Here is a 142,188-nt window from a genome sequence, read left to right as displayed (position 1 = left end):
TATGGCCCCAACAGTCCTGACAAGATGTGACTTTCAATGGTGCCAACCCCAACTCTAGACCTCTTGATTCTGACTTTTTTTTTTTTTTTTTTTTTTTTTTTTGAGACAAGGTTTCTCTGTATAGTCTGGCTGTCCTGGAACTCCCTCTGTAGATCAGGCTGACCTCGAACTCTGTCTCTGTGTCCTGAGTGCTGGGATTAAAGATGTGTGCCAACAACTGGTGACTCCGACTCTCAATTCTGTGACTTTGAGTCTGACTGCTGTATCCTAATTCTGCCCCTCCATGCATCCCACAATGGACTCCTCCACAGTCCAGCCCTGATTTCCAAACATGGTCGCCTGGCTCATCCCTGTCCCTTCTGGTCTCTGAGTAAATATGTCAGAAGCTGGGCCAAGAAGGCACAGCAGGGAAACTAAGGCAGAGCAAGGGTCAGATTATGGGGATCTAAGACAGACTCCACCACCTATGTTCCCAAGCCTCAAGCAGAGACCAGAACACCCAGGAGTGGCTAGAGGAAACATACAGTGAGTCCACCTGGGGCTGGCCAGGTCCTGCCACCCACCAGGCTGCTGCGGCATACCTGTACCAGTTGGTAAGTGTCATCATGACATGCAGGGAGGCCAGCACCAGGCAGAAGTGGAAGAAGGAGTAGCTGTAGGTGACACCATCCTGCTCATTGTCATAGGCTCGGCCACCACTGACAGCCACCTGCTCCTGCTGCACAATCTCTGCTGGACACTCCTCTGTCTGCATCAGACTGTTCACCTGACGGTGGTCAGAGGATCGTAGGCTGTGGGAGAGGAAGGCAGGCTGTTAGGGCCACTAACAGAGATGGGCAGACACATCAGGGTGTGGTCCCATGAGTACTAGGTGGTCTTGGCTCCTTGGAGGCCCAGGAACCTACAAACTTGTTCAGACTCTCGACTCTACTCCTATTTCTTATGTCCCTGAGTAAAATACGCCCATTGTGAACCCTGGATTCCCTCATCGTGTCTCACAAACGCCCCGTACAGGGTATAAACTAGTCTTTTTGAACCATTCCCAGATCAGGTGTTGGATACTGAGTACCAAGTATTGAAAAGCACCAAACCAGGAGCTGCTTAAGGTTTTGTCAATTTGACACAAACGTGAGTCTTCTAGGAAGAGGGAACCTCAACTGAGGAATTGCCTCCATCAGAACAGCTTCTAGGTAGTCTCGGGAGATCATCTAGATTAAATACCAATGCAGGAGGACCCAGAAGGACCCAGCTCACTGTGGGTGGTGCCACCCTGGACAGGTTACCCTGGACTATCTAAGAAAGCAGGCTGAGCAAGCCATCGGGAGCAAGCCAGAAACCAACGCTCCTCCACAGCTCATGCCTCAGCTCATGCTTCCTTCCAGCTTCCCACCTCGAGTTCTGGTTCTAACATCTTTCCGTGATGGGACAGTTGTAGCCTGGAAGTGGAAGCAGAAGTAAATTCTTTCCTCCCAAGTCGCTGTTGATCGTGGTGTTTATCACAGCAATAGACGAAAAATTAATACAGGTTGTTTATGGGGGTGGAGGGTGTGGGTGGGTGGGTGTGCGTGGGTATGTGTGGGTGTCCTTGCCTATAGTAACATTGTGCGTGCATATGTGTGTGTGTGCACACGTGTGTGCGCATGTGTAAACACTTGTGTAAGCCAGAAGATGTTAGGTTTCTTCCTCAACTGCTCAGCTACTTTTTTTGAGGCTGGGTCTCTCATTGATCCTGGAAGTTGACATTTCAGATTCACTGGCTGACCAGCAAGCTCCTGAGACTCCCCCTGTGCCCACCCTGCAGGGCAGGGGTTACAGTGTGTGCTTCATGTGTACGCTGGGGACCCACACTCAGACCCTCATGTACAGCTTGTACACTATCCACTGCACCATCATCCCGGCATACTAGTTGTTTTGTATGACCATCTCACGTAGTCCACGCTGGCCCGGAACTCAGTCACGATGTAGCCCAGATTGCTCTAAAACTGACAGCAATCCCCCTGCCTCTGCCTGAGACGAATTAAAGGCATGAGCCATGTCTGGAAACCTTAAACTTTATTAGTCTTAATTACTCCCCCACTCAGTACCCCCCCCATATGAAAAGAAGGCGGGGTGAAGGGTGGGGTGGAGTCAGTAGCAGAGCACTGGCCAATCACAAGCAAAGCCCCAGACAGACCTCAGCATTGAAAAGAAAGACCAAACAATGCCATAGATGGCTCAGTAAGGTAAAAGTCCTAGCTGCACAAGTCTGGTGACTGAGTTTCATCCTCAGAATTTATGTGAAGGAGAGAACAGACTTCACTGACCTCCACCTCTATGCCGTGGTACATGTACTCTATCCCCCCCACACACACACACACATGCGTCATGCTCACATATGCACAAAGACATTTTAAAACACCTGTACTATATTTTCTGGGTGCTGGCCTTTCTTGGGCTTTTTTGATCAGCTGATGAAATGAATCAGTGCACTAGACACTTGGGAGTTCCCATTTAACTTTTTTTAACTTGGGATTTTCTTTTTTTTCCACTTTATTATTTTTTACGTGCATTGGTATTTTGCCTGCTTGTCTGTCTGTCTATACAAAGATCTCAGATCCCTTGAAACTGGAGTTACAGACAATTTTGAGCTGCCACATGGGTGCTGGGATTTGAAGCTGGGCCCCCTTTAGAAGAGCAGTCAGTGCTCTTAACCACTGAGCCATCTCTCCAGCCCCTTATTTGGGGATGTCTACAGCTTGTGTCCTAATACTTTGAATCTTATGCTGTTTCTATTGGCCCATGGCATTATTCTAATAAATGTTACATTTTCATGAAAACAAGAAACAGGAGCAAGGACTCGGCTCAGTGGGCCGAGTCGCCAGCTGCCAAGACTGATGACCCGAGTTCAATCCCCAGGGAGAGAACCAACTAAAAGGATCATTTTCTTGATTAATGGTTGATGTGGGAGGGCCCAGCCTACTGTGAGTAGTGCCACCCCTGAGCAGATAAATAAAGCAAACTTCACATGCCACAAAAGCAAACCAGCAAGCAGTGTTCCACCACGGTGGACTGTGATTGAGCCGTACAAGCCAAATAAGCCTTTTCCTCAACACGAAGATTTGGTCGTGGTGTTTATCACAGCTGTAGCAAGCTCCCCATCCTCACTCACCCACACAGTACCCCTCCCAGAGCCCAAGCCCATGGTACCTAATGAAGAAGGTGCACAGGATGAAGATGACGAGGCCCACGATGCTCGGGGCATCCCACCACACTGTGCTATAGTCCTCCAGGTCCACCTGGCCTGTTCCGTTTTTAATGGGTAGGTGAGGGTTGCATTTTTGATCTGGGGAAGGAACACAGACACCTTGAACCTTTAGATGATTGGATCTAGGAGTCAGGGAACTTTGAGGACAGGCAGAGAGCAGACCCGAGAGGACAGACAGACAGACAGACAGACACACATATATTTGACCTTTTAAGGCCTAGCAGCAGATAGCACATGGCAGATACAATGAAAGACAAACAATTCCAGGAGCAGATGAGACCTTGGGCTCACCCCACCTATCTCTCTCTCTCTCTCTCCCTCTCTCTCTCTCTCTCTCCCTCCTTCTCTCTCTCTCTCTCTCTCTCTCTCTCTCTCTCTCTCTCTCTCTCTAACACACACACACACACAGAGAGAGAGAGAGAGAGAGAGAGAGAGAGAGAGAGACTGCCTCTGGGTGTCCTGGACACCTGCAATGTCCCTCACACTTCAGCAGGCTGCACTGGACCACCGGCCTATCTCATACTCACCAGGGACGTTGGATAGGGCGGACCAGGTGACAAACATTGTATACAAGGTTATGACGGAGGCTTGCAGCAGACCTGAGTTGGGTTGAGCATCCTGGCAATAAGAGTTCAGAGGTAAGAGCCCAGGCCACTCAGCCCACCGGCTCACCCACCACTCCTTCCTACCCAAAACTGGAGCCCTAATTCTTTCTTCTCCACTCCCCCAGATGACTAGCACCCCCTTCCTCTGCAACTGTTCAGGTCAGCTTCTCCAGTTTGCCCAGCTTCACTTGCCTGCCGTACCCCACTGTCATACTCCAGACACCCCAACACTCAGCCTGCTCTGCAAACCTCTTCCCCCTCTGTGGCTTTAAAACCAGACACATTCTTAGCTCCTCTGCCTGGCGTGTAGGGGGTGAGCAGGAGAGAGGGAAATAAGGCCTTGAGCTCCTGCTCTGGTACCTCTGCCCTGCCAGCCCCCTGCCTTTGATCCACAAAGCTCTGCAACCCAACTTGTTTGGCCTTGGCTCTTACTGCTGGCTTTCCGCACTCCACACTCCATGCACAAGCTCTGGAGCCAGCCTACCTTGGTTCAAATCCCAGCCCCACTGTTTACTAGCCTTGGCTAAGTTTCCTCTTCATCTTCTTTCTGTAGAAGGGTGTGTGAGTGAGTGCGTGAGTGTGTGGGAGAGAGCATGCATGTTTGTGTGTGAGTGTGTGAGTGTATGTGTGTGTGTGTGTGTGTGAGTGTGCATGCATGTGTGTGTATGTGTATGCGAGAGCAGGAGTGTGAGTGTATGTGTGTGTATGTGTATGTACATGTGTGAGTATATGCGTGTATGTGTGTGAGAGTGTGCATGTATGTCCGTGTGTGTATGTACATGTGCATGTGTATATGTGTGTGTGAGAGAGAGAACATGAGTGTGAGTGTATGCATGTGTGTGTTTGTGAACATGTGTATGTTTGTGTGAGTATGCACATGCGTATGCAGGCCAGAGGGCAACCTTAGCTGTTGCCCTCAGGAACTATTTCCTTTTTGGTTTTTTGTGACAAGGTTTCTCAGTAGGACCTGCACTCACCAATGTGACTGGACTGGCAGTCCCTAACTCCCAGCTCTTGGGTTATAAACATACTTGACCTTTTTGACAAGGTGCTGGGGATCAAACTTGGGTCCTAATGCTGGTACAGAGAGCACTTTACTGATGGAGCCATCCCCACCCCCGCCCCTTACTCCTTTAAGCCTGTTTGTTCCTCAGTGAAGCAGAGATGACAATCTGAGGAATGAGAGATACGGATGACAGGTGCCAGCAACTGCTGGCTCCTGCCTTCCTCCTTCCCCTACTTCCTCACAGCAGAGCGTGGTGACAGCAGGTGCCCACCCAATAAGGTGACAGCAGGTGCCTGCCCAATAAGGTGACAGCAGGTGCCTGCCCAATGAGGTGACAGCAGGTGCCCACACAATTAGGTGACAGCAGATGCCCACTCAATGAGCCCCCCGTGCATCTCCCTTCATAGGCTCCAACCTTCACCATATGAAATGAAGGCTCTGAGAAGAAGAGAGGCCCCCAACCTTTGTACTAATGACGCCCCCCCCCCCAAAAAAAAAAAAAAAAAAAAAAAAAAAAAAAAAAAAAACTTAAGCTACCTGTGAATGCTGAGATCCAAACTGGGAAGCCCTTGTGAAAGGACCATTGCCAGCCCTGTCCATTGTCGCAGAGGGTCTGGGATAGGATGTCAGGAAATTGCACCCCACTCCATTTGAACCCTGAACATCATTTCTCTTGACTGGCACAACATTAGTTACTACAGCAACAGCGGGAGTCTTCTTGATACCTATCTGCCTAGTCAGAGCTCCACTCTGAGAGCAGCCCCAAAGAGCATTTTCCACTTGAGGAGCGGGGGTGGCACAGCATGGTTAAAGCACTTTCCTAGGGCTGGAGAGATGGCTCAGAGGTTGAGAGCACTGACTGCTCTTCCAGAGCTCCTAAATTCAATTCCCAGCAACAGGCATGGTGGCTCACAACCGTCTGTAATTAGGTCTGGCGCCCTCTTCTGGGGAACAGGCATAGATGCAGGCAGAATATCTGCAAAGGGCTCACCTGGACCTTGGGCAGGACAGCAATGATGGAGACACAGACACAGAAGGTGAGGTTGAGGCTGATGAAGACCTTGCCCTCATGGCAGCCACCAGACTCCGTGTAGTAGACAAACATCAGCGCCACCGCAGCGATAGACAACAGGTAGAAGAGGAAGGTGAAGAAGAAAAGACCTGGGCAGAGGGGCGCAGAGCGACGCTCAGATCCAGGACACAGAGGAAGGAACACCAGCCACCCCAGGGGACTGAGCTGATCTCCTGACACAGGGAGTGGCTCCCCCACAGCACCTTTGTGAGTTCCTGTTCCAACCCAACCCATAGTGACTCGCATGCTGTAAGGAGGTGACTCTCAATTGTACCCCTGTCATCCAAAAGAGTTTGCGGGCTGGAGAGATGGCTGCAGTTCAGCATTCAAGAGCATTCTTTGCCCTTACAGTGTTCAGTGCCCGACACCCACATGGTGGCTCACCACCATCCATAACCCCAGGCCTAGGGGATGTGACACCCTCTGCTGACCTCCATAGATACACACACAGTGCACGGACATACATGCAGGCAAATACACATACACATAAAATAATCCAAAATAATTTGCTGATAAAGTCCTCAAGACTATATGGAGTATGAGAGATCCAGCTTTTATACTCCATTATATTTCATCTCTGCTTAAAGTTCAAGTTTGGGTTGGACAACTTCAACAGCCTTGTAGCTTGAATATACTAAAGTTTTGTCAACTAGAAAAACAGTTCACGATGACTAATCCAGCAATAAAGTAAACCCAGGCTCAAACTCAAAATAAAATAAAACCCAATTCAATGAAATAAACCCAATTCAAACTCAAAATATTCCATTTTCTAAAATAGTCACATTGATGCAATTGTTGTTGTTGTTACTTTGAGACAGGTTTTTCTCTGTGTAGCCCTGGCTGTCCCGGAACTTGCTCTGTAGACCAAACTGGCCTCAAACTCACAGAGATCCACCTGCCTCTGCCTCCAGAGTGTTGGAATTTAACTATGTCCTACCACACCAGGACCTTTATTGTGTTGGTTTTTTTCTTTTTCTTTTTCTTTTTTTTCTTTTTTTTTTTTTTTTTTTTTTTTTTGGTTTTTTTGGTTTTTTGAGACAGGGTTTCTCTGTGTAGCCCTGGCTGTCCTGGAACTTCTTTTTCTTTCTTTCTTTCTTTCTTTCTTTCTTTCTTTCTTTCTTTCTTTCTTTTTTTCTTTCTTTATTTTTTTTTTGAGAGGGGTATATTTCATGTAGTTCAGCCTAGCCTCCAACTCACTATTTAGTAGAGGCTGGCCTTGAACTCTTGACTCTCCTTTCTCCATCTCCCAAATGCAGGGTTTGCAGGTGTGAGCATCTCTAGCTTCTTTACTTTTACTTTTTAAAAAATTATTATCCTGTGTGTGTGTGTTAATGGGGGCGCATGTGGCATCGCACACATGTGAGAGTCGGAAGATGACTCTGGATTCTCTGAGGATTCTCTTCTCCCACATTTATGGAAGTTCTGGGGATCAAACTCAGGTCACTAGGTTTGTGTGACAAACACTTTAACCGTATTGCCACTGTCACAGTTAACTTTAATGGTTAACTTGACACAACCTAGAGTCACTGGAGAAAGGAGTCTCAAATGAAGAGCTGCCCAAATCAGATTGGCCTGCGGGAGGCCAATGTCTACAGGTGACTGCCTTGATGTAGAAGGGCCCGGCCCACTGTTGGCGGCTCCATTCCCTAAGCAGCTGTATAAGATAGCTAATTAAGCATGAGCTTGTGAGGAACCAGCTAGCAACACATTTCTGTGGCTTCTTCCTTCCTTCTTCTCTTTCTTTTTTCTTGAGGCCGATTTTCTCTGTATAGCTCTGGTTGTCCTGGATGCTCTATAGAGCAGGCCGTTTTGGAACTCAGAGGCCTGCCTCTCCCTCCCAAGTGCTGAGATTAAAAGCATGCACCACTACCATCCAGCTCACATTGTGCTTTTTGTGTGGGTTCTGGGAATATAAACTCGAATCGTCACGTTTTCAAAGAGCAAGGAGTGCCAGCCCAGCCTTTTTTGCAGACTTACAATAAGTGCAAGAGATTCAGCAGGGAAACCTGTTGCTAGAATTTCAGTGACCAGACACCACTTAAAGTATGGTTGAGCCACCACCAAAAGAGCCTGGCCCATTCCCTGCTGTGTGCAGTCTGTCCTACAGAAGTTACTGACCTCACCCTCTCAGGGCCCCTCAGGCAGCAGCTTCCCACAATCAACCTCTTCCTCCACTCCTCCGCAAACTTCCTCAATTCCAGACCCCATACCTGAGGCGCCCAGCCCCAGTGTGGCGGCCAGCATGACACTGACCTGCGTACCAGGCTGGAGAGTCACGCTCCTCGGCCTTACACAGCCACCGCTGATTCCAGGAGTGGGCAAAGTCAACGAACAGGATCAGCTGGATGAGGATGAAGAGGAAGGAGCCCACGACGCCAAAGTAGAACCAGACTGTGGGGAGAGGGCTGTGAGGCAGGGGGCTGGGACCACAGGAGCAGCTGTGGGGACGGCAGGGCCCCGGGATTTCTAGCATAGCTTCAGTCAGGCGTTCTTTCTCAAACACACAGTCTCATTCAGTCGTCCCTCATGCCATACTCTGCATGGGGGACACCCAGAGAAGTAGAGTCTCACGGTTCGGCTGAGTAGGGCTCATGCTAGAGGGTCCCCCACCCTGAGTTACCAGACAGCATCCAAGCCAAGCATCAGGATGCTATCTAGGGAAGGGAATGTTGAGGACCATCTGCCATCTGGCAAAGAGCCACCTACCCTACCCCCACCCACCCTACCAACCACCCTAACACCCACCCTACCAACCACCCTAACACCCACCCTGCCACCCACCCTAACATCTACCCCGCCACCCTCCTTGCTGCCCTTCCCCTCCACTGTCCCTGGAGCCACCTACTCTTGGGGAACGAGCCATCAGGGATGTAGAAGGCACCCACGGTGATACCTATAAGGATCAGGAATTTAAAAAACCAAAACCTGCAGGAGAAACAAAGAGGAAAGCTGAGTGGTGGGTGGCAGGGCCGTACAGAGCCAGAGCAGAGGCAGCCCGGAAACTCCAAACCAAGAAGCAGGTCCTGGGGAGGTGAAGAGCCCTCCTGGTGAGCTGATGGACATGAGTTCTTTCCCTTTCCGGGAGAAAAGCTGGAGCTCAGGCCAGTGGGAAGAACCAAGCAATGAGTCTGTTACTAAACTGCTGTGTGAGCTCAGATGAACAGCTACCCTCTCTGGGCTTTGTCTTCAATTTGAAAAATGGATGTGAGTAGGGGTTGGGGAGGTAGCTCAGTTGGTGAAGTGATTATCATGCAGGCATGATGACTGACATTTGATCTCCAGTAACCACATCAAAACCCAGACATGCTTGCCCCTGGGGGCTGGCTAGCCAAGCTAGTGGAATCAGCCTCAGGTGAGAGACCCTGTTTCAAAAGACAAAAGATGTGGTTGGCTCCTAAGAACAGCCAGACTGACCTCTGGCTTGTTAATGAGTCTGAGAGCGGGATCTAGAGGTCTCTGGGGACAGGCAGAGGGGACAAAAGCCCTCCATGGGAGTGTGCCAGGGTGTAGGTGGTCGCCCCTCACCCATTCTGGATGGCTGCTCTCGGGTCCCTGCTATTGCGGACACAGATCATTAACAGCGTGAAGAAGAAGAAAAAGGCTGCTGTGGCAAAACACATGCGGTAGACAGCGCGGAAACCCAGCAGCGAGCCGCAGTCCAGGGGCCCCTGCAGGACCACGGGTTGCTGAGTTCTGTCTTCACACACCCAGGGCAGCTGTGGAGACAACAGTGAGGATTGAGCCCCACCCCCACCCCCACCCCGGCCTCCATCCACCAGAACCCTGCAGTCTCCCATCAGGTCGGAGCCTGTCTCCATCTCCAAGACCTGTTTCCCGTCCTGTGTTGGTCTGAACACTAAGAAAGGCCACCCAGGCCCCTAGCCCATCACGGCTCCCGCTTAGTTGACCATCCCCCCCCCACACGCCCATCCTCCCATCCCCCCCCCACCCCCGCCTATCAACCACCCCCTATTTCAATACTGCAACGTGTGAAGCCCTTCTTCCCAGAATGGTCTCCCACTCCTGCCTTCAGTAGAACCCCTAAAAGGCCCACGGAACGCCCGGGAGAGTCGACCTCTCTATGGACTGTGCAGAGATCCACACCTACGCACAGGCCAAGACAAGATTCCCACCCTGGGCTTCAGCACTCGAGGGGAGACGCACTCCCGGGACCTGCCTGCAGAGGGCAGTCATGATGACTAGGATTCTCCGCTGAGATCCACCCTGTAGGAGGTTCAGGTGTCCTCCCGCCCTGCCACCTGCACATACCATCAGTACCTGGAACTTCAACCACCTTACCTTGCTTGTAGAGGGCGGGGCGATCCGGGCGCCTCCCTAGCCCCGACACTCACCTTGTAAAGCTGACTCTCCACTCCGGGGCTCAGCATGATGATGGATACCAGCACCCCCAAGAAGAGGAAGCAGGTGAAGAGGAGGCGGCTCACCGTGGAGTTGCGGGTTGAGGGGCAACAGCCGCATAGAATGCAGGGTGCAGAGCCACAGAGGCAGGATGCCTAGGGGAGACATGGGCAATAGCCTCGTTAGTCCCCCTTCCCCAAGTGTGCACGCAGCACCCACTAGCTGCTGCATCTTCAAGTCTGCCAAGCTGAGGAGATGACCCCATTTAATCTTCTAGCCAGGGACTGAAACTGAATCCATAGAGGACCACAAAGCCTGTAGGCAGCAGAAGAGGGCTGGGGTCACAGTGCTTATCGCGTGGGTGGAGGGAGTGGTTAAAAAAATCCAGAGGGCCAGCTGTCACTGATGAATAAGCTGTGTGACCTGTCACTCAATCTCTGATCCCAGATCATCTTCCATAAACAGGAGGCTCACACAACAGTAGGCACTATTTACAGGTACTCATGAGACGGGGGCAGGGAGTTTAAAATTGGTGTGTTTGTTTGTTTGTTTTTAAGGAAATTTTTTAAAAAGATTTATTTTGTATATGTAAGTAAGCCAGGCAGTGGTGGCACACGTCTTTAATCCCAGCACTTGGGAGGCAGAGGCAGGTGGATTTCTGTGTTCGAGGCCAGCCTGGTCTACAGAGTGAGTTCCAGGACAGCCAGGGCTATACAGAGAAAACCTGTTTTTAAAAAAAAATTAAAAAGAAAAAAGAAAAAAAAAAAAATTGTATCTGTAAGTACACTGTAGCTGTCTTCAGACACACCAGAAGAGGGCATCAGATCCCATTACAGATGGTTGTGAGCCACCATGTGGTTGCTGGGAATTGAACTCAGGACCTCTGGAAGAGCAGCCAGTGCTCTTAACCACTGAGCCATCTCTCCAGCCCTGTTTGTTTTTTAAGGTTGATTTATTTTATGTACATTGGTATTTTGTTTGCATATACATGTGCAGACCAGAAGGCATTGGACTGGATCCTTTAGATTCAATGGTTGTGAGCTGCCATGTGGGTGCTGGAAATTGAACTCAGAACCCCTAAAAGAGCAGCAAGTGCTCTTAACCACTGAGCCATCTCTCCAGCCCTGGGTGTTTAAACTGTGAGCATGTGGTGGCTCATGCCTGTAACCCTTGGGGCAGGATGATCAAGAGTTCAAGGCCAGCCTCAGTGACAGAGTGAGTTTGAGGCCTACCTGAGTGACATGAGACTTGTCAGACCAGACAGACAGACACAGACAGACAGAATGCAAGCCCCTTGAGAGCCCTGTCTCTTCCCCAGTTCATTTTTCTCTATGACTCTGATGTTCTTTGTATCTTGTCTGTCTTGTACCTTCCTTGTAACAAGGATGGATTTTTTTTGTCTATTTTGTCCACAAGGTCAGACCCAGACACGGTACCAGGAACCTATTAGAGAATCATAAATTATGTGTTCAATGAACATGAGGTGTCCAGCAAAGAACCAGATACCTCTTAAGACAGGTATTCAAACATCTGGAATTGAGACTTCTCTGCAGCTGTGTTTTGCCAGGGGCTGACCTCATTCTGGACAGCAGATGGTGATGTAACATTTCCCATCATCCGCCATCCAACCTGCATCTTTCCTGGGCTGAAACCACTGAGTGACTCAGGAGGCTACACCATAACTGAGTCAATGAAGAAGGGACTCAGTCCTCTGGAGAGCCGGTCCCTCCAAGCACAAGCCTTGAGGAGACAGCCTCCTTGGCCAACCACAGGCAGTCCAGGTCCTCAGTCAGGAATTTAAAAACCAAAGAGCAACAGTCTTTGGTGGATCTTAAGACCTTACAGCAAACGTTGCCCGCATTTAATTAAATTTTCGGGCTGGGCAGTGGTGGCGCATGCCTTTAATCCCAGCAGAGGCAGGCGGATTTCTGAGTTCGAGGCCAGCCTGGTCTACAGAGTGAGTTCCAGGATGGCCAGGGCTACACAGGAAAACCCTGTCTTGAAAAGCCAAAAAAAAAAAAAAAAAAAAAAAAAAAAGCCTTTTTTGGGGCTACTCAGAGATGCACACTTCTGTGACAGAGCAAACCAGGCTGGTTTTGACTGGGTAATGGCAAGTCCTAGAAGGCCTCCCTGAGGAAGTGACGTAAGGTGAGGGCCTAAAGGATAAGGAGGCAAAGCCAGACCCAGAGGGGAAGAGCTCCTGCCTGGGGCATCTGAGAAAGAATGTGGAGAAGGCACAATATGCCCTCTGACATGCCGATGGGACCAGACATGCAGCCTACCCAAGGGACAGTTTTCATCCACAGGACAAAAGACATCCTCTGAGGGCACAGAGCCCCAGCTGCAGGGACGACCTCACCCATGGGATCAGCTTAGCTGACTGCAGCTTCTGAGGCTCTGGCTCCTCTGAGAACTTTCTGGAGCCATTAGGGGCATAACAGTGTCACTGCCTTCCCATCTGCCTCTTCTCCCAGACTGAAACCTCCCTGGAAAACTCCCTGTCACTCACAAAGCCAAGTGCAACAAGGATGCCGAATGCGGCACAAAACTTGTTCCCAGTCACAGGCTTCACGCTTCCAGCAACTTCTGGCCACACACACCTTCCAGTTGTTCCCCGGAGCCCAGCCTCCTAGCTATAGCCATTTTAGGTAAGCCTGAGAAAGGTCTCATCTTACACATGAGGATGATAAGAGTAAAGGGCTTAGGAGAGGTCATAGGGCACAGAGGCGGGGACAGAAGTGATTGGCAGGGTTAGCTGAAGGGCGGGTGGAAAGCACTCCATCAACACATGGCACGCTTCCCAACTGACACAGTTGTGAAACTGACACAGGGCACAGCCATGCACTCCCATAATCCCCAGCACTTCCTGAGAGCTGAGAAAGAGGACCATTAGTTTAACACCAAGCTGAGCATTTGAAGCCAGCCCCCTCACCCCCCTTCACCACCCCAAAAACGTGTCATATGACCAAGGTCTTTACGTCAGCCTAGGAGCCTGTGCTGCCAGAGGCCAGGCTTTGCACAGACACACCACTGCCCAGTCCAAGGTGCGCAGATGAGAGTGCTGTTTAGTCTCTAATCTCGAGAGCCAAGCAAACAATCCCTGACAGGGTGGAGCGAACAAACCCCTCCCACCGCAGGTGTGTGGTTCCATCAGGCCCCACCCCTGGCCTGGTACACTTTCCCTTTGTGACACTTGGAAAGACGCGCTACCGGGTTCCAGTGTTTCAGTTCACTCTGGTTCATAGAGGTCAAAACCCAGATGCTCCTCCAGGGGCTCCTGACACCCGAAACCTCAGCGTGTCTGGAGCCTTATGCATACCCAGAGGGCCCAGGGTAAGAGAGACACAGGCTCACCACACTGTTCCCCAGCACAGAAGTTCACTCCATTTTATCTGCCCCACCCCCACCCTAGCTCTGTCTGGACCAGTTTCCACTAGAAGTGCTACCTAAAGACACACTGGCCTCTGGACAGAGGGAAACATGAGCTCACAGGTACACCAGAAGTGCACTATGGGGCTGTACATGGCAAGAAATACCAGGAGGAGGCTGACAACCAGGTGTCTGTCACATACATCATGGTATTCCACAACAGGGCTGCTCTACTACGGGGGCAGGTAGGTGTGTGTGTGTGTGTGTGTGTGTGTGTGTGTGTGTGTGCATGTGGGGTGTATACCTGCTATTCAAGAAGCTAAAGCAGAAAGGTTGCAAGCTCAGGGTAGCCAGGGCTACAGAGTGAGGTCAAGGCTAGCCTGGGTGACTTAGTGAGATCTTCTTTCAAAGTAAGAAAAAAGAAATTGTAATGTCTGAAGGCACAGCCCAGTAGTGAAGGGCTGGCTCAGTCTCCAGCACTACAGAAACAACTCAGTTTGTTGAGAGTGTCCTGTCCACGAGGTTGGCCTCAAACTTGTTACATAGCTGAGGATGGCCTTGAACTCCTAATCTTCCTCTCCCTGCCTCCGCCATTTTCTTTTCCTTTTTAGTTACCATCTCACTATGTAGCCCTGGCTGGTTTGGATCTTGATATGTAGACCAGGCTGACTCTACTCACAGAGGTCTGCCTGCCTCTGTCACCTGAGTACTGAAATAAAATGTATCACTAGGCCCTGCAGCAAGAAGAATCTGACCAGCCCTAAGGAATTCTCTGCAGTGAACCCCAAGAAGTGGCTGCCCAGCCTCTGCCACCTGCACACTGGTGGCAGTGGAGAACTGACCCTTCCCCCAATGAGCCACACAGCTCTGGAGCCAGTTGGGTATAGGTATTCCTAAGCCGTTCATCTTTCTCCTGGCTGTCCCTAGAAACACTTGTGGGGAACTGGGTAGGCAGAAGCGATAACTCAGGGAGGGGCCATGGTTTTGAATTGTGTTTAAAACAAAATGGCTTTCACTCTAGCTGTATATCTGAAAAAACTGAAAGCCACACTCAAACCAATGGGCGCTCTCTCTCTCTCTCTCTCTCTCTCTCTCTCTCTCTCACTCTCATACACACACACACACACACACACACACACACACACACACACACGTTGCCTGGAAGCTGAACAACCCCATTCTTGGGTGGGTGACCAGATGAAGTTTGATCTAGATATCCACTAGAATGTCAACTTAACTCTTTAAAAGGAAAATCTAGATGTGGCAGTGCACACCTGTAAACCCAAGCAACCGGAAGGCAGAGACAGTTCAGGGACAGCCTGGGCCACATGGTGAGATGTGTCACAAAATAAATAAATTCCAACACATGCTACAGCCTGCAGGACACGGTTCCGGTTGACATAATCCAAGCACAAAGGACATGCATGGTAGCATGGTATAAGGAACCTGGCTGAATTCACTGAGAGGAAGTTTCGGTGAGCTGGTGCGGGGACCTGGGACTGAAGAGTCAATGTGCACAGGGGTTTCGGTCTAGGGAGATGAAAAGACATCGCAGACAGTGCTGGACAGCAGCATTTCAATATGAACACTTCAATGTTCTTGAACTGTAGGGAAACCAGCTAAAATGAAGACAAGGGAGGCCAAGGCAGGAACCCCTTGAGCCCCTCTGCCTGAGGTCAGTCAGGGTTACATACCAAGTCCTGGCTTAAAGGAAATAATGCCCACAGTGACAAATTTATGTGTATTTTGCCACAACACAAAGCTGGAGGCTGTGACGTAGCTCAGTTGATGCGTAACCTGCACAAAGCTTTGGTTTAGGTCCTGAGTGAGGTGGTTCACACCTGTCTTCAGGAGGTAGAGACTGGAGGATCCGATGTTCAAGGTCATCCTCAGCTACATTGTGAGTCTAAGGCTAACCTGGGCTACATGAGACCCTGAAGGGGTGGGGAGAAAAGAAAAAGAAACAAGAGGGGAGTGGGAGAGGAAGGGAGAGGAGAAAAGAGAAAAGGAAAGGGAAATAAAGGAAAGGAAAGGTAGGGTGGGCTTGCTGTTTCATCTCCCTGAACCTGTTGCCCCAGCTGGGAAACAAGACTATAGCCCAGAGGCACTGGGCACTTGCCTTGTGCACAATGCTTGTAGGTTCAATACCCAGCAATGCAAACAGACAAAGCTGGAGGTGATAGTCCATGTGAGTACTCCCAAAGCTTAGGAATCAAAACCAGCAGGATCACAAGGTCAAGGCCATCCTCAATTACCTGAGTTCAAGACCAACCTGAGCTACGTGAGACCCTGTCTCAAGAAAACAAAGTACCAAGAAGGCGGGGAGGGGGGGGAGATCAAGAGGAGGGAGGGGAAGGAAAGGACAAGACAGTAAAAGCAGCAGCCACATTGTATCTTCAGGACTTCTGGGATGGCTGGAGTGGTACTGGGCGGTAGCTTCTGTCCTCAAAACTTACACCAGGGAGTTTGGATTTCCCCTCAAAGGCGATGGGAACTCACTGCCAAGAATGACGACGACAGATTTATCCTTCGTGACAGAACTGTGGTCCCAGAATGGGGAGGCAGATGGCAGAGCAGGGGAGAGTCACTGGCTGCTTTGAGCCATCCGGAAGAGAGGACTGACATCAGGAGACAGGGTGGCAGTGGCAGTTATCACCAGATGCCAGAACTGACAACATTCACTCTGACAGTGCTACTTGCCTGGGCTGGGCCATTTAACTAGGACTGCCTAAGATAAATGACAAGGTCCTTAAAGATTAAAACAAAGCTCAAAGATCCCAGTGGTAAGCATTATACTGTGTAACATGATATGATATGCATTTCATCACCATTTAAAACCCAAAATCCTGGCGCAGGGACGCACCCTGCAGCCTCCACAAACCACACTTCCACTGGCTGAGCCACCCCAGCCTCCAACTGCAGAAGGAGAGGCAGCTGGATGGTCTCACACCTCTCCAGGGAGGGTCCTGAGCCAGCTTGGTGCCAACTCTTTCAGCTTGGACCTGAGGAAAGCTCTCTCTCTCTCCCCATCCCTGGACTCAGTGTCCTTATCTATGAAATGGGCTCTTGGGCAGGACACGAGCTTGGTGAAGCTCAGGGTCTGTGTGTAGACAGCTCTGAGTTTTGTGGTGTCTCTGGTATCCCCACTTCCTCATTGACAGTCCTCAGCAACTCACCACTGTGTAGTGTTTATGGTTTGACTGCTACACACCAGCTTAATGCAAAATGCGTCCCTGCACCCCTCTCTGTCCTGTTCAATTCCTACACCGGTGAAGGGTGGGCCCCATTATTCCTCCAATAGACACTGATTATGTGCTGCCCACAGTAGACAGATGGGAAGATGCCAAGCCAGGGTGTGAGCCCATGCACAGTCCCTCAAATGCACAACCCTCCCTAAAACCCTGCGGGCCCCAGGCACCCAGGAACACTTGGGGGCTTCCCATCTTTTTCCATCAGAACTTCTTCAGGGCCTGGAGAAACAGCTCAGTAGTTAAGAGTGCTTGCTGCCATCATGAGGACCAGCGTTCAGATCCCAGAACCCACGTGATAAATCACAGCTCTCATGAACACCTGTAACCAAGCTTTTGGGCAGAGTGGAGACAGGAGGATAGCTAGAGCTTGCCGGCTTCCAATCTAGCCAAGAAAGCATGAGTCCCAGGTTCAAGGAAAGACCCACCCCCAAAGGGAAAGGTAGAGAGGACATCTGACAGGCTTCTGGCTTCTGTAGACGCACATGTGTGCACATGCCCACATGCCTGCACATATATTCACACATACAAATAATCTTTAAAACCTTCACTCCCTCGAGGCAACTTTTCACGGAAGCAGGGTGCGGCTGGCATTAAGGACTGCCCCACTTTGCCACCTAATACTGTTTTGCTGTGTGGAGATCACTGAATCTAGCTGATCTGCTTCTCTATCAGAAAAATTCCCGGAGACAATTCCCAGGCACGGGACTCAGGCTGGGGATGGTCAAAAACTTTGCCTCCTTCTTTCTACTCATTTTAAATTTTAACTTTTATATTTTGGGTTTTCAAGACAGAGTTTCTTCTATGTAAGCTCTCACTGTCCTAGAGCTCACTCTGTAGACCAGGCTAGCCTCAAACTCAGGAATCTACCTGTCTCTGCCTCTCAAGTGCTGGAATTAGAAGTGTATGCCACCACCGCCTGGCAGGATCCTGCCACCATTGCCCAAGTGCTAAGATTATAGGTATATACCAACATGCCTAGTTTATGCCATACTGGGGATAGAACCCAGGGCTTCATCCACACTAGGCAAGTACTCTAACTTGCCACAAATCCAGCCAGAAATGGAAATGATATCAATCACATCACTGGAGTCTCTGTGATGATTAAACAGAAGGACACATACACAGAGCAACAGTTACTGTTGATTGTCAATTTGACAGGCTATAGAACAATCTGAGAGTCAAACCTCAAGGCATGACTATAAAGGGGGGTATCTAGATTAGTTAACCAAGGTGGGTTGACCCATGTAGATATGATTGACAACATTCCAGGGGCTAGAGTCCTGGGCTGAAGGAAGAGAAGGAGAGTTGAGCGCAAGCATCTATCTCCCTCCACTTCCTGACTGTCTGGGCCATGTGACCTGTGGCCACAAGCTCCTGCCACAAAGTCTGCTCTGCCTTAATAATCAGACTGTGAGCCTAGGTAAACCCTCCCCTCCTTAAGTTGCTTTTGTTGGGTATTTTGTTGCAACAAGAAAAGTAATTATTTATAAATAAATAAGTATCCTTCTTGCAATGCTGGGCCTGAGTCACAAGGTAGCTTGGTTCCTGGGTGCCGACCTATAATAAGGATAGAGGGAGTGGTGGCCACTGTTGTCATGGTCACCTCTAGAACAGGATAGCAATACCAGAGGGCTTTGTGGAGAATCAGTGAGACAGCATGATCCAAGACCTTAGTACAGCACCTGACACACTAAATGTCAGAGGGAAAAGAAGCCAGGGGCAGGTCCTTTACAGATGTTAGACACAAAGTAGCTTCTGATTTCCCCACCCCAGAATGTGGTAGGGATGTGGATAAGAGAAAACACCTGGACCAAGAATGAGATTGGTTTTTTTTCTTTTTGAGACAGGAAATATATACCCCAGGCTTGACAATCACTGTGTAGTGGAAGCCGGTCTTGAACTTCTGCCTCTATATTCTGGACACTGGGATGGCAGACATGCATCATGACATCTGGCTTCAGACTCTTAAAAATTATTTTAGATTTTTTATATGTATGCATACATCCACACAGTGCCCAAGGGAATCAGAGAGGTCATCATATGCCTTGGAACTGGAGTTACAGATGGTTGTGAGCTGTCAAGTGGGTGCTGAGAATCCAACCTGGGGTCTCTGGACCAGCAGCCAGTGCTCTTAACTGCTAAGCCATCTCTCAGCTCCCTGGCTTCAGATGTTAAACCCGACTGAATCCCCTTGTGCTTTCACTATGCAGCCTGAGTCTGGGAGAGCTAACTCTGGTAAGGTAAGGGTCTGAGCAAGCCTGGCTGGCCTCAGCTCTGTAGACTGCAGACTGGGTGACTCAGAGCAGTTCTTGGCTCTGTTCTCCAGATGGAATTCTCCACCTACGTCTCCTCCAGGGTGACAACAGCTCCCACAATGCCCACTCACTGTACACAGGAGCTGGTGGCAGTTTCCACCTCTCATCTGTACATATCACCAAGAGTATACCAAAGGAGGCACTTTGGTGGCCTCATGCATGGAGAGATCAAGATATAAGGATTGGCAGAACTGCCCTCCCAAACCCTCTCCCAGTAGGATAAGGGTAACCAGGCAAGACCAGATGAGAATCTTGTGGCCTGCTAGTGGGAAGGTCTCCCTCCCTAACCAGGAAGCAAACCCGTCCCAGGAAGGATACAGGCATCAGCAAGCAATAGCCTTACTCTGATCTCCTGTTCAGGCTAGGGTAACACACACACACACACACACACACACACACACACACACACACACTTCAATGGAAAGAGATGCCCAAGAGAGGAGAAGAGTTGTGTCCAGGGACCCACTCCACTGCCTCCCCAGACTGAGCTCACTCTCAGAAAATGGCTACAAAGAAAACCTCGAGATGCCCAGCTCTCTCCTGGGCACCCGCTCCTAACACGCACACAAATCAGGGACAAAGGATGTAAGTCCTGAACCTTCCTTCTGCAGCCAGGCGCCAGAGCCCCTCTCCGCCCCTCTTTGTGTGGGGCTAGAAGGGGAGGGAGCTGTCTGAAAGAACCTCAGATTTAATGAGGGGAGGAAGGAGAGGAAAGGGGGCTGGGAAAGGGAAAGTAGGGACCTTCCAGCAGGGTATGGCTGAATCCCCTCCCCTATGATGGTTGCTGTCCCAAAACAGAGCTAGCCACCGGCCTGGTCCCCAACACTGGCGACCAGGTGGGCACACACAACCTCCCTCGATTTCTTGGTCTTCCTAAATCCAAAGTTTGGCACAGGTAGTCAGTGACAACCGACACCAAGCTCACTCAAGAGCAGGGTGGGAAAGGGGGGGCTCCTTCCCACCCTTCCCACCCAACCCCCATCCGCTTTCCAGCTCGAGCTGGAGGAAAAGGGTCCAGCGCTTGCATTTTGAGTGCCCTAGAATGAGCGGGCCAGACTGCGCGCCGAGAGAGAATGCAGACGGAGCCAGTTAGGACGCTCAGACAGACAGACGGAGCCCGAACCCCAGAGATGTGAACGGGACAAACACAAAAGAACAGACTGAGCCAGGCGACAGAGGCAGACAGAATTGACGGACGCTCTGCCAGAAAGACAGAAACGCAGGCACAGCGGGGCAGGGACTCTGCCAGTTACACAAAGAGTCCCGCGCCCTGGAGAGAGACGCGCCACGCACCCGGGGGGCTGCTCTGAGCTGGGAAACCCGCAGTGGCCGTGGGGCTCCCCGCACCCTCTGCCGGCCTCAAAGTCCCGGTTCCCGGAGTGGAGGCGCCAAAGGCGCCGGGCCGCGCCCCACCCCTCCCCCGCGGTCACCCGAGCCGCGACACCAGCTGTCCGGCGCACCGTGGCCGAAGCGGAGCGGCTGCGGGATGAGGATAAGAAGGGCGCCGGTGGGGCCCCAGAAAGGCAAGTTTGGAGGAGGCAAAAAAGAAGAAAGTACTTGGAGGAAGAAGGTAGAGAAAAAGTGAGCGGGGCCGCGGCAGGGACAGGGTGGGCACTCACGCAGCTGAGCAGGGAGCAAGCCCCCAGACAGGCCCCCATGGCGGTGCGGGGCGCGGGGCGCGGGGCTCGGGGCACCGGCCTCGGATCCCGGATCCGGTGGGACTCCAGGCGCTTGGCTGGCCCCACCCCAAACCCATCCCCGCCCCGGCCCCGCCCCACCTGCCGAAGCCGCTCGTCACTTTCCGGCAACGCTCGGGGCCTTCTACGACTCACCTGGGACAGGTGCTGGCGCCAGACTTTACCTAAGAGGTTGAGAAGGGGAAAAGTCCAGCAGCGACGGGGGCACAGCCCAACCCAACTCTGAGCTAGGATTGTATGCTGAACCAAAGCGGGGATTTGGAAATACATCTGGATTTGAACTTCACCAGAGTCACTGTGTGACCGACCCCAAATACTGTCACTGTTAGAGGATGTAAGAGGTAGTCTTCCCCTACATCCTTGGATCTTGGCGGGAAAAACCTGAGCTCAATCTCAGCATAATGGGTACTGAAATGATAAATTACTAGATAAAAGGGGGAATGGTGACGTAGCTGAGTTGATAGAGTGTTTACAGAACATGCATGAAGGCCTGGGTTTGATCCACATCAAACAGGGCATGCCTGTAACCCAGCACTCAGGAGGTAGAAGCAAGAACCGCAAATTCAAGATCATCCTTGGCTATCTATCTATATCTATATCTATCTAGATAGCCAGGTCTATCTAGGTCAGCCTAGGCTATATGAGATCCTGTGGTACGAAATAAGAAATGGAGGGAGGGAGGAAAAGAGGGAGGGACAGACAGAAGAAGGATGAGGGAGGCTACTTTGCTTCTCTGAGCCTCAGGTTCCCCTATTGAAACTAAAGGCGCTTACCTCATGGACTGTTAGAACACACAGCAAATGCTCCAGGAATAAAAGCTGGCATCATTCCATCCCTGTCAAGACCTCAGCTTTGTACTTGTTCAGACCCCTCCTCTCCGTCCACCTGGTCTTCAAACTATTGGCCATGTCTTGGATCACACAGACACACACACACAGAGATACACACACACATACATGAGAGAGAGAGACAGACAGACACACACATAGACACAGAGAGAGAGAGAGAGATACACACTGCTCAACACTCTTCACTCACACACACACACATGAGAGAGAGAGACAGTAGACATACATAGAGAGAGAGAGAGAGAGACGGATACACACAGACACACACACTCACTTCTCAGCACTACACACACACACACACAGAGGAAAGACAGACAGACATATACACAGAAAGAGACAAACACACACAGACACACACACTACTTACCACTCCCTCACTCCTTATCCATGTACACCATGACCTCCTAACTTAAGGAGGTCACTGGGAGACGGCATCCTGGCAGGCCATCCCCATGATCAGCTGTGAGACACGCCAGCAAAGTTCTGTAATTATGGTAGCTCACCAGCCATCTCCCCCATCGACTCTAGATCAGATAATGTTAGGGAAGGAAGTCCATAGGTTTGGCTGGCCCCAGGGGCCAAAGATCCGGCCTAACTGCTTCCCTGGGTGATTCATAGAGGGCCTGACTGAGCTGGTAATTGTGACAGGGCTGTTCTGCAAATACCCTGCACTTTCCCTCCTCCACACAGCAGCCCTCCTGGTGCCTTCCTCCTGAAAGGCCTTCTGCTTGTCCACCTGTGGTGCCTTCAAAGCTTTGCTCACACCCTACATCTTCTAGCGGAAGAGAGCCATGACCTCCGCCACGACCTGGCAGACCTCACATATAGTTCACCTTAGCAGAGTGCAAGCAAGAGCCACGCTCTTCATGGCAACGTTTGAGTCTGTGTCTGTCCTGAGAAAGATTCATTCCCTGCCCCAGTTCACACATGAGGAAACGGAGGTTTGTGTTATTGGTAAACTTAGCACTGGCCAAACGCTGGTTGTGGTCACAGAAATTGCTGCTCAGATCCACACAGCTCAGAGGGGGTTGAGCTAAGAGGCCATCGACGGTGGCCTTGACCTCAGATCCCCAAAGCCTGTCCTTAGCCATTGGAAAGTAGAAGAGATTGAAAACAATGCAATACACACACATGCACGCGCGCACACACACACACACACACACACACACACACACACACACACACCCCAGTTCACCTCTGGCTGTACCCTCTCCTTCGAGCAATGCACAAGGATACACAGCAAGGCAGGATGCTTGCTCAGTGGCTATGTGAGCTGCTTCCTCATTCCACTGTGACAACATCCTGACCCAACAGCCCCACACGGTCACCTTCCACACATGTCTGTCCTCTAAGCCGGAAGTGCTACCCACCTCTGAACGTGCCCATGCCAGGGTCTGCTCTTTTGGCACCCCCTCCCCCACCAACTGGCTCCTCCACCAATGGCCTCTCCTTCCGATGACCCAGCACAGGGACATAGAGGGGTGACACCTGGGGTCCCAGAGCCTATGCCATCCTGAGGACACCTCCATCTCCTTCCCTGAAGTAGGCCTGGTTATTCTGCTTAACTCTACAAAGCAGATATGTGCATTTGAGAACATGGTCTAAGAAGTAGTTGCTTTTTGAGTTGGTTGAGGCAGGATATCTCTGTGTAGCAGTGGCTAGCCTAGAACTTGCTTTGTAGACCTGGCTGGCCGCAAACTCACAGAGATCTGCCTGCCTCTGCCTCTCCGGTGCTGGAATTAAAGGTGTGCGACACCAAGGCCAGTTGGGCAGGTGCTTTCTGAGAGGAGAGGGCATGAGCATAGCTGCAGCAGGGAAAGAGCCCCTCAGTTTTAGGCTCAAAATTTTCCCAACAGAATACTGTGCTGTCATGGTCCTGGCCTTACCCGTGCCTGTGGCCGATTAGGCTTTGGAATCCCTCTGCATCACCCTGTAGGGAGGGACCAGCCCTGTGCAGACTACTCACCGTGTAGTCTTGTCCAGGTGCATCCTCCTCTTTCAGCCTCACACTTCTCATCTGTAAAATAGGAACAATCATTTTGCTCTGGTTATCTCAGGGGCTGTTGTGGACATGATATTAGGAAGTGCATCAAGCCAGGAGATGGTGGCAAACACCTTTGATCCCAGAACTCAAGAAGCAGAGGCCGGTGGATTTCTGAGTTAGAGGCCAGCTGGGTCTACAGAGTCAGTTCTAGGACAGCCAGGGCTACACAGAGAAACCTTATCTCAAACAAACAAAAGACAACAACAAAAACAGGGTGTTGAACACTTGGTTGCTTGGCAGCCTCAACCTATCAGCCTTTCCCTCAGTCTTAACCCTCCTGTATGAGACTAGAATAACTGTCTCTCATACCTCCAACGACAAGATCACAGTGGGCAGCTGTGTGACCATGAAGGTCACCCAGCCTCGTCAGTCCTCACAAGAATGCTAGGATGCAGAATTCAGCTTTTCCACTTAATGACACAGAAACCAGATTCACTGAGAAAAATCTGCCAGGGTCCTTTCGTTCATCCCCCTGTGTGGTCCATGCTCAACTCCCTAGTCCCCTTTGCCCTTTGCCCTTTGCCCTTTGCCTCAGGGTTCTCTGGTCTGCTGTTCCTGAACTTTAGGGACTAAATCCTCCCCAAGCCCTCAGTGCCCCCTAACTCCCCACAGGTAACTGGCACCCAATCAATCCTCTCACCATCCTCCCGTCCATGAGGACTCAGATGCGCTCCTGCTTTGAGGCTCTGTCCCCTGGGCCTCAGATCTCTGCACTGGCCTCTACTTCCTGCTTTTGACCCATTTACCTAGCGATGAGGCCATCGCTCATGAATATGCATGTAGGGTAATGAGGGTTTGGGATTGGGGGAGCACCTGGGGAAGAGGCATAATCACTGTCTACCTTGCTCTCACCATAGGAACTCCCAAACAGTTTTATCCTTCCTCTCGGAGGTGCATGGGAGCTGAAGCAACAATCCCAACATGGGTAGTAACCATTCACAAGTGCCTATGGCTGCCAGCACTTGGCAAAGAGCATCTCCCGTAAGAGTGGTCGTGAGCAGAGCTAGGATGAAGCCCAGGTCCTTCCAGAGGATGGGACATCAGAGCTGGAGCAGTTAAATCCTCCTGCCAGATGTTTGGCTGAGAACACATGGTCCTAGAGCCACATCTGGACATTACATGCCAGTTATGTGGCCAAAGTCTCTGAGGTAGACTCATGAACATGACGTCTTGTACCTGTAATCCCCATACTTGAGATTTAAGGCTGAAGGCTTCCCATGAATTTGAGGCCAACCTGGATTATAGAGTGAGACCATGTCCCAAAAAAGGCCAAAAAGCAAGAGGGAAGGAAGGAGAAAGGGAGGGAGGCACAGAGGGATGGAGGGACAGAGGGAAGGAAAGAGGGCAGGGGAAGGGAGGGAAAGAAAGAAAAAAAAGAGAATAGGGAGAGGCAAGGAGGGGAAAAAAGAGAAGACAGAGGGAGAAAAAAGAAAGAAAAATAAAAAGGAGAGGAAGGAAGGAAGGGAGGAAGGAAGGGAGGGAGGGAGGGAGGGAGGGAGGAAGGAAGGAAGGAAGGAAGGAAGGGCACATAGACTTGGTATCTGGAAATGACGACCTGAAAATACATCTGGATGTGTAGAGACAGCCAGATGTGTATTCACAGTGCATGTTCATCACATGTGCAGGCATGTGCATGTGGTGTCATGCGTGCACAGAAGCACATGACAATGTCCAGCATACACACCTCTGGATCACCCTGGGACCTTCTTCCAACCAACAGTCACGGATGGCAGGGTATGTCTGGATGCTGAGGATGGGGTGGCCGCCATGATGACAGCCACTGTTGGCAGAGAGAGAGTGACCTGGTGGGCTTTGTTCCCCATTCCAGAGGGCTCCAACTTCCTGTACAGGAAGCATCTGGGATAAAGACAAATGAACGTGGAAACAGTGGAGTGCTGCCAGGCGTGAAGAGCGGCAGGGCTCTGCAGATGTTTCCCTCAGAGACCTCAGGAGTCCGCTCTGAATGCAGGTGCGCAGAGGTGCACGGGGCAGAGTGACGTTTGCCATGAGGACGTGTGTGGCTACGAAGAGTGCACCTGTGGATTTGGCGTGTAGTATGCATGCTTTGGGTTTTACACGTGGTTGTGGGGGTGTTGGTGCGTGCATGTATGTAGCAGGGTAATTAGTGTGGGGGAGAGAGAAAAAAATAACATGTTATTGGGCTCACTCTTCATGTTCATTGCGTGGATAGAGAGATGGATGGATGGATGGAGGGATCGGCAGGAGGTGGCTGGGTAGATGAATGGTTAGGGAGATGAAGGAACGTGGGCTCCAGGTAGTATGTGTATACATACTTTTCTTTCTTTTTGTTCTATGTTTATCATAGCCATTGTTTTTTTTTTGTTTTTTGTTGTTTTGGGTTTTTTGTTTTTGTTTTTGTTTTTTGATAAGTCTCACTGTGTTGCCTATCCCAGCCTGGAACTTGTCACGTAGCCAAAGCTACCCTTGAATTCTTGGCCTTCCCATCTCTGTCTACCAAGTGCTGACTATGTATCACCACGCCCAGACAGTCTGTTCAATTCTCTTAACCCTTCTGGATGCTTGAAGGGTTTTTTATAATAGAATTCTAATATAGTTCAGGGGGCTGGTGAGATGGGTTGGCAGATAAAGGCACTTACTGTCAAGCTTCATGACTGAGGTTTGATCCCCAGGACCCACAGTGAGCTCTGAGTCCTGCAACTTATCCTCTGACCTCCACACAGGCCCTATATCCCAGATAAATAAACATACCTTTCTAAAAAAAAAAAAAATGTATACAGGGCATGAACTGAGTGCCTGCTCCAAGAGAATCATGGACAACAGAAGCCATTAGAGGCGATCTTGAACCTGCTTCTATTTTCAGGCATTACGACGCAGCTACAAACCTAGTGTTTTAAGTGATTTCTATAATAATCTTGAGAGTCTCTCCATTTCATTGCTTGCTTCTCTCTCTCTCTTTCTCTCTCTTTCTCTCTCTCTCTTTCTCTCTCTTTCTCTCTCTCTGTTTCTCTCTCTCTCTCTCTCTCTCTCTCTCTCTCTCTCTCTCTCTCTCTCTCTGTGTGTGCTTGAAATGTTAAGAAATGTTAACTTATTAAGCAAAGCATTCTGTAATCACGACTATTCTGTTTAGGTCTTTCTTCATTTTTAACTTGCTAGAAGACTGGGCTATGTGAGCATACTTTGTCAAAAATTAAATTAAATTAGAAATCCAGGCTTTGTGAAGCAGAGCTACAATCCCAGCACTTAGCCAGCAGAGATAAGATCACACAGGATGTCAGGTCGATGCCCAGGATACCTGCACCCACAGTTGTTAAGCCTGATGCTATTTCCCATGAAGTCTCCTAGTCTCTGTGAAGCCAGTCCCACTCCTTGGGTAAAGGGGATATACTGGGTTGGGGAAAAGTAGGCACCAGCCCCAGGGCAGCCATAGGGCACCAGGAACTCTATCATCTACAGCTTGGCCAAGCGGCGTCTCCTGGTGAGCAGAAGTGTGGGTGTCTGAAACCCCAGTTTTGCCAGGGCAAAAGCAGGTGTCCAGAGCTCTGGAAGCAGCGGCCTCTGTCTCCTTCCCACACATTCATTTCATCCTGTTCTGTCCATCATCTTCCCTTGTCCCGTGACTTAGATCTAAGCTTTCAGGAGGACCTTACTGTGCAGAAACCGAGGCCTGGAGAGAATGGTGCCTCTTAGGCTACTGCTAGCCAGGAGCAACACCAGCCCAGAGCTTAGGGGCCCAGCAGAAGGAGAACCCAGATCCCACAGACCCAGAGCAGAGGCACAGAGTACATTCCTACCCATAGTTCATGCATTAGACCTAAGCCAGAAGGGAGAGAGAAACTGCATATGGCTTAGGTTCTCATCCCAGCGTTACTAACGGACCTTGTTAGGATAACCCTGGGCAGCTCCCTGCCCCTGTCTGGACTGAAGTGTCCAGTTTGTGGACCAGCAAAATGGCTCATCAGGTAAAGGTGCTTGCCTCCAGGTCAACAACCTGAGTTTGATCTCTGGGACCCACATGGTGGAAGGAGAGAACTGACTCCCAGAAGTTGTTCTCTGGGCTCCATACATGCACATAATATAATAGAAGAAGGAAGGAAGGAAGGAAGGAAGGAAGGAAGGAAGGAAGGAAGGAAAGGTAGAAAGAAACAAAGAAAGAAGGACCAGTTTGACACCATGAAATAAGACAGGCATACTTATGATCTAGCACGTAAGACCAGAGAATTGCTGTGAGTTCAAGGCCAGCTTGGGATATACGGGTGAGTTTAGTCTACAGCATGAGCTCTTGTCAATAAACAAATGAATAAGTCTCTAAGCAAAAGTGGCTGTTATTACTAGTCATTGCCCCACCCCCACCCCCTGGTGCGGTGAACTCACTGGCGTCACCACAAATCGGATCCACCAAGGTCCCAGATCCCCAAGACCAATGCATTTGGGCATCTGCTTCCCAGATTCTTTAGGCCCACCTGTCCCTGCAGCTGCTACAGAACAGCTGGACATCAAGGGATGCTGGGAGGCTCCCTGGCCCTCGGCATGGGAAACCCAGGCTCCCTGTAATCAGGCCAGCCTCCGAACCAACCCGTTTCATCAGGACAACCCAGCTTACGCCAAATGATTATTAGCGCTCTCAGCCTGCCTGGCCCCAGGCTGTGACCCAGCTGGTCAAGGACCAGTAGTAGTTAGCCAAAGTCTTTCATGCCAGGGAGCCCTCCTTACTCAGGGTTCATGGAAAAGTGCCTGGAGACACAAGCAGGAAGGACAGTCTACCTGAAGCCAAGCCCTTCCCCTCCCTGACCCCCACCCAGCCCCAACTCACCCACCCCAGCCCCTTGCCACATGTCCAGGCAACAGTCAGCCCGAGCTGACAGAGATTTGTCATGGAGGATCTGATAGGTGTCCACACAATGAGCTCTTTTCTACCTCAAAAGGGGAGGGGCAGGGCTGGTGAGGTGAGTCAGAGATCACTCACTGAACCAGGATGAGGACCAGTTTGGATCCCTAGGACCTAGGTAAAGCTAGATGTGAGAGTGAATACCTGTAATCCTACAGTGAGATGAGAATCAGGAACAGGAAAGTCCCTAAAAGCTCATCCAGCAACCCTGTCTCAGGGTGAAAAGCAAGAACAGGCACCTGATTGTCCTCGGACCTCCACACATGAAGGATGAACGCCCCCCACTGCTGGGATCCACATGAACTCACAAACACATACACATTACACACGCATTTTAAAAAGAAGGATGCCACACAGGTTTGTTTGTTTGTTTGTTTGTTTGTTTTGTCAAAACTCCCTCTGTCTTTGAGCAGCAGAAGCAGAGATCTGTGAGCTTCAGGCCAGCATAGAGAGTTCCGGGACAGCCATGGCTGCATAGAAAGACTCTGTCTCGGGGAAAAATAATTGAAAAAGAAGAAGGGAAGACAGGGCTGGCGAACCACAGATGAAAACCAACAGGCATAGAAGGATGTAGGAAGAAGAGAAGGGGAAGCTTTAACAATTCGAATCAGCCCAGACATTAGGGAAGACAGTACAGAAGTTCCTCAAAAAGCTAAAAATAGAGCGATCTTATGAATGGGAGAGAGGATTCAAATCAGGGGAAATAGGAATTGTGTTATAACGGGGTGGGGGAGGAAAAATGAAACAGGAAAGATGGGATAGGGTGGAGCGTGGGCGGGCACGGCAGAAGAGGAAGTATGAGGAAGGTAACACTGAAGGCCTTTGAAAAACCCCTATGGAAACCTGCGAAGGTAGAGGCTTACACACATACATACATACATACATACATACATACATACATACACACACACACACACATACATAAGAGTTTAAATATGTATATATGTGTGTATGTACATATATATACATGTTCAAACTTTATATATGAGAGAGAGTTTGAATATTGGGAGTTACCCTCTAACAGGGGACAAACCCCCAAGTAGATCCCACATGCTAGTAAGTCAAAACCCTAGTACTAGAGATGGATCTCCTCTTTTTAATTTGTTGGCAATGAGATCCCATGGATCCCAGACACTATAGCCACTGCCATTACTCTTGGCTAGACCCCAGAACTCGACAGGAAGAGCCTATTGTTGAAGACACAGGGCACGTAAGTCATCGGGTGGATACTGACCTGGAGACCCCACTTACTGGCTAGGTGCTGGAAGATGCTAACGGGATTACTAGAAAAGTGAACATCGCTCTCACCTGCCCGTTTTGTGACCGCCATCTTTCATTTGTTTCTGTTTTGCCTTGCTTGGTTGGTTTTTGAGTTGGAAGCGAGCTGGGATCTCGGGTGCACCACCACGCCCAATTTCCTTCACTTAAGATGGTTTCTAAAAAGGCAATGTTGGCAAGGCTCACCCATGCTGGTGCTTGCATCTGTACATCGTCTTTGATTTGCTTGTTTAGAGCTGTCCTGCATATGGTCCACACTTGGTAGGCATGCGGACTGCTTCCAGTGTGGCCTGCTGTGAGAAAGTTCAGATACAAGAGTTTGTGTGCACACCTGTCAGTCCTCTCGGGAATACCTGGGAGGTAAACTGCTGGGTGATTGGGAAAACCCCATGCCTACCTTTTGAGACTCTGCTACACTTTTCCAATGCTACCTCCCCACCGGCTTGCAGCAGCCTGGATGGATGCAGTGAAAAGTAACTTTCCTCTTCCCTGCCCTGGGGCTTCTTCCCAGATTTTTGAGAATTATTTAGTCGTTTTATGTACATGAGTACACTGTAGCTGTCTTCAGACACACCAGAAGAGGGCATCCGATCCCATTACAGATGGTTGTGAGCCACCATGTGGTTGCTGGGAATTGAACTCAGGACCTCTAGAAGAGCAGTCAGTGGTCTTAACCACTGAGCCACCTTTCCAGCCCCTATGTACCTATCTCTTAATTATCCTCCTGCCTCTACCTCCCGAGTGCTGGGATTAAAAGTGTGCTCCACCATGCCTGCTGTAATGCTCACTTTGTAGCTTTGAAAGTGTCTTGGCCCACAGGGAACTTTGCCATGGGACAGGCTCAATGGTGGAGAGTTTCTCTCTCTTCCTTGCATACCTTTCTCATGATTTTTCTTTAAGAACTGGGGTTTGGATCCCTAGAACCCACGTGAAAGCCAGGAAGGTATTGCAGCAGCTTGTAACTCCAGCACTGGAGAGATGGAGAACCGCAGAGCAAGCTGGCTGGATCAGCCAGCGTCTGTGTGTGTGGTTCAGTGGGACACCTCAACAATTAAGTGGAAGGAAAACTCCTGAGAGCAACCTCACACACACTTACACACGTGGGAGCATGCACAGACAGACACACACACACACACACACACACGCACTCAGGGCATGATGGCATGCCTGCAACCCCAGCACTCATGGACTGAGCAGGACTGTGTAGTGAGTTCAAAGACACGCAGAACTACTGATGAGAACTGTCTCAAACAAGCAAATAAATGTGATCACGTGGTCAGACCCATTTAGAATCATGAGTTGTGTTTCCACCCTAATTAAAGAGCCACCTGCCACTGGACATGGTCATGCAAACCCGCAGTCATACTGGAGGCTGATGTAGGATTGCTTGGCACTCAAAGCCAACATAGGTTACATAGCAAAACCCTGTCTCGAAGGAAGGAAGGAAGGAAGGAAGGAAGGAAGGAAGGAAGGAAGGAAGGGAGGGAGGGAGGGAGGGAGGAAGAAAGGAAGGAAGGAAGGAAGGAAGGAAGGAAAGAAGGAAAGAAGGAAAGAAGGAAGGAAGAATAGAAGGAAGAAGGAAGGAAGGAAAGAAAGAAAGAAAGAAAGAAAGAAAGAAAGAAAGAAAGAAAGAAAGAAGAGAGAGAAAAGTAATTCCCAAGTGGCCCTCAGGTCTGACTGCAGCTGTTCTTGGCCCTTCTCTCTCTCCAATGCTGTCTGGGAACTTTCAGTTTCCAAAAATAGGTGTGCAACCTCTCTCCTCCTGACTTTGGCAGTTGTGGCTATGACCTCTGCTCCTGGGGAACTGTCACCTCTACCTCCATCTCTGATGGACTCCCTGCTAGCAGGGCAAGCTTCCATGGCTCACAGCCTCCACAGAGGGGCCTGCTGGTCAGGAAGGGCTCCGGGTCCCCTTTACTCTCCACTGTCACCCTTGAAATGCATCATAATGTTTTAATGAGGGTCACCAAGTTCTCGTTCTGCGATGGCACCTGCCAATTAGGTGGCGGGCCACGCTTTGCCTTCAGCCTCTTACAAAGCATGAATGCTTTGACCTCAGGGATGCCCCACCCACTCTTCTGATCTCAGTGCCTGGTGGAAAGAGTATGAATGAATGAATGAATGAATGAATGCTCAAAATGAATGACTGAATGGAAGTTCAGGCCAGCAGATGGAAGGAAAGGAGGGAGAAAAGAAGGAAGATGAGGATGGACGGGGGAGATGGAAGGAGAGAAGGAGCCATTGAGACCATGAGGAACAGGGTAGTAGAAATTTCAATATGGATGGAAGTTGGGAGACCATTGCCAACATCCTAAAATAATTCTGAGAGTGAGTCTTCTGGGGAGAACCACATGGCTTTGCTGGCCTCAGCTAAACCCCAGAAATATGAGACTTGAGCAATGGCTACCTTCTGGAAGCAACTCTTTCCCTAGCTCAGGGCTGAGAAAAAGGCTGGATGCAGAAGACAAAGCATTAATTAGTACCCAGAGAGGACCTCTCCTGCCATTATGGAGGTGGCACTAACGCTAGGAAGTCAAGGGGGCTGATGGGATAGCTTGGCCCACAGTCAGACCTCTGTGATTTGGTCATCTGACTGGCCCATCAAAGTGTCTGCTCTCCTACTTTGCTACTTCTGAGTCCAGACCAGCAGCTTCACCCTGAATCTCTCCCATCAGCTTGTGTGCTTTCTCTGGACCCTAGAGCATCCATTTCAGCCAGCTCTTGACCTCCCAACTCCCAGTCTCAGGATCTGGATGGTTCTTAGTGAACTGGAAGAACCAGCGAGAGATTACAGTGGCCTCTGCAGTGGGTGTCCCAATGCCCATGGGGATGGGGCAGTAACAACCTCTGTGAAGTATAATAATCTCTTAGGGTTTATGCTTTGAGACCTCAGCAGGGCCTCACAGGAACAAAGAGGCCCAGAGAGCTGTTACTAGCCTTGTGAAAAACTGAGTAGTTATCAGGCTCACCTGGCCCAGAGTGTTTCAGATTTTGGATACTGGGAGACATAGAGAGGAGGCCGTCCAGTGCTCTGTTCTTTCACTTTTAGTCTTACTCCCTTGAGACAGGGTCTCTCACTGAACCTGGAAGTAGGCTGGTGGCCAGCAAGCCCCAGGGAGGCTCCTGTTTCCACCCCAAATTCAAGCGGGCTCATAGACACCCACAAATTTTAAAAATAATTAGTATATAGTATATAATATATAATGTAAAATATATGATATAATATGTAACATATAACATATTATACTCAATATAATATATTATGATTTATAGAAATATATAATGTATAATATGTGATATGTAATATGTGATATACAACATACAATGTGATATATAATATACAACATAATATAATATATAATATGTAATGTGTGGTACGTAATATATAATATATATATTCTAGTCCTTTGCAAGACCAATACAGGATCTTAACTGGAGCTTAATAGGAATGTGAGGCTGTGCCAGGATTTTGTTTTTTATGTGTGAGTGCTATGGGTTTGAACTCAGGTCCTAACACCCTTCCCTGCTGTGCCACCTCTCCAGCCCCTTGTTTTATAATTCTTTCATTTTTGTTTTTAAGTATGTATATATGTATGAGTATGTGCATGAGTGCACGTGCCTGCGGAGGCCAGAAGCATCAGATCCCCTGGAGCTGGGCCAAGTGCCTGATACAGGTGCTGATCTGAATTTGGTCCTTTGCAAGAGTAATACAGGCTCTTAACTGCCTAATCGGCTTGTTAGCCTCTAGTTTTATGATGCTGGTGTTACAGCATCTCCCCCCTACCCCCCCCCTCCTCTTTTTCTTTTGATTCTGTGTAGCCCTGGCTGCCCCGGAACTCACTCTGTAGACCAGGCTGGCCTCAAACTCACAGAGATCTGCCTCTGCACCTGAGTGCTGGGATCACAGGTGTGCACCACCACCACACCACACGCTCACTTTTATGCTTATCAATATAACCTGAAATTTTTTTAATATGACTTGAATTTTTGGTCTTGGGGTATTTTTTGTTTGTTGTCATTTGCTGTGATTTAAATTTCTTTTCTCTTTCTTTTTTTTTCCTTATTTGTTGTTGTTGTTGTTTTAATTTTATTTTAGGGGCTAAAGAGCACTTCTCTTACAGAGAATCTGGGTTAAGTTCCCAGAACCACATGAGGCAGGTTACAATGACCCTTGACTACAGTTCCAGGGTATCCAGCACCCCTGGTCTCCTCAGGCCAGCATGAATATGATATAAATTCATGCAGACTCAGAGGCACACACAAATTTTATATATATATATATATATATATATATATATATATATATATATATCACACACACACATATATTCTAGTCCTTTGCAAGAGCAATACAAGCTCTTAGCTGAACCATTTCTCTAGCCTCTAGTTTTATGCTTATGTTTATGCTTCCTCTTCCTCTTCTGAGACAGGGATTTTCTGTGTAGCCTTGGCTCTGCGTGTGTGTGTGTGTGTGTGTGTGTGTGTGTGTGTACGTGCACATGCATGTGCACATGTGCACACGCCCCCAGAGGCTATAAGAGGGCATCAGATCCCCTGTAGCTGGAGTTACAAGTGGTTCTAAGTTCCCCAAACATGAATATTGGGGCTAATTTCAGGTCCCAGAAAAAAGCAAGAAGTACTGTTAGCCACTGAGCCACCTATTCAGGCCCCTATGCTGTTCCTATCACAGGTGTTGATTTTGCTCGTGAGTGAATGTGACTGTGTGGGCACGTGCATCATGATGCAGAAGTCAGAGGACGATTTCAAACGCTGGTCTCCCCGTCCACTGTGAGGTTCCAGGGAACCAAACTCAGGCCAGCCGGCTGTGCTGGGCGCCTTTGCCTGCTAAGTCATCTCGTTTTCCTTTGTTTTTATTTTTGAGACATATTTGGGCTATCTAGCCCTAGCCTGGAACTGTTTAATCAATCCTCCTGCCTCAGCCTCCCAAGGGCTGAGATCACAGTTACGCAGTGCCAGACTCAGCTTCACCATAGTTCAGTAACTCTGTGACTAAATGAGAATTTGTGTACATTGATTCATCAGAAAAAAAAAGGAAGCATCCAGATGTGGTTCCTACACATCTATAATCCCAGCATAGGGGAGACTGAGGCAGGAGGTGTGTTAGGAGTAGGGATCCAACCTGGGCTACATAGTGAGCATTGTATCTGGGTACCAGAGCTACATAGTGAGTTTCTGTTTTAAACAAACAAACAGACAGACAAACAAGCAAACAAACAAATGAAGGTTCCGAGCAGAGCTTGGTACCCAGGACCTGTGATACCAACTACTTGGAAGGCTGACTCAAGAGAATCAAAAGTCAAGGTATTCCTGAGCCACAGAGTAAGTTCTAGGTCAATCTGAGCAATTTTGTGCAACATTGCCTCAAATCCAGAAAGTACGGTGAGCATGGTGGCACACAGTTGCCACCCCAGCATTTGGGAAGTAGAGACAGGAGATGCCCAGTTCAAAGTCATCCTCAGCTATATAGTGAGTTTGAAGCCAGCCTGGGATCCATAGAGACCTTGTTTCAAAAATAAACAAATAAATAAGTAAACAAAAGAGGGCAGGAGAGACAGCTCAGTGGGTAAGAGCACTGGCTGTTCTTGCAGGGGACATAAGTTTGAGTCCTAGGACCAATATGGTGGCTCCCAACCATCTATAACTGCAGTCCAGGAAATCTGACATCCTTTTTTGTCCTCTGTGAGCACTGAATGCATGTGAGGGCATAGATATACAGGCAGGCAAAAACACCCATGCCCATAAAATAAATTGTCTCTTAATAAAAGGTGTAAGGGTGTAGACCATTGCCCAGCCTATACAGGGTTCTCTGGTTCTATCCCCAGCACTGGGGGTGGGAGGAGGCAAAACACAAGGGCTGGAGAAGAAAACTCAGTGGCTAAGAATATCTGCTGCCCTATATGAGGACCAGAGTTGAGATCACAGCACCCACGTCAGGCAGCTCACAGATGATTGTAGCTACAGCTCCAGGGGGTCCAACACCCTCTTCAGGCTTCTGAGAACACCTTTGGAGGCACACACACCCCTATAGACATACATACATATACGTAATTAAAATAAATCAAAGTAATAATGAATATTTTTACAAAAATAAAAACCACTCATAGCTCACGGGCCAAGTAAAAGATCATCGCTCCATCTGAACAGAAACACTGGAAACAATCAAAGGCCAGGAAGTGGCTTGTCCAGGGAAGAGGTGGTATTCTGCTCGAAGGATGGCCTTTTTTCTTTATCTGATTTTATGTTTTAGACGTTTACATTTTTATTTATTCCCTTTCCATCACAGTATCATCCCCCCTCCTCCCAGGATCCCCTTAGATTTCCATTTTGCATGCACGAGTGTTTTTCCTACATGTATACACGTGTACTGCCTATGTGCCCTGGTGCTGGGGCCAGAAAGGGGGCACTCCATCCCCTGGAACTCGAGGTCAGTGCTGGGAACTGAACCTGAATCTGATTGGCCTCAAACTCACAGAGATCTGCTTCCCAGGTGCTGGGATTAAAGGTGTTTGACACCACTGTGGCTATCCCAGAAAGTATTTTTAGTTAAGCATTAACTTTTATTAATCCATGAGGAGAGGGAAGAATCATTTTCATATTGATCCTCATTGATCTAAAGACACTTACGTTCTCACGGCAGAGTGGGGATGAGGTGGAGTCTAGGCTTAATGTCAGTGTCCAGGTGGAGGAGTAAACCCCGGGAGGGGTGGGGTCACTGTCAGCCACCCAGAATATGCAGCTGATTGGTGTCAGAAAGCCCAGTCCAGAGGACAGCTCTGCCCCTAGATCTCAGGGTGACCTTTAGAAGTCTCCTTGGGATCTAGTTTGCCCCAAATGACAATGAATTGTAAAGTGCTCTTAATCTGGCTCTTTGGTGCCCCCTGGTGGACATATTGGTGCATGACGCCATCTGCTTCCAGTACAAGACCATGAACTCCCTTCTCAGGTCTCAAGAGGAAGAGAAGGGATGTCTGGGTGCCAGAGAAACCTTCAGGTCAATCTCTCTAAACCTGTTTTTTGTCTCTTAGAAAAGAATGAGTGGTATGAGTCCACAGGTTGGGGTGTGGCTCTATGCAAAGCTTCTCTCTAGCACGCAGAAAGTCTGGTTGCCTCTACAGCACTGCCCAGCCCCAGTATGCCGCACACCTGTAATCCTGGAACGCAGGAGCAGAGGCAGGAGGATCAGAAGCTGAGAGTCATACAAAGTTCAACAAAACAAAACAAGATCAGTCCAGGGTTTATGACCTAGGCTTAACCACTCCCTGATATCATTAAAAAATAATTAATAAGCCTGAGAGTTGTAGGTCACATCTTTAATCCCAGCTCTTGGGAGGCAGAGGCAGGTGGGTATCTGTGAGTTTGATACCAGCTTGGTCTACACCAGTGGTTCTCAACCTTCCTAATGCTGTGACCCTTTAATGCAGTTCTTCATGTTGTTGGGACCCCAACCATAAAAAATTTCATAACTGTATTTTTGCTGCTGTTGTGAATTATAATGTGAATATCTGTGTTTTCCAACAGTCTTAAGCCACCTTCATGAATGACCCTCAAAGGAGTCATGACCCACAGATTGAGAACCTCTACTCTACACGGTGAGTTTCAGGTCAGTCAGGGCTAGACTGTGAGATCCCATCTCAAAAAGAAAGAAAGAAAAAAGAAAGAGAGAGAGAGAGAGAGAGAGAGAGAGAGAGAGAGAGAAGAAGAAGAAGAAGAAGAAGAAGAAGAAGAAGAAGAAGAAGAAGAAGAAGAAGAAAATGAGTTGGGCGGTGGTGGCACATGCCTTTCATCAGGCAGGCAGATCTCTGTGAGTTCAAGGCTAGCCTGGTCTACAGAGTGAGTTTCAGGACAGCCAGGGCTACATAGAAAAACTCTGTCTTGAAAAAAAGGAAGGAAGGAAGACACAGACACACACATTTTATTTTATCATGTGCATTATGTGTGCCTGGTGAACCTAGGGGCCAGAAGAGGGCATTTGAACCCCTGGGACTGGAGATACAGATGGTTGTGAGCCATCGATGGAGTGAATGCTGGGAATTGAACCCAGGTCCTCAGGAAGAGCAGCCAGTGCTCCGAACCACTGAGCCACTTCTGCAGTCCCGGGCTGTTTTCCTCCATCATCAAATCTAAGTCTGGAGCTCACCATTTTACCCAAAATGGCTGGCCAGCAAGCCCCCGGAATCCACCTCTCTTAGCCCTTACCTCCAGCTCTGGAGTAACAGCCTCACACTGCGGTGCTGGATTTTACATGTGTGCTGGGGACCTGAACTCAGGCAGTCAGGCTTGTGCAGAGAAAACGTGACCCACTGAGTGGTCTCCCCTGCCCCGCAGACACCCTTCTTGTCAGGTAAAATGACAACTCTGCTCTGAAAGAAATAAAATAGAGGTATTTTTCTGAGCCAAGGATGATTAACCATGGCCCAGGAACACAGGTTCACAGTGTCCCAAGTGGGGCTCCACCGCAGAAAGGCCAATAGAAGTGAATAAATGCTTTCTTTGGCTGTAAAAACAAAAGAAGGTTATACACCAACATATTTATTTATCTATCATCTGGATGAGAGAATCAGAAGGGGGGGCACAGCACTCCTCGGAAATCTCGTCTCGGGCTCAGATGTTGTTTTCTTGGTTTCTTAGCCTTCGGGCTGGTGCAGGCTGGAGGTCTACAGAGAAATTTATCTGTTAAGTCACGGGAATGCCAGGTCAGATATAAGTTAATATCTTCAAGGAATCAAAATGGCTGGTGGTAATTCTTTCTTTACGAAATTAAGATAGGCCGTCTTAAGGGAATCAGGATGTCTGCTGTAAATTTATCTTAAAAGAATTAAGATGGCTTCTGGATAATCTTATCTTCAAGGAACCATGCTAGTCCACGGTAATTTGTGCTCTGGATGTGCTACGTTCCACGTCTCTACAACCACCATGCTCAGCCCAGCCGAGGTCAAGCAGACTGCAGGAGGCAGCTTCTTCAGCGATTTCCAGGTCCGGCTCTCCACCTTAAGTTCGGTCCGCTCTCCAACCCAAGCTCTTCACGCATGAGCAGTGCTATAAAGAACACAGTGCTAGCACTGTGCCCTTCTCCTGGGGTTTCGGTCCTCCCTCCTTATCCAGCCCTCCTGGGGTCTTCCCTCTCACTTTATCAGGCAAGCAGGGAGAAGGCAAAGAAGAGAAAGCAAGTACTAGCCAGTCAACTCAGAAGGACAGGGCTGCAATGCCTTCTCTTTACAGAAGGGGGCGCGTCGACCACAGACACCACAAGATGCTTGCCTAGGGAGGTGCAACTCCAGGACTGACTCAGCTCTGCTGTTTTTGTTTTTTGGTTGATTTGATTTTTAAGACCAGGTCTCACTATGTAGCCTCGGCTATATAGACCACGCTGGACTTGAACTCCCAGATCTCCGCCTGTTTCTGCTTCCCGAGAGCTGGGATTAAAGGCATACACCTCCGCACTCAGTCCTACCTTGCGATTTTCATACCATTTGGCCAGAGCACAAGGACAAACAATCCACAGATCCCAGTTGGGAAGACTAAGGTCCAGAGAGGGGCAGTAGTGACCCCAGACCGGAGACCTGCGGTTTCGTGAAGATCTGAGCCCCAGCTCCTTTTCAAAGAAAGCAATGTTGGCTCACCATTAGCTAAGAGCCCCATCTTCTGCTTGAGGGTAGCCAAAGTCTACTGCCCCATGAACAGGGGGTAGGGAAGGGACTTCAGGCTGGGCCATCTAGCTGTGGAGTCCAGAGGATTTACCTTTTAAATTTTTTATTTATTCATTTGTGTGTAAATATCAAGAGGACAAATTCCAAAAATTCATTTTCTCTTTCTACCATGTGGGTCCCAGGCTTTGAACTCACATCATCTGTCTTGAAGCAAGTACTGGGTCATCTCAGAGCCATGGGGATCACTTTTTTTTTTTATTTTTTAATTTTAGATTTATTTATTTTATTTTTGCCGGGTAGTGGTGGTGCACGCCTTTAATCCCAGCACTTGGGAGGCAGAGGCAGGCGGATTTCTGAGTTCGAGGCCAGCCTGGTCTACAGAGTGAGTTCCAGGACAACCAAGGCTATACAGAGAAACCCTGTCTTGAAAAAACAAAACAAAAAAACAAACAAAAAGATTTATTTATTTTATTTTATATATGTGAGTGTTTTGCCTGAATGGAAGTCCTTTACCATGTACATTCTTGGTGCCCAAGGAGGTCAGAAGAGGGTGTTAGAGCCTCTGAACTAGAGTTGTAGACAGTTGTGAGCCACCATGTAGGTGCTGGGAGAAGAGCAGCCAGTGCTCTTAACCACAGAGCCATCTCTCCAGCCCCAGGGACTCGCTTCTTAAGCCATCCTCTCTCTCTCTCTCTCTCTCTCTCTCTCTCTCTCTCTCTCTCTTTCACACACACACACACACACACACACACACTAGTGAAGCCAACCTTCCTATTTCCTCCCAGGACCCCTGTGTCACACTCTAAGTATCCTCAGCCTCAGTTAAACTGTGGGATATGGGGGAGGGGCTGAAAGGTACAGCCCATAGACCTGCCTCGATTCCCACTGGGAAGTCCAATAACACTGTCCCTGAATTCTCCTCTTAGAAACTGAGACTATCCTGGGCCTCTTGGGTCATCCCAGGCTCAGAGATGTGCTGGATACAATAACCAGCATATGATCCACACGTGCCAGCAGGAGGGGGACAATTCCCGGAGAAGCCTCATCTAACTAAAGGTGGTGGAAGTGATGGCCACACACACCTCCCTAGGCCACACACTAGAGCTTTGCACTCTAGAACAAGGACTTGGGGCACTGGTGTCTCTGCCCACTGGCATGGCTTCACAGTCTTCCTCTGAAGATACTTTCCCAAGTACAGTCTTGTTATAGCATTACTGGGGACAGACATGGTGCTCCCACTCTGAGCCTCTACTGCCTCATTTGAGGTGTGTGTGGGTCACATGCTGGTTATTGTACTTGATATGGTACCAGGCACCCAGCCAACAGACAGTTCAATGAGAATTGGCAGAGATGTCGCATATGCATGTGTGTGTGTGCATGTGTATGTGTGTATGTTTGTATCTGTATGCGTTTGTGTGTGTGTGTGCAAAGTGTAACTGTATCTGTGTGTGTGTGTGTGTATCTGTGTGTTCGAGCATGCATGTGAGTGGTCTGATCTGGCTGGAAGTCAAGGCCAAGGAGACACAAGGAAGAACTTTTAGATACAGCCCCAGCCCAGGGCTGGTGCCCAGATAAACCCATACTGTGTGAAAGATAGGGGCTAGGGTGGAGTGTAGGTCAAACAGTCTGGGCCACCAGCCTTCTGAGGCTGTCAGTCAAGGCAGATGGGCCCTGCCTGCATGCTGGCAGGCACTGCTGGTATTCAGACCTTGGTAACCGTCGGTGACCTAAGAATATTTCGGGCTGGGGCTGAGCATCACCTGCTCCCTTGGCTGCACTTCTAGGGCAAAGGGGATCCTGCCAGCCAGTCCACTGATGAAGGCTTAAGATAGGGACACTGGAAAAATCTGTCCTCTCTGCTCTCGGCTCCGTATTACCCTCTTCCCTACTTGGACAGCCCCTCCCTGCATCAGCAGCAGCCAGAGCTCATCAGGTCCACCCTTCCAAGGAGCTGGGAGCACAGAAAGGAAGAGATAGGCCCAAGGTCACAGCACAAGGCAGCAAGGCAGGAGGAAGGGGTTCGGCATAGCATCCGAGTTATACAACCTCAAGAGCCGAGCTGATGTGTCTAAGTCCTGGATGTTTTGTGAGCACAGAACAGGAAACCATGTCTTTGTTTCATGAGGCTATCTTCAGGACCACACATTAAAGGACAGACGTGGCTGCCACGCAGTTGATAACTATCATTGTGAGCTGGGGACATCTCTACAGGGGCTCCGGGCCTGGTTGTCTCCAGCTGGCCCAGACCTTCCCAGGAACATGTGACTTCCTCCTGATAGCTGTGTCTATGTTGACTCTAGAGCACCTGTAGGCTGCTTTCAGGGACCTCTGAGAAGCCCAGGGCAGCCCAAACCAGGATGCCAGCTTTGGCTCTGTATCCGCTTCCTGGAACATGTGACCCTGGACTGCTGTGACCAAGGGCCTCTCCTTGCTGGCCCCCTCCCTCAGGAACACAGTGATCACCTGGCCTTGGGAACCAGGCCTAGCAACCTCCTGGAACTTCCTGGATTCTTCCAGAATCCTGGGCAGGCTGTTCCTGAACAGTACAGTCTGAGACGGGAACACTGAGATATCCCTTGTATACAAGGAGAGGGGCTGGAACAGCAGGGAGGGAAGCCACACGGCACAGGGGCAGGTGAAGTGTTAGGTATTTTGTTTGGTTGTTTTTGAGACAGGGTTTCACTATGTCGCTCTGGCTGGCCTAGAACTCACTACATAGACTTTGAACTCATGGAGATCCCCCTGCCTCTGTTTCCTAAGCACTGGGATCAAAGGTGTGCACCACCATACTCAAGCCAAAAGGTGCTTTTTTATGAAGCGTTTGATTTACCTTTCTCCCTCACTTCTGGATGATAATCTATGCCATACTGACAACTCCATACATGTATACAATGTATCTTGCTCATATCCAAACCTAATCTCCCTCCTATATCCCCAGAACCCCCATACTCCCCACTTCCAACTGCACATCTTTTTCTTCTCCATGCCCCACTGAGTCCAGTTAGCAGTGCTGCCAAACCCCAAAGAAAAATGACTCCCCATTCCCTTAGCAGCCACTAACTGTCACTGGCTCCTCACCTCAGGGCAGAGGCTCATGTGTCCCTCTCCCATCCACACTGGGATGCTGGCTGCCCCATCTTGCATTTCGAGTTTGTGAATGTAATGGCCACACCATGTCCAGAAGACAGCAGTTCCCAGCAGTCTGCCCCGCCCTCTGGCTCCTACCTGAACCCTCTTCTGCACTGTTCTGAGAGCTTAGGGGACAGGGCTGATGTAAATGTCCAACCTTGGGCTGAGCACTCAGCTGTCATATATCCTCCGATCGCTCACCAGTTACGAGTCTGTGTACTGAGTGCTGCCCGCTATGGTCCCTAAGCATGTCTGACAGAGCTTAAGTGAAGCGAGTCCCAACACAGGTTTGCCTTTCTGATTTCTTTTATCAGGGGTTTCGATTTTTGCAAAAGCAATCTTTTCATTAGAGAGCTTGGTGAAGAAAAGAGGAACTAGCACGTGTCCCAAGCCTGAGACCTGGTTTCACGACTTTCTGGCAATAGCCTTGTCCCCAAAGAAAGCTGCCTTTCAGATCCAGGCTGGTGGTGCAGCCAGGAGGACAATTGTCACCCGGGAACACATGGGACCTGGGGCTGGGGTGTGAAAGGGGAACAAGAGACAAGATCCTTTGGCAGGGGGAAGCTGAGAGCCCCTGTGGGACACACAAACAGAGAGGACACAGAAGGCCAAGAGACAGATGGCTCAGTGGACAAAGCCCTCTGCTGCTTTGCAAGGCTGACGACATTAGTATGGTTTCCAAAACCCAGGTAAAGGTGGAAGGGAGAGAACTGACTCCACAAAGCTGTCTGTCCACACGTGTGCTGGTGTGTACACACTCACACGTGCTCATACACAATAACGGTAATTAATAACAACAACAATAATAGTGTAAAATGACTTAGTGTCTCTGTGTGCCTGTGGGTGCACGTACCACACAGCACGTGTGTGGAGGTCAGAGGACAACTTGTGGGAGTTGGTCCTTGTCCCAAGGATTCACTCAGGTCAAAAGGCTTGGCAGCCAGTATCTCTAAGGGCTGAGTCACTTGCCTGGTCCCAAAAGAAAAAGGGAAGAAAAAGAAGCAGCAGAAGGGGAAGAGTCAAGAACAAAGAACACAGGGGTTTGCTTTGCTCTGCTCAGCTCATCAGATAGTCACACACTTGCCTGGAAGGCCTTGTGTACATCAGGGAGGGGCACAGCCCCACCCAACTGAAGAAGGGCTTCCAGTGACCAGCTAGACAAAGCCCCTCAAAGCAGGATAAATGCCGGGATGTTGAGAGACAGGTCTTAACTAAATGAGGCAGGGGGTTGGGTAGGAGGAGCAAAGAGTCCTATGGTGGAACAGAGCCCTGTCACCCCTGCAAAGCATGGGACATCGGTGCTGGAGAAGGGGACCTGGGAGAGCCCAGGGAGGAGGGCAGGAGCCTTGACAAGGGAACACATGCCATGCAGCTAGCAAGAGAGTCTCAAAGATGGTCCTTGTTCTATACTCTCCATGGGCCCTTTCTTGTCTTCTGAGTCCTCAGAGGGCCAGCTTATTGGTGATCTTGATGGCTTTTATAGAGAAATAAGCCGAGACTCAGGGAGGTCATGAGGTCATGCAGCTGGTACATGTGCCACGGTCTCACTCTGTGGCCCCCAAAGCTACTGTGGTATGCTGAGCTGAAGTGCCCTGAAAAGCCACACCTGTGCTGAGGGCTCTGCAGATGACTAAGCCGTCAGAACCTGGTGACTGGAGAGTCGGAATGTTTCAGATCCAGAGCTCAGAATACCTTGGGATTGTTTTTAGTCCCTAGCATCCTTGTAACTATCTGGAGAGATCTCTTGGAATCTCAGCTGACCACCAGCTCCACCAAAGAATGTTATCAGACAGCGCCTGGGACCTAAAGAAGAGCTCTTCATCTGCGGCAACACGCCCCTTGGATTTGGTAACTGCCTCCTTAGGACTTTCTTTTGTTCTGCGACTATCAGCGGTCTGTATCGGGCTAAGGAGATGGCTCAGCGGGTAAATGCGTTTAAAGTGAAAGTCTGACAGCCTCGAGTCCATCTGTAATCCCAGCATTCCTACAATGAGACAGAGGCAGAGACAAGAAATCAACCTGACGCCATCAGGCCACCTTGCCTGGAGTAAACAGCACAGCAATAGACGAACTAACTCACTCGACAAGGTGGACGGTGACATGCACACACACAGAAAAATAAATTTAAAAAAATGAAAAACCAAATGCGCTATGTGGGATAAGCTAAATCCATGTTCCCAGGACCATGGTTGGTCATATCTAATGAAGAATAAATCACCTCTTCTTTCTTTTAGAGAGGGCACCTGTTGACAGTAGCTAGATTCGCTGCCACTCACTTGATCCTTTGCTCACCCATCCAAACTTTCAGCCACTCAATATAAGCCCTACTCCCTGCCAGATGTAGAGTGAAAAATTATAAAGGCCATTTTATGAAATATGTGTAAATTTTTCGCCTTAGACCTTGGGCAGAAAAGCACCTGCCAGCAGGTTTGGGCCCATCTAATTAGTTACAGAGGAGGAGGAGTTACAAGACAAAGGCCTGTTAAGAACATCCCAGAAACTGACTGGCCAAGGGGGGAACTACACCCTGCCCCCATGGTATGGCCTACTAGTGTTCAAAAAAAGTGAAACAACAACTTTCTGTGCACCCGCACGAAAGTTCCCTTTTTCCCCACCCCGCCCATATATAAGCGCTAGACCCCTGAGCCACGAGGTCAGTCCCTCTATTCCCTATGTGAGATATGGGGATATGGGCTGGCCCAGAGCTCTGATTTAATAAACCACCTCATGTGTTTTACAGCAAGATGGTCTCTCGTGTGTCCTTTGGGTGCGTGCTATCCTGTGACTTAAGTGGACCTCCTTTCTGGGGAGTCCCGGACCTTTCACCAGACACTCTTCTTTTTCTTATATTTTTTAGTGATTTATTTCCACTTTTATATGCTTTGGTGTTTTGCCTGCATGCATATCTGTGTCAGATCACCAGGAACTGGAGTTACATACATAGCTGCCACATAGGCGCTGGGAATTGAACCTGGGTCCTCTGGAAGAGCATCAAGTGCCCTTAACTGCTGAGCCATCTCTCTAGCTCCTAAAGGAGGGAGGAGAGAGAGAGGGGGAAAGAGAGAGGGGGAAAGAGAGAGAGAAAGGGAAGGAGGGAGGGAGGGAGGGAGGGAGAGAGAGAGAGAGAGAGAGAGAGAGAGAGAGAGAGAGAGAGAGAACGAGTTTAGGTTTATTCTGTGAGACACCAGGAGAGGGGCTATTTCCTGGAAGACATGGTGTCCCTCCTCTCTGAGCTGGGTGTCCCTGAACAGAGAAAGACACTGTTCACTTTCTAAGTACCTGCCACGGGCAGCGGTTTCTCAGAAACTCGTGCTGTTGAGTGCCTTTATCATCACTTCTCTAGAACTCTTGAGGAACAAGGAAACAGATTTCCTGGTGGCAGGAGGAACATTCTTCTGTAGTCCGTGCTGTGTTCCCCTACTCTGTGGGCGTGCGCATGCATGTGCACATGCATTCAGGAGGCTGCAGCCCTGCTCTCCTTTTTTGCTTGGATCTCTGCTGAGCTCAGCTCAAGTAATAGTTGTAAAAGGACTATTTTTTTCTTTTCTTTATTTTTTACTTTATTTTATTATTTTTTTAATTTTTATTTTATGCATATGAGTACACTGTTGCTCTCATCAGACACACCAGAAGAGGGCATCAGATCCCATTACAGATGGTTGTGAGCCACCATGTGGTTGCTGGGAGTTGAACTCAGGACTTCCAAAAGAGCAGTCAGTGCTGTTAACTGCTGAGCCATCTCTCCAGCCCCGTAAAAGGACTATTTACATAGAGAGAAATGCAAAGATGAGGGAACTTATTCACAGTATCTAAAGCCTCAGTGAGAAACGCTATACATCCTTTCCTTCTGATTCAGGGTCTTAAAGTAATTTGGGGAGCCTGGAAGGGTGAAATAAAGGAAATTTCTATTCATTGAATATTAATGTATTGAGGGTTTCTATTTATTTATGTTCATCCCCCACCTCCTCCAATGTAAGAATCAAGGCCAGGGCCTCATACAGGCGAGGCAAATGCTCTGTCAGTGAGCTATACTCCCAGGTCCATGCTCTGAGAATCTGAAGGCCTTCTTTTATGAGGGGAAAAGAGACTGGGGGTCAAGGAGCTTGCCTCAGTGTTCTACATAGTAAGTGACAGATCTGGGGTGTACCAAGCAGTCCTTTTTCCAAAGCAAGCTTGTCATTCACTAAGAGAGGTTGCAGAGCAGTGGAGAAAGCTAAGACTCGCTGATGCTGTGGCAGGCAGAAACAACACCCAGAAAATCCCCCTGTTGTGTGGAGTAGGGATGGGCAGGAGCATCTCCCTGTCTCTGGGTTGGTGGAGCCCTGGCTCCGCTTCTTTGGCTTCTACCTCTAGCTTGAACCTCTTTGGTTCTTTCCCAAGCTAGTGGACACTCCCCTGTAGAGGCATCAAGATGGCAGGGAGGGCCCCCAGAAACAGCTGGAGATGAGGAGCTTGCTTCCTCTTCCCCCTCCCCAAGGAGCCACAGATCAGCCAGTGCTACAGCCTATCCCAGGGCTCCCTTTTGGTTACTCACCTCTCCTCTTCATCTTCCCAGCCTGTGGTTGCCATGGAAACATAGAATCAGCATATCACCATAGAGGAAAGTCTGGGGAGATGCTGCTCTTGACAGGCACCAATGCCTGCCAGATGTTATGGCCACATCTGGATCTACTAAAGGCAAGAAGGGGGGAGGAAAGAGATGAGGCTCACCCCCAGCCTCTGATAATAGTGAGCGTGACAGGGTGAGGGAATGTATTCCCTCAGAGCATGAAGTATGAACTGTACATACTTAGAAGGGAGAATGAGCTGAAGCAGGTGGTACGAGCCTGGGAAACTGAGGCAAAACCTACCCAACCTACCCAGGCTATAGTGTAAAAACTCTTACTTTATAGAGTAAGTTCAAGACCAGCCTGAGGATATAGCCTCATGGGAGAATATGAGGCCCTATGTTTAATTGCTGACTAAAAACACACACACATACACACACACACACACACACAGAGAGAGAGAGAGAGAGAGAGAGAGAGAGAGAGAGAGAGAGAGAGAGAGAGAGAGAAGAGAAGAGAAGAGAACACCAGTGGTCTGGCAGGACTGCCCAGTGGATAAATGTGTTTGCTGTGAGTGCCTAATGAACTTTGTTCTATTCCCAGAACCCAGAGTAAAAGGAAAGAACACTGAAAGTTGTCCTCTGTTCTCCACACACACATGCCTGAAGCTCACACACAATGGTCATGCACACAAACAACAACAATAATAATAGTAATAATAATAATAATAAACTTAGCAGAAGAAAAGAGGGTGTGGCTTAGGAATCAACCTACTGGCCCAGGCCAGAGCTTGGCATAGGTCTATAGATCAAGTTCTCAATTCAGGATCCTGCGCTGCTCAACTCAGGCAGGGCTCAGCACAAGGAACACAGAGTCAGCACCGCATCTTACCCCTGAAGCCTAAGACCTGACTGCCCTTCATGGCTGTGGGGGTAAACATCAGGCAGGTGTGACAGGCGTCTTCTGTCATGCTCCACCACTTTCTTGAGACAGGGTCTCGTTAGCAGCCCTGGCTGGTGGCCTGGAATCCACAGATTTATCCTACCTCCTCAGGGCTAGAATTAAAGGGTTAAAGACTCTGTTCTTCTTTTTGTTGCCCACTTTATTTTTGAAACAGGGCTTCTCACTGAGCTTGGGAGCCCCCATTTCTGCTACATTGACTTGCCAGCAAGCACCCTTACCCAGGACCCATTTGTCTTTGTGCCCTGTCCAGTGCTGGGGTTACAGCATGAACAACCGTGCCCAGTTTTTATGTGGGTGCTGAAGTTTTCACGTTTGCATGGTAAGTGCTTCACCCCCCTGAGCTGTCTTGTCTCCTGTCAGTGGCTATTCTGAAAAGCAAACCGGCCAGGTGATAGTACATGCCTGCCTTTAATCGTGACACTTGGGAAACAGAGGCAGGTGGATCTCTGGGTTGGGAGCCAGCCTGGTCTACAGAGTGAGTTTCAGGACAGTCAGGGTTACATAGCGAGACCCTGTCTCAGGGAAAAAAAACCAAAAAACAAAAAACAAACAAAACAAAACAAAACAAAACAAAACAAAAAAAAAAAAAAAAAAAACAAAAAAGGAGGAGGAGGAAGAAGAAGAGGAGGAGAAGAGAAGACAGGGCCAGGCATGGTAGTGTATGACTTTGATCCCAGCCCTCAGGAGGCAGAGGCTGCTAGATCTCTGAGTTTGAGGCTACCCTGGTCCACATGGTGAGTTCCAGGACAGCCAGGGCTATGTAGAGATTCTGTTCAAAAATAAAGCAAACCAGAGTTTTAAATGTATTTTCTTTAGTGATTTCTGAATATTCCAAATATTCCCCCATCTATTTCAAGGATGAAACTGATTCCGAACAGCTTAAATGAACTGCTTAAGACCACACGGCACGGCTAGGACAGCTGAGATGGGGACTAGACCACAGATCTTTTTACCAGCAGCTGTCTGCCAGCCCCAGACCCCTGGCACTGCGTTACACAGACTGTGTAGGCAGGACTGCTCTGGTCCCTGAGTCTCAGGCTTCTCAGTCTTTGAGAGAAAACCTTGCCTAAAACCTGTGACCTTGGATCAGAAACTATCCCATGTCCTCCCTCCCTTGGCACCTGCTTTATCACTGAGGTCACCAGGGCGCCAGGCCCAGCCCTGAGGCCTGTCCCTGTAGCTTTGGCGGAATTGGGCCTCTCAGCCTTTTCACAACTGGACTCTTCAAAGGAATCAAGACAGGGGTGAGAGGACTTTTCCTCATTGGCCTTTTCCCTAGAACAGCCCAATGGGGTGGGAGGAAGGAACTTTCACAGGGACAAACAGAGGCCCAGGAAGGAGGCCTTGCCACACAGCAGGTATACTGGTCAGGTTCCAGGGCTCTGGTGATGGTTTCTGAATGACTACCCTGCACATTCTTCTAGAGGCTAAAGTTCTATACATACCACTCTCTCCTGTGTAGAGAGAGCCTGCACACTCAGAAATTCATTTATGTCCCTCTTCCTCTGTATCCCCAAGTCAGGACAGCCCCCTCCTAAAGTCACTCGCTGCATGCCGCTTCCTGAGGAAATATTTTAGCCTGTACCTTGTTCCATGTGGTCCTCTCGAAAGCAGGGCCGGCACAGACAAGGAACTTTGAGAGAGGATCCCGCCTTATGCAGCTCGGACTGGCCCCCAACTCAGGATTCTCTTGCTTCCAGGTGCCTCAATAACTGCTGACTCAAGCCAGGCCAGCAGCGCACAGCTGTAATCCAGGAGAATCTTTAGTTCAAGGTCAAGCTCGGCTACAGCTTGAGATGCTAACTTGGTAATAATTAAACAGAAACTTCTGAACTAAGGAATTGGCTTCACTGAGCTTCCTTTACTCACCTGTTAAAAGGGTGATACCACCTACCAATGGAAAAGTTCAGTGTGACCATGTCCTGAGGCAGGATACTGTCATCCGTAGTGGGTCTTATTTAATAACGTGCTTTGAGGTGACAAAAGTGGCAGAAGTCAGAGGAAAAGCTGACTCCAGCAGAGGGTCGCGGCTTTCCGGCAGTTAAGCCGGCCAAGGCCAGAAGAACCATCTGAATAGGCAAAATTTCTGCGCGGAGTGAGTGAAGGGCGACCCTGGCGCAAGCTCAGAGGTCAGAAAAGCCTGGAGCGCTTTCAGGCAGCGGTGGCGGGTGTGACTGAGGAGAGAAGCACAGGCAGGAGACATTCCGCAGGGAGGGGCAAGCACGTGTGGGGCTAGCATTGGGGAAGCAAGGTCACGTTCTCCACGAGCAGGTGAGGCACTGGGCAGCTCAGCCAACGGCGGTGTCCAAGGCAACTCTTCTCCACTTGTTTGGGAGGAGCAAGAAGACTCTAGGGCCACTAGACCATGCTCTCTGTCCCGGCTCCAATTCTTTTCTACTTATGGTGACCGCGTCATTCCCCTCCGAGCCTCTTCTACAAGAAGAGGGCTTAGGGCCTTTGGGATGGGTCATTGGGTAAAGGCACTTGCTGCCAAGCCTGACGACCCCAGTTTGATATGCGGGACCCACACGGTGGAAGGAGAGAAGCGACTCCCGAGAGTTACAACGCCCCAGTTCCCCCCACCTCCCCAGTAAGTGCGCCTACGCGTGCATGCACACAATAAGAATAAAACCACAGCGAATTAAAAAACAAGGCGGCAGAAGGATCAGGCGGCATTTCCCTAGCGTGGCACCAGCTCAAGGGCCAGTTTCCTTTCAGTATGGCCGTGGGATGGATGCTCTACTTAGGTTGCGGGGAGCGCCCCGCAGCCAGGGCAGGGATGGATTAGATGGCACCAGCAGGACCGTGGGCGCCGCTGACGTAGGCGCCGGGAGGGCTGTGGGGGATGGGCGCCAGCCCCTTGAGGGAGCGCAAGCCCGGGCTTCCTATTTCGGGAGCGAGGGGTGTGGGCCACTTTCATCATGTGACGCGAGGGCTATTTAAAGAGGCTCTCCAGCCGGGAGCCGCGGTTCTCAGTGCCTGCACGCCTCCTCTCTCATTGCACCATGGCGGACGCCTTTGTCGGCACCTGGAAGCTAGTGGACAGCAAGAATTTTGATGACTACATGAAGTCACTCGGTGAGCGAACGACTACGCAGGGTCAGGAGGTTCCTCAAGGCGGTCTTGGCGCTGAGCTCCAGCTGGAGTGCCCCGTGTGCCTCCTGCAAGCTCCTCGCCAGCCCAGGAAGGGGATACTGGGGCGCTGAGTGTGGCCTGGGCTGGAGCAACTCCATCTCACCCCATCCCACCCCATCCTGGGAGGGGGTTGTCATGGTCCTAGCTTGATGAGCCTCGTTGCTCGACGGGAAGGCGCAGAGGCAGCTATGGCTGCAGAGGTCCGGGCTGGGAGGCTTTCTAGGAAGCGAAGTAGGTGATCTAGACGTGAGAGGGGAGTGAACACAGAAGGCGGGAGGCCGGCAGGAGGAGAAAGCAAAGAGGAGCATGGTGGTTCAGAAATTGAATCCCAGAAAGGGAACAGAGCAGATGGGAGTGTACTGTACGAGGAAATACCTAGGAGCCTGGAGGAAGACTAAAGAATATCAGTGAATTCGATCTGGAAAGAGGTGAAGACACATCCAGGCACAGTCAGCAACAGTCCCTCCCCCTCCATGCTGGGGTAGTGAAGAGGCCTGTCTCTGGACGATGCCCTAGTTCTCACCAGCCTGACCTTCACCTGTAGGGTGTGTAATCACCCTGGGATCAGTCTGAGACACTGCTGCTAGGACAGGGCAAGACGACCACTACACATAGGCTTCCCTACCGCAAGAGACGCCCACCGGATCAGTGCCAGGGCTAAGGTGAAGAAAGCCGTTGCCAGGGATACAGCAGAGGGCGCCAGAAGGAAGGTCAAGAGCTGTGGAGGGGGAGTGTGGTTTGGGGCTGGGGAAGACTAATGCTTCAAAGAACCTCATTTGTAAGATCTGGGAAAACTGTGTGGTGTTGGTAGTGGCACATGCTTTCCCCCGCCCCCGACCCCCCCCCCCCCACACACACACACAGGGTTTCTCTGTATAGCCCTGGCTCCGCCCCTCTGCTTCCCAAGTGCATGTGCGCCACCACTGCCCGGCGCACATGCCTTTCATACTAGAGAAGGCAGAGGCAGGCGACTCTCTGAGTTCCAGGCCTGGGCTATACAGAGAGAGTTCTCGGACAGCCAGGACTATACAGAGAAACCTTGTCTTGAAAAAAACAAAGGAAAGAAGGAAGGGAAGGAAGAAAAGAAGTTCCATGATTTATTTAATAGAAAAACAGCTCAGTATGAACGGCTCATCATCTGATAGGAAAGTCCACGAGTTCTCTCTGTCAATACCGGAGACTGAACTTAGAGCCTTGTGTATGCCAGGCAGGCACTCTACCACTGAGTTACACACACCCGCACACCCACACCCTCTTGTTACTCTATGTCACAGGGTCTCACTAACTTGCCCAGGCTGGCTTTGAACTTGTACTCTGCCTTCCAAATACTTGAAAATCCAGAACTACCTAGAGTTCTTCCCATTTCAACAGAGGACTGGGAGTGGGGGATGATGTATGAATCACTCACCCAAGACTGGCCCCAGCCCTTCCTTTCTTGCCTTGGGCTTAGATAAAGATCCTTGCTGTAAAGTCCCTGGCTCTGTCATCCTGGTTGATTGAGCCGGGGCAGGGAAAACTGGGCTGTGTCATGGCTGAACTAGACTCCATTCCTTCTTCCTGAGGAAGGAGGGCAGGAGTATGGCACATTGAGGGGTGTGTAGGTGCCTCTCACCTACTTCTGGCTCTTCTCTGAAACAGACCCACAAAGCAATTTGTCCTTCTGGTTTTGGGAATGGAACCCACTGCCTTGCACACGCTAAGCAAGCATGACTGCTCTGAGCCACATCTCCAGACAGCGCACGCTCCGCCAGCATCCACCCTACCCTGAGCACAGCATGGTTTTCCAGGAAGGCAGCTGGTTTTTTGTTTTGAGACAGAATCTCACTGTGTACCCCTGGCTCCCCTGGGGCTCCCTATGGAGACCAGGTCCTCTTGCCTCTGCCTCTCCTGCACTGGGGTTAGAAGGCATGGGCTTACACCTACCTAGTTGACTGTGAAGACAGGGAACACTAGATTACCTGGGTTTAGTTCTGCTTCCCTGAGCTGCAGCTGCCTTCCTAGACTTCTTCCTCAGGGCCCGTTGTCATCGGGTCGTTGTTCTGTGGGTGCTGACAGAAACCAGGGCCTTGGGCAGGCTGAGCATGTGATCATCCCAAGCTGTACCCTCGGCTTTAGTTAGGGGACTGAAATTCTATTTAGCCCAAACATACAGATAGGCTGAAGGCCAGCAAAGTACAGATTGTCTCCAGCTTTCAGCAGTGTCTTCACTGACCCTACACCTGTGGGCGGGTCCTGGGAATCCGGCTGGTTCACTGCCGAAGCCCAACTCACCCAGATACCAGTAGGCAAAGCCAAGTCTCACACCTTGTGCAGCCCTGGCTCCTGGTTTATCCTATAGAACCAAAGGTTCTTCAAACAGAGCAGCCCAGCCTAGTTTAAGTGACTACAAGGTACTTCACCTGCTTGAGCGACGCTTGGGATCTTGCCTAGGGCTCAGATCCAATGATTATGTCAGGAATTACCTCAGGGATTTCAAGGGCTTGAAGGGTAGAGTCATTCCAAGAATGACACAGTGGGACTAAAAGACAGTTTGGGAATCTACGTCACCAAATACGCATTATTTATTTATTTAGACTTTTTGAGACAGGGTCTCACTATAGTTCTGGAGCTATGCAGCCCAAGCTGGCCTTGAATTCTTGGCACTTCCCCTGTTCTTGTCCTGAGTGAGATTCTAGGGGAGTCACCATGCTTGGCTTGCTTGACTTTGGTGAAGACAGTGCAGTGTCTCTATGCTTAGGGCTGTCCCAAGTATACTTGGCTACCATGTGGAGCTTGTGCAGTGTAGTTCCCAGCATATGTACAATACCATAATCCCTATATTGGGCTGCCTCCTGCCACATCACTGGGGACGGCTCAGCATGTACTGGGGCCAGAGGATATGAAGTAAACAATGGAAGAGTCCAGGAAAGCTACAACCCAAAGCACCAAAGGCTTGTCCTAAGGGGTCTGTGTACTTCACCTGCTTGAGGGACACTTGGGATCTTACCTAGGACTCAGATCTAATGATTGTCAGGAGTTTCCCCAGGGACTTCAAGTCATCCCATTGCTACTGTTTCTTCCCTCTATGTCTGTGGAAGACAAACCTTTGTACCTCTAACCAGGAGGCTTTGTAGCTGCGGCACTGCCACACAGAGGGCAGAGCACTGTTGTCTCAGTTTTCAGGGTGAGGAAAATGGGAGACCATCCTTGTCCAGGGGACTCTAGAAGGCAGTTCTCTTCATTCTTCAGTCCCTGGTTTGAGAGTTCAGGAGACCAGAAGGCAGCGGGTACACAGCTCTGAAGGTGACACAAGTGCTTAGCAGCTTCCGTCTGACTTGTGACCCTGTTCACATCTAAAAAACCTTCAGAGACAGGACTGAGTGAGGGGCTGGCTATATGGTTCACACCCCTCGATACCTTAAGTTCCACTGCTGTCAACCTTCCCCAGCATCCACATTCCTCATATTTGACATCAGTCTAACAGCTGCAGAGCTAAGGAAAAGACTGAATGAGAAAATGGCCCCACACAAAGACATGGGCCACTATGGACCTCCTTCCCCATGCTTAGGCCCCAAACTTCTCTTTGGGTTTGTACAACACTTCTCTACCCTAGCTAATGTATTCTCAACCTTCTGCCCCTGCTCTTAGGTGTGGGCTTTGCCACCAGGCAGGTGGCTAGCATGACCAAGCCTACCACAATCATTGAGAAGAACGGGGATACTATCACCATAAAGACACACAGTACCTTCAAGAACACAGAGATCAGCTTCCAGCTGGGAGTAGAATTTGATGAGGTGACGGCAGATGACAGGAAGGTCAAGGTGAGTCAGAAAGGGGAGGAAGGACACTAGAACACTGGAGGGCAAGAGGCTAGCCCTTCTAGTTTCTTGGCTTTTTACCCCAAGGCACAGGCTCATAAAACAGGCTCAGTGCTGGGATGGCCCAGGGACTAAGTACAAACTCTGGCCTATATCCTTCTCTCCTTCCTGGGAAGGATCTATCAGCTGTCACTGGAGCGGGCAGCAGAGCCAAGATATTCTTCCAACGTTGTGTCTCCAGCTCCAGCTGGATGACCTTGTACACCACGGTACGCAGTAGCTCTGAGGACATCAGCAGCCATGGCTGTGACCTAAAGTGCTTCAGGAATGATGCCCAGCAGTCAGTGCCCTACACCGAGGTCACCCTGGCTCTGGCAGCAAAGGAGGCAGCTGGGAACAAAAAGCTGAGTGCTATCCTCAGGTTTCCCGTTTCTGTAGCTCCCAGGCTAGACCACTGACTGGGACAAACTGTTTCCAGTGCCACCAGCTGACAGGCTGTGCTCCAGGACCTGCATTGACCAACATGAGTGTTGTGGTGTCTGTAGTCCCACCAAGTATTTATCTCAGGATATGGGAGGGAGCGCCTACCTCCAGTGTTATCTCATGGTGGCTATCCTGGCAGCTTGCTCCAAATCTCCCAGCACTGGGCTGGGCACAAAACCAAGTAACATATATATCTATAGGTTGTCCCTATACTAGTATCCTTTGCATCATGACCCTAAAATTCATCTCTTCAGCTGTTTCCTCCTCAGTTGCCCCCAGAAAGAACAGGGTAGGTACCAGTCTTGGAGTTGCAGAGGAGCTAAAGCCCAGTCCAGGACATCAGATGGGGAAGGCGCCTGTTCCACATGTCCTTCCTCACCTCCCTACATCCCTGAACTTGGCACCTTCCCTGAGGGAGCAGATCCCACATTAAATACAACAGTGGTCCACTGGGACATTTGAACAGTGGGGAATGAAGATCCCAGAAGGTGGAATACAAACAGGAAGGAGATGAATAATCATACATAGCCGTCACCTTTCTAGACTCCTACTGACAAACCCTGCTTGGTTTTCCTTCTGACCTACAACTCCCAAATTTCTAGAGAAGAAAGTTCTGGGGCAACTCCCCAACACGAACTAGGTGAGATAGGCTGGTAGCACTAAGGACCAAATGGTTACTGAAGCCAGAGCTGAAGAACACTCCAAGGATACCTGGGTCCTTGGTCCAAGGACCTTTTGATTGCTGCTCTTTTGCCAGTTAAGGGAGGTCACATGATATAAATGAAAGTCTAATTTTCCAATATATCCAAGGCTGATCTACCTGTCTCACCCACTGCCTGAGGGCCCCTCCCCCACTGAGCGGCCCAGAGCAGAAAGCCTATGCAGCTGGGTTGGAGGTGGCTGTGTGCATGCTGGTCCCAGCACCATCACTGGTTCCTGCTTTGTCCGGGCTCGTCTTGCCCTTCCGTTCTGGCTCTGGTCGCAGCTTAGGCTCTACCTCTTTCCACAGTCAGTCGTGACGCTGGACGGAGGCAAACTCGTCCATGTGCAGAAGTGGAATGATCAGGAGACGACACTTACAAGGGAGCTCAGTGATGGGAAACTCATCCTGGTAAGATAGGCAATGATGGGGTCATGGCTGTGACTTACACAGGTCTTGGTTCAAGCATCAGCCTAAAGGCTATCTGACAACACATAACCTTCAAGAGCCACTGTGAAATGAGTAGTGGCAGTAGCCTGGAGGCTGCTGGGAGGTCAGTATATTCATAGCCCAAAGCACCAGCCAAGTGGGAAGAATGCAGCAGATGCCTACAAGTGCTTCCTGCTTGCTGTTCCCCAGGAAGAGGCAGAAAGCAGGGCCAGTTGACCCCAGGCTGGAGAGGAGCAGCTGCCACCTCTCCCCTTCTGGGTAGGAATGCAGGCATCTGCAGGAGCACATGTGTGCCTGGTGAGCACTGCCAAGGAGCACTGCCGGGAGCAGCTCCTTCCTACTCACGATTTCCCCTACTGTTCCTGGCTTCCTGAAAGTATCTATTGCCCAGACAGGAGGGGACACAACCAGGCCTGCAGATCTGCTTTGGGACAAGTTTGAGAGCGTCCCTAGAATATACAGCCTTGTGGGGCTGTACCTGGGCCAGGAGCATGGACTGCAATGTCAGCACCACAGACCTCTATGGCTCCGTGTGGAACCTGCTGATTGCATAGTCACATGAGACTGGGTCCCCACTGAGGTAGAAGTGAGGTGCCTCCCTCTGGAAGGGAGGCAACAAACAGGACCATACCCACTGGGCAGTTAGAGTAAGGTGCGGCCATGGCTGGGCTCTACTGTTCCAGAACACTGGATGCTCAGGGGAGGGAGAAGTTGGGAGCTTAGTAGTTTCTCAAAGCTCTGGCTGTTCTCATCACCTGCTTGCTTGCTGTGCAGCAGGCACCCCCTCAGGCAGATGCTGAACACAAAAGAGGAACAGGAATGTACTGGATCTTGACCAACTTACCTCTTTCAAGGGCTAATTTTTCCTCCAAATCCCTAAAATGATAATTATAATATACCTTAAAAGATTTATATCAAAAAAAAAAAAAAAAAGTAAAGAGCCTGGCACACAGCAGGCACTCAGGGTGAGGGTAGGGAGCACGCCCTCTCCTGCTCTGCCCCATCTGACCTTGTGTTTCCTTCCAGACTCTCACCCACGGCAATGTTGTGAGCACTCGGACTTATGAGAAGGAGGCGTGACCTGGCTGCCCCGCTGCCAACTGGCTGCCCCTCAACTCAGCACCATGTTGCCTCATGTTTTCCCCTCTGACATTTTGTATAAATACTTTGGTTGGGATTTTTCTGGAGATACGGGGCATCAGCCTGGACCCAGTTCCCATTGTGTATGTGGTTTATTTTTTAAAACTGTATCCAAAGGGTGCTCCAAGGTCAATAAAGCAGAGCCAGGGCCACCCAGCTGCCTCCTGCTTGTGTGTCAGTAGGCTGAAATGAAGGCCTGCAGGTCACTTGGGAAGCCACACTGCTAAGGAGCCGAGTGGACAGTCTCAGGCTCAGTGAGGGGACAGCAGCACCCATGCAAGCCCATGGCAGAGGAGCTGGCTGTCACTGTGTGGCTACTTCATATTCATCCTGCATAGAACATCCCTGGATTTGCTCTATGGTGTGCTGTGGTCACTCTCCCTCTGGAGTACAGGCTCAGGACATCAAGGTCCAGGCATGGACAACTATGGTGGGAGGTGACTGCTAAGAGCCGCCCACTCATGCCCAGCAAGTCCCCGGGGTTACAAATACTGGTTTCCTAGTCAGCCCAGGGGAAAGCAGTCTTCACTATGGAAGAGAGGGTTTACGAGTATCTCAAGAAAGCTGTGACCTGCTAGTGGCCTTGGCTTTATGCCTAGGCTTGGCCTCTTTCCAGGGTCTTGGATAACATATTAAGTGTTTTCTATGAACTGATGTGTTAAGTCTGTAAGTCACCCAGGAAGGATTATAGGAATAAAGCCTTCTGAAAAGTTTAAAACCAAACACATTTCCATTTATGTCAGGAATATAAGCAGAGGCCAGAAATGGAACCAGTCACTCACACAGTGAGAGACAGGAAGCAGAACAATGACCTTGGCTGCACATCTCTGGTTCAGTAGTCACTGCAAACACTGTTCTCACTTGGAGTACAGGCCCTGGCTGAGGGAATGGAGACCACAGAATCCACCACAGCTGCCAGAGAGCAGGCAGGTCGGGGCTGCTCCCCCGCCACAGCCAGGTTCCCATCCACAGCAGCACCTGTGGCTCTAACATGGACTCCTGCAGAGGAATCCAGCTCTGGCAATGGCAGCTGGGGTGGGACTCTAGGTTCTAAGTTTCTGCTGAAGGAAGACACTGAGTGCGTGAATGCAATGGCTGCAGGGTCGCTTGCCAAGGGGTCAGGAGCAGCAAGGGAAACATGTTGGGAGCTGTCCTCTGGGCCCAATCTGCTGCATGAGGAAGAGCCATCTGAGAACATGGGGACAAGTCAGTGGGGTAGGAGGCCACATTGTCACTAGTGCATCTTTGCAGGAGCCAGGGCTGCTGCAGCCTGTTCCGCACTCACTCCTTGTGCTTCTTCCTATGCTTCTTCTTCTTCTTCCTCTTCTTGGCAGCCTTGCTGTCTTTTGATGAGTGCCTCGCCTTCTTGCCTGAGTCACTCTCAGAGTCAGAGCTGTCACAGTCAGATGACTTCCTGTCTCTATGCTTCTTTTTCTTCTTTTCCTAAGAGGGAAATGTAAAGTTTCAACATCTGTGTGTCTGTCTCTAATATCAAAACCACAGCAGGTGAATAACAGGTGACCTAGAGCTGTATGCAGTGCATGCCCGAGATTCCAGTATTGGGGAAGTGGGGACAGGGACACAAGGTGTTCAAGGTCAGGCAGGACTGTGAAAGCCCTTGCAAAAAGAAACTCAGGCAAAGCGGTGCCTGCCTGCAATCCCAGCGCTTCAGAGGCAGATTCGGGTGGGTGTACGTTGTGAGCTCCAGCCCAGATAAGAGGGAGAGCTAAGACACACAACACTCGTAGACTTTTATCCTTTTTGAACCATGTTGAAAGTGTGTTGATGTATACAACACAGACACGCCATCATGTTAACACTTACACACTCTCTCACCTGGGCACAGTTAATGCTGAGTGAGGCTGGAGTTAGTTGCGTGTGGCTGTGAGAGACCCACTGCGGGTTCCGGGAACTGAACCCCATGAACTCCAGCAGCGCTTCTCCAGCCCAATAGGTTTGCTGCTGTTTTTCTTAAAACAAGAATCTAGTCTTTGGCATTTGTCTGTTTCTCTGTGTAGATCTGGCTGCTTCTGTTGGGAATTAAGGGTATGTGTCACCACTGCCGGGCCTTTTTTTTGTAAGTACTTGCTGGACATAGTAGATCTCAGTGAGTCCTTGTCAGCCTGGTCTACACAGTGAGTTCCAAGATAACCAGGGCTATGGAAAGAGACCCTTCTCAAAGTGAATAAATAAGTTTAGGTCCACCTTTTTCATGGTCAAAGCATCAGGAAAAACAAGTATTGGGGAGGGAGGGTTTGAAGCAGGGTCCCACATAGCCCAGTTTTATCCTTGAATTCCTGATCCTCCTGCCTCAGCGTCCAGAGTGCTGGCACTGCACAAGTGTACTGCCATGTCAGCTAGTTGCATTCTTTGGAAGAAATACGTATGCCAGGCTTATTTCTACTGTAATTGTTATATTTATAATTTGTGTGTGTATGTGTATGTGTGTGTGTGTGTGTGTGTGTGTGTGCACGCGCGCGCACACGTGTGCATGTGCACTCCACACCCCACAAGTGGCAGTTAGAGGACAACTTTTAAGAGTCGCTTCTCTCCCACCTAGGGATCCAACTCAGGTCTCAGCTTGGCAGCTGCTTTTGCCCATTGAGCAATACCACTGGCCCTTCACTATCATTTTTCATAAAAATATGTTCATAAGCAAGCTTACTCTGCAGAGCATGGCACAGGAGGTCTAGAACCCTGGAGGGGCGAGGCACTGCCACACAGGATGGGGACAGTCCTGATCCCCTGGTGGCTGCTGGAATGTAGACCAAAGCCCCACTGATGTGCTGGCAATAGAAGAATGACCTCACTTCCCCCTAAAGGGTAATAACTACCATGAGCCACATGTGATGTAAGGAGCTTTGGGAGGGAGCATGGTCACATGACTTTTCCGCACACTCAGTGGAAGGGCAAGTGCTGTGAGAAGGAGCACAATGTGACTGAAAGTCTGCAAAGGTAAACAAATATTTCACATCTCTTCCCCCAACACACACACAACAGAGGGCTTGGGGGGATCCTAGAGTTGAACACCCCTACACACAACCATGTCACCAGAGCCAACAGCACAAACCCACAGAGTTGGTAGGTTGCTTCTGTGGGGCAACCTGGGAAGTTCTTCACACTGGATAAGCTGCCTTCCAGCAAAGTTCCTAAAAGAAGACTACAGGAAGAGGGAGGGAAAGCAGAGAAGTGAGGCTCTTGCTCCTGCAGGCTTGGCAGCCAGCATCCTGCAAGCCTGTTTGCCTGGGCGATCCACCTTGAGGTGATGGAAGAAACAGTGAGCCTGAGTTCTACTTACTGCTCTGCAGTCATCTCACCTCACTGAGGTCTAGTGCTTCAAATGGAAAACAGATAAGAATAGTCCACACCACATGCTGTGATGATTCAATGAAATAGTATCCACGGCCTGGAGAAGTTAGAAGCACTTGTCCCAGATTACAGAGGCAGGGTTGAACTCTGCATACAGACGATGGGACAGATGCATCTCTTGAGAAGAGCACTGTCTGTCCTCCATGAAGACGACAGGGGTCCTCATAGTATGGTGGTCAGAACCGCAATCTTAGAATAAGACAATTAATTCCAGGTCTGCCACTTGACTCACCCTGACTCTGGGACAGAAGACTTACTTAACAGTGTTTACTTTGAAGGATGCTCTAAGGGTAAGCTCTAAGCCTGACATATCACAGGCACTAAGCAATACCTAACAGCTCCCTCAATTCCAGTGACAAAGCCCACAACTTCGTGCACATACTCTACCACAGACTTATTGGGTTCAGCCATTCCCAGGGTCTCCTCACAGTCTCAGCAAATAAGTAGAGCAAACAAGTTAAAGTTTCCTTTAATAAAGTAGAGAGTAGAAAAAAGCTGCCTTCCAGACCTGCATTCCCAAGTTCTAGTAGCTGTGGCTAGGCCTAAAAGGTAGTCAATCCAGGGTTTGGCTTAAGTTTGGCACCTTATCTCTGATGCTGTGGGCTTGAGAGCCTGGTGAGGTTCTGTCCTGTCTTAAGCAGGGCAGTCCTGGGAAGGTAAATGAGCCACCAGCCTGGCCCAGCCTACAGAGGGAAGCAAGAAACACATGGCTTCTCTATCCCTGTGTGATAATAACCCACAGGGCTTTAGCTTTATATTTGGTGTTTTGTTTTGTTTTGTTTTTTCAGACAGTCTTACTATTTGCTCTGCCTGGCTTGGAACTCAAGATGTAGATCAGGCTAGTCTCACACTTGAGGCCAGCCTCCTAGTTCTACTGTGATTACAGGCACACACCTTCTAATGGCCAGTTCTTGGATGTCACTTCCCTCATCTATCAGCCAAGATGGGCACTCCCCACCCAGCTTCACATGCCCCATCCCCACTAATTTACCTTCAGGCCATCTCAGAGACACCAAGTGTATCAACAATGACAACTTCCACATTTCTGTCTTTTACTTTAGCTTCTCCCCTGAACCCTGAAGTGAATCAAATGCCTATTCCATAGTCTACTTAGGGTGTGTAACAGGCACCTCAATTCTTCGTCCACCCCCTCTGGAAAACTTAACCTCATCCATGTCTCCTTCTCATCTTCACAGATAGCAACTCAAACTAACACCTCTTCCCAAGACAGTATCTGTGCAGCCCTGGCTGTCCTGAAACTCACTCTGTAGACCAGGCTGGCCTCAAATTCAGAGATCTGCCTGCTTCTGCATCTTGGACTATAGGATCAAAGGCATGTGCCACCACCACCCAGCTCAAACTAAGATCTTTACAGCTTCTCTAGTGTCTCTCGCCTCGATCTTTCAGTTACAGTCCCATCTTGATGCCATCGTTACCAGATCCCTCCCCTTCATCCAATCTCCCAACACTCTGTCAGCTCTGCCTTCAAATCTACGGATAGGTCAGCTCCTTTCTCACCCTCTCTACCACAGTCACACCAACACAAGCTCCAGGTGTCTTCACCTGGATTAAGTGTCTGTCACCTGGCCTGCAGATTCTGACCTTACTTTCTGACCTACACATTTCCCACCTAGTAGCCAGAACAATTATCTCAAAAGGGAAGACAGAGGCAGATGGATCTCTGTGAGTTCAAGGCTGGGCTGATCTACACAACGAGTTCTGGGTCAGCCAGTGCTACACAGTGAGACTGTCGGATCACGTCACTGCACTGCTGAAAATCTCTACATAAATAGAAAGTGAAGTTCTTACAACCAGCAGCTGGGCCTTCTGTGGTACCCAGGCCTCCTCGTCAGCCACTCACACTATTCTATGTACACCGGCTCTGCACTCTTCTGAAATGTGCCAAGCTCACCTCCAGCACCCAGCTACTACAATGCTGAAGTCCTCTTTGCACTGCACTTATCCAAACAATACATTTATTTGTTTATTTATTTATGTATTTATTTATTTGAGACAAGGCTTTGCTATGCAGCCCAGATAGGCCTTGACGTTGAATGTCCTCCGCCCCCTCTTTCCCCTCCCTCTCCCCCCAGCCTCTCTCATGCTGGGATTACAGGAGTGCACTATCACACTAGCTTTAGATGGTATCTATAAGAGTTGCACCCTATCTACAGTGGGTGGATAATAAAGGGCTGGGCTGTGGCTCATGGCAGAGCACTGGCCTACCATGCACAAGGTGCTGGGTGGAACACCACAAAACAGCCCCAGAACTCTCTCTCCGTGGCATTTATACTACTTGGTATATTAACATCACACTGTATGTGTTTACATCTCTTCCATCAAAGACAGGGATTTTGGCCATTTTCTTCATTCTGTTCCTCAGTGACTGAAACAGAGGAACACACAGCAGAAGCTCCATTAATGCACAAAGCTCAAGTACAGTGTGTGTGTGGAGGGAATGGTAGGAGATGACATCATATCGAAGAAGTGGATGTAGCGTACCTGGATGTGATCTCAGCATCTGGTAGATGGAGACAGGAAGACCAGGCATTTAAGGTCATCCTCCACTACACAGTGAGCTGGGAGCTAGGCCATCTCTCAAAAGTGGGAGTGGGAAAGGGGAGGCAGGAGGATGGCTCAGCAGGATAAGCACTTGCTGTACAAATCTTGTAACCTGTGTTCAATGCCCAGAACCCACAGAAGATTGGAAGGAGAGAGCCGACTCTACGAAGCTGTCCTCTGACCTCTGACCTCTAACACAGACTATGGCACATGCACGCCATCACACACACCATAATACACTGAAGTAATTAATATGTTCTTTTTAAATAGAAAGCTGAAGCACCAAGGCTTCTGAGCAGACTTTGCCAAGCATCTTCTGTCTCACAGGCTTAGCATTAAATATGTTCTTCTACCAGAATGCAGAAGGCAGACACTGAAGCAGACTTGAGAAGAAATGGGCTTGCCTCCATTACACTTCCTGCCCTCTGAAGGTCACGAGAGCGGGCCTCCTTGAGACGTGTTCCTTTCCTTCATCACCACGCACACCTTGGCTGATTATCTTTTTCCTTAAGCAATTAGTTGATTGAATGATGTGATCTTACTTCATGTGAGATGCCTTCCACACATGCCTACCACAGACAGTCCCTCCAGTTCCTATTCCTGCTGACCGTGTGGATCAAATGCCCCTCAGATCAACTGTTCAGTTCTGCACACCGTCCCAGAACTATGAGTACTAGAGCAGTGTCCAAGCCCCACATGGACTTCCAAAGTCCATTTCTTATTGGAAAGAAAAGCCCATCCCCTAAGGGAACCTAAGGTTTGGAGGGGCAGTAACAGTGACGCTCAGGTAAGGCAGGAGGATAGCGAATTTCAAGGCCAGCCTGAAATACCCAGTCTCCAAGAGGAGAAAGAGGAAAGAGAAAAAAGAGATTTAGAGGGTAAAAAAAAGATAGGAGGCCTCCTAGAACTCGGGAGACTTGAACCTGATTTATATGATATATAGAAATACATCAACACAGAGCACCAAAAGACAAAAGGCCTCTGGGCAGGCTCAGTGGTTAAGTTACTTGCTTCCAGCCCTGACGACCTACATGATAGGAGAGAACAGACGTCTCCAAGTTGTCCTTGGACCGCCACAAGAGCAAGGGATGATGCCGTCCTCTCCAACAAAATGAATAAACAATTCATTTTAAAATAAAATTTTTTCAAGACAGGGTTTCTCTGTGTAGCCCTGGCTGTCCTGGAACTCACTCTGTAGACCAAGCTGGCCTTGAACTCAGAAATCCACCTGCCTCCGCCTCCCAAGTGCTGGGATCAAAGGCGTGCGCCACCACTGCCCGGCTTAAAATAATTTTTAAATAAACTGGTCAAGCTATTTCTTTAATCTCAGCACTCAGGAGGCAGAGGCAGGTAGATCTCTGTCAGGCCAACCACAGTTACAGAGTAAAACCCTGTCTCAATAAAACAAAAAAACAAAACACACAAACAAAAACTGGCTAGAGGTGATCTTAATGTCTTGTTATATCAAGTGTCTGACACTGTCCTAGACACAAGTGAGGCAGGAGCAACGCCATTTTCAAATGCTTAAAATATGCCCCTCTCCAGGTACAGCTACATAACAGCAGCACTCAGGGGGCCAGCAGTAGGCTAGCCTGGGATACAAGTAGCCAGACATTGCCTCAGGAAAGAAGAAAAAGAAAAGTAGAGAAGAAGGAGGAGGAGGGGGAAGAGGAGGAGAAAAAGGAAGAAAAGAGCTTTTGGCAGTCCTGGGAACTGACTGAATGGGAGACAGAGAATAAGGTAAAGCCATATGGCTTCTCTCTTAGGGGCAGAAACAGTAAGTCTGGTAGTACGTGTATGTTTGGTCAGAGAGCTCATGAAAGACATTATGTGGGGGCTGGAGAGATAGCTCATTGGTTAAGACCACTAGCAATACTAGCAGAGGACCCAGGTTCAATTACCACCATCTACACAGCGGCTCACAACCAACTTACCAACTTCCCCTTCTGGTGTTAGCTGGCATCATGTGTAAACACGTGCACAGACATAAATGCACGCAAAACACCCATAGACATTAAATAGTAACAACAAAATCCCAAGAGGCTGGAGAGCATGGCAGGAGCTGGGTGCTGTGATGAAGACCGGCTCTAGAGGTAGAGGCAGGAGGGTCAGCTGAAGGTCAGCCTAAACTGCATAAGGAGTTTGAGCTCAGCCTGAGCACATGAGACCACATCTCCTAAAACTGAGAATCAATTAGGGACTAATGTGTTACTTTCTATTCTGAGAGGCTGGGCGTCACTCTGGAGGGAACACTGCCAAAGATCACATCAGTCCCACTCTGAAAATCAAAGAACTGCAGTTAGTGTAAACTTACACAGCCAGCCATAAGTTCCCAAGGACCTCAAATTAGGTTTGAAAGATTCAATCCAAAGTCTAAAGTACCAGGGAGAGCCCAGGTGAGGGACATGGAGAGAATATAAAAGTCAATGACTTTCATGCTACTTGGCTAATTCTTTTAATGGTATAATGGGCCCTTCCCCTTACCTACACAACGACATCAATCCTCCATTTGTGAAGGTGCCCCTGAGCAAAAAGATTACATCAGAACCTTCACTCCTGGAGCTTGCAAGCCTGACACAAAATGACCATTCAACAAATTTTCAAAAAGCCGAGTTCATCTGCAACCCAGCACTCAGCAGGCTGAGGCCAGAGGACCACTGAAAGTTCAAAGCCAGCTGGGGCTACAGAGTGAAAATCAATCTTAAAAAAAACACCAAAAATGCTGGGTGTGGAGGTGTATAACCATGATCCCAGCACTCAGGAGGCTGAGGTGGACCTCTGGTGAGTTTAAAGACAGCCTGGTCTACAAATAAGAGTTCCAAGGCAAACCAGGACTACATAGTGAAAGACCCTGTTCTCCCTTACCCTTCAAACAGCAACCACCACAAAAGAACAAAACAAACCTCAATAACCAATCACATAAATATCCTGCAAGTTAAGGAAACAACTATTGGCTGACTTTTCCTCCTTCTCTGCATAGAACATTACACACCATAGTTTCTGTCTGTACCACAATAAAACCTGCTTATGAATCACTATGCTCTAAGCAGGAAAACGAGACAACTCCAGGAAACAGAAGTCCCATGCACTGATGGGAGCAGCAAGGATGTCCTGGAAGACAACTTGATAAAATCTATGTAGAATCTTAAAGGCTGTTATTTATTTATTTAGTGTGAGTTGTTTTGCCTACATGTGTTTATGTGCACCACACACAGCCTGGTGCCCATGAAGGTTAAAAGAAGGCATCAAACCCCCTGGAACTAGAGTTAAGAATGGTTGTGAACCACCATGAGGGTGCTGGGAATTGAACCCAGGTCATCTGCAAGAACAACAAGTGCTCTTAACCCCGGAGCCATCTCTCCAACCCCAGGAGCTCTAAGATCTTCAATATCTTCTTTGTTGTTTTCTTTGATTGTTTCCTTCATCCCTCCTTTGAGACAGGGTTTCCCTATGTACCCCTGCCAACTCACAGACACACCAAGCTTCCCCTGCCCCACAAAACAGAGTTACAGTTTTCAGCCCCAAAATACCTGAACTCACTCTGCATCCTCTGCTGCCCTGAACCTGTAGCAATCCACCCTCCTCTGAGATTACAAGTGTTGGACAGCAGCCTGGCTCCCTTGACTCAGTAATCTTTTTTTAAGCTTTATTTAAGCTTTATTCTTTTTTTAAGATTATATTTAATGAATCTATGTGTGTCTGTGAGTGCAGGGCACAAAAGCCAGAGGCGTCAGACTTCTCTGGAGTCAGGCTTACAGGCAGTTGTAGCTGACACATGCCACGGGGGCTTGGAAATTGAACTTGGGTGCTCTTACCCAATGAATCATCTCTCCAGATCCCTCCCCTCTCTTGAGAAGATTAATTTATTTTTATTTTACATGAATGGGTGTTTTGCTTGTACATAAGCATATGCACCACATGCATGCAGTAAGTAGTCTTGGAGGCCAGAAGAGAGCGTCAGATCTCCTGGAACTGGAGTGGTGTTAGCCACCACTGGGTACCGGCAACTGAAGCCAGGTCCTCTGCAGGAGCAGCCAGTGCTTTTAACCACTGAGCCTCAACTCAGTAAGCTTAACCCAGGAACATATACAGAGAAAGGTAAGGAGGTATACCCTAGGGTTGAAGCTGAGAGTTGGAAGTATAAGTATCTAATAACAAGGAAATAAATTAATGGTTACACCTAAGCACAGAGGCACACTTGGGAGGAGGATCAAGAGTTTAAGGGCATCCTTGGCTACATAGCCAGTTGGGGCCAGTCTGAGCTACAAGAGAACCTGTCTCAAAAAATAACCCAATCAATCAATCAATCAATCAATCAATCAACCAACCAACCAATCAACGCTCTAAGTCATAGCATAAAACTTTATGTGGCTCTTTTGGTTGCTTATTTGTTTTGCTTTAAAAAAAAAAAAGATTTATTTATTTTACATATGCGAGTATCCTGGAGCTGTCTTCAGACACACACCAGAAGAGGGCATCAGATCCTACTATAGATGCTTTGTGAGCCACCATGTGGTTCCTGGGAATTGAACTCAGGACCTCTGGAAGAGCAGACAGTGCTCTTAACTATTGAGACATCTTTCCAGCCCCTTTGTGTTGCTTTTTGACACAGGGTTTCTGTGTAGCCCTGGCTGTCCTGGAACTCACTCTGTAGACCAGGCTGGCCTGGAACTCTTGGGATCTGCCATTTCATGGCTTTTAACATCAAGCATTTTTAAAACACTTAAGAATACTTTAAAAATAAGGGGAAGGAGAGATGGTTTAGCAGTTAAGAGCATGGTTGCTATTCCAAAGGTCCTGAGTTCAATTCTTAGCAACCGCATGGTGGCTCACAACCATCTGTAATGGGATCCAATGCACTCACTCTTCTGGTGTGTCTGAAGACAGCTATAGTGTACTCATATAAATAAAAATAAATAAATCTAAAATTAAAAAAAAAAAAACTCTCTGAAAAGATGATGAGGGCTTGCTTTTTAAATTTTTCTCTACTTCTAAATCCTTACAAAAAGCATTTGTATTTGAGACCTACAAAACTGAGACACACAGCAGCAAGGCAGCTCTTACCTTCTTTCTCTTCCTGGAGGAATTCTTTGTGGGATCAGACTTCTCAAGTCCTTCTGCCTTTGCCTCCTCTTTTTCCTCTTCCTCTTCAGGGATCAGAGAATACTTGGTCCCACCTGGCTGCATGAAACAGTCCTTTGCAAAGTGGCCTGTGGGAAAAAAGAGAGACTAGAGAGGGAAGAAGCCACTCTCCACTGCAGGTGGGGGCTTCCTGGAGGCTCCTGACAGGGCCCACCAATTCAGAACATTACTGAGTGTATCTGGGGCAGTGCTGCTGCCACCTCAAGTGGCAATGCTCACTCAACCAGAGTCGGGTGAGCAGCTGGTGTTAGAGCCACGAGAGTCGTTGGTGCAGCTCTGGAAATGGCAGAAGGTACGAGCAAGCAGGCTCATGCTGCCTCCCTTAGCAATGGGGCTTATTAATTTTTAAAGATCTATTTTGGAACTTGTTCTTGACAATGAGAGGCTGCTCCAGAGAGCAGAATGCTTAACAGAGGGAACTGAACTGCAGGCCAAGCCCTAAAGGAAGAGAGCTGGCAATATGTGGGCACTCATATCCAAGCTAGCATAGAGACAGGCACAGACACCCAGGGTGCCTGAGAAGTAACAGACTGTCAGGTCTGACAAGGGCCTCAGAGATCATGAAACCCAACACCCTGCATCTGCATCAGGTACTGAGACCTAGAGTTAAGTAGCCCAGGGTCACACAGGAGCAAAGCCAACACTTAGCTCAGCTTGAATGTCTCCCTGTCTTGTGCTGCTTTTGATGCTCCAAAGCCAACCATGTTTAACCTGACCTTTGCTGGCTGGGTCAAATTCTACTTCTTGTTATTCCTGTTGGGATATCAGTAAGGTGCTCCACACTGAGCCTGTGGAATTACTGAGGGTCTCTTCTGCTTTTTAGGATGAGTTAGGTTTTTTTAAAGTCTGTATATATGTGCACACCTATGTGTGGGTATGTGCACATGAGTGCAGGTGCCCAAGGAGACCAGAAGAGGGCATCTGATCCCCTGGAGCTACAGGAAGGTTCCAGACAGCTCATTTTAAGAGTAGGAAAGAAGCGTATGAGGAACTGCAGAGCAGTGTGTAACGTGTTTGCACATTGAGCCCAGAATTAGATGACGTCTGGAAAGGGGACACAGTGTAGTTTTCCAAATATCAGGGATGCTACCACGATCTCCTCAAGGGGATAGCTTCCCTCACCGCCATATTCTCCTTCTCTCTTCATGAATAAAAGTAGGGCCTTTTAAAACCTCACAAATTCAGGGCTGGAGAGATGGCTCAGCCGTTAAGAGCATTGGCTGCTCTTCCAGAGGAACCAGATTTTATTCCCAGCATCAACATGGCAGCTCACAACTGTCTGAAACACCAGTTCCAGGAGATCCAACATCCTCACACAAACATGCATGCAGGTGAAATAGCAATTCAACAGGACACAGATCTGCTACCATCACTGCAGAAAATGAACAAAGTGGCTCTGACTCTCCTCTCTCTATGACCCCTTTCTCCCTCTTCTCCCCTCCCCTCCTCTACGTGTTTCTAGCCGGCCTCTTCTTTTCTCTCTCTCTCCCCTCTTTCTCTGCTTCTACTCCCTTCTCAACTCCTCTTCCCATGCCCTTAAATAAACTCTATTCTATACTAAAAAATAAATAAATAAGTAAAAATGAACAAAGAATGATGGATGGAAACTCGGGATGGGAGGTGACAAATTGAAGTCACTCTGACAATGAGAAGATGGCAATCTCTCATTATAGCTTCAATGAGGGAAGTTGGGCTGAAAAGCTTTTAATATTTGAGTAAGACTAGAAGAAACCTGAGGAAACAGCCCAAAGCAAGCGACAATCTTCTATCTGTGTTACAAAAAGGGCACTCTGTTAAGAATTTGGAACCCAATTCTGGGCTAAAGATGAGGAAGAAAGAGTCTAATTTAGATCCATAAGGAATGTATCTCCAAGACACTTCATTTCCACAGAACAGTACCCATTCTTGGAGATAAGTACGGCAGAGAACTGTGTGAGTGAGTGCAGCCAGCAGCTGGCTGAAAGACGGGGAACTAAACTAACTCGGTCTCCTTCAGCCAGCAGGGCATCCTAAAGGAGAGGAGACAGAAATGGCAGCTTCCCCTACCTTTGCAGCCACACTTCTTGCAAGTTGTGTTCAGGACGGCCTCAAGGGTGATCTTCTGCCCAGTGTAATCCTGGAAGGACCGCCTGCGCCTCTCTTCTTGCCTGTAATGAAAGACATCCTGACCACTGGTGCTTTTCAGAGAAGAGGCCAGATATATTACAGCACAATGCTGCGTGTTTTGTTTTTGAACTAGGAAAAGGGAAAGAGAAATATTGGACAGAACGAGACAATGGAACAGCTCCCTCTTTTTTTTTCTCATTTAAAATGAGACTTTGAATTAACAGTTATGAATAAGACTAGGTTTTAATAATATACAGGAAAGGCATTTGAAAGTATATTTGCCAGGCAATGGTGGCACATGCCTTTAATCCTAGCATTCAGATGGGAGAAACAGGTAGATCTCTAAGTTGGAGGCCAGCCTGGTCTACATGATGGGTTCCAGGACAGCCAGGGCTACATAGAAAACCCTTGTCTCCAGAAAAAGAGAGAAACAATAATTACTTACCATGGGAAACCACCCTACAGCCCTTATCAGATCACTCATGAATTTAAAAGACCTTTACAAGCTTTCTACAAACCAAGGCCAAGTTCCTTAGGAGACCTTGGTCTTGGGGCTTTCAGTTAGATCCTCAACCCCTTTTCCAGACCCTTTTTATTTTTCATAGGCTCTGCCCAAGAGCTAATTCTATTTTTTACAGATGCTGAGTGCCTCTCCTTAGATCAGCTCTGCAATGCCCCACCTCCTGCCCAACTTCCACAACGCACTTGCTACCCAAAAGTTCTAAGGCTCCCTCTTCCAAGTCTTCTTCCCTGAGCCCCTGGGCCAAAGGTGACTACTCCTATCACACTCTTAATGAGCATGAGCTCCTATAGAGAAGACACACACTTATAGTCAGTACACAGCTCGTCTAGTGAGCACAAGCTCCTATAGAGAAGACACACACACTTACAGTCAGTATACAGCTCGTCTAGTGAGCATGAGCTCCTATAGAGAAGACACACACACTTACAGTCAGTATACAGCTCGTCTAGTGAGCATGACCACCACTCTAGCTTCCAAAAGCACAAATTCACTTCTTTTTACAGTAGCTGGCAGTACACCAGTTATATGGTATACTCCTATAATCCCAGGACTGGGGAGGTTAAGGAGAAGTTTCACAAGTTCAAGACCAGCCTGAGCAATTTAACAAGGAGCTATCTTTAAAAGTACTAATTGTTATTGGTGTTATGAATATATGTCTAGCATACAAAAATCCCTGGTTTCAACTTTTAGTACCAAAAGGTATATCTACACACACACACACACACACACACACACACACACACACACACAGAGAGAGAGAGAGAGAGAGAGAGAGAGAGAGAGAGAGAGATACAGACACACACAGATACAGACACACACAGAGATACAGATACACACACAGAGAGAGAGAGAGAGACAGAGACAGAGACAGAGAGAGAGACAGAGAGATACAGACACACACACACACTGAATGCTTCTTGTATAATTCTGTTTGTGAACTCATCCACATCGCTGTCTATAGTTGAGTCATTTATTCTCATTGGTATGTGGTATTATTTTATTGCTGTCAAAGATAGGCTGACTTTGACCTCACAGAGACCCATCTGCCTCTGCTGGAACTAAAGGCATATTCCACCATGTCAGAGAAAAATATGGTTACTAAACATTTTTAAATGTTGCTAGTATGACTACAGAATTACCGGCCCACCCCACCTACCTCATCAATGAACTACTGGAATGCATTAAGGGGCCAATCCTACAGATCCAAAACTACAGGCTCTCCATGACACAGGGCAACAACAGGATGTCTGAGAGGAGTCCCAGTGAGGTTCCAGTATTGATGGAGTAGCAGAGGCCAGAAGACTCAGCTCAACGAGTCGTTGCAACAAACATTTGCAAGCAAAGAAGTGTGGACAAAGGGTAGACTGTGGGACACACTGGGACACACTGCAGCTTCTAAAACAAGTTTTTTTTTTTTTCTTTCTTTCTGTTGAGGAGGAGGTTTCAAGAGTGAAGGGTGGGTATAAGGGGTGGGGAGAGACAAGTGGGACTGGGGTGCACGATGTGAAATTCATAAAGATCCAATAAAAAGTAAAAATACACACACACACACACACACAAAAAAAAACCCTAAATTTTGTGGGGCTAGGGAGATGGCTCAGAGGATAAGAGCATTTGTTGTTCTTCCAAAGGACTAAGGTTAGATTCCCAACACCCAGCTGCTTGCAGCCATCTGTAACTTTAATTCCAGGGAATCAGACATCCTCTACTGGACTCTGAGGGTACCACATGTAAGTGGTGCAAACATACACGCAGACAAAATACCTATAGTGATTTAAAAAAAAAAAACCAAAAAGGTATTAAATCTCACTTGTTTCTACTTCTGAGACACTGGAACTTGAGTTGGGACTTCCTCCATGAAGGCAAGCGAGCTACACCCGAGCTTCACCCCAGCCCCCTCTTGAGCTTTTATTTGAAATAAGACACTCACTAAGCAGTCTGGACAGTAGCTAGAGGTGCAGGTCTGCACCATCAAACCTAGCTCTGACATTTTACTTAATTTTCATTAATTTACATTTAAATAGTCCCAGGTTATTCATAGCTACCCAAGTGGACACTGCAGACGAGCATACAATTTAAGTTCTGAAGATGACTGCACAAATGTCTAGCCTTTGCCCTAGAAGAATCTAAGTGCACAAAGAGTCAATTTTCTGGTGTATGAATTATAGAAAGGAGCCCTTTCAAAACATACTGAAGTCTGAAAAACGAAAACCAAGACAGGCATCTGAGGATAAGAACACAGGTCTTTGGGTGTCCAACATCAAAGCATCCCACCTGTACAGTCTGCACCCGGTCCTACATCACAGCATCCCATCTGTACAGTTTGCTACACAATCACAGGCTACTTATCTCCAGCTACAAACTAGAAATGCAAAGTGAAACACAAGACCATACTTACCTTACAGGTTACTGTGAGCATCACAGGCATAACGTCCACCTGCCTTATGTCTGGTACACATCTTTTCAGTAAACACTACCTTCCTACTTTTCAGATAAAATTCCTTCAGAGCTGAAGCAATTTTTCTCAGAATGAGAAATATGAAGGCTTCAATTTTTTTTTTTTTTGCAATAAAGATCTCATTCAAATTATATTCATTATTCTTTACCGTTGTGTTCCTGAGCCAGGAGCTCACTATGTAGCTCAGGCTAGCCTTTAACTACATATTCTCTTGCCTTAGTCCACCAAATATTGGGATTATAGGAATGTACTGCCACATCTGGTTTATTTATTAATCAATGATGTCACTGCCAGAGAGGAGGAACATGATGTTTAACATCAAAATCAACAAATAATAACGTGGTTAACTTAAAGATAAATGTGTGATTTAGTTGGCTTGCTTGAAGCACTAGAAACAGTAAGCCCCTCGAGGGTTGGGAGTAAATGTACAGCTTTATGGAACTGGGTCGCTCCTTCCACCTTTATATGGGTTTCAGGGATTGAACTCAGACTGGCAGGTTTCCACAGCAAAGGCCTTCCCCCAGTGAACCTCCCCCAGCAAGGGCTCTCAAAGATTAAGCAAATTCTGGCTAGAAATTCAATAAAGAGCCAGACCCACTGGCATAGCTTGTGATCCCAGCAGCTGGGAGGCAGAGGCAGGTGGGTCTCTGTGAGTTAAAGTCCATCCTGGTCTACAGAGTGAGTTTCAAAACAGTCAATGCTTACGTTGAGAGACCCTGTCTTAATAATAATAACAATAACAACAACAGCAACAACAACAATAACAAATCAATAAAAGGAACATGGTAATAGCAGTTCCCCTGGAATTTAAACCTTCCTGCCTGGGGTACATAGAGAGAGACACTCTCAAAAAACACACACCTTTCCCCCTGAACAAAACAAAAGCATTTACCATCACGTCTGAGGAGCTGAGGTCTATCCCTGAGACCTGAATGGTAGCAGGAAAAGAACTGTTCTCACAAGTTGTGCCCACAAATATGTCCCCCTTACCCCCAATAAAGAAATGAATGTCTTTTTTTATATTTTTTAAAAATGGAATTCAGTACAGGATTGAGTCAGAGAGCAAGCTTCCTGGCTCTGCAGACTCCACCCTTAGACAACAGACAACCTTCCACTCTCAAGTGGAAGGTGCTGTGTTCAGTGTGAGTCTAACACCACCGGCTCTACCTTTCCTCAGAGCCAATGCCGAAGCCTCTCAGGAGAGGCTGCAGCAGCACCTCACGAGCTGCTGACAGGCAGAGTGGAGACAGGAAGAGAGGAGAGAAAGGAAACAAAACTGTGGAGAAGACACCCGAGGCTAGATTCCCACCTGGGTCTTTCACCTTCAGCTCCACACGCAGGCTGTGTAGGTGGGTGGGTGTGCACCCTTGAAATTCAGCAGGCAGGAATCTAAGGTGAGAGCACTGGGACTTGAGGCCACCCAGGCTACACAGCAAGGCCCTGCCTCAAAACAGTCAGGAAGCAGGGTTCCACCTATAAAACTCAAGGTCATCTACGCTATGACACTCAGTCACACCTCCGCTGCCAACAGCAGCAGCCCATCCTATCCTAATTTACTGCCATCTTTACTTGTGGGGTTTCAGCTCTGCAAACCCTTTACCTACTCAATGATAACGTTGTTGGGATCGAGGTCTTTCCCAGTTCCTTGGTTGACAACTTTCATGGAGAGGGACACTTTTATTCTATCATTTTTCATCTGAAAAAGACAAAAAAAGAGTCACCAAAACCTCTCTCTCTGTGTGTGTGTGTGTGTGTGTGTGTGTGTGTGTGTGTGTGTGTGTGCAGGAGTGTTCATGTCAGTGCATGTGTGTACAGAATCCAAAGGTCAACCTGAGTCATTCCTCTGGAACACCTACAATGTTCTTTGAGAACTGGAGCCTCCCCATTCAGCTAGGGACCAGCAAGTCCCTGGGGTCCTCTGCACCTCCTCAGCACTGGGATTACAGGAGCGCACCACCACACCTAGCTTTCAACTTAGGTGCTAGTGTAAGTGAACTCAGGCCTTGATGCTTGCATGGCAAGCATTTACCAGCCGAGCTATGTTCCCAAGCCTCCAAACCCATTGAATACCTGACCACTGATCTGTAATACCTCAGAGTCTAACCTGTAAATATCAGAGCAAACACTAATTGACTAAGTACTAAGCTAAAAACAGGGGTTTGGGGGTACAAAAAGTAAAAAGGGCAAACATACTGGCAGAAGAGATACAGTAAATGATCTTTATCCATTCCTATCTTAGAGGTAAAACAGAGGCCAGGGGCCAGTGAGATGGCTCAGTGGGTGAAGGTGCCTGCTGTCAAGCCTAACAACATGAGTTCAATCCCCAGGATACACAGGTGCAGGGAGAGAAGAGACTCCAGCGAGCTGTCCTCTGATCTTCACACACTGTGGCCTGCATGTGGGGATAGGCAGTCAGACAGCAGACATACACACACTCTCTGCCTCGGCCTCCTGTATGCTAAAATTGCAGGCGTACACTACCATACTCAACTATGGCTCTGTCTTACAGCTACAGGACCTAACCCGTCAAAGCACTCAACAGTTTTCAGCTTCCGAGTAGTGTCCCTGGCTTTCTGCCTGCCATTCCCTGGTAGACCGTGGAGGGCATGCACTCCCATGCCTGAGCTGCCCATCCACTGCAGAGTCCCAAACTCTAGGAGAAATGGCTGTGTGTGTCCTTTTCCTTCCAGCCCAAGATGAAGGGCACATGACAAGCACTCTCTGAAGCTGTGCTGAAGAGTAAATCTTCTTTGGGTTTTTCTGTCCGAGCTTCAGGAGGAGCGTTCTGTGAACACACACTCTTCAGTACACTTCTATACTTCATGTTATTTCTCCCATGCCTGCAGGACACTCAATCACAAGATTCACACTCAAGACAGATTACTGGGACAAGATTTAAAAATAAGGACATCAGCCACCACGAACATTTATGCACTGTCATGGAATTCCAATGAAACCTCAGCTTTTTATAAGCCTTTCAAACCACATGAAGGTACAGGAAACTTTACCTCTCGGCCAATAAGCTTCACCCAAACTTTGTCTCCAACATCTACTATCTCAGAAGGCTTGTCCACTCGACAGGATGACATGTGAGTTCGATGGACCAGACCTGAGACGAGAAAGAAAAACACACATTTATACTCTGAAAGCATGGGTAGGAAAGGTTGGAGCTAGGGAATATAGGGAATTCTTGATGAACATTTTATATAGATTAAAACTAAAAACTAAAACAATTTAAGATCACCCTTTAACCTAGTCAACAAATCAACGCTGTTTAAATTTTACTTTATGTGTATGGGCGTTTTGCCTGCATATATGTCTGGTGTATGGGCGTTTTGCCTGCATATATGTCTGGTGTATGGGCGTTTTGCCTGCATATATGTCTGTTCTTCATGTGTGTGGCTACTACCCAAAGAGGCCAGAAGAGACCTCCGGGAACTGGAGTTCCAGACAGCTATGAGCTGCTATGAGGTACTGGGAATCAAATCTTGGTCTTCTGGAAGCAGAGTGGGTGTTCTAAACCACTGAGCTGCCTCTCCAGGGCCAATAGACATTGGTTCAGTAACTGCCTGGACAGAGAGTTCAGAAGTAGAGTGTGCTTAGGATGCACTAGGCTGGGGAATCAATTCCTAGCACCCAGAGATAGGGGAAAAAGTAAAAATATGTAATAAAATGACAGCAACCACATAAATACTGAGCTGAGTTTTGTTTTCTGTGGTGCCTGGGATTGAAACCGAGCCCCCTGCATGCTAGATGGGCATCCTACCACTGAGCTTATACCCCAGCCCCTCAAATGATTTATTTTTAACTATATGTATATGTGCCTATATGCTGGGAGTGTCTGTGTGTGTATCTTTAAGTGCAGGTGCCCACAGAGGCCAGAGGGGGACATCAGAGCCCCAGGAGCTGGAGTTACTGGCAATGGTGAGCAGCCAACATGAGTGCTGGGAAACAGACTCTGGTCGTCTGCAAGAGCTGCAAGGGTTCTTAACTGCTGAGCCGCCTTTCCAGCCCCACTCATACAGTGTACACAGAAATACAAGTTGGTAAAATTCTATAAAAGCAAAGGCTTCCTTCTGTGGTGTTGATCCTTTATCCTTCTAGGACCTTGCACACACCAGTCAAACCACTGACCAAGGCATTCATACCTTTGCTAGAAGAATATCTGGAATTGTTCCCAAAGAAAAAAACATCAATAGATGCAAAACACCTGAGGGGAAAAAACATTGGAGGTACTATTATGTATGAATGTTAAAAATGTAAGAATTGCAGCCTGCTGGTGCTGGCGGTGGTGGACAGCAGCCCACACCTTTTATCCCAGAACCTGGGAGGCAGAGGAAAGTGGATTCTCTGAGTTCCAGGCCATCCTGTCTACAGAGGGAGTTCCAGGACTCCACAGAGAAATCCTGTCTGGAAAACAAAAACAAAATTAAGAATTTGGGTTGGAGAAATGGTTTGGCAGTTAAGAACACTTATTTCAGGGACTAGAGAGATGACTCAGCAGTTAAGAGCACTGGCTGCTCTTTCAGACCCCGGTTCAATTCCCAGCACCCACATAATGGCTCACAAACATCTCTAACTCTAGTGTCTAGGGGATCCATAGTTTCTTCTGACTTCTGAAGGCACCAGGTATGCACATGTTCCCCATATATGCAGGCAAAACACTCATTTGCATAAAATAATACAATAAATAAATAAATACAAGAAAAAAATTGCATACAGTGGCTCATACTTGTTAGTCCAGTATTCACAAAACTAAGATAGGAGGATCACAAATTTGAGGCTAGCTTGGTCTTCATAGTGGGTCCAAGAAAGCCTGGGTTACAGACTGAAGCCCAGTTTCAAAACAAAAAGAACAACACAATTCCAAATCCACTTTAATAACTAACAATTGGAAAACATCTTGGGAAACGATGATAAATCTCTCAAATGGAAAAGGAAGCACCCATTTAATTAAATTAGTTACAAAAAATAATTACAGTTGATGTTAAGTGAAAAAGAAATACAAAAGGTACTTTTTAAAAAAAGGGTCTAACAGCTGGGCAGTGGTGGCGCACGCCTTTAATCCCAGCACTTGGGAGGCAGAGGCAGGTGGATTTCGGAGTTCGAGGCCAGCCTGATCTACAGAGTGAGTTCCAGGACAGCTAAGGCTATACAGAGATACCCTGACTCAAAAAAACAAAAAAACAAAAACAAGAACAAAAAAAAAAAAGGTCTCACTATGTAGCCTTGGCTACAGGTCTGGACTACAGGTCTGTGCTATATACCCTGGCAAAATACTATTTTAAACATTAAACTGGCAACAATGTTTAGAAAACAACAACCAATATTGGTGAAAACAGAAAAATAAGAAACATTAGAATTAACTTTTAGAAGTTACTTAACAATAATTATCAAAAATGAGAGTCTGGGGGAAGGGAGGGAAGGTAGCACAGGGAAACAACACTCGCCTAACATGTATGTCCTGAGTTTGATCTGTAGCACCACAAAAGCAAATTTTAAACCTTACAACAGTTTTAACTTTGGCTGGGCACAGAAGCGTACAGCTCTTGGGAGGTAGAGGCAAGTGGATCTCTGGGGGTTCAAGGTCTTCAGAATGAGTTCCAGGTCGGCCTAGGTTCTAGAGAGAGACCAGTCTCAAAACATGAAGCACACGGGGTGGTAGCACACTCAGGAGGCAGAGACAGACAGAGCTCTGAGTTCAAGGCCAGCCTGGTCCACAAAGCAAGTTATAGGATAGCCAGGGCTACACAGAGAAACCATGTCTCGAAAAACTAAAGCAACAACAACAACAAAATACCCACAAAGCACAAAAACAACAATTTACAACTTACATGTCCTTAACCACCAAGCCATCTCTCCAGTTCCTTAAATAATTTAAAAATACCCGTTTCCTGACTGTTGAAGGTGAATTCCTCTAGAGAACAACCTTCTTTCTATATTCCAAGGTAATTCCCTGCTGTGGGCACAAGACAGAGTCTAGTCAATCAAGGAACTCCATCCTCCTGACCATAGAAATTGGCTGGTTGGGTAGAGAACAAGAAACCACTTATGTCAATCAGTCATCCTCAAAAACACACCTACAACTACAAAATGCTGTAAACACGCAACTTGACCAGTAGGTGTCAGGAGTCTGCCAGGGAAAAGTAAAGAACACAGATGAAGTCTAGAGTCTGAGCTAAATCATCTATAATCCAAGCACATGGGAGAGAGGTTGAGCTCGAAGCTATGAATAGAGATCTCTTCTTTAAAAGCAGAACGAAACACAAAAACACCTGATACATCTATACTAGCCCAGGAAGAAACTAGAAGTCCTCGGCAATATCAGCCCAAAACAGGTGTGTGCCCTTCTGCATCAGTCCTGGCTATCAGTCTCACTATAACTACACCTAGGAATCCTGCCTAAGAAAATAATCAGGCTGGACTGTGCTGTGCACCCAGGCTGACCTTTGACCATGCAGGCTCATCTGCTTGTCTTAGTCACCTGAGGAGCTGGGGCTACAGACTCAGGCTGCCATGTTGGCACAAGGCATCATGACAGGAGAATCTAGAAGCAAACTAACACCCAACACAAGCATTGCAATTGCACCAATCCTGGGCTGTTGCCAGAAGAGCCAGCCAAACATGCCAGTGGTTTATTTCATAGCAAAAAACGTGTACAGTACTGTGTATAGCAGCATTTTCCACGGCAAATAAAAGTCTAATACAAGGTTGTATAACATGACTACAAATACTTAAAAGTGCATCATTAACAATGGAAATAATATCTGTGTTAGCTAGTTTTCTGTCAACACCAGCTGGAGTCATTTGGGAAGAGGGAATCTCAACAAGAAAGTGTCCCCAACACACTGACATACAGATCCAGGCAGGTGGTCCTGGATGTTGTAAGACAGCAGGCTGAGCAAGCCATGAGGAGCAAGCCAGCAAGCAGCACTCCTCCATGGCCTCGCTTTAGTTCCTGCCTTGAGTTCCTTGATAGAATGTGACCTGACAGCCATAGGCTAAAATAAAGCCTTTCCTGGAGGGTGGTGGCACAGGCACTCGGGAGGAAGAGGCAGGTGGATCTCTGAGTTTGAGGCCAGCCTAGACTACAGGGTGAGTTCCAGGACAGCCAGGGCTATACAGAAAGACCGTGTCTCAAGAAAGCAAAAGGCAAACAAAACAAACAAAACAACCCCAAACCCCTTTCCTCTCTAAGTGTTTTTGCTTTGTTGAAAAGAAATATTACAGACACTCGCTTATTTTCAGATATTTTATAATAAAGAAAATTTGAAGATTTATTTCTGGAGAAGACGAAAATAATTGTTTCTAAGCATAAGCCAGGAATTATGTCTAAAATAAACTGCTTTCCCTAGTAAATAGAAAGACTTCTTAGTTTTATTTTTGAGACAGGTTCTGACTATATAAGCCAAGCTGGCCTGACTTGTGAGGCCTGACTCAGACTCTAAGTATACTTGTGGACAAGACTACCTCATCTAGCTGCTGAAGAGTCTCTCCCTCCCTAATAACTTGCCTGCACACACATGAGTGTTTGTATATATCTGAAAGTCAATGTGTTTATCCCTTCTGTTTGAGGCTTCTATTAGAAGCTACTGTTTTCTTTATCTGTGGCTAATGGGTTTCTTACATCTAAGATGATTTTATAGATTGACATTTCTTCTACAAAATGCTTACTATGTAAACATGTAGATATATATAAGCTATGTTTTTAATTAGTACATATAATCTCCAAACTCAGTATAACTCATGCATCCAGGGTTTTTAATCCATCAACCATGATGATGTAATGAGCAGTCCGGCCTAACTGTAAAGTCTCAAGAGGAAATTCAGATGCCCTGAAGGAAAGGGAACCTCACAGTTGGGCATTTTGACTGCAATAGTCCTCTGACAATTGAAACTCCTTCCACTCCTCTATCATTAACGTATAATGTAAAGGAAATTAATGTGCCAAGGAGACCCAACAGAACAGTGTATTTCCTCTCTAAATGAACGGTCTACTTACTGGAACCACAAGGAAACGCCAGCAACTAAACAGTATGTACTCCTCTCACCAAGCATGCGGCCTTTCTTTCTTCTTGTTTGGTTATTTGAGACAGGGTTTCTCTGTGTAGCCCTGGCTGTCCTGGAACTCACTCTGTAGACCAGGCTGGTCTCAAACTCAGAACCACCTGCCTCTGCCTCCCAAGTGCTGGGACTAAAGGTGTGTGCCCAGCAGCTTGTGTTCTAACTTTCCCTCCAAGACTGAATCCCGAGGCAAGCACTGTTCACTGAACTTTACTCTCAGCTTCTGGGCTTGGATTCCTGATGTGAAGCCACAAATGCCCAAAGGGCATATCAAATCCATCATCATGTTCAATAAACCAACATGACACTTAACAGAGTGAGTCCCAACTGAATGCCTGTCAGCACAAGGAGAAAATAACACAACCCTGACACGAGAGAGAGAGAGAGAGAGAGAGAGAGAGAGAGAGAGAGAGAGAGAGAGAGAGAGAGAGAAAGCGCTTACTACCACTGCCTAGAATATAGAATGTCTCCCCATTGTTTCAGGCTCAACACTAATCTCTCACACAGCTCCCACTGGTAAGAGAACAAGAAGATAAACTTGCCAATTGACAAGAGGACCAGTACAGCCAAAGCTTGGCAAAGGGACACTCTGCCTTACCTCTGGGGTATATTCCCTCTCTAGCCTGTTCCATCAAGTCGTCTCCAGTAAATGGCATGTGACAGTAATACTGGCAGAGAACTTAGTGCTTCCATGCCTTTATCTGCTGGGATTAGAGATACAGTCAAACATTTACTAACTCAATATTGCAGGCAAAAATGGATCTGAGGATAGATGAAAGACAGTTCTGTCAATCAAACAGCCAGAGTCTAAAATATGCAAATCATCCCCATTTCACAGAAGAGGAAACTAAAGACTCAAAAACCAAGTGATTTTCTCAAGTCAAGAAACTAGTAAATGGCTGAGCTACAACTTGAATTCGTGTGTTTCTGCAACAAGACTCACTGACTGTCCCGTATATCTCAGACATTGTACTAGGCCCTGAGCCATCTCAACAGCTTAGGTGAACTCAGGGCAGTCTCTGTTACCTTCCTTACACACTGTTTTAATTTGTTCCGTGTATAGTCGGATAGGGCTCCACTGTCACTACCACAGCCACAAGCAGCATAGCTATTTTACATTTAATGGCTAAAACAAAAATTGTAAGCTACAGTATCTGGACTGCAGACATGTAAAACATAAAGATACATTTGGCTGGGTAGAATGTCACTTACCCAGTCTCATCACCATGAAGCCTAATGCAGGAGGGTTATACTGTGAGTGCTCGTCCAGGATACAGTGTGGGATCTTGTCTCAAAAATCGAAAATGGCAGCAAGCTGGCTCAGCAGCTAGCTGACTGCAAACTTGAGGACCCCAGTTCAATCCCTGCAACCACACAAAAAGCCAAATGCGGTGGCTCACATCTGTAATTTCAGCACTCCCACGGGGGAGTTACCCGGAAGTGTACAGGCTATCCAGCCTAGAGTATGCAGCCAGGCAAGAAATAAGAGGCAGCACCACTAATGTGGATAGAGAGAACTGAGTCTGGAAAACTGTCCTCTGACCTCCACATGTGCACCATGACACCCAGGAATGCTAACAATAATAAAACCTTAATACACGAATGAGAGAGAGAGAGAGAGTGTGTGTGTGTGTGTATGGTTTTGGCTTTTTGTCCTTGTTTCCAGCAAAGAATCCATTAGGCATGATTATCAGAATAATAGGACAATGTTTTACTAGTTTTAAGAAGCCCCCTTTGATCATACCCGAGTTCATGCCAATAAGGTGATAGATAGTCTTTGCCAGGGGTGGTCACAGGTAGAATCCAGCAATGAGAGGACTGGAACACTCAGTCCAATCCTTCCAGCTCCCACAGCCAGGAATGCAGGAGTGGGGAGCGAGTGGCCTTTAGAACAGTCCCTGCACGTATCCATGTAGCTCACGTGATGGCATGGAGTATGCAGTGCTAGACAGAACAGAGTACATGGACACCTTCAACCACTCCACTCACCTGTCCTGTGTCACTTCCATTGTTTGTTTACTCCTGAACTGTACTTAAAAACCAGCAAGGGGGAATACATGCTTCCTGAGTTCTGTCAACTGTTACTTTGGTGGTTTTGTTTGAGATAGTATTACAGTATAGCCTTGGCTGGTCTGGAACTCACTATGTAGATCAGGCTGACCTTGAACTCAGGTATCTGGCTGCCTCTGCCTCCTGAGTGCCGGAATTCCAGGTGTGCCTTGCCATGCCCTGCTCATTCGTAGTTTCATGTAGCCCAGGCTGGCCTCCAATTCATTATGTAGACAAGGCTGGGCTGCTTTCTGGCCTCCCTGCCTTTGTTTTCCATGTGCTGGAATTACAGGTGTATACAATACCTAATCTACTCTAATTACCAAACTTAAGTAGGGGTCATGGAGACCTCCAAGTTAGACTGGCGGGTCATCTTTAGGGGCACCTGAGGTGAGGCAATCTTGTGGGACTGAACTACTACTTTACCTATAGGACCTGATCGTTAATCCATAGTTGACATGTCAGAATTGAATTGAAAGTTGTTAGGCATCTTGTTGGTGTCTAAAAAAAAATGAAAAACTGGTTTGTGTGACACAACTAATGAGAACAAATCTATAAGGTTACCACCAGCACATACAGTTCTGTTGAGCAACACTATAGAGAAGAGGTTATGGCCAGGGAGAGGGTTCAGTGGGTAAGGCGCTGGCCACCAAGCCGGACTACCTGAATTCAAACCCAGAACCCACACAGTAAAAGGAGAGTACCTCCAAGTTATACTCTGACCTCCACACAAATGTTATGCCATGTTCCCAAGCCCCATTTGCATACACAAAACAAACAAATATATATATATATAGTCATATAGACATATATATATGTATATATATAGTCTCTCTCTATATATATATATAGACTACTTTTGATCTGAATACCAGGTAGAAGTCTTTAACTTGATAAAGACTAAAGGATTAAAGGATTGATAACTTGATAAAGGTTAAAGGATTCTGCAAACAGACTCTGAGAAAAAAATTCAAATTAGCACCTCCCTGAATGAAAGATGTTACATTCTGATCAAACCACAATTTATTCATCGCTCAGAACCTCCAAGGCAGGACCCAATGATATCCCCCTTTAGAGAGAAGCTAGACACTGCAGGGAAGTCAACTACCCCGTCATCCACCACACCTACACAGGATGCTAGGATCAGAGCTCATAGATTCTACCTAATTATTTGGCTTCCTGAGCTCCCCCTGAGTCTGGCACAGCTGTCAGCCTGACAGATCCACTTGTAAGCTGTCAGCCACTATCACAGGCATTATCTGACAGGGAACAGCCACGAGTGAGGTGACAACTGACTGCTGAAAGGTAGCAGGCTTTTCATCTCCACACTGTTCCCAAAGTGTCACATAAATGCCCACACAAAATTGGCACCAGCAGCCATGGCAAATACACTAACAAGAAAATCTGTCTTTAGGCAGGAAGAGGTGTGAGTCCTGAGGATGGGGTGAGCTCCACCTCCCCAAGCCCTAGCCAACATAAAACCCAGAACTTAATTACAGACTGCTGCCTGCCAGTGTGCAAGCCACTTAATGGAAGGATGAGGTGCAGCTGCCTCCAAGGCTCACACACGCTTCATGTGCCACAGATCTGCACAGCTTTCTGACAGAAAAAAACTAAGAAAGACTCCAAAAAGTGAAAAATCCCTCTCCTCTGTACATTCTTCTCTCAGCGAGCCAACTAACCACAGGGGGCCACTCGGAGGAGTTTGCTCAATAGCCTCTGTACAGACAGTCATTTAAAACAGAGACATGGTACATACTCTAATAAAAAGGGTAAGGGAGGGCATGCCACATGAATGTTCTATGACTAGGTCTAAATTCTTATTATTTTTTTTTTTTTTAGATATCTTCCCATGTCGGTAAACTGAGATCTGCCTTGTTTCATGTTTGTTTTTTTATGGTGTATTTGATTTTTTTTGAGACAGGGTCTTTCGTTATACGCCCTTTGAAGGGCAAGGAACTCATTGAGATGCCCCTGCCTGTGTTTCCTGAATGCTAAGATTAAAAGTGTATGCTACCATGCCCAACTTTTAGTTTTTACTGGTTTACTTTTATTATGTTTTTACTAATTTTATATGCAAGTCAGGGACACATTCCATGTGGGGTCTGAGAACTTGCAAGAAGTCAATTCTGCCCTTCCACCACGTGGTGTCAGCACTTGAAACTCAGGTCCTCTGACTTGGTGGCAGGTGCCTTTACCCACTGAACCTGTTTTGGTTTCTGTGGCAGGGTTTCACAGCCCCAGCTGGGCTCACATTCAAGCATGATACTCCCTTCAGGGACCCCAGAGAGCTGGAACTAAAGGCATAAGCTATGGCATGCAGCTTTGCCTCACAGATCCTGAAATTCCTTCTTTTAACCACGTGGTCCTTACCAGCTCCAAGTCCCTGCCTTATTCTCTCTCGTGCTGTTCATAGAACACTCCACTGTTCAAGGCCAGACTCAATTTCTTTTCCTTATCCTATAGTCTCCGAGAGCAACCTACTTCTGTGTTTCCAGGTGTGTGTGAGGAGCACACGTGCATGCAGGAGCCACAGCAGGACATCGGGCATCTCCCTCTAAAACCCTCTGCTGTCGTGCCCTGAGTCAGTGCCTCTCACTGAACAAGATGGCTGCAGCTTAGGCTAGGTTAGCTGGCCAGTGAGCTCTGGGGATCTACTGTCTCTGCCCTCCGATGCTGGGGTTACACTGGACGCCAGGCCTGGCTATTTATGTGGATGCTGGGGACTGAGCTCAGTTCCTCATGTTCTCAGAGCCATGTCCAGAGCTCCTTTGTGGTGGTTTTAACTTTTTGAGACAGAATCTCACCGTGTAGTCTTTGGCTGCTCTTGACCTTGCAGCATCCCTCCTTCCTCTACAAGCTTGAGTCACCACATGCTACTACAATGCTTCTCCAGGAAAACAAACATCAATCTAATGCTCAGTTAACAGAGGCCGGCAAGCCTAAGATCAAGGCACATACACAGTGCACAGGCACATACAGATGCACATAAAACTCTTTATCCCTATTGCTGCACTGAGAACAGAGTAAAATAAACAAGCAACTATCTGAAAAATGTAGGTCCTAGAGCGAGGAGGTGGGGGCCACAGAATGAGTGTGATGGAAGTGCTGATTCCCCCTTAAGGGCTCCCACCTTGCTTCCGACAGCCTGGGATTTTGATAAAAGCTCCATAGTCTGTCACCATAGCAACCTATAAAGACAAAATAAAAAATCAATGTTGCACAACTGAGAATCAATCTCTCCTCTTTATTGTTTTTGACAGAGGATCGCAGGTAATGCAAGCTGGCCTCCAATTCACTGTGTAGGCAAGGCAGACCATGAAGTGAAACTGGATTCTTTCCAGAGCCACTGTAAAGAAAGGGTTATAACCCTAAAATTCTATTCTCTTGGGATATACAGAGGAATACGCTATGGGAAAGTAAGGATAAAACAGTTTCAAACAAAGCAACAACAATAACAAAACCAAACCCAAACCAGTACAATTAAAAGCTCACAAGGTGAAGCCAGAAGGGCTTTAAGAAAGATTGAAAGGATCTGCAGAGATGGCTTAGTGGTTAAGAGCAGTTGTTCTTGCTGGGCAGTGGTGGTGCACGCCTTTAATCCCAGCACTTGGGAGGCAGAGGCAGGCAGATTTCTGAGTTTGAGGCCAGACTGGTCTACAGAGTGAGTTCCAGGACAGCCAGGGCTACACAGAGAAACCTTGTCTCAACAAACAAACAAACAGACAAACAAACAGTTGTTCTTACAGAGTGCTCAGGTTCAGTTCCCAGCACCCACACAGTGGCTCACAGCCATCTGTACCTCCAGTTCCTGGAGACTCAGCGCCCTCTTCAGGCCTCCAGTGGCACTGCAAGCCTGTGGTACATAGGCACACATGCAAACGGAAGCACCCATACACATAAAATAAGGATAAATATTTTTTTAAAGGTAAGAAAAGAAAAGGTGTTAGACAAGATGTTAGAAATGAGCTGGTCTAGCCAGGCACAGAGTTGCACACCTGCATGGTCCAGCATGAGGGGTGGGGGAGGCAGGAAGATTGCCATGAGTGCATGTTTAATGACAGTGTAGGATTCTGTCTGAAAAACAAGAACATTAGCTGGTCCAGCCCTCTCATCTTTTTGAACAAAATGAGTGAAGGCCAGAGATGTCAAGCACTTACCCAAGCTCACAAAGTAATTTGTTCTGTGTGAGAATGGTCCCAGATGAAAAACTATTTCCCTTTTTTAAAAAAAAAAAAAAAAAGTTTTTTGTTTTTTGGGTTTTTTTTTTGTTTTGTTTTGTTTTGTTTTTATGAATTAGTGTTTGCCTGAATGTATGTATGTGTACTATACACACAACTGTTGCCCAGAAAGGTCAGAAAGGACACTGGATGACCTGGAAGTGGAGTTATAGATGGTTATGTGCTACCATGTGGGTACCGACTAAAGAAACTGTGTCCTCTGTAAGAGCAGTAAATACTATTAACCACTGGGCCATCTTTTCAGCCCCAAGTCTTCCCATTTTTAATAAAAATAAAAGCAAATGTCTTCATTCTACCTCGGCTAAAGCACTTTGACATTGCTGTAGGATTCTGAAAGACAGGTTGAGCAGTTTCACACTGGCATTATTATGGATCACAATTATCTGAAAAAAACTTAACAACAGCATCTGGAAGTTAGGGCCCAAACCACTTTGCTGCCGTAAATTAAGACAAAATAACTTCTCAATCCTGAGGCTCCAGGGCCACATTATCGTCTTTAGAGGTAATAACAGATCTTAATTTTGACTCTCCCAAAGGGAAAGGTTAATGTGCTTCAGAAGAGAAGCGTTCAAGTCTTCGGTGAGAAAAGGTACTCCTGCCTCCTTCCAGCACCAGGTGTCTCCACCTCTGTGTCTCCTAGGATGCCGTCAGAGTGGAAATTAGCAGGATGGCACCTGCCGCAGACTGGCACAGTCTTCCTGGGGTCCCAAGAATAATTACTCAAATGACTCAGGAGAGCAGGTGGGGGGAAAGTCAGTCATTATCGCTATAGAAACTCCAGCCTTAGGTAAAATGACTTTCCTTCTTTAGATGAGAGCCTGCACTGGCCCTGAAACTTGCTCTCCTCATAATGTAAATGATGAACCCAAGGCTCAGAACTCCTGGTTCAGCGCTAGCGAGTAGCACATCCAGGCACGGAGCATTCTTTGTCTCCAATGGTAACTCTACCAACACTGATTGCCCCCGGCATTTCCTTTGTCTGTGGCGAATCTAAGACAAGCCTTATCTCCCACTGCTATCCTTACACCCCTGCCATGTTTAATAGACTCTGGCAGCAAGATCTCAGAGGATGAGAGAAAAATGGATACTGGCTTCTCATCTGCTCAGTCACTGCACACTGCTGCCATCCCGGCTAAGCCCGTTAAGAGATGAATCCTAGAATTCCAGTTGGACCAGTTTCATCAAGGACAACTCACACTAACAGCCCGAGGGACAGGTGTATCCCATTATTTATACAGCAGCTATGTATGCCAGGTACCAAGCCAGAGAGTATGAAATAAAAACAACTTTTAAAAAACAGATGCCTACTGGGAGGTGGTGGCACACACCTTTAGTGTGAGCCCTAAAAGACAGAGGCAAGAGAATCCAACCTCTCTGTAGGCCAGCCTGGTCTACAGAGCTAGCTCTAGAACAGTCTAGTCTACACAAAGAAATCCTGTCTCAAAAAGAAAAAAAAATGCCTAAGCTGTTTTTAAAAGAATATGAATTTCGGAGATAAATGCTTCCAAGCGGTAGTAAAGTAGAACTGCCACTGTGGTCAGCGCCGCAGCACATTCGGACTCCCTGGCCTAGCATCCCTCTCCACTGGTCAGCGCCGCAGCACATTCGGACTCCCTGGCCTAGCATCCCTCTCCACCGCCACTCACTTAAAACATTCTCTCATGTGGCTTCCAGTTCCTTCATACATTTCAGTGAGATCCTGCAATCAATCCCAGCTAGATTTTGGAGACAGCAGACTTGGAAGATTTAGAACATAGCCTGGTCATTCGTTAACCACTGGGTGATTACTGAGACTCTGAGAAGAGCCTTCCTACCCACTAAAAGAAGTTACTTTTATGGAGAAATTCATAACACTCTGTGTGTGAGTGTGTGTGTGTGTCTCATGTGTTCTTGCACCTTGGTTACACTTCAGAAGTTTAATCTTTTTTTGTTTGTTTGTTTTCAAGTTTGTTTTTAGATGGGGGCTTACTGTGTAGCTCTGGTTGGCCTAAAACTTACTATGTACACCAGGCTGACCTTTCACTCAAGAGATTGGGCTGCCTCTACTTCCCAAATGCTGGGATGAACACCTGGCCACTGTTTTCAATCTTAATGTAAACTGGTCCTCTATGTAAATAGATATTAGCTGATGAATTCACTCTGTAGACCAGGCTGAACTCAAACTCACAGATCCATCTGCCTCTGCTTCCCAGGGACTAAAGGTGCATATTTTTCTTTTAATTGGTTTGTTTAAGACATGCTGTCATTCTGTAGCCCAGGCTAGCCTAAACAGATAGGATTCCCCTTACCTGCACTTGTCAAGTTACAGAGAGCACACTCGGAAGCATGCACTTCCCAGCATGCACCAGTGTGTCTGGAGAACCTTACAGCATGTGCAGCTGAAAAAGCATCAGGACTATGAAGTTCTTCAGCACTCTGGAGGTAGCTATAGGAAGGGAATCACAAGTTCCAAGCTGGCCTGGACTACACAGAGACTTCTAGACTTCTGTTGTCAACATGGCCCAAGCTAGAGTCATCTGGGAAGAAAGAACTTCAACTGAGAAAATGCCCTCACCAGACTGGCCTGTGAGGGCATTTTCTTAATTAATGATTGATGTGGAGTGCCCATCCCACGGTGGGCGATGACACGCCTGGCCAGGTGGACCTGAGTTGTATAAGAAAGCAGGTTAAGCAAGCCCAGGGGAACAAGCCAAAAGCAGCCTTCTTTCCCGGCCTCTGCTTCAGTTCCTATTTCCAGGCTCCTACCTTGACCTTTTTATGGACTGTGATGTGGAAGTGGAAGTAAAATAAACCCTTTCCTCCCCAAGTTGCTTTTGGTTTTGGTGTTTTATCAAAGCAACCAAAGTCCTAAGGAAGATAGAGATCAACCTTGGTTACCTCGGAGAAATCCTGTCTCAAACACAAAGAAAAAAATGAAAGGCTGGATGTGCTGATGACATATGCCTTTAATCCTAGCACCCAGGAGACAGAGCTGGGTGAATCTCTGTGAGTTTGAAGTCAATTTGGACTAAATGGTGAGTTCTAGGCCAGCCAGGACTACAAAGTGAGACCCTACCTAAATAAATTTTTTTGAAAAGCTGTGAAGTTCTATCTCCTCTCAGACCACCCTTCTTAATGATAACCCATAAAAACATACCTTAGGCCAGGTGTAGTAGTTCATGCATGCAATTCCCAACATGTGGAGGCTGATACAGGAGTACTGCTGTTACCTGAGGCAAGGCTTGACTACAAAGTAAGTTTGGGACCAGACTAGCTACAGAGTGAGGCCCAGCCTCAAAATTAAACAAAAACAAGGCTGTCAAGTGGCTTAGCAGGCACAGAGCTTGCCACCAAGCCTGACAGCCTAGGCTCAACTCCTAATCCTTTCTCCACCTCTGATGTGCTAGGATTACAGGTTCATAGTACACTCTGTTTTCTGTGGTGCTGGGGATGGAACCTAAGGGCTTCTTGCATGCTGGGATAGCACTCTACCAACTGAGCCACCTTCCTGGCCATAACCTGTTTGGGAATGATATTCTGGGTGTAGAGTCAAGAGCAGATTGGAGAGGAGCTGCAATAGAAGCAGGCGATTCCAGTCAGAGCCAAGCAAGAGATGCAGAGCTTGGACTACGGGGTAGCAAAGGCATGAAATCAGCATGTAGACTGGAGGTATGAATAAGGACTCGTGAAAGAGGCAGAAAGGAAAGATCAACAGAATCAAAGGATGAAATCAAGTACCATGACCAGATTTCTAACTCTGGCACCAAATAGATAACAATTCTATCTGCTAAAATGAAAAAAGACTGGTAAAGAGACCCATTTTGTGAAAAATAGAAAAAAGTTTAAAATCTAAGGTAGAGATGTTTTGAGGTGTTGAGAACACAGAAGTCTGTAGCTTAGAGAAGGTCTGATGAACCAGAGGTCCCAGAGGCCTTCCCATTAAAGGCAGTTTCAAATGGAATAACCCCAGATGCTTTCCTCCCTCAATATATTCTTAACACTCTCTAAAAGGGAAGTTTCGAAGTGTAAAACATACCTCTCCTTGAAAAATAGTATACAGTGCAGGCAAGTTTTCCATGGTCTCAGGCCTTCCTGAATTCATCCTTAATAGTCTACGGCTCCTCCATTTCTCTTCTGCTAAAGCTAATTCAAAGTCCTTTCAGAAAGAAACAACAATTAGAAAGACATCGGTATTAAAGGAGGAGGGGCTGGGGATATGGCTCAGTCACAGGTAGGCTACTATATAAGCATGAGTTCAGATCAATACAAACCCAGGTGCAGTGGCACAGGTCTGCAGCCACAATGGGAAGGGCAGAGATAGACAGATCCCAAGTTGGTCAGCTTCAGAACAGACCACCTAGCCAAATTCATGAGCTCTAGGCTTAGCGGGTGACTATTTCAAAAGGTAAAGGGCCAGTCATGGTGATGTGCACCTTTAACCACAGCACTCCAAAGGCAGAGGAGGTGGATCTCTGAGTTTGAGGTCAGTCCCATAATAGCCAAAGATACACAGTAAGACCCAGCCTCAAACAAACGACCACAAAAGGTAAGGTGAAGAGTGATCAAGGAAGACACTGAACATCCACCTCTGGCCTCCACACATCCCACACATGCATGTATACCTGTGCACACACATATGAACACATACCTAACACATACAAGTAAGGAACGATGAATGGGGTTGGATACGGAGGTCAATGGCAGAGGTGGCCTAGCAGGTAGCATGAAACCTAAGTTCATTCCCAGAAACACAAAGAAAGAAAGAAAGAAAGAAAGAAAGAAAGAAAGAAAGAAAGAAATCAATCCAGGCCATGGCCAAAAAGTCGCAATGTCAGGCCACACAAAGAACTCTCATCCCATCTCAGCATTCCACTTGTGGGACATCTGGGAACCTGCATGTCACTTCTTTGTGATTTGTTACTCACTCTGTCACTAGTACTTTCAGTCTATGTAGGAGATTTGGTTGCTTGGTTAGTTCATCTGGGACACTGCCATTGCTTTTAATTTTACTTAACGTTTATTTGTGTCTATGGTGTATAGGTATGCTTGTATATTGGTACGCATGGGGACACTCCATCTTCCACCCTTGACACGGGATCTCTCACTGACTTGAAGCTAGCCAGGCAGTCTGCAAGCCCCAGTGAACCCTGTTTCATCTGCCACAGCACTGTATTCATACACACAAGTAACCATAGCTTTTTATGTGGACTCTGGGGTTTTGAACTCAGGCCCGCATATCTGCACAGCAAGTGTCTTTACCGCCTGAACCATCCTCCTAGCCTAGTTTTTTTGGGTTTTTTTGAGACAAGAGTTTTCCTACATGGCTCAGGTTATCCTTGAACTTGTGAAGATCTTCCTGGATCTGCCTCCTCAGTGCTGGAATGACAGGCATGTGCAACCATGTTTGGCTTTGTTCAGGATCAGTTTTGTTTGTTTATGATAATGGATATCAAATCTAGAATTTGGTACATGTTAAACAAGACTTGCACCTGAACTGTATCGCCACAGTCACTGCTCTGAGATGTGGCCTCATTATACTGCCCAGGCTAGTTCTAGACCCCTGCTGAACTGAGATGAAGCGATTTTCCTGCCTTACCATCTTAAATCACTCCAATGACATCACTTCTGAGCGGTGCTCGTTCTTATCACTACTGCTGTTACTCATTTGTCATGGGATGACTTTGGAAAGAAAGGGCATGTGTGCCTAGATCTCAAAAACATCAGAAAGAGGTCTCAGGCCGGTTGAGCCACAAGCTAGCCAACGAGACCTTGTCTTAAAAAAAAAAAAAAAAAAAAAAAAAAAAAAGCACACATGTAAGAATGGTGAGAAAACAACAATTACCAAGCATTTACTACGACCAGGTACTATGCTGTGCAGGGGACATGTAATACATCACAGAACATAGCTTTTATTCTTATGTACAATAATGATGAACAGCTTCTAGGAGTCAGATCACTAAGCTTATGCCAAAAAACTAGCAATGAAGCTGGATATAAAGACCTCTGCCTGTATTGCCCACGATCCCTGCACTTAGAAAACTAAGGCAGGGAACGATCATGAGTTTGAGGTAGCCTGGGCTACACAGAAAGTCTGAGGTCTATAATTGGGGATACACCTCAGTAATAGAATGCCTAGTATGCATGAGTACTTAGGTGGGGGAGAAAGAACAGAAAGTTTGAAGATAGACTGAAATATATAGTGAGATATTCACACACACACACACACACACACACACACACACACACACACCACTCCTAGTAACAGTAGAATTTGATCCCAGAGTCTAATGCTCTTGGCCAGGCCTGAAAACCATCAAAAATAGAAGTCTTAGCTGGGTAGTGGTTAGTGGTGCTGTACCCCTTTGATCCTAGCACTGGGGAGACAGAGGCAGACAGATCTGAGTTCAAGGCCAGCCTGGTCTACAGAGCAAGTTCCAGGACGGCCAGAGATGCACAGAGAAACCCTATCTTGAGCCACCCTCCCTCTAAAAAAAGAGGCTGAGGCAGATAGATCTCTGAGTTTGAGACCAGCTTAGTCTACATAGTGAGTTCCTAGCCAATCAAAGTTATATAGTAAAAAGGGACATCTTATTTCTTCATTGTGTGTGTGTGTGTGTGTGTGTGTGTGTGCACGTGTGGCACCACTAAAGCCAGAAGAGAGCATCAGATCCCCTGGGACTGGAGTTAAGATTCGTTGTGACTTATCTAATGTGGGTGCTGGGAATTGAACCCTGGTCCTTTGCAAGAGCAACAAGAGGTCTTAATGGCTGAGTGTTTCTCCAGCTTTTCTATGTGCTTTTAATTTAAAATGTACACCTTTGGTGGCTGGTAAGATGGCTTAATCTCAAAGGCTTGCCTTGTAATTATGAGAACTCATTTCCATCCCCAGCACCCAAGTACAAAAACAGGGCCCAGATGTGCAGGCTTGTAATCCCAGGGCTGCAGAGGCAGAGACACAACAATCCCTGGGGCTAGGTAGCCAATAAATCTAGTGCAATCAGTGACCATCAATTTTAAGGAGAGATACTGTCTCAAGAAATAAAGTGGAGAGCAACCGAGAAAGATACTGAATGTCAATCTCTCATCTCCACACATGTGCATGCATGTACACCTGCACACAGGAACATGTACAAACTAATAAAAGTACACAGCATAGAGGCTGGTTTGCCCATTCTGGAGGAATGGCTGAATCCCCCCTCTCCTATTTCCCAGCTATACAGTTTCATCTCCAGACATTCCCTTCTTTTGCCCAGCAGCATCCCTTACCTCACATGCCAGAACAGGTGTTATCAATTTGAACTTCATGCTTCTATTAAGGGACCTTTATTAATCGCTACCACACTTACAAAGTTAATTAGCCAAGTATAGACTCTATAATCGCACTGGGACACCCAAAATGAGGGCAGACATCCTAGTTTCTCTCCACATACATTAGCCATGGAAAGAGCAATGTACTAAGTGGTTCCTCGCAGAATTAGGCTGTGAGAGAATGAGAGACTGTCGAGAACTTCTGCAGGTAAAAGCACTGCTCCTCCGGTGGAGCTGGGTTCTATTCCCAGCACCCACATGGTGGCTCACAACAGTATGCAACTCCACTCCCAGGGATCTGATGCCTTCTTCTGACCTCCTTCAGCACCAGGCACATACACGGTACATACATTCAGGCAAAACATTCATACACATCAAATAACAATTCTAAAAAAATCTAAATAAAATTATGAAGAGCTATATCTAAAGCAATGCCCCGCCCCATCTCTCTCCTGAGACAGATTCTCTGTATGTACCTCTGACTGTCCTGGAACTCTACGTAGAACAGACTAGTCTTGAACTCACAAAGATCCACCTACATTTGCCTCCTGAGTACTGAGATTAAAGGCTTGCACCACTCCATCCTGCCTTTTTTCGTTTGCTCCGCCCACAGAACAGAAGCCTTAAACAGTTTTAAAATTTTTATTTGGTGGAAGAGGTCTTCTTGCAGTCCTAAGAACTGAACCCAGAGGTCACATGACCAGCCCCTGGCTTTATGAGCTAGAATCTCACTATGGAAGGGCTAGAGAGAGGTTGAGAGCACTTGTTACTCTTTGTGGTGGTTTGTATAATCTTGGCCCAGGGAGTGGCACTATTAGGAGGTGTGGCCTTGCTGGAGGAAGTGTGGCACTGTGGGTATGGGCTCTGACACTCCTAGCTGCCAGAGAGATTCAATCTTCTAGAAGATGAAGATATAGAACTCTCAGCTCCTCCTGCACCATGCCTGCCCAGACACTAATAGACTAAGCCTCTAAGCCTGTAAGCCAGCTGCAATTAAATGTTGTCCTTATAAAGAGTTGCCTTGGCCATGGTATCTGTTCACAACACTAAAATCCTAACTAAGACACACTTGCAAAGGATTTGGGGTTAAGAGTTTCTAGCACTCCCATGGTGGTTCATATGCTAGCACTAGGCATTCATGAGGGACAAATACATACATGCACTTGGGAGGCAGAGACAAGTGGAGCTCAAGACAGTGGAGTTCAAGGCCAGCCTGGTCTACAGGGTGAGTTCCAGGACAGCCAGAGCTACATATTGAGACCCAGTCTGGTCATGCTAGCAGCCTGGTGTGGGTTGAAAATTTCAACGTTGTTCAGGCTAGCCTTGGTTTTGTAGCAAGCCTCTGTCTCAGCCTCCAGTGTTCGGACTAAGAGCATAATCTTCTCTCAGGCATCATGCAATCCATCACCAAGTCCTGGCCACCTTCCCTGCTATCCCAAGATACTGTTAAACCTCGCTTCAGTCCTAACTCCAGCTTGGTTCTCACAGACACTGGTGATCAGAACTACTGTTCATGCTCCCAAAGTGGTCTACTTGCCCACAGCAAACCTCCTCTTCTCTCTCCAATCTCATCACGTCATTAAGCCTAAGAGATCAAGCCATCTTCTGCACCACATTCTGGAGGAGAGGGACAACTTTCACTGGCTTCCTGTTAATTTTAAAGTTGAAAAACTTCAACTTCCTGCAAACCTTCATGACCTCCGGGTTCATCCCGTACCATACTCACGTCAAGCTCTCTCTCAGCACACCAGCTCTTTGTGTCTCAGTTATCTTTCCAGCTGATAGGGCACTGCACATGCTGTTCTGTGCAGAACGTTCTCCCTTCCTCTCTTCCCCTAATTAGAACTGTCCCATCAAACAGGAACAGCTCAGACATCTTTTCCTCTGAAAAGCCTTCAAGCTTATATCAGTAACTCATAGCATGAGGCATCGCTTCTTTAGGTAGAGTCTTCCGATCAACTGGTGAGATCTGTTTAACACGTTCCCCACACCCTGAGGTAGGGGACCATGTTTCTTCAGAATGACCCCCAACGCACTGCACAATAAATATCATTTGGACCACTTTCGAGAAGCCTGGTACGCAAGCATGAATATTCGATTTCTCAACGAAATTGTGCTTTAGAAGAACCAACTGATACTTTCCTCATCACTGGCTGTCTCGGGGACATAAATTAAAGCCCTTCAAAAAGACGGCTAAACAAAAACTAACTCCATCGCCTAAGCCAAGTCCGGCACTGAAGCCTGGAGGCCGGGAGTCGGGCCAGCAGAGAGTTGGACGCAGAATTGGTATCCTGCAGAAGAGCTGTCAAGGGACAGCGGCCTGAGGGTTCGAGTCCTGCAGCCAGAGATACCAAAGCTCCGCTCCAGCCTACCAAGGGACTTCTCTTTCCGGGGACACTCCCTGCCATCCCCCCCCCCCCCCCGCTGCTAAGGCCGACAGTTTAAAAGGGCAGGCTCAGGCCTACCACTGACTCGCACCTTACAGATTGGAACAGCCACCCGCCTGACTCCCCACAGACTCACTCCGCGTCAGCTCCTAGCAGGACAGCCGCTTCATTGCTAGGAACGCTGAACAAGCGCCGCTCGTTCTCACCCACAATGCACTGCGCGCCTGAGGGGGCGGGGAAAAACGCCAGTTCCGCGATCCAATCCCAGAGTTGCGTTCTCGTGACGTCATCGAGGCGTGACCAATCGCAAGAGTGGATTCAGAGGGCGTTGCAGAAGGAAATGTTGGAAGCCAATTGGTTGTTCCTCTCCGGAAGTTCTGGAGGAAGAACTCATTTGGAACCAATTGCACTGCACCTGCTTTCGGCGGCGCGGTTAGTGGTGGCGCCGAGGAGAGTGGCTGCCGCCATGATCGAGCAGCAAAAGCGCAAGGGCCCGGAGCTACCCCTCGTTCCCTCCAAGCGGCCGCGACATGAGTTGCTGTTGGGAGCGGCAGGGTCCGGGCCCGGAGCCGGACAGCAGCAGGCGACTCCGGGGGCATTGCTGCAGGCGGTAAGTCGGGAGACATCTCGCTTTCGGCCCTCCTCCCTTCTTCCTACGGATGGTACTGACTCTGGAGGAACCGAAAGACAGTGAACCTGAAGTTAAAATAGGCCTCTGTAAAGGTGCCTTGTATTCTGTGTGTGTTTCATACGTGTTTCCCTGTTAGAAGTTCGTTTTCAGTTCTTCAGTGGCATTGAATCATTTAAAACTTTGGCCTCAATCAAGACCCAAGCTTCCGCATCCTTCAAGGATTTAGCATAATAGAAACATTCAGGAAAGTTTGCAGAGTGGATGAATGAATGAATGAATGAATGAGAGGGGAAGCAATGGAAATGAATGATAGTGGCTCGCTTTGCTACCTGGTACAACCTTTTTCTCTGTCTGCGTTTATAATAGTAATTAACATTCGTTGGTTCTTATCTTGGATGTTTTGCGAGTGAAATTTCCGTTAATCTTGGTGACAGACTGGAAGGAGCTGTTGTTTTGCAAATGGGGAAAGCAAACTTTTTGGAATCAGAATCCATGCTCCTAACTACATGTCTTGTAAAATAGTGATCACACTCACCATACTATATTAGGTTCACATGAGGAAGTAGATCTACCTCCTGTCCCAACTCTTTAACCAAATCCTGTTGTGATGGTCCTTAAAGTGAGCAAGTCAGGTGGGGCTGTAATTCCAGTTTTCCAGAAGACTGACAAGAAAAATTTGAGGGAAGGAATTGGAAGCCAACCTGTACAACACAGAAAGATCCTGTGTCTTCTCCCCTGGCCTCCCCCACAAAACAGCTGGACACACACATTGATAATCATCACTCAAGATGCTGGGGCCAGAAGATCCAGGGCTCCCAGTCAGTGTAGGCTATTATTATGGCAGATCCTGTTGAAAGAAGAGAACTGTGTAACCTTGATCTTTACCATCTAGTTAAAACCACTTTTATGCCATATGGTATCACTGCAGGTAGAGCTTAATTAGTATTTCTGGGTTTTGTCTTTGAATCAAGGATCGGTTATTAATCCAGTAGCCAAGGGAATCATGGAGATATTAAGTCATGTGGTGTACTCTGCTGAAAACATTGTGTTGGCTTTCTATTGTGAGTTTTTTTTTAAAAAATCAAAATCTCTGTCATAATTGCCCTTCTTACCGTGCTCATCTACCAGCTTTCCGGCACGTCATTCGGCTCGAGACACCAACATATATATGTTCTTAGTTTTTCTTTGGTGCATTTGCTGGAATGTTCTTCTAAATGCCCCCATGGTCAACTTGGCTCTTTCAAATACTTGCTCAGATTACAGGTTTTCAATGGGGCTTTCTGCCCACTGTATTTTAAGTTGGACTGTCCTGTATTCTGGAACCCATATTGTCTCTTCCCATGGCACACAACACTGGGAGTTTTACTTAGCTCTGTTTGCCTTTCTCTCACTTTCCACTAGAATGTAGGGTCTGTTGTTTTGCCGAGTGCTGTTTTCTCCACTTCTTAGATATATTAGGCTTGTGTGTCTGTGTGTTTTCTTGTGGGAGGAGGCAGGGAGAACTCAGTAGCCACAAAAGGATGTTGGATCCTCTGAACCTTAAGTTACAGCCCTTGAAAGCTGCCCATTGTGGATGCTGGGAACTAAACTCGGCCTTAGAAGATCAGTAAGTGCTCTTAACCGCTGAGCTATCTCTAGCCAGCATGTAACAGTGTTTTGAATATATATACTGGATGAGTATGATCGTGGGACATCATTTGTGTTTATGGATATTTCATAGTGAAGCCCATTACTTTGTATAGTTAGTGCATGATGATAAAAATAAGTATACTGGAATCTGCTCAAGAGATTTCAGGATTATTGGTAGTACACTTGTTCTAATTTGATGAGTAAGATTGCCTAGGCTTAGTCTCCAAGACCATAATCAAATCTACTTTGCTAAGCCTGGAACAGTAATACATACTTGTAATACCAGTACTTAGGAGGACTGAAAATTCTTAAGACCAGCCTGGGCTGTATATTAAGACCCTGCTCATTCCCCACCAAAATCTATTTTGCACAATAAGCTGTACCACGCAAGGTTTTTCAAAGACTAGCTGGGTGAACTAGAGACAGGAAAATGGTGACTGACATTAAGAATGTTACTGTACTCCCAGAGCTTCATCTCTTTGGGGAAAAAGAAAGGTGTAAGTGATAATGTGAGAGAGGGAAGGTCAAGTAGTGATGGGGCTTCAACAGAGTGTGTGGAGCCAGTGGAATACTGGGGGCAGGGTGGCTGCCTCACTCAAAATAGTTTGAGTGATGAAAGGCTTAAATTTTCTTCTGGGGAGGAAACATTTAAAAGACACAAAATAAGGCAAGGGCTCTTGTGAAAGACATCTTTCTGTGCTAAAATCCTGAGGCATAAATGAATTCAACGTGCAAGCAGTCAGAAGCTGGCTATGGAACAAGCACACTGGGCATATGCTGGACTGTCCAAAGGGGTTTTCCAGAGAGTTCTGTGAGCAGAGGTGCTATGCCCCAACCCAGATGAGATGGGCTGCCCCCACTTTCCTTTGCCTGTGGACAGTGGCTGCCTCACACTTGTCTCTGGTTTAGGGACCGCCAAGGTGCTCTTCCCTTCAAGCCCCAATCATGCTGCTCTCGGGACACGAAGGGGAAGTGTACTGCTGCAAGTTTCACCCCAACGGATCCACCCTGGCTTCTGCAGGATTTGACCGGCTCATACGTAAGGCACAGTTTTTGAACTGGAGTTAATTACTGCTCTCTGCTAATAATGATCTCTTTAATTTTGAATGCCATAGGAGGCATCAGACATCAGTCTAATTTGACAGGTTAGACTGTAGTCATGGTGAAGCAGGAATCAAGATGCTCAGCACCCAGACTGGTGCACGTAGGGCCACATAGTAAATAAAAGGAAGGAAACGTACTAACTGGAAAGTAGGTTGCTTTGGTTGGAGTTATATATTCTTTTTTGCTCTCTTTCTCTCCTCTCTCTTCCTCCCTCTCTCTTTCCCTCCCTCCCCTCCTCCATTCTCCTTCTGTCATGCTCGTGTAGCCTAGGCTGACCTTAAACTGACTATGTAGTGAGAATGACTTTGGAATTTCTAATCCTCCTGCCTCTGCCTCCCAAGTGTTGGAATTACAGGCCCATGCTACCAAAAGCAGCTATATATTTTTTTTAAAGATTTATTTATTTTTTTATTTATATGAGTACACTGCAGCTGTCTTCAGACACACAATAGAAGAGTGCATCGGATTTCATTACAGATGGTTATGAGCCACCATGTGATTTCTGGGAATTGTACTCAGGACCTATGGAAGAGCAGTCAGTGCTCTTAACCGCTGAGCCATCTCTCCGGCCCTAAAAATATTTTTTTTATGGAGACAACTCTTGATTTAGCAAGAGCATCAGTTTGGCTTTAATGGTTGGATCTCTGAGTTCAAGGCCAGCCTGGTCTACAGAGGAAGTTCCAGAACATCCAGGGCTACAAAGAGAAATCCCATCTCAAACAAAACAAAACAAAACAAAAAAAAAACAGGCTGAAGAGATGGCTCAGCAGTTAAGAGCACTGGCTGCTCTTTCAGAGGACCTGAGTTCAATTGCAAGCACCCACATGGCTGCTCACAACTGTCTATAGCTCCTCTTCCAGGGGATCTGACACCCTCACACAGACTTAAGTGCAGTCAAATCACCAATATACATAAAATAAAAATCAACTATTTATAAAACAAAAGAACAACAACAAAAAAGACCACTTGCTGTTCTTCCAGAGGATCTGAGTTCAGTTCCAAGCACCTGACATCACAACTCTCTGTAATACAGTTCCAGGGGATCCACTGTTTTCTTCTGACCTCTGAGGCTGTGAATACACACACACACACACACACACACACACACACACACACAGAGCTGATTACCACAGCCATGTTCTGACTGCCCCTCTACTTCTATACACATCAATAAATAATAAATATTTTAAAGAATAAATAGGACTGAAGCAGAGGTACTGTAGCCCAACGGCCTTCTTCTTGGACTCAGCATATAAGAAAAGGTCTCGACTTTTTAAAAGTTAAAGCTGAGGGGTCTGGAATGATGCCTCAGCAGGTAAGTGCACATAGTGCTCTTGGAGAGGGCCAAGTTCAGTTCCCACCAGCTACATAGTGGCTCATATCCATCTGTAAGTCCAGTTCCAGGTATCCAACTCCCTCTTTTGGCCGTCATAGTTTTCAGGCATGCATGTGGTGCATATACATACTCGCAAGCAAAACACATAAAATAAAAATAAGTAAATCTTGTCTAATAAGGCTGAGAAAACAGCTCAGTCAGTTAGGATCTTAGTTCAATTTTCAGAACTCATATAAAGCCAGGTAAGGTAGCGTGTGCTTGTACTGTCGACTCTGGGAAGGTGGGCAGGTAGATCTGGACCCTGCCAGCTGTCCAGCCTAGCCTGCTTGGCGAGTTCCTGACCTTGAGAAATCTATCTCAAAAAGATGGTGGCTGGTGCCTGACGAACAGTACCAAAGCTGTCCTCGGGCTTCCGTCCCTGCGCACTCGTTAGCCTGACCCCTGCGTGCATGCACGCACAGGTTGTGGTGTCAGGAAACTAATCTAATTGACCAACCAGTGTTGTTCCATGAGTATATAATTTCAAAAAGACTTTGGGTTTTTCCAAGTAATGTTTTTCTGGCTAATGATGGCTTTTCATTTCCTCCTAACAGTATTGTGGAATGTCTATGGAGACTGTGACAACTATGCTACACTGAAGGGACACAGTGGAGCGGTGATGGAGCTGCATTATAACACAGACGGCAGGTGAGTGAGCCGCCCCCGTGGGAAGTGACAGCCGCTTCCCACAGTACTGCTTAGCATCCTCTACCCATCAGCCCTGAGCTCTGGCTCTTAGGAGACATTCTCAGAAACTGGTACGTCTTTGCAGGGCATAGTGTTGTCATCCTGTAATGTCAGACTGAGAAAGCTGAAGCAGGAGAATCACAGTTTTAAAGCCCACATGGGCAATGTAGTGTTCAATCAAGAGTACGTCATCATTTTCTCCTAATCCACCAGTACTTAGACCAGTTTGTTTTATGAGACATAAAGCAAATGTAATTTGAAATTAGGTTTTTACACTTTTATTGCTTGGTATAGTAGCACATGTCAGCTCTCAGGAGGCAAAGGCAGATAGCTCTCTGAGTGCTAGGCCAGCTTGATCTTGATCTACATAGTTTCATGGCAGCCAGAGCTACATTTTTTTTTTTTTTTTTTTTTTTTGGTTTTTCAAGACAGGGTTTCTCTGTGTAGCCCTGGCTGTCCTGGAACTCACTCTGTAGACCAGGCTGACCTCGAACTCAGAAATCCGCCTGCCTCTGCCTCCCAAGTGCTGGGATTAAAGGCGTGCGCCACCACTGCCCGGCCAGAGCTACATTTTTATGTAGAGAGTGTGTGTGTGTGTGTGTGTGTGTGTGTGTGTGTGTGTGTGTGTGTGTATGTGTGTGTGTGTGTGTGTGATGTTTCTGTGAGGGGGTGCATCTATAGAGGTCAGGACGGCTTTGTGGAGCTAGTTTTCTTTGTTTGCATTTATGTGGATTCTAGGAATCAAACTGGCAAATGCCTCCATCTGCTAAGAGATTCAGAGGGCTGAAGTTAGCTGTTTTCATCATGAAAGTAATAAACTATGTTTTTAAAAATTAAATTAAAAAAAAACAAATCAATGGGAAAATTCTTCATTTTACATCTCCAAAGATAATTACTGTTTATATTATACATTTTTCCAAAGTCCTATTTTACCAAAATTGAGTTTTGACGTGCTCATTAGGGGTGTGTGCGCACGTAAGAACAGTTGTGGAGGTTAGCAGCCAATTTGGGGGCGTTGGTTCTTATTTTCTACAATGTGGGGCACAGAGATGAGGCTTGGTAGTGGGTACCTTTACCTCTGAGGCATCTCACCAACCCATAATCTTCCCTTCCTTCCTTCCTTTCTTTTCTTTTTTCTTTAATTTTTTTCTATACTTGTTCATAACCCTGTATTCCAAGATAGACATTATACTAATAGCATATGATGGCATTTTGAAGGTAGAGTGTGTCTGCACCTGTACATGTGTGCCGATGCGCATTTAAGGACAAAGGAACGTCGGGTGTCCCGTTTTACTGTTCTGTACATGAGTCTCTTGAGACAGGTTCTCTCACTGAATCTAGAACTAAGTTGGTGAGCAGCAAGCCCCAATGATTCCTCTCTCTGCCCTGACAAAGAGCTAGGGTATGCATGGTCATACCCAGTGTAAATACTTCATGTAAGAGAGCATTGTATTCATTTATATTACAAAGAAGGAAAAGATGAATTGATAAAACTGCTATATTATTTGTGTGGTGTGGGTCAACCTGATGCAGAATCCAGAAGGTGAATAAGATGGCTGAAGGCAGGATGAGGCACCCTGTGCTCATGAACTAAATTAGGCATTTAGGTGTTTGCCCTACTTGTATGTCTGTACACCACATGCATGCAGTACTTGTGGAGGCCAAAAGGCATCAGTTTCCCTGGAACTAGAATTACAACCAGTTCTGGGTCGTTTTGTGTGGGCTGGGAAACAAACTCAGGTCCTCTGGAAGAACAGCCAGTGCACTTGACCACTGAGTCGTCGCCCAGTCTCTGTTGTTTGTCTTACTTTGTGTTCTCTTTCTAGCATGCTCTTCTCAGCATCGACAGATAAAACTGTGGCAGTGTGGGATAGTGAAACAGGAGAGAGAGTGAAGAGGCTAAAGGGGCATACTTCCTTTGTGAACTCCTGTTATCCAGCCAGGCGGGGCCCCCAACTTGTCTGCACTGGCAGTGACGATGGAACAGTTAAGGTAGGTATTAACTCCCTTGATCTCTTGCCTTCTTGCTCCCCCTCTGTCCCTTCGTCCTTCCCCATTCCCTTCCCCCACTCTCCACGTGCTCATGGTCGGCCTCTGCTTCTCTCTCCCTCTCTCCCTCTCTCCCCCCTTCCCTCTCTCCCTCTCTCTGCCTTTCTCTGCCTCTACTACCCTCTTAACTCCCCTCCTCATGCCCTGAATAAACTATTCTATGCTAAAGGTAGATATTATCTTTCTGTGTCGCTGTTTAAGGTGGCATAATGTGAAGTCTATCCTGTCCTCCTGCCGATATTCCAAAGCACACTTAAAATTTTCCTAATTAAAATAATTAAATATTTCCTAATTAAATATTTTAGCTGTGTGGATTTGACTCGTGGCTCAGAGGTGAACTGTGTGACTGAGCAGTCCACTCTCCAAGCCTTACTTTCTTAGTCTTTTTAGTTTGTTGGGATTTTTTTGTTTTAGGTTTTGTTGTTGTTGTTTTGTTTTTGTTTGTGGTTTCTTTTGGAGACAGGGTTTCTCTGTGCAGTCTCTATAGACAGGCTGTTCTAGAACTTACTCTGTAGACCAGACTGGCCTCATGCATCACCACTGCCTTGTGTACTTTGTTAACCCTTTGAACTCTGATAGTAATATAAGTGTCTTACAAGATTGTTGGGAAATTACAGGTATCTAAAAAAGGTCAGCAAATGATCTCAGTGACCTACGATGGGAACTTGCAGATCATTTAGTTGGATGATTCCCAAACTATATTTGTTAGGATCACCTGAAGAACCTACGAAACATACCCAGAGTAGAACTGGTGTACTGGCCAATCTTGACTATGTAATAAGACAGTCTCAAAAGACAGATAATAACAATAAAACAACCAGAGTGGTGGTTAAAGTCAGAATGGTCATCCTGAGCTGCCTAGCAACACTGTCTCAAGAAGAAGAACTAAATAAATGAATAGCAAGTAAGTAAAACTAATAAAAACCTGGTTTGGTGAGTCTAAAATGGTCATGAAAATATTTAAAATGTTACTCCACTGAGATTTTAGAACCCTCTCATCTTATGCAGCATGCTCATTTTACAAATGAAAAAAAAAAAAAATGAGGCCTAGAAATAGGAAGGGGAAAAACAACAATCAAGTTAACTCAAGGCATGATGCTTCATAATACCAACTGTGTCATGGGTTTCACTGTGACACCTTCATACATGTAGCTCCTGATAACACGTTTACACACCACACGCGTACGTGCACATGCTGCTATTCCCCTCTCTGACTGCCACATCCTGGCTTTTTACTTTTTCATTTCTTGTAAAGATTCATTTATTTTATGTGTATGAATGCTTTGTCTGCATGTTTCTATGTGTACAACATACATGCCCAGTCCTCCATAAGAATAGTAAGTTCAGCCGGGCAGTCGTGGTGCACGCCTTTAATCCCAGCACTTGGGAGGCAGAGACAGGCAGATCTCTGAGTTTGAGGACAGCCTGGTCTACAGAGTTAGTTCCAGGACAGCTGGACAGCCAGGACTACACAGAGAAACCCTGTCTCGGGAAAAACAAACAAACAAACTAAGTTCTTGAGAGATGGCTTGACAGTCAGGAGCACTTGACTGTTCTTGCACAGGACCCAGGTTTGATTCCCACATGGTGGGTCATAGCCCTATGGGACTCCAGTTCTAGGAGATGAGGTGCCTTCTTCTGACCTCTGCTGGCATTTGAGACAATCTTAACAAGTTGTCCAGTTCAGCCCTGAACACCTTCTGTAGCCCAGGCTATCCTTGAACTACAGCATTTTAAGTAGTTGAGACCATGGGCCTGTCCTAGTTAACAGTTTCTATTGCTGGGATGAAACACCATGACCAAAAGCATGCTCTTTGTCCTCATGTCTATGTGTATGTTTCTGTGTGTATGTCTGTATGTGCCATGTTTGTGCCTTATATCCTCAGAGATCAGAAGGCATTGGATCCCTTGCGACTAGATTTACAAATGGTTGTGAACCACCATGTGGGTGCAGGGAGTCAAACCCAGGTCCTCCTAAATAGCAGAAACGTGCTCTTAACTGCTGAACCATCTCCCCAGCCCCATCAAAGCAATATTTCTTAATACGGATAACATCTCCTATCACTTAAAGATAACTGCTTTTTGCATAGTTTTTTTATTTTGAATTTATTTGAAGGCATCAATCCAACTTTTCTTATGGGAATGGTTTTCTGTGATAGGGTCTCACTGTATGGTAGGAAGGTCAGATCAGCGAGGATGAGAGGAGGACCCTCATAAGGACAACCAGAGTGGGGAAGACACCCGGGAAGGCAAAGAGTCGAAGAGAAAATGGGAAATCGGCCACATGCATGGAGGCAGATCAAATATGTAAAAGTATTTAGAGTTGCAGGAAGATATCCCACTCTGAAGAAAATGGAGTTTTGGTACAAAAAAAGGGGAGAGAGAAAATTAAAACAAGTCTTGTGATACTGTGTTCAAATATGACCAGAGTGAATTCTCATTTTCTTTTTATAAGTTGATAACCTAAATTGAGTTCTTACTTGAGAATAAACATTTTTGGATAAGAGACAATACTCCAGAGGGATCAGTATGTGAACTCCCAGTCTGTTGGGGAGTGAATATAAGGCTGAGGAGACAGTGTGCGGACCACACACAAAGCCCTGGGTTTGATCCCCAGTACTACATGAGTTATGTGTGGTGCACACTGTAATCCCAGCTACTTGGCAAACTTGAGGCCAGCCTGGGTTGCACTCAACATTTTTTGAAAAAACAAACGAAAAGGATGTAAGTCTGTGGGTGTGCAAGCGTCTGTATTCTGAAGTAAATATAGTGCCAGCTTGAGAAGAATCCTTAGGAGCAACCAGACCCTTTGCGGCCTCCTGACAGTCACCCGGGCCCCATGCATTTGAGGACGTGCTCTGTGCTGACCCACTGAGTCCCAGATTCATTACTTGGTCTTTTTTATTTTTTGTTTTTCAATACAGTGTTTCTCTGTATTGCTCTGGCTGTTCTAGAACTTGCTCTGTAGTCCAGACTGGCCTTAAACTCACAGAAGCCTGCCTCTGCTGTGGTTAAAGGTGAGACTGATCCCTGAGTGTTGGGGTTAAAGGTGATCGAGAGCACCGCCACACCTGGCTTGTTGATTTGTTTGTTTAATTTATGTCTTGGTCTTTAAATACCGTTTGCCAATAAACAAAACTTGGGCTCTTAGATTAGACCTGGTTAGGGAAAGTGCTCTAAGATGAGCCTAGGGGCTGGAGAGATGACTCCGCTGTCAAAGGCTAGCCTCAGCCAAACTAGAGCCTAGGGGCTGGAGAGATGACTCCATTGTCAGAGGCTAGCCTCAGCCAAAGTAGAGGATGAGCCTAGAGCATCTTAACATTTCTAGGCAAGTACTACACCTGAATGTTACTAGTAATGAGGCAGAACTGTGAGCCGTTTGCTAATACATAATAAAGATATGTTACCGTTTCTGTGGTATCTCCACCAAAAATATCAAGTCTTCAGTCTCACCGAGGCAACGCCAAACAAATCCAAATGCAGAGAGGCAGGTTTCTGTGCTCTTCAAAAGTGCTGGGGCCACAGAACTCAAGGAAAATCTGAGGGGGTGAAAAAAAGCCATGACAACTTTAACTCATAATCCCAAACTGACTTTGGTGTCCTTTAAAAAGGCGGGCAAGAGGTGGGGGGATAATGGTTAAGCTTGAATGGTGTTTGAGAAATATGATAACTTGGATTTCTTCATTTTGATGGCATATTAAGGTTAAGTAGGAAACATCTTTGGGACAAGCACTAGGGTGTGCTCAGGAGGACAGGGCTCTAAAACGTGCTCTAAAATGATTTTAGGGGAAAAAGAAACATGTGCGTTTGTGATTATTTCAAAAATTTCTAATTATTTTAATCAAACTTTAAGTGGCTACCATACCTTTTATGTTAAAGACAGATTGGTACCAGGCGTTGGGCCACACTCCTATAATCCCAGAAACAGGAGGCTGAGGCAAGAAACTGGTGAGTCTCACTAGCCTGGGCTACTAGGGAATCCCTACCTCAAAGAAAAGGGGTGGGGAGGATGAGGGGCAAAGGTTATTCTGATCTGCATAAAGATAATCCGTTGAGACAAAAATTGAAGAAAGGTCGGTCACCTGTGTGGGAACTGGATTCTCAAGGAGTCTGGACTTTTCTGGAAGATTATACAGCTAATGTCTTTAGGAAGACAAGGAAGTACTGTCTGTTTTCTATGGTTGTTTTTTTTTTTTTTTTTTTTTTTTTAAGATAAACTTAAATTGACCCCTGAAATCTTGTACAGTAAAGAGGAAGTCTGGAAGTCTGGGCTGTGGCTCAGTGTAGAGGCCTTGCCCAGCATGCACAAGGGCCTGGGTTCGGTGCCTAGTATTTAAATGAAGTAAATCAAAATTAAAGTGACTGATGCCCAAACATTTCATCATCCCCCCCAGAAAGCCCAGCCCTGTTAAAGAAGTCCCTCCTGTTTCCGCCCTGTATTTAGCCGCTGGCAACTGCCGTTGGTCTAATTGCTTGCTCCAGGTATTTGCTACAACTAAAATGAGACAAGCTACAATCTTAGTGTCGGAGATAGATATCCGATTTGAGGCCAGCCTTGGCTGTCTTTCTGTCCAGTGTGATCTATGATAGCTGTGCAGAATGACCTATAATAGCTGTACCTTTGAATTCTAATGACTGCGTTTATTAAGTACAGAACAAGCAAACATAAAAGAACAAAGAGTAAGTAGCAAAATATCCTCGAATCAGTTTGTAATGGCCATCAGAGACCTGAGGTGGCTTGCCTGAGAAAGACAAAGGAAACTATCAAATCCAAGCTCACACGAACGCCCAGCAGAAATGGAAAATGGACTGGGGACGTTGAGGCACTCTGCTGGAGTTCACACTGAGTGTTCTGCCATAGCTGAGCTCCTGGCTTCTGGTTCCCACTACAGGAATTTTTATATCCTGGGATAATCAGTAGTGACCTCTGTTGGCGTTGGTTACCTTCTTGATGTTCTCAAGGGCACAGGGCCAATCAGGCCCCTTAGCTGCCTGCTATCTCTCTATCTCCCCATTTCAGAGCCAGCTTGACCCAGGATGGGGATTTGGAAGAGACAACAGGAGACTCCTCTGCTCCTGGAGTCTACTTATGTCAAGCGCACTGCAGTGTACCAATGTAATTTACATGACAGCTATATGGTACAACCAATGTTTTTTTCGGGGCTGAGGAAATGTGGGTTTTGTGGGGCCCAGAGCTCAGATACCCACCACCGAGTGAGAAGGATGCAGAGCCCGATGGCCAACTGTAATTCCTGTGCACTGCCAGTGGAGACGGGGAATCCATGGAACAAGCTGGCTTGCCAGACAAGCTGAAATGACAAGCTTCAGGCTTAGAGACCCCACCTCAGTGTGTAAGGTGGAGAGACACCCGTGTCAGTGTTTGGCTCCCACAAGCATGTGCGTAAGTGCTTGTGCATTACACATACATGAACGTGCATCACAGATTCACACTACAAACCTGTATGCAGACGTTTGTCACAGCTAAATGTGATGCTGCTGCTTGGGAGTGGGGAGCAGAAAGCGGGGAATTCTGTGTGGTTTGTTTTTTTTTTGTTTGTTTTGTTTTGTTTTGTTTTTTTTTTTTCTTTTTTTGAGGCAGGGTCTTATGTACAGAAGCCTCATCTCAGAACCATTGCTCCTCCTGTCTAAGCCTCTTGGGTGCTGGGATTAGAGGTGTGAGTGGTGAGACTGTCTGGGGTCTAGACTGGCTTGAAACGGGAAGTGCTCTGCTTCCCTCAGCCTCCGCCATGCTGAACTACAGTCATCAGCACTGTTCTGTATTTGCTTTTCTTGACATAGGGCTTTTCTGAGTAGCTCTGACTATCCTGGAACTCACTCAGTAGATCAGGCTGGCCTAGAACTCAGATCTGCCTGCCTCTGCCCCTACAAGCCTTCAGTGCTGGGATTAAGGGCATGCTAGTCTGGGTTATGGGATGAGTTCCAGGTTAACCAAAGCTCCATAGTGAGACCCTGCCCTCCACCAAAAAAAAACTAAAATAAAAACAAAATCATGATCATATTGAGTATCTTTTTTGTTAGGGTTAGAGTTTTGTTTCTTGCTTTTGGGTTTTGTTTGTTTTGTTTGGTTTGGTTTGTTTTTGTTTTTTTGTTTTTGTTGAGACAGGGTCTTTATGTAGCCCCAGCTGTCCTGGAATTCACAATGTAGACCAGGCTGGCCTCAACACAGACTCCTGCCTGCCTCTGCAGTGTACCATCATGCCAGAGTAACTGATTTTATTTGCGTTTCTTTTATAAACTGTGGTGTTATGCTTTTCATGGTTTTTTTTTTTTTTTTTTTTTTTTTTTGGCGTTGGTTGTTTTGTTGTTGTTTGGGGGGGGGGGGTTGTGCTGCCTAGTTTTCTGTCAGCTTGACACAGCTAGAGTCATTTGGAAAGGGGGACTTGGTTGAGAAAATGTCCTTGGGAAGTCTGCCTGTAGACAAGTCTATGGGACAGTTCCTTGATTGATTGAGTTCTTGCTCCAGGTTCCTGCACTGCTGGAGACCTACCCTGACTCTCCTTATGAATGGACCATTATCTAGAAATGTAAACTGACGTGAACCTCTGCAGGTTGCTTTTGGTGGTGGCGTTTTATCACAGCAATTGAAACCCTGACAAAGGCAGTTCTTTTGTTTAGAGGCAGGGCCTCAGGTAGGTCACCCAGACCCCACCTTGCACTGTAATAACTTCTCTTTCTGCCTTCACCTCCTCAGGATGTGCATGCTGGTACATTCACACAGGTGAAAGCCACAGGTCAACTTTCAGACTTTCTCACCTACTCTTTGAGACAGTCTCCCATTGAACCTGGAGCTCATCTGTTGAGCAAGGGTTCCGACTGTAAGCTTCGTGATCTTGCTCCATCTCCCCAGCACTGGGCACTACCATGCTAGCTTGTTCATGGTGTTGGGGTAGATCTGAATCAGGTGCTCGTGTATCTAGCAAACACTTTTTCAACTGAGCCATCTCCCTAGCCTTTTTAAATTTTTCACCTGATATTAGGAGAGGCGGGGCATGCACACCATGTGCATGTGGAGGCCAGAGGACAACTTGGAGGACTCAGTTCTCTGCTACTGTGGGTCGCAAGGGTCAAACGCAGGTGTCAGCCTTGCCAACAAGCAGCCTTACCCGATGAGTAGTTAGTTACCTTATATCCCTCTTGGGATCTTTGATCTCACTCTACCCTAGCTAACCTAGAACTTACTCTGTGGTCTTATTGGTCCATATCCCATATCTTATTTAATCCATGTTTACTAGTACTAAAGACACATGCCACAGCTTGGCTCAGAGTCTTTTGTTAAAGTGTGAATAAACTGTGCACCATTTGTTAATTTGCTGTTTGTATTGTGTGTGTGGTATGTGCATATATGTGTCTCAAAATTAAGGTAGAGACCAGTAAAGGACTTGAATAACATGCATTCATACAAACATGTTCATTCAGACACACAAACACACACACACACACACACGAAAGCACACATGCACTTGTACTATTTTTTTTTTTTTTTTTTCAAACTTTGGGAGATTTTTGAAGGGGATCCTTTTTTTGGTTTGGTTTGTTGGGTTTTTCCTTTTTAATTCAGGTGTTTAAACAGGCTGCTCTGTGACCTAGAGAGCCTCAAACTCTTGAGCTTGAGCAGTTGGCTTGGCTCAGCCTTTCAGAAAGTGAGGACATAGGTGCACATTGTTTATTCACACTGTAACAAAAGACTCTGAGCTAAGCTGTGGCACGGGTCTTTGGTACCAGTTACTTGGAAGGCTGAGACAATAGAAATCCTTGAGGCCAGGAGTTTGGGGCCCTGGGCAGCAGCAAGACCTTGTCTTTAGAGAGAGAGTCTGAAAATATTACTAAAATGTCTAGTTCCACCAGCCTTCTATTGTGTGAGAAACTGTGATCTCACTTCATGGGCTATTCTTGTTTCATAATGAAAGCACTGGAGATGTGAGATCAGGACACCTTGCAAAGTCGGGCATCAGCAGGCATGCTGCTTGAGTGCAGAGAATGGTTTATAAGCTTAGCTGAACACACTACGGTCCTCTTTCTTGAGCAAGCTGGAGGTAGACTTTGGGCATCATCATTTGTCCCTGATACTTATTTGTATATGGCTTATCTTTACATTTTACATACTGGTTTTGTTTGTTTAAGATTTATTTATTTTTATTTTATGTGTATAGGTGTATTGTCTGCATGTCTGTCTGTCTGCACCACTTGCATGTCTGATGCCTTTGGAGGCCAGAAGAGGGAGTCAGATCCTTTGGAACTGGCTGCCATATGGGTGCTAAGAATCATACTCAGGTCCTCTGAAAGAGCAGCCAGTGTTCTTAATCACTGAGCCGTCTCTGCAGCCCATCTTCTGTTTCTTTGAAAGTTTGTCAGACATGTGGCCTTGTAGACAGGCTTGACTGTTGAGTAATTTGCTGCTCTAGTTTGGGTGGGAAGGGGATAGCTTGGTGGATTTTGGTTTCAGATGGGGAAGAGCTGAACTGCCAAGCATTAGCAAGGCTCTAGTGTTTCCTGCTCTTCGGAAGCTGAGTAGAGGGGTGTGCTGTGAGTGCCCTGAGAATGGTGTTACTGATGGTGCCTTTTTTCTGCTTCAGCTTTGGGACATCCGGAAGAAAGCAGCTATCCAGACATTTCAGAACACATACCAGGTGTTAGCGGTGACCTTCAATGACACAAGCGATCAGATTATCTCTGGTGGAATAGACAATGATATCAAGGTATATTTGTTTATATTTATCTTTTACCTATATATCAGAAGGTAGTCTTTTTTAAATGTTGAGATTGCAGGGGCCTGGCACTTAATGCCAACTAAAAGGAAGAAAGTGACTTGAAGTTTACTTTCTTTTTGTCCTGTTCTAATCCCAAGTAAAGGTTACATGTAATAAGTAAATGCTACCAAGGGTCAAGTGATTGATAGGAAGTGTGAAATCCTGATGGGAAGTGTGAAATCCTTGGGTAGAGGGGAACTGTGAAAAACACAAGTGTATGGCCAGGCCCTGTGGCACACTCATTCCTTTAACATCAGCACTCAGGAAGCAGAGGTAAATGGATCTCCATGAGTTCAAATTCAGCCTGGTCTATATAGTGAGTTCCAGGATACTTGGAATTACATAGAGAGACCTTGTCTCAAAAAAAAAAAAAAAAAAAAAAAGGAAGAAGAGAATACAGAGTGTATTCATTCCCTGACTAGACATTGTTTATTCATTTTAAATTACACTTTTTTTTTTTTTTTTTTTTTTTTTTGTTTTTTTTTTTTGTTTTTTTTGTTTTTCGAGACAGGGTTTCTCTGTATAGCCTTGGCTATCCTGGAACAGACCAGGCTGGCCTCGAACTCAAAAATCCACCTGCCTCTGCCTCCCAAGTGCTGGGATTAAAGGCGTGCGCCACCACTGCCCGGCACACTTAATTTTGTATGCAAAGGGCAGAGAACAATTTGTGGACACTTCTCTTCTGCCCTGTGGGTCCTAGGGATAAAACTCAAACTGTCAGATGTGGTAGCAGGTGCCTTGCCTGCTGAGCCATCTCACCCCACTGAAGACTTTGAAAATTGTTTTGAGCTCTCTGGTCTAATGACAGAGGGCGTAGTCTGTGACTGTCTCCCCTCATCCTTTAGTGTGGCTCTCTTTGACACTGTGGAAAGGACGTTTCCTAAGCTTGTCCAAGAAGAGACAACTTAAAAGGCGTTGGAGAAAGGCCACGAAGCAGTTGCAGTACCACACAGGCTTACAAGCAGTTGTCTTGGATTCTAGCCCCAGTCCCACCATTTTCTAGTGTTGAGATTGTCACCTGGTCTTCAGCTTCTTTAAGCCTCAGTTTTCTTGGTGAACAGTGTCGATGACCCAGTGTCCCCCATGGGGTTGTGAGGTTCAGCAGAGTCCTAGATGTGGCAAGTGCCAGTTGACAAGCAATTCTGGGGCTACACTTGCTGTCTGCCGCTGCCTGTTTGGAATCTGTGAGGAGCTTGGAGACTATCTTGTCCCCTCATCCCTGTCTCCTTTGCCCACACACGCATCTTATATAGCCCGAGCTGCGGGTCTAAGTCAAGCTTTCAGTGTAGCTGAGGGTGACTTTCCTGCTCCTCCTAGTAGAGACAGCGATGGTGGAATGCTGAGAAAAAAATAAATGGTTGGAGCTGCAGTTGAGAGGGTAGAATACTTCCATGGCATGCACAAAGCCCTGAACTCTATCTCTGGCCTCAAGTAAAATTGCAGAAATGAGGCCTGCCAGTAATCCAAGCTTTTGGGAGGTGGACACAAGATCAGAGGTCATCCTTCAACATGGTGTTGCTGTCTCCCTGTGGATTATACCTTCACAACAATACTTCATGAAGAAGTAGATTGTGGTGGTGATGGTGCAGGTGATGATGATGACATGGTCTGTAGTATGTGAAGAGTAGACAGATAGACAGAGACAGAACCCAGAGTTTCTACCCACAGTCATACTGAAATTTATAAAAAGCACCTGGAAGAGTTTTCAGTACCATTTAAGTTCTTCCTTCCCTTTCATTCTTCAATTCCTTGTCCTCTGATTGTCTCTAATAGCATGACCCCTGCTACTGTGGGTCTATAGCAGCAGTTCTTTGCAAGGTCACCTGTGACAGTTAATGCTGTCCCCTCGGCAGGAAGGTCTAGAATCTCCTGGGAGACGAGTCTCTGGGCATGCCTGTGAGGGACTGCTACTGATCACTGTGATGTGGGGTGGGTACCATTCCCTAGGTCTTGGACAGCACATAAAGAAGCTAGCTGAGCACCAGTGTTCCTTGCTCTCTGCTTCCTGACTGCAGAGAGGGTGTGACCAGTTAACGCATGCTCCTTGGACCAGAACTCCTCACTGGGAGTGTACCCTCGGGCCATGAGCCAGATTAATTAACCCTTCTGTAAATTGCTTTTGTCCAGTTCGTTTTACCAAGCAGCAGGGAAGTAGCTAAGATATGACCTGCCAACCACTCCAGAGGCAGGGGACCTAAATTCATTTCCTAGTGGCCATGTAGTAAAAGGAGAGAACTGACTCCTGCAAGCTGTCCTCTCTCCTCCACAACTGTGGGTGCACTCTCCAAATATATAAATACATACATGTGGAAAGATACATGTGATACTAATTTAGTATGTACTTATTTTATGTTAATGTTTGGGCTGGAAAGATGGCTCAGCGGTTAAGAGCCCTGGCTGGTCTTCCAGAGGTCCCTAGTTCAATTCCCAGCAACCACATGGTGGCTCACAACCCTCTGTAATGAGATCCAATGCCCTCTTCTGGCCTGCAGGTGTACATGCAGCAGAGTGCAATTTAAAAGATGTTAATGCTTGCATAGATGGTGGCTCACATCTGTACCCTGTAGTGCTAGAGTAGGGAGGCTAAAGGATCACAAGCTTGACAGCAGCCTGGCCAACATAATAAGACCTTATCTCCAGAAGAGAGCACTTGCTGTCCTTCCAGAGGACTGGGTTCAGTTCCCAGCACCCACATGGCAGCTCTCAACTGTCTATAACTCCAGTTCCAGGGGATCTGACACCCTCACACAGACAAGCACGTAGGTAAAACACTAATGGATATAAAATAAAAATAAACTACAAATAACCAGAGTGTAGGACAGTTTCCATCCCCAAAACGTTTACAGTGTACCCTTTTTGCCGTGGCCTATCCTAGTGTCTATCAGCCGCTGTGTCTGTTCTGTACTTCCTTTTCCAGAATATATGGGGCATATGAGTGTGTACTTTTGTGGGGACTGGCTTCTTTTAAAGTTAAGCTACAAGAACTTGATTCTCGGGGCTGGAGAGTTGGCTCAGTGGTTAAGAGCACTGACTGCTCTTCCAGAGGTCCTGAGTTCAATCCCAGCAACCACATGGTGGCTCACAACCATCTCTAATGGGATCCGATGCTCTCTTTCTGGTGTGTTTGAGGACAGTGATAATGTACTCATATACATAAATAAAACCTTTTTTAAAAAATTTAAAAAAGAATTTGATACTCCTATCTGCACCACAGGGACAGACAGGCAAAAGAACAATCTTGTGTTGAGGTCTTCTGACCTCAAGCAACATGGCTGCTGCTGCTGCTGCTGCTGCTGCTGCTGCTGCTGCTGCTGCTGCTGCTGCTGCTGCTGCTGGTCTGTGAACCATAGTGTAGTCCTGAGGTCGGCCTGGTTCTTGTGTAGGAGTTTCCTATCTTCTGGGAAGACAGTATGTTACACCTTCTTGTAGGGAGGGTTCTCTACGGAGAATAAGTCCTAGCCATTGAATGTTAATATATGCCAGTTTTGCTCTGAAATTTGAACTTACCTCAGATAAGAAGAGTGTACAAATATAGTCTAAGAAGATTGCATTTAAATTTAGCTCTGGAGTCTAGAATATCCTTCCTGTGTTTCTGGAACGCGTCCTGATTCTCATGGCCATGCAGTCTGATCTTTCTAAGCTAAGTTTTCTGCTTTGGGGTTCACAGTAAATCTGTAGCTCCTAGCAAGTCCTCTGCCTCTGCTTCCTGACGCAGAGATTACGGTGTGTACCACCAGACCCTGCTTATTTTGTTTGGGAGTCAGGTTCTCAAACTGTCCTCCTCTGACCTACACCTTCTGAGTGCTGCCATTGTGGGCATATATTTAAACACTCGCGGTAGGTTGGTTTGCGCGTGCGTGCGTATGTACATCCTCAGGAGGCAGAAGAGGGTGTCTGATTCCTTGGAGCTAAGTTAGCCTGTAGTGTCCAGCCCCCAGTGTGTGTCCTGGAAAATGCATTGGGTGCTGTGGAGCAGTAAGTGCTCTTCACCGCTGAGCCGCCCTCCAGCCTGCTAGTCAGACTTTTTACATCACACGTGCATTACCCAACTGCTTTCTGGGAAAAAGTAAGTGCCTTGCTTTAGGGGATGTCAGTTATTTTATTCATTTAGAAAAATTACATGGCAGTATTAAATGAAGTTTTTTATCATACCAATGACCTTCACAAAATTGCCAATCTTTTTCCTTGTGACATCCAGGGAATTTCTGTTAATGTTTATTTTTACATATTTAATCGCCTATTATGTAAATATTTTTATATTTTGGCTTTAGAGTTATTTTTAGGAGCAGCTCAATAATATTTAGAGCCTGCTATGAACCAGGCATATGCAAAGCATTCTTATTGTAATCTTTAGAATGGAAGAGCACTTGCCTGGTCTGCATGAACTCCTAGGTTCAATCTCCAGCACCACAAACAATATAAAAGATAGACAGAAATGTACAGAAGATGTAATTCACTGGTAGCGCACAAAACCCCGGACTTGAATCTCAGCTATGAACAAACAGCAAAGGACCGACACCTACACATTCTTGTGTCTGTCTTCCAAAGGAGGCTCAGAGGGTTCTTTGCATAAATAAGCTTTTCCTGTTCTTTTCTAAATGTATGTTTGCACATACACATATGTATGCATTGCTTCTATATGCATGTATAGGACATAAGATGAAAAATCTTACACAGTGTGTTCCAGTTCCTTGTTACTGTATATAATTCTGGGCTTTGTGTTCACTCTGTCTCCTTGTCAGTTTTCCTGGGTGTTTGTTTTGAAACACCTGGCCTCAGGTACATTATATAGCTCAGAATATCTTTCTCCTGATCCTTCTGTCTCTCCCCACAAGGGATGCTCTTGGCTTGAGGGAAGTGGAGAGGGTTTGAAATGGTCTCATGGCCAAGTTAGTCTGGGACTGTGTTGTTCAAACTGGCTTCAAATTCAAAATCCTTCTTTTTCTGTTTGCTGAGTGCTGGAATTATACATATACCACTAAGCCTGGCATCTGGTTTTATGTAGGTTTTTTTCTCATTTCTTAGATTTTTAAATTTTAAGTGATGTGTTTTGTGCACACACATCAAGTACCAGGAGAGGGCACTGAATCCCCCTTGGAACGATAATTACAGACATTGACCCACTGTGTTGGTGTTGGAAACCAAACCCAAATCCTCCACAAGAGCAGCAGACACCTGACCCTCTGAGCCGCCTCTACAGACTCTATTTGTTTGGTCTGTTTGTTGCTGTTTCTAAGGCAAGGTCTCCATGTAGCCCTGTTTGTCTTGTATTGGCTATGTAGACCAGGCTGGCCTTGAGCTCACAGAGATCTGCCTATCTCTGCCTCCCAGGTGCTGGGTTTAGAGTCATGAGCCACCGTGTCCCAGCTTCTCTGCTGTTTTTCTCATTCCTTTTCTTTTCTAGGACAGTGTGTATGTTGTTCTGGCTGTCCTAGTACTTACTATGTAGACCAGGCTGGCCTCAACATCACAGAGCTGGGATTAAAGGTGTCTGCCACTGTACCTGGCCATTGTCTGCTGATTTTCATTTTGAATCCTGAATGCAGTTTTGCATTTTTACAGGTCTGGGACCTACGCCAGAACAAGTTAACCTACACCATGAGAGGCCATGCAGACTCCGTAACTGGCTTGAGCTTGAGTTCTGAAGGATCTTATCTCCTGTCCAATGCAATGGACAACACCGGTAACTTTGGGAAGCAGCTGTTCTGGGGCTGGCATCCGTTGACCCTAAAGTCTGGCTGGGGGCATTTAGGATTAATAACACGCACTGGGAAGCGGTGGTGGTGCTGCGGAGCTGTTAAGTTACCTGTTGTCAGACATGACTACTGGAGTGTGAGCCTGGGACTCACGGGATAAAAGGACAGAGTCACTCCCACAAATTTGTCCTTTGACCTTCATAGACATGCATACCTCCTCGTTGGTTTGCGAGCTCTCCCTCACATATGCACACACTAAAAAAAAAAAAAAAAAATCTTCAAAAATATTTTCATTGGGAGTTTGGGAAGATACCAGTGGTAGGGTGCCTAGCATGCACACACCCCTGGGCTCTCCAGCCACACAGGAGGACTGGAGGGAAAGGGTGCTGACAGAGCTGCCTGTCAGCTAGGAGACCATTTACATGAGTTGATCTGGAGTCCAGGGTTCTAAGACCAGGATTTAGAAGTCTCACCCTAAGTCTCATGTGCAGTGTAAGCAGTTTTACACACGGCATCTCCTCTGCTCAGGTGTCCTAAACAGGTAGTCAGAGGGCTACGCTTTCCCTTTCAGCTCTGAGACTGTGAATCCTAACTTGATACTAGAAACTTTGTCTGATTATCGGAAAGGAATGAGCGATTGTTTGCTGTCCAGTTGAAAGCTTTCTTCTGTACTCTTTTCTGGCAAGTGTCTTCCCTCAGTAGCGTTGGTATGAGACAGAGTCGTCAGGAAAACATCTCACTGTTCTGGCTTTCCCAGCACCTTCTCCTACCCTCTCCTGCTTGTCACTGAGTCATGGAGTGGGAGGATGGGCTAGCTGTAGTGAGATGGACAGTGCCACTGGAGACAGAAGCCGTTGCTGTGCAGACCATAGGCTGTGGAGACTAAAGCACTACTGGTGCTTGGTGTGTAGCAGATGCTCAATAAATGTGTGTTGGCTGGATGTACATCTTTGCTTCCTGATCATAGTCTCATGTCAGTAGCAAACTTTGATGTGTATCTGCCCTTGCTGTATAATGGCTCTCGCTGCTGTCCACGGTACATGGTTGCATGTGATCTTCGTCTCGGTGGATTTACCTTTACTAGCCTAGCATTTTGAAAGTAAGGAACACGAAGCTTTCCCTACATAGCTGTTAAAATAAAAAGAATTGCTTGTTATTGTTATCCTTTAAATGGGCTTATTTTTTAAAAGCTCAAAGTTAACTTCAGCTACATACATAGTCAAGGTTATCCAGGGCTACATGAGACTGTATCCAAAAAAAAAAAAAGCAAATTCTGGTGTTTTATTGGTGGTGTTTTTCTTAATTTTGGAGAGCAGCAAGCCAAGATGTATTCTTACTTTACTGACACTTACTGGCATTGCCCATATTTCGATACAAGATTCAGAATTAGATTCAGAGTTCATGTTTTCTAAGGCAGGAGTATGTGGCAGAGCACTTGCCTAGTACATGCGGGGCCCTGGGGATGGGGGACAGTGTTCATGTGTCCTCAGGGTGGGAGATAGTGTTCTGAGTCCTGGGGATGAGGACAGTGTCATGCCCTAGTTCTCACTCTGGTGGCTCCTGTCAGAGTGCCCATCAAGTGAAAGTGAAGGTGAAGTCCTGACCTGCATCCCAGCAGTCAGTGGAGGCTAGAGAGATGACTCAGTCAGTAGCGTGCCTGCTGTCCAAACATGAGGACCTGAGTTCAGACATCTGTAACTCCAGCTGCAAAGGGCTCCCTGGGGCTCCCTGGCCAGCCAGTCTAGAGCTCGGAGTGTTTTAGGCTCAGTGAACCCTGTTTCAGAAAATCAGGTAGAAGCTGAGTGTGATGGTTCTCCTTTAACCTCAGCACTTGGGAAGCAGAGTCTCTGAGTTTAAGGTTCGCCTCATTGATCTACATAAAGCAATGCTACAACCCTTTAATACAGTTCCAAGTGCTGTGGTGACCCCCAGCCATAAGGGTATTTTTGATGCTACTTCAGAACTGCAATTCTGCTACTGTTTATGAATAGAAATGTAAATATTTTTGGAGATAGAGTTTTGTCAAAGGTGTCCAGACCCACAGGTTGAGAACCACTAACAGCGTTCCAGGCCAGGGAAGGCTGCAGAATGAGATCCTGTCTCAGAGAGAGGGGGTAGGGGGAGAGTCTAGCCTCTGGTATCTTCACACATGAATGTATACTTAAGCAGGTACTCACACTGTATACCCAAAAATATTTTTCCCTTTATTCAATGTATACAAATGTTTGCCCTCATGTGTTTATGTGCACCCATGTATGTGCCTGATGCCCTTAGAGGTCAGAAGGGGGCACTGGACCTCCTGGAACTGAGTTACAGGCCGATGGTTACAAGTCACCACATGTGTGCTGGGAACTGGACTCAGGTCCTCTGCAAGAACAACACGTGTTCTTGAGCACCAGGCTGTCTCTTTAGCCCCAGAACTTTTTTTTTTTTTTTAACATTAAAAAAATTGGTTGCCATACTGAAGCTTTGCTGGATATAACTCTAAACTGTCAGAGAAATCATTTGTGAAATATTTGATTTTGGGTGGTTTTAGATCCAGGCAGACCTTAAAGTCAAATTTACATTGAACCTCCTGCCTCACTCCCTACCCACAAAAATGATGTGTGGGTGGGTGGGGGGGGGTGTGGGGGGATGGGTGTGACAGACAGACAGAAAGATCTAACTCTGTGTGTGTGTGTGTGTGTGTGTGTGTGTGTGAGACAGACAGAAAGATCTGTGTGTGTGTGTGTGTGTGTGTGTGTGTGTGTGTGTGTGTGTGTGTGTGAGACAGACAGAAAGATCTAACTATATTCTGTTGCAAATCCCCCATCTCTCCCTCCTACTTCCTCAGCTCTCTGTGTCCTTATCTTAAGGAGAAGGGTGGTCATGGTGGCCGCAGCTTTAGTGTAGGTTATTCCCACTGGGAGAAGGAAGGAGTCTTCACACTGTATCATGCCAGACCTCCTCCCCAGAGACAGTATTTGTAACTGATGTGAAAGCTACTGCCTCTAGGTGTGTCTGTTGCTTGACTGGTTTGGATTTGCTTCGTAGTGCGTGTCTGGGATGTCCGGCCATTTGCTCCCAAAGAGAGATGTGTGAAGATATTTCAAGGAAATGTCCACAACTTTGAAAAGGTGAGTAGGGCTTGCCACGGGGGGTTGGTTTTACTGTGCGTTTGATCTGAAGAAACATTTAAAGTGATGTCAGAATAGAATTGTTAACTCACTAAGAATGAGTTAAGTCTGGAAACCATTCTTCATCAAAGCTGCCCTCTTGCCTCAGCTTCCAATGTGCTCAGATTACAGGAGCCCATGCGTGGCTCACAGCTCTTCTTGCCAGAAGTAAAATTAGTACCGTATATTAGAGAAGACAATCTCACAGGTAGCCAGTGCTTGGGCCCATTCTAATTCCTAGACTTCTGACTTCAGTACCTCCCTGACAAGACATAATACCCAGACACCAGCTGTTAGAGCCCTGGGTCTGTGTCTGTTCTCCTTATATCATGATGGCTCGTGCAGGAGCGTTTTCTCCAACCTTCAAGTGTCCCAGGCAGCTTTTCTGTCTAGAGCTTATTGAGAGATATCAGCGGTTCATTTCCTTTCTGCGAGCTTACTGATAATACTTTACTTTATAAGTAAATTTTATTTCTGGTGGGTTTGGTGGGTTTGTTGTTGTTTGTTTGTTCTTTAAGATAAACAGCAAAGAAAAATTAAAACAAGATAATTTTTTAAAATATTTTAATAGATTCGAGGTAGGTAGAGCTAAGGGAGCCTTCATTTAAAGACAGAACAAATTTTGTCGCCAGGTTTGTTTTTAATAACTAGGTTAAGTACCTCTGCATCATGTGTTATACAATTACAAAACAGACTGGAGAGCTGCCCCAGCAGTGAAAAGCACTGGCTGCCCTTGCAGAGGACCAGAGCTTGATTCCTGGTAACCACAGAGCAGCTCACAATTGTCTTTAACTCCAGTCCCGGGGATGTGATGCCTGTTTCTGGCCTCCTCAGTCACCAGGCACTCATGTGGTACCCAAACATACTTGTAGACAAATCACCTAAATAATACACTTAGATTAATAATAAATAAGGTAAGCCAGGTTATGGTGGCATATGCTTTTATTCCCCATACTCAGGCGGCAGAGGCAGGCATATCTTTATGAGTTCAAGGCCAGCTTGGTTCACAAAGTGAGTTCTAGGACAGTCAGGGATGTTGTTATACAGAAAATCCCTGTCTAGAGAAACAAGTAAGTAAATAATAACGTTTTTAGAAATAAGATAAATATTTAAAGAAAGATAAATGAAATTACAAAGCGTGCTTTTTGAGCAGGAGTGCACTGGCTGGTGACAGTCTGGGAGATGCTCAAAGCCGAGGAGGAAGTTAAGTCAGCTGGCTCCTAGCATAGCTAGAGAAGCTTGGCAGATTAACTGTTCATGGACTTTCCTTTATTACAGAACCTCCTGAGATGTTCCTGGTCACCAGACGGAAGCAAGATAGCAGCTGGCTCAGCAGACAGGTAAGGATTCCTGGTGTAAGGTGGAGGATGGTGTAGCTATACAGGTCAGGCATCTAATGCCTGAGTGTGAAGACAGCAGTGGTACAGCTACCCACATGACTGAGGGGCTCAGAGATGAAGCCATGTGAAGATGAAGAGTTCTAACCCACATTGGAAAAATGTTGACTTTTCTGTTTGTTTTTAGGCCTAGAGAGTCGACAGTGTGTTTATATCTGTTGGAGACTCGTAATCTGCCCAGTGCCTCTGTCTTCTCCTTCACATCATCTGATACATTAGAGGCCGTCCTCTCCGGCCATCCCAGTCCTGCATTCTCCTTTAGGGTCTCATGCCTTCCTCTCTGCTCTTCCCAGTAACCACTCTGCTACTTCTCTGAGCTGTCCATGGCACTCTTCCTTTAGCAAGACACATTGTTCTTTGCTTCATATGGCTAACTTTTATTAGTATTTTCCCTGCTTACATTTAGACAGACATGTTGGGACATCCCTGTGAATGTCTCTCACCGTCAGAGGCAATCTCTTGACATCCTCTGTAAACTCAGGGTACTGCTAGTAGGTGCTTGAATTCCTAGGTCAGAGGTGACAATCAAATTCCACCCTTGTGTCAACCCAACATTTGGTCATAGCTGCCAATGTGAAAGATGATTCAGAGCCAGATCCAGGCTCAGTGGAAAATGCCAGAGTCGCTGAGAGAAGCAGGCTGGTAGCTTCCATCTCTGCCAAGTTACTAGGCTTTCCTGAGTGTGAACTTAGAGTGACTCAAGGCCATATGTGTGAATGGAAAACAGAGAGCAGAATCAGATACAAGTAGGTTTTGGTGTCTGGTGCTGTGGACTTGGGAGGAAGTCAGATGGAGTAGGGATTCTGGTGCCAAGGACAGAGGACTTGTGCATGTCCTGGAGGTTCGGTGTAGAGGCCTGTAAGCAGGGCTCTTCCCCAGCTCATAGCTTCCAGCACAGCTCTGGTTCCCTTAGAAATGTTTTTTGAGCAAGCGTGCGGTGGTGTATGGCTTTGGCGCCCGCCACCAGAAGGCGGACGTGCCCAACTTTACGAGTTCGAGTTCGAATTCCGCCCCGGTCTCCCCATGTGACTCTCAGCGTGTCTCATTGGGGGGGTAAAAAAAAGAAAGAAATGTTTTTTGGTTTAGTTTTATTCCAAACAAGGTCTCATTATGCATCTCTGGCTGTCTTCAAACTCGCTGTGTAGACTAAGCTGGCCTTGAACTCAGAGCAGGAGTGTGCTAACATGCCCAGCTCACATCTTCTGATTTATAATGTCCTCTTGCTCCTCTTCCTCTGCACCAATCCTTACAGGAGAATGCATGGCTTAGTCAGAAGGAAAGTCTGCCTCTGCTGGGCTTGGCTGGATTTCACAGGCCACCCTGATAGCCTAGAGTCAGCAGTCAGTTCTGTTATATAAGTACCCTGGTTTCTACTAAATGGTGACCTGCCCAAGTTTTTTTTGGGGGGGGGGGCGGAGGGGGACAAGGAACCCCTTTAAGTTTCACATGTAATTGGCAGCCATGAGGAGTGAGCCTTGAAGTATAAACCCTTGGAGATCTAGGTTTCTGCTGGTTTCTTCGAACTTGAGAGATAATATCCAACTCAGAAAACCACTTTCCAGCTGTGCCTGGGTCTGGTAGGATTCCCTTCTGCTTACAGTTCACTTCCTCCTGTGCACTCTAACCCACTGCCACCCTGTTACAGGCACCAGCCAGAGGGCCAAGAGGATTCAGGTCAGCCACATGACTTGATGTGGTTCCGGCTGTATGGCACATTTACTCATGAGAGCAATGGCAATCATTAGTTCTATGTGCCAGACACTGTGCGTATGTTCTCGTTTTTCTCAGAAAGCTAGAACCTTTTTTCTCCATTATTATAATGGAAGAAAGAGGCAGTGGTCTGTCCTGGCCAGTGAGTCAGTGCTGCAGAGCTTGCTCCCGTTTTTCTGACTCCAGTGCTGTCAGTCTTCCACTGAGCACCAATTGAGAGGCAGGGTGGGGTCTGCCTCTTGTCTAGACCATTTAGGTCTTATGTAGTCCAGCGTGGCCTTTAAATTCCTTGTCTCATAGCCTGCTCCGACCAAGTGCTGGGTTTATGGGCATATACCAGTATGCCCAACTATTCCAAATCTGTTACCCAGTTACTCTGGAGCCCACACTGTAAGGGCATAGGATATAATTAACTCCTGTCTATTTGCTGAGTATAGAGGGGTTTAGAAAATCTCACAGTATATCGTAAAGTGGCCTCAAACCTCTTCCTCCTAGCTAAATAAATCCTCCTGGCTTTCCTCTTCTCAGTGCTGGGATTGCAGGTATGATCTGTAATTTCAGAATTCTGTAAATAGCATAATTAGTCATGGGCGATATCAGTTTTGTTAGGGGTTGGTTGGTTGGTTGGTTGGTTGGTTGGTTGTTTTTTTTTTGAGACAGGGTTTCTCTGCGTAGCCCTGGCTGTCCTGGAATGAATTCTGTACACCAGGCTGGCCTCAGTTTCACAGAGATCCTAATGCTGGGATCAAAGGTGTGTGCCACTGCTGCCCAGCCTCAGTTTTGTTGGTTTGAAGCCTCCAGATATTCTCTATTTCGGTTGGTGTAGACCTAGTTTCTAAAGCCCAGAGCATAGTGCAGTAAACAAACATTTTCACTTTGCTTCCAGCCCACGTGCTCTGACCATCTTCTAAGGGATCTTCCTTTGTTTGTTGTGGCATCTTGCAGGTTTGTGTATGTGTGGGACACCACGAGCCGAAGGATCCTGTATAAGCTGCCTGGTCACGCTGGCTCCATCAATGAGGTAGCCTTCCACCCAGACGAGCCTATCAGTAAGTCCACATCCTCCCTGGCTGCTCCAGATGGGAAGTGACCTCTCTCCAGGACCTTGGGGGACAGAGGCAGGCAGGAGTCAGTTATGTGAATCTAGTGTTAACACTTGGGTTTTGAGGGTTTAGAAGGATTGAGGAGGAGCTGGGACAGGTGACCAAAAGAGAAGGCAATTGTCAGCATAAAGGAGACACCAGTACTATAGTAGCCTAGGGGTTGCTTTTTACATGAACACTCAGATGGAACTGGAAGTCTTTTAATTTTTCCAGACAGGGTTTCTTTGTGTAACCCTACCTGTCCTGGATCCCAGAGATCTGCCTGCCTCTGCCTCCCAAGTGCTGGGATTAAAGGCGTGTACCACCATTGCTAGGCCAGACTGAAAGTCTTTTTCTTCAACTGGGGTCTCACTATGTAGCCTTGGCTTAGCTGATTCTTACTATGTATCCCGTGCTGGCCTCACTTCAGGTAATCCTCCTACCTCAGTCTCCCAAATACTAGGCTCTTCAGATGTGAATCCAGCACTTAAACCACAGGAGGGGATCTCAGGAACAGTCAATATGAAGCAGTGTTACAGTTTATTAAAAATGAGCCTGGAGGGCTGGATAGATGGCTCAGCAGTTAAAAGCACTGGCTGCTCTTCCAGAGGTCCTGAGTTCAATTCCCAGCAACCACATGGTGCCTCACAACCACCATGTAATGGTAATGAGATTTGGTGCCTTCTTCTGGTATGTCTGAAGACAGAGTATACTTATATTGAATAAATAAGAGAATGAATGAATGAATGAATGAATGAGCGAGCCTGACTTATACACATGCCTCAGGAGGGTTGCTGCCATCTATGGGTCAGTCTCGGAATTACTGTCCCAGATGATGAGGGGGCATCAGTTTCTCACCTCAGAGAAGGCTGGCTAGACTGAGGCCTCTTGTTACCCCTCAGTTCAGTTCTCTCCATGTCTTAGTCTCTAGAAGTGGCAAGGACTGTAGTCAAGAATGGTTTATGGGGCTGGAGAGATGGCTCAGTGGTTAAGAGCACTGAGTGTTCTTCCAGAGGACCTGAGTTCAATTCCCAGCAACCACATGGTGGCTCACAACCATCTGTAATGGGATCCGATGCCCTCCTCTGGTGTGTCTGAAGACAGTAACAGTGCACTCATACATAAAATAAATAAAAATTAAAAAAAAAAAGAATTTATGGTTTATGAGTATTTAGATTAAAATTATAGTAAATTTGATTAGTTAGCTGAGCCAATTAAAGAAAGAAACTTTTAGCATTGTCCAGGACTTTGTATAAGAAGCACATTGATTGGGTGGGTGGGAACTTGTAATCCCGGCTCTGGGTGGGAAGAAGCAGGAGGATCTGGAGGTCTGAGGCTAGCCAGTCTACATAGCAAGTTCTAGATCAGCCTGGGCTGAATAAAGAGACTGTCTCAGACACCTTTGTCTAAGGAAACCACAGCCCCAAATAAACACATAGGAACACATAGGTGCCCACAGGTACGTGAGTGCGTGCGTGTATGTGTGTGTGTGTGTGTGTGTGCGTGCGTGCGTGCGTGCGTGCGTGCGTGCGTGTGTGCGTGGCTGGCACAGACATCAACGTTTTTCTTGGGTTTGACTTACAAGAGCATCAGGATTTGAGCCTGGTTGTTCCTATGTACACCCATCTTCACGGTTTCAAGAGGACCTGGATTGAAAAGCCGGGCTGTAATTTCCTGTGTGTAGTGTTTAGGAGAATTCACACTGAATCCAATTGCTCTTCTTTGTCATAATTGTCTCTTGACACAGGGCCCTCGAGCCCTGAGGATCCCGAGCCTTCATTGTCTCCTTGTTCTTTCTCTCTCAGTCCTCTCAGCATCCAGTGACAAGAGGCTGTACATGGGCGAGATCCAGTGAAGATGTGGAATGGAAGGCTCCCGGCTCTGTGACCTGAGGCTCAGACTCCATAATTAGCCAGAGTCCGATGGTGTCTGAGCTGACCTGCCCTCAGATGATCACTGCTAGCAAGCAGCTGGAGGTGATGGCCATATTCCAACAACCACTTGTACCCCATTCACCAGAACAACTATGGCCTCTGGTACCGACTGCCAGATTTCAGGGATTGGTTTCTTCTCTTTAAAAAATAAGATTCCTTCAGAAGGACAAACATTGGTTTGATATTTCCTGTTTTTTAATCTAGACTGGAGACAGGGAATGTCAATTGAAATTTGTTAGTTGGATTTGTTTTCTGCTTTATTTTTAAATTGAGTAAGTGGCTTGTATATTTCTTTCAGTGTTTGAGTCATTTTGTATTAAAAATCCAAACAGATACCTTTTTGCAAGAACCTTGTGACTTGCATTTATTGCTGTCTTTTCTCTGAGGCTTGACTACTGTAAGTCAGAACAAGCACTTGTCCAGGAGGTACAATTCGTTTACACACCAGCAGTGCGCCTTTGTGTGGAGCTCCTCTTTCTGTTTGTAGGATTCTTCACTCCTGTGAAAATGACATTCTTTAATTGTCAGGAGCAAATTCTTCTCTGTAACTAGAAGCAAAGCATCCCAAAAGTGATAAGTGAGGTCCAGAAGAACCTAGTTTTCATATGTTTGGACACATCTCTAACAAACAGGCCCTGTCTGCTCTGCCCCCTGCCCAAAGCACTTTTCTTAGTGGCATTCCTGTGCTCAGGGTCCTGGAGTAGACAGGAGTGTGGCAGCACCAGTCAATGCTCTCGGCCAGGATGCTGCTTCCAGAGCAGTGCACAGGGAGATGGTGTCTAATGACATTTTCTGGGGCTTTTTATGATCCTATTTTTCTAGTCTGACTTTCCTGCTCTGACAGATGTTGAGAAATGCTGTCATATGCGTTCTACTAGAAACTTCTGTCTCAAAGCAAAAAGTCTTCCTATCTGAGCATGTTTGGCTTTAGACTTTTAGCTTATGATCTTAAATAATACTTATGCTAAGTTACAGAGAGGTGCTACCCTGGGTTTAGAGCATAGCCGTTCAACAAACACCTATTATGTGACAGGCAAAGTCATCACTGCAGAGGACAGAGACGGCATCCTGTCCTTGTCACCATGAAAAGTGCACAAACCAGTAGAGAACACTGTCGAAAATAAACTGCTTTTTTTTTTTTTTAAGTGAGCACATGCCAGAGATTTATTTAACTTATTAATGAGGAAACCAGCGGTATGGGAGGCTCTCAGAGCAATTACTTGTAATACAGTGAATGAAGTTTGACTAAAGCACACTGGAAACACAGGGGGAAGCGAGTTATTGTGCCTGCGAGAGAACAAGAAAGCATCCTCAGTGCTGTGATTATGCTTGAATGGGCCAGAGGATATGAGGAGGGCTGTCTGAAAATAGACACAACCCTGAGGGTACGGTGGTGTACCTCAGTGTGACAGAGACAGGAAACAGCAAACAGAAGGAAGCCAAATCCCAGAGAACACAAACATCCAGTGCCTGCCTTCCGGTGCTTGCTCACTCCTGTAGATTGAGGGTTCCCAAGGTGTGTTCCACAGATACCGAGTTTAAAGATCCCATTGTCAAATACATTTGGGGAAGATGGGGTTAAACAGCATGGAACTTATTTCATTACTTTAAGCCTTTCCCATACAAAGGACTGTGTGCTGTAAGATCAGGCCAGACATGGAGCATGCCTGTAATCCCAACGCTTGGAACCAGGGGATGGGAGAATCAAGTTCAAGGTCATGTTCTGCGACATAGCTAGTTGGAGGCCAGCCTGAGTTTGGTCCCCAGAAACTGAATAAACATCCAGATGTAGTGGTGCAAGATGAGAACTGGAGACAGGGATTGTCGAGAAGCTCATAGGCCAGCTTGCCTGAAGCACCCACAGCATGACACAAGAGACCTTGCCTCAAAACAGTGGAAGAAAACCCATCAAGCAGAAACTCTGACATCACATCAGGCCTGAGCACTAATTAATTGCATATATGGCTATGATGACCTTCAGGAGAAATGTGGCCCCAAAAGGCATTCAGCCTTGTCTTTATGGCCCCACAGAAATCACAAGTAGCTTAAGACCCCCTTTTAAATGTAATGTTTAATCTATGTGTGTGTGTTTCTCTGTATGTGCACCATGTGCATGCAATATCCACAAAGGCCAGTAGAGGGCATTGGATCCCGGGAGCTGTAGTTAAAAGCAGTTGTGAACCACCTGATGTGTGTGCTAGGATCTGAACTCGGCAAGTGCTTCCAAGTTCCGAGACATCTCCAGCCCTGTAACCCTTTTTAACACCAGGTCCACATGCCTTAGTCCAGTCCCTTCTACTTATGTCATTGTGTGTTTATTAACATGCTATGTATGACTTGGCACATGTGAAGATCAGCGGGCAGCTTGGTGAAGTTGGTTCCCTCCACCTTGACATGGGTTCCATAGGTTAGACTTGGGTCACCAGGCTATGTGCAGGGATCGGGGTAGGGAGGAGAAGGGGTGGTGAGTACCTGGCAGATACATACATGCGTGGCAATCCCTTTACCTACTGAGACTTCTCACCAGCCCCTGACACTGCACTTCTAAAGGTCTCCCAGCCTCTTGAGAGTTGACTGGAGTGTGTAAGGCCTCGGAGACTGCAGGTGTTTCCTCTAACTTCAGCCCCTTCCCAGGAGCCATTAGCAGGAAATGGCAGTACCATTTAGGATTGAAGAGAACAGAAGACCTAGCCTGGGAATAAAGATTTAAACATAAAACATCTCCAGGGGGTGCAAATTGTCTCCTCACTTTGGGAGAGATAGATTACTCCTGAATGAGTAATGGCATCTCTGGCTTTCAGTTAATTTCCCTTTATGACTTCAGTCTCTAGCACTTAATACCATGGGCACTTAAAGAGCCAAACTTCTTTTTCACTGCCTGGTTTGTTGTAGGCTGAATTGTGGGGGAGGTGAGTTTTAAGTCATTGTTTCTAGCCACCCACCCACCCCACCCCACCCATCCCCACAACCCCAGTTCTATCCCTAATCCCCCTCAAACAACTCCTTTACAAATACTTCTTGAGATCCGCCCCCCTTCCCGACTGGTTGTACAGAGACAGTTGACCCTTTCAGGGAAGAGAAGTTAATCCTTGGGAATGTCAGTGGCCTCAGTCTGGGATGAGTCCCCTAAAGAGGGAGTTCCAGTCATCCTTTGTCCATGTAATCAGATGATAGGCAGAGATGCTGGCTGGTCCAGAACCAGCTGTCAGTTGCTTCTACACATTAAAACCACAGTATTTGCTAATCAATAGCCCCAGAAGCCTGAAGTTGCATGTGTGAGTGTGTGTGTCTGTGTGTATGTGCATGCACGTGCATGTGTATTTTCGTTTGGGGTGGGTTTTTTTCGAGACAGGGTTTCTCTGTGTAGCCCTAGCTGTCCTGGAACTCACTCTATAGAACAGACTGGCTTTGAACTCAGAGATCTGCCTGCTTCTGCTTCCTGAGTGCTGCCATTAAAGATGTGTGCACCACTTCAGTCTGGCCTGAGTCTGCTGCTTCTTCATGGCTCAAGATGGAGTGAAACCGAGGTAAATGTCTCAATAAACAGTTTGGGCTGTAGGAATTTAAGCCTTAGGGAGAAACTGTCAGAAACTTGGGCTGACAGGACTTTTAAGGGATTTGGGGTGGATTCACTGAGGTTATGGATGAGGTCCCGGGTTTGCAGTGAAAACCCAAAAACAAATCGAGAGCCTGAGACTAGGTATCTAATATCCCAGGGCAAAGTGTGCTGGGGAGAGGGGCGAGTTTAACATGGCAGCCTCTTTCTGTGTAAAGCACTCTGTTCTCAGCAGCTGTCTCCACCTACCCCTGCATAGTGTCCCTTCTCTGCAAGCATCCTGAGTGAACCCCTACCCTCTGCATTGAGCCCTGGGCTGTACCAGACTCCTAGGCTTCAGGGTATTTTGTTTTGTTTTTGTTGTTGTTGTTTTGTTTTGGTTTTGGTTTTTTTTCATTTCACTCTGAAGATCACCTAGACTTTGCTTAAACTTAGGTCAATTTTGTCCTCTAGGGAACATTTGAAGGTATTTAAAGATACCTGTGGATGTCTAGTAGGCAGGGACCAAGGATACATGAAGAATTTGCTGCTCCAGAAAGTCATTTGTGATGCTGTTGAGAAAACCTGCTTTAGAACAGTGATAGTAATTCATTCAGTCATTCATTTATTCTGTTTCAGTAGAGATGACTGAAGGCAGAGCTTCAGGCATGCCATAGAAATATTTTATAACCAAGGAGTTGCGATTCTCAGAGTGGGCTTTCCTGGGCCAGCAGCAGCAGTAGAAATGCACTGAACTTCTTAAAAATGCAAATTCTAAAGTCCAGGCCGGTGATGGCACACACCTGTCATCCCAGCATTCAAAGGTAGAGGCAGGCAGATAACTGTGAGTTTGAGGCCAGCCTGGTCTATATAGCACGACTTCCAGGACAGCCTGGGCTACCAAGAGAAACCTTGTCTCAAAAAAAAAAAAAAAACAAAAAACAAAAAAAACAAACAAACAAACAAAAAAAAACCAAAAACAAAAACAAAGAGAGGAAAGGAGGGAGGGAGGAATGAATGAACAGAGGTAGAGGAGAGAAGGGGGGGGTAGCAATCTGACAAGTCCTCTAAGTAGTTTGGTTTTTTTGGATTTTTTTTTTTTTTTTTTTTTGGTAGTGCTGCTGGGCTGAACCCCAACCTGCTATGCTAGGCAAACATTTAGCCATAATACACCTCCCAGCATGCATCCTGGTGCACCTGAGTCCCCTCCAGAAGCATGTGTCCAGAAAGCAAGCGCTGGTGCTTCTAACCCTTCCGAGGGACACTGCAGAGGCTTCTATTTACTCCCTCGCTATCCTTCGCTATCCACAGGCCTTTAAGGCTCAGCGCTGTGGCGTATTATCTCATGAGGCAACAAGTCCAAAGACGGGACTTTTAACCTAGCTGGATCCTTTCCAGTTACCACAGTGTGGACCTTAATGGCTTCTTCTCATCTTGAATGTACTCTGGAATCACCCAGGGAGCCTTTAAAAATCCCAAACTCAGGCTGTGCCCCCAAACAGCTAAACCTGAATTTTGGAGAAGGGCCTCAGGATAGCTCCTTAGGGGCTCTAAGGGGCAATCACAATTGAGAACACTGGTGCTGGCCATTCTGTAACTACACCACGGGGCAACATAAAGCCAGTCCCTCTCCATGCTCCTCTACATGCATGCAAAATACATACACACACACACACTCATGCACATATACAGACACAGACTCTGTGTCATCTTGCAAGAAAGCATTGCGTCTCATCTATGCTGTGTAAGCTTCAGAATCTCTATCAAAGCCTCTGGCTGATCATAAATGTAGGAGCATAGCCAGAGAATGACGGTCATCATCCCTGTGTGATGGACTTTGTGTAAAATAAGCCCCTGAAAATGCCTCTAACTTCTAAGTCCCAAGTACAAGGGCTATTGGGTGGCTTGGTGCTAAGTACTTCTCTAACCTACATGTATGAGGCCTTGAGTTCCATCCCTAGCACCTCATAAAGAAGAAAAGTGGGGTGAGGCCGGGCAGTGGTGGCGCACGCCTTTAATCCCAGCACTTGGGAGGCAGAGGCAGGCGGATTTCTAAGTTCGAGGCCAGCCTGGTCTACAGAGTTAGTTCCAGGACAGCCAGGACTACACAGAAAAACCCTGTCTCAAAAAAAAACAAAAAGAAAAAAGAAAAGTGGGGTGTATTGGTGCATACCTGTAATCACATAATCACAGCACTACAGAGGCTGGGACAGGGGGATTGCCTTGAGTGAAGCTAATCTAAGTTACAGAAATACCAGGGCTATATGTATATCGTGAGGCTGTCTCAAAAAAAAAAAAAAAAAAAAAAAAAAAAAAAAATCCCTGGTAAAACATAGATCAGAAAAGCCCCTGTAACCTGTAAATCCGTTTGTAGGTCATAGTAGTTCTTCCTCACTTTACAGATGGGGAAGCTGAAGGGGGAAAGCTCCCAGGGCACACAGATAGCACAAGTAGAGGTTTCCGTCTTTTTGAGAATGAGGATGGAGTCCAGAGGTTTGACTAAAGCCCATGCTCTACCCCCAACCTCCTGCAACTTTTTTGAAAACTTTTCAAAAATTAAAGCTAGGCTTGGTGGCACACACCTTTAATCCCAGAATGGTAGGCAAAGGCAAGTGGATCTCTGTGAGATCTAGGCAAGCCTGGTCTACAGGGTTACGAAGTGAGAGAGAGAGAGAGAGAGAGAGAGAGAGAGAGAGAGAGAGAGAGAGAGAGAGAGAGAGCGAGGGAGAGAGAGAGGATGGATGGGCCGGCGGACGGACAGACGGACAAGACAGATTCTCTAATAGATGTTTCCAGAGGCCTCACTGTAAGTAGAAGGTAGTGGTTAGAGAGGATTCAGGTAAAGTTTCACTGAGGAAATGGCCTGTGAGGTGAATCTTATGGCAGCGGAGATTGTGGATACAGAAGCAAGTTGGGGAGAAGGGCTGTCTCTCAAGGTAACGGAAGCCGGGCAGTGGTGGCGCACGCCTTTAGTCCCAGCACTTGGGAGGCAGAGGCAGGCGGATTTCTGAGTTCCAGGACAGCCAGGGCTACACAGAGAAACCCTGTCTCAAAAAACTATTAAAAAAAAAAAAAAAAAAAGTAACAGAAAACAGCAGCACAGCTCGGCACTGCCTTGGCTGGAGTGTGCAAGGCTGGCTGTGTACTGCACTGGGGGAGTAACAGGTGAGCAGCTTTGGGAACCACTGCGACTGTGAAGGGCTCTGAAGACAGTTGGAAGCTCTGACATCATCCTAGGGAAAGAGCTGCCACAAACTGCTCAGTGCTATGCACTTGAGGTCCCCAACTGAGCATGCTCTTGCTAAGGGTTACCCACACACAGTCATTGAGGCAAGAGAAAACTGGGGCTTCTGCACACCAAAGAGCTGCCTTGCAAAGCCACAGGCAAGGACACAGCTAGTGAGACAGAGGCTGGCAAATCTGAGTTTGAAGAGTTTATAGAGTAAGTTCCAGGACCAGGGCTACACAGAGGAACCCGGTCTCAAAAAACAAAACAAACAAAACCCCAAACAAACTTAATGAAAAACAAAAATAAAGCATCTAATGCTATACTTGGTGGTCCACTTGTAATCCTAGCACTCAGAAGGCTTAGGCTGGAGATTTGGAGCCCAGACTTCATCATAAGGAAAGAAAGGGAGAACTGGGAAGATAGCTCAGTCAGACAGCATGAGGACCTGAGTTCCATCCTTAGCGTCTGTATAAAAAAGCTAGATATGGGGCTGCCTGGGGTTCCCTGTGGTCACAGCAATGCTTGTCCTATCAGCCAGTCCTGGGTTCAGTGGCTGGCAACCGGCTTGGCATGTAAAGGAGATTGCCTCTAAGCCAGACAGGAAAACCCACTTCCAAAAGTTGTCCTCTGACCTAATCACACACACACACATATATACACACAGACACACAGACACACACACACACACAGAAACACCACATTACACACACACACATACCACATACCATACCACATACCACACCACATACATACACACATCATACACCCACACAAACACCACACACATACACACAAACACTACACCATACATACACATATACACACATACAAACACTACATACATACCACACCCACATCACATATACACATAAATACTACACACACACACCACACACATATATCACACAGATACCACATACATACCATACACACACACCACATATACCCCACACACCATACACATACCACATACACAACATACACACAACACATACATACCACACACATACACACACACACACCAGACACACGTGCATGTACACACATACACACCCTACCTGCAGAGCTATGGCTTAGCCTTTCCTGGCCTGAGGCCATGGGTGTTCAGATGTAGGTGTCCAGGTCGATAACCATTGAAAACTGTTCGGAGCTGCCTCTCTGTGATTTTAGGATGGCCTTTCCTGAGAGCCTACAATGCTTACCTCAGGCTCTGGTAGACTGCTAAGACCAGGCACCTGGTGATAGACAGTGACAAGAAACGGACAGGCGGCAGGGAGCATGAGTCCCATGAGAGCTGCTGGAGGGCCCAGCCTGAGCTGGTTCCATCTGCTTCCTTTCTGCTGTTGGCCCTGGGACAAGCTCAGTGCAGCATACTGAAGGCCCGGCAGCAGTGCGGGGCTGCTGGGAGAAGGCCTCGCCTCATTTCTCACTGTCCCAGCTCAGCTGGCCTCAGGGCCTACTTGAGCTGAAAGCCCATGTGTCCTCTGAGGGCTGGTGGGAAAGGAGATTTGTCTCAGCTGTCAGCAGAGTCTATGAGGGAGACGCAGGGCCCCACAGCCTGGGAGAGGTCACTTTTGCAGCACATTTAGGAGCCTGACCTTCCTTCTGTCTCTGTACCTCCTCTCTATCCTCACCTCCTCCCCCACTTACACACACCTTGTTTTTATAGAGCTACCTACCAAGGTGTAATGACATAGTTGGGTCTGTCCTTTAGTGGCTGATGTAGAATCCAGCAAAGCCCTGGAGTCCCCTGCATGATAAAGGAACCTGACTTGTTTGTTACAATGCTGGGCATAGACAATGCTGGGTTTGTTACAATCTAGGGCCTTCCTTGAATGTGCCAGGCAAGCGGTTTACATCAAGAGTGTCTTTTACTTACATTTATCTTCTTGTCACATGACACAGGGCCTCCCATTGTAGCCCAGGCTAGATTAGAAGTCACTATTTAGCACAGACTGGACCCAAACTCCATTCGATCCTCCTGCTTCAGTTTCTATTGCTTCAGTTTCTGGGACAACCAGTGTCACCAAGCATAGATAATTAGTTTGGGGGGACTTTTGTTTTGGTTTTGGTTTTTTGTTTTGTTTTGTTATATTTATTTATTCTCTGTTGTGTGTACATCATATGTATGTATGTGGAGGTCAGAAGACACTCAGTGCTTTCCTTCCATCTTGTGGGTACCAAAGTTCAAACCCAGGTTTTGAGGCTTGAAGCCAGGTACCTCTACCTGCCAATCTAGCTCACTAGTCCCACTTTTTGAGACAAGTCTCATGTACTTCAGGCTGGCAAGTCATTCAGATGACGTTGGATTTCTGATCCTCCTGCCTCCACCTCCAGCTGCTGAACCCTGGGTTTGTTGGTACTAGGGACTGAATCCAGGGCTTCACACAGGCTAAAGCAAGCACTGAGCAAGCTACCCAGACTTTATTTAGGGTGGCTTTTTGGTTTGGGGGGTTTTTGTTTTGTTTTTTGGTTTTTTTAGATCTTATTTAGTTTATGTATGAGTACACTGTTGATGTCTTCAGACACACCAGAAGAGGGCATTAGATCCCATTACAGATGGTTGTGAGCCACCCTGTGGTTGCTGGGAATTGAACTCAGGACCTCAGGAAGAGCACTCAGTGCTCTTAATTAACTGCCGAGCCATCTCTCCAGTCCATTTAGGGTGGTTTTAAAGGCAAGATTTATGTACTCGAGACTGGCCTTAATCTTGCCTTTTCCTTTGGAGAGCTAGGATTAGAGGGGTGTATCAGAAGGCTGTATCCAGGGGCATCTTTTGACAGTCACTAAGCACCTTTCTGTCCTTCCAAGATCATGGTCAGGAGCTGTCCTAGGCCTGAGGCAGCTCCTGGGTAGTTTCAGAAAAGGGCATGTCATCAGAAAGATCAAACGATTAGCAGGTTGGAACGTTTAGCCCCTCCCACTGTTCTTCCCTGGGGATTGGAGGAAAGGCCTGGAGATGGGTTATCTGCAAACCCTTGAGCAAAGAGCTCCTTTTAGCTGCCAGGATGAAGAACTGTGAGCACGCCAACTCCACAGAGACAGAATGTCCCACACTGAAGACCCCATCAGATCCCACCCTAGGTACGCCTTTTCATCTGGCCATTCATTGGAATCCTTTATAATAGACCCATTCTGCAAGGCTCTGCAAGCCAATCTAGCTAATTATGGAACACAAGAAGGGGGTCGCAGGAGCCCCATGGACAGCCTGTTCATCAGCAGGACAAATGGTAGCCAGGGGCTTGGGACTGGCCTCTTGCAGGGGTGCCGGCTTATGAGAGACTGAATCCTTTGCCTGTAGGGGGTCTGTGCTAAGTCCCAGGTAGTTCAAGCCATAAGTGAATTGAATCATCAGACACCCAGCTGGTTTGAAGAATTGGTTAGTGACAGAGAATGTCCCAGAAGCTATAATTAGTGAGCACGTTCAGCCCTTCGGTGTGAGAGGAGGGGGAGTTCTCAGCCAGATCATGAAAACCTGTTCAGGGTATGGGGGTGTGGGGGGGGTCAGTTTCCTCACGGCCAGAGAATGAAAGCCATAGATGCTGCCTAGCCTCGGGGGTTATAGTTTAGAGCAGAGGGACTTCTCAGTACCCTCTCCCTACCCGTCCGCCCGACCTCCCTCAGGCCTGACCAGGATCCTACCTCCCCACTCAGGAAATGGGGCTGTACTCTGAGTCATGGCTGTCTTTCCTTTGTGAGTCCTGCTTCAGCCTGTCCTAGTCCTCTGTTAGTCATCCCTCCTCCTGATAAGGATTGCAAGCCCCACCCCCACACGTCACCCCCAGTTCTGCACCTCTTGCCAGAAATGACTGCCTTTGCTTGTCCAGTTGTGTTGGCTCCTTCCAAGAACGTTAAGCTTCAGAACAAAAAGGTGCTCACGGGGACCCAGGACTGGGAAGCCGCATGTGGCTGGCTACTTTATGTCAGCTTGACACAGGTTAGAGCCATTTGGGAGGGGCGGACCCCAATTGAGAAAATGCCTCCAGCCGGGCAATGGTGGCGCACTTGGGAGGCAGAGGCAGGCAGATTTCTGAGTTCGAGGTCAGCCTGGTCTACAGAGTGAGTTCCAGGACAGCCAGGGCTATACAGAGAAACCCTGTCTCGAAAAAACCAAAGAGAGAGAGAGAGAGAGAGAGAGAGAAAATGCCTTCAGATTGGGCGGCAGGCAACCTGTCTCACTCTGTAGACCAGGCTGGCCTTGACCTCAAACTCAGAAATCCACCTGCCTCTGCCTCCCAAGTGCTGGGATTAAAGGCGTGCGCCACCACCGCCCGGCGAGTACTTTCTTAATGAGTGATTGATATGGGAGGGCCCAGTCCCTTCCAAGTGAGACCATCCCTGGGTTAGTGGTCCTGGGTTCTGTAAGAAAGCATGTTGAGCAAGCCATGGGTAGCAAGCCAGTAAGCAGCACCTCTCCATGGCCTCTGCACCAGTTCCTGCCTCCGAGTTCCCATCCTGTTTGAGTTCCTGTCCTGACTGTTTTATTCAGTGATGAACTATGGATGTGGAAGCATAAACTAATAAACATTTTCTTCTCCAACTTGCTTTTGATCATTGTGTTTTAGTCTAGAAATAGTAACCCAAATTAAGACACGGGATGTATAACAGGTATGCCGTCCAAGTCTGCTCACAGCCAGAGTCCTGCCATGATCCAAGGCTTGGGGAGGCCAAGGTAAATCACCAAAGTAGACTCATCATGATGCTCACAGTCTACTTCAGGAAGCTAAGAAGGTTCTAGAATGAGCTGCTATGGAGGTATCGAAGGCTGGAGTGAGCCAGAGAGGGGACCTCCCTGGGTGACCAAGGGTCAGGGGGTGAGGCCTCAGCTGAAACGCTAAAGATGAACCAGGGTCCACTGCACTGCACATGGGGACTAGAACAACCTTGGGACTCAGAGATGGCTTTTTGTAAAGACTCTTGCCACTGAGTTTGAAGATCTGAGTTTGAGAAGGAAGCTAACTCTGACTCATGGTCCTACTCATGAGAGCCACAGGGTGCTCTAACATGCGTGACATACAGTGTAAATAAATAAAAACAAACCTAAAAGCAGAGAGGGGCCAGAGGGAGTTGGGGCTCAGGATTCAGCAGGGCAGGAAGTGGAATAAATGACCCGGGACAGGGGTAGTTTGAGTGAGATGGTCAGGCCTTGGGGCTGTGGCATTTGGGACATTCAAGAGCCTGGCAGAGCTGACGAGAGCCGAGCAGAAGCCTGCCACTGTAAGGAGAGGGACAGCATGTGTCCAGTGCTTGGGTTCATGAGGGCTGACTAAATGTCCATAGGAGTCTGAGCACACTGTCAGCATGGAAGGGGAAACAGATGTGGGCTCACCTGAAAGCTCGCAGGGATCCCGTGGGGAACCAGTCTTACCTGGGCTGGATCGCCATGAATTCTCTCTTCTTTTGTGGAAAACAGGATTCTTTGGAGACTGATAAAAGCTGGGATCCAGTCCCCACGTAAAGTTAGGCTCTGCGTATTGTTTTAGGGGCTCCTAGACAGACTCCAGGAAGCCTAGCTACTCATGAAAACTAGTTGGACACAGCTGCCATTTCCTAATGGTGGCTGAGAAGAGTCCCCACTGTTATCCCAGTTGCTTCGGCAGTGTGTGTGTGTGTGTGTGTGTGTGTGTGTGTGTGTGTGTGTATGTGGTGTGTGGTGTGTGTGTGTGTGGTGTGTGGTGTGTGTGTGTGTGTGTGTGGTGCGTGTGTGTGGTGTGGTGTAATGTGTGTGTGTGTGTGTGTGTGTTCACCCGCGTGTTTAGTGTGGGGGAGGTATTCTGAGCATGTTCGATGGTTGACTCTAGGAATAACCTGAGAGGCCTTTTGTTTTATCACGGTTGACAGTACTAGGGACCGAATCCAGAGCTTTTATTCACACTTATCTTGCGTGTTTTAAAATGCATTTATCTGGGACTTGGGAGGCTGAAGCAGGAGGATCTCTGAGAAGCCAACCTGAGGGCCTGGGCTTGTCCCGTCCCTGAGCTATGAAGATTCGTGGGAACGGGAGAGTGCTTCAAGCGCACTCTGGCTTCCAGAAACCCAAGATACATCAGGA

At 47.2% G+C, this 142,188-nt stretch overlaps 4 protein-coding genes and 1 long non-coding RNA gene across 10 annotated transcripts in view; 2 read left to right on the top strand and 3 right to left on the bottom strand.

The window, feature by feature from the left end:
* Nucleotides 1-21,001, bottom strand: part of Serinc2 (serine incorporator 2) — a 22,249-nt gene extending 1,248 nt beyond the window's left edge. Inside the window, exons 1-9 of the mRNA XM_034504118.2 lie at nt 20,841-21,001; nt 10,280-10,441; nt 9,453-9,643; nt 8,773-8,852; nt 8,181-8,318; nt 5,847-6,016; nt 3,772-3,862; nt 3,187-3,322; nt 582-791 (exon numbers count right to left, since the gene is read on the bottom strand). Of these exons, the coding sequence (XP_034360009.1) occupies nt 582-791; nt 3,187-3,322; nt 3,772-3,862; nt 5,847-6,016; nt 8,181-8,318; nt 8,773-8,852; nt 9,453-9,643; nt 10,280-10,441; nt 20,841-20,879 (1,217 nt within the window). The 5' untranslated portion in view covers nt 20,880-21,001. The remainder of the gene's footprint in view (nt 1-581; nt 792-3,186; nt 3,323-3,771; nt 3,863-5,846; nt 6,017-8,180; nt 8,319-8,772; nt 8,853-9,452; nt 9,644-10,279; nt 10,442-20,840) is intronic.
* Nucleotides 21,002-40,352: 19,351 nt separating this feature from the next.
* On the bottom strand, nt 40,353-50,590 carry LOC143442337 (uncharacterized). The gene is made up of 3 exons (XR_013110421.1): nt 49,848-50,590; nt 47,287-47,423; nt 40,353-44,736 (listed from the first exon to the last, which is right to left on the bottom strand). It is a non-coding gene; the product is annotated as an uncharacterized LOC143442337 (long non-coding RNA).
* Nucleotides 50,591-51,184: 594 nt separating this feature from the next.
* Nucleotides 51,185-58,119, top strand: Fabp3 (fatty acid binding protein 3). The gene is made up of 4 exons (XM_034502726.2): nt 51,185-51,340; nt 55,025-55,197; nt 56,687-56,788; nt 57,854-58,119. The coding sequence occupies exons 1-4, from the start codon at nt 51,268-51,270 to the stop codon at nt 57,905-57,907; spliced, it is 402 nt and encodes a 133-aa protein (XP_034358617.1). The 5' UTR covers nt 51,185-51,267; the 3' UTR covers nt 57,908-58,119.
* Nucleotides 58,120-58,678: 559 nt separating this feature from the next.
* On the bottom strand, nt 58,679-98,392 carry Zcchc17 (zinc finger CCHC-type containing 17). 6 transcript variants are annotated; one of them, XM_034502721.2, is made up of 8 exons: nt 98,292-98,392; nt 92,497-92,616; nt 87,374-87,431; nt 77,136-77,236; nt 75,732-75,823; nt 71,087-71,187; nt 68,963-69,108; nt 58,679-59,410 (listed from the first exon to the last, which is right to left on the bottom strand). In XM_034502721.2, exons 2-8 carry the CDS (start codon nt 92,560-92,562, stop codon nt 59,249-59,251), a joined length of 726 nt encoding a protein of 241 aa, XP_034358612.1. In that variant the 5' UTR covers nt 92,563-92,616; nt 98,292-98,392; the 3' UTR covers nt 58,679-59,248. The 6 variants fall into 6 exon arrangements, with proteins under 6 accessions (XP_034358612.1, XP_076790237.1, XP_034358613.1 ...); XM_076934122.1 differs by having other exon boundaries at nt 98,247-98,375; XM_034502722.2 differs by lacking the exon at nt 98,292-98,392 and adding an exon at nt 83,404-83,555 and having other exon boundaries at nt 92,497-92,559.
* Nucleotides 98,393-98,547: 155 nt separating this feature from the next.
* Snrnp40 (small nuclear ribonucleoprotein U5 subunit 40) lies at nt 98,548-129,721 on the top strand. Its single transcript, XM_034503798.1, has 10 exons — nt 98,548-98,765; nt 101,325-101,454; nt 103,449-103,542; nt 105,408-105,573; nt 114,225-114,347; nt 119,961-120,081; nt 123,128-123,210; nt 124,528-124,589; nt 127,302-127,405; nt 129,244-129,721. The coding sequence occupies exons 1-10, from the start codon at nt 98,622-98,624 to the stop codon at nt 129,291-129,293; spliced, it is 1,077 nt and encodes a 358-aa protein (XP_034359689.1). The 5' UTR covers nt 98,548-98,621; the 3' UTR covers nt 129,294-129,721.
* Nucleotides 129,722-142,188: the final 12,467 nt, after the last annotated feature.

Source organism: Arvicanthis niloticus, chromosome 5 (assembly GCF_011762505.2).
Source record: "Arvicanthis niloticus isolate mArvNil1 chromosome 5, mArvNil1.pat.X, whole genome shotgun sequence".
NCBI lineage: Eukaryota > Metazoa > Chordata > Mammalia > Rodentia > Muridae > Arvicanthis > Arvicanthis niloticus.
This window is presented reverse-complemented; position numbering and strand designations above follow the sequence as displayed.

What these genes read in the sequence shown, in the direction of transcription:
- Fabp3 (XM_034502726.2), top strand. Translation starts at nt 51,268, where the DNA reads ATGGCGGACGCCTTTGTCGGCACCTGGAAGCTAGTGGACAGCAAGAAT. An exon ending in TGACTACATGAAGTCACTCG is followed by an intron (nt 51,341 to 55,024) that starts GTGAGCGAACGA and finishes CCCTGCTCTTAG; the next exon opens with GTGTGGGCTTTGCCACCAGG. An exon ending in CAGATGACAGGAAGGTCAAG is followed by an intron (nt 55,198 to 56,686) that starts GTGAGTCAGAAA and finishes CTCTTTCCACAG; the next exon opens with TCAGTCGTGACGCTGGACGG.
- Zcchc17 (XM_034502721.2), bottom strand. Translation starts at nt 92,562, where the DNA reads ATGAATTCAGGAAGGCCTGAGACCATGGAAAACTTGCCTGCACTGTAT. An exon ending in TGAAGCTTATTGGCCGAGAG is followed by an intron (nt 75,824 to 77,135) that starts GTAAAGTTTCCT and finishes TGTCTTTTTCAG; the next exon opens with ATGAAAAATGATAGAATAAA. An exon ending in CCCAACAACGTTATCATTGA is followed by an intron (nt 71,188 to 75,731) that starts GTAGGTAAAGGG and finishes CTTTCATTACAG; the next exon opens with GCAAGAAGAGAGGCGCAGGC.
- Snrnp40 (XM_034503798.1), top strand. Translation starts at nt 98,622, where the DNA reads ATGATCGAGCAGCAAAAGCGCAAGGGCCCGGAGCTACCCCTCGTTCCC. An exon ending in GAATAGACAATGATATCAAG is followed by an intron (nt 114,348 to 119,960) that starts GTATATTTGTTT and finishes GCATTTTTACAG; the next exon opens with GTCTGGGACCTACGCCAGAA. An exon ending in CAATGCAATGGACAACACCG is followed by an intron (nt 120,082 to 123,127) that starts GTAACTTTGGGA and finishes TTTGCTTCGTAG; the next exon opens with TGCGTGTCTGGGATGTCCGG.